Source organism: Brachypodium distachyon, chromosome 3, assembly GCF_000005505.3.
Source record: "Brachypodium distachyon strain Bd21 chromosome 3, Brachypodium_distachyon_v3.0, whole genome shotgun sequence".
NCBI classification, from domain to species: domain Eukaryota; kingdom Viridiplantae; phylum Streptophyta; class Magnoliopsida; order Poales; family Poaceae; genus Brachypodium; species Brachypodium distachyon.
In genome coordinates, this window is record NC_016133.3 from 14,954,308 (window position 1) to 15,091,490 (window position 137,183).

Genomic DNA, 137,183 nt, shown 5'->3' on the forward strand with positions numbered 1-137,183 from the left:
TGCCGGAAAAAGCTAGCAGGAAAAAGGGCGAAGTGGCATGGGCGGAGCTGGAGCGGACGCGGGCCGGCCGGCATGGGCGGAACTGCGGCGGCGGCATGGGCGGGGTTGGCCGAAGCACTGCCAGAGCTGGAGCGTGCGCGGGCATGCCGGGCGGATCTGCGGCCTGGGCGGATCAGGCCGAGGCGCTGCCGGAGCGGGAGCGGGCGCGTCGCACGGAGCTGCGGCAGAGGCAGGCGACGGTGCGTGCGTGGTGGGCCGAGGCACTCGCGCTGCTGGAGCGGGCGGGGGCGCGCGGGGCGCGCGACCTGGAGCGTGCCCGAGGACGAGATGCTGGCACACTCCGGCGACGGGACCCAAAGGAAGGACGGACGGGACCAGGGTCTCCGGCTCTCCGCGCGGCTCCGTCAGACGCGTCTCCCTCGCGCACGCTCTGTTTCTCATTGGTGCTATGAGCAGCAGGGGAGTAAATGCAGGGGGTTTGTGTAAAAACGTGATACCCGTCATTTTGTGGGCCATGTGTGTCAGGAGCCGTCGGTTAAGCAACATACGTATCTCTCAGCCGTATAGTATCGTATTGTACCGTATTTTTTAGTTCGGCGACCCACGCGACCGTTTTCAGAGGACGACTAGATTGAACATGCAACTCGGTCTTCCGTGCTTTGCATGTGTGGGTCCCACCTTGTGTTCCGGGCAACTGGACCGTCTTGACTTAATTAAGCTTCCAATGGGTCCAACCAATAAAACAGCAAGTCGCAGATCACGTCGGCGTCGCCGGCGGCGGGGGAAAAAAAAAGCGCTGGCCAGCAGGCGACACACAGGGCAGCAGCTGGCTACACTGCAGTCTAGAGGAGGAGGAGGACTGGAGTTACCTCTTGTCTTGTGGTATAAGCTGCTGCCACCGCCGCCTGCCGCTCAAGTGTACAGCTCCTCTGCTCCGTCTTCGTATAGCCGTAGATGTCGAGAAGGCCACCTACCAGAATGCTGCAGCAGCGCTAGGATATATACACGGCTCGTGGCATGTGCAAAAAGCAAAGATATACGAGCGGTGTGCTAGCTAGGCTTCTGCACCGTCCGATCGGGATCGCACGCGTGGGGTATGTCGGCGAGCGGACTGACGTGGAGTGGATCAGTGGAACACGCGCGCTCCTTTGAATTGATAATCTGTTTAACACCGCAAGCGCCAAAAATCGTGTCTGCCAGTTGCGACATTTTGCAATAGACTCCCTGCTGTTGCTGTACTGCACGACACCAACTTTTGCCCTCAATTCGATCGCATCGGTCGCTGCCATGCCATTTGACCATTGCCATACAATCTCTTCTACACCAAGGATGCATGCTGACCAAAAAACAGAAAAACAAAAATCTCAAGGATGCTACGGAGAGCAAGGCGCAAACCAGGTTTACTTTTCTTCTTCTGATTTTTCCTTCCGTTCCAATGTAAATACTTCTTTTAGATACTAGTATTTCGATCAACAATTACTCTACCGGTATAAAATCATACGGAGTAATCATCAGTTAATACTTTTTAGAACAAATCTAGTACTCCCTTCAATCCATGTTACTTGTCTCAAATTTGCTCAAATATAGCCATAGGGGTGTATCTAATCTATATGTTTTAAAAGCGTCTAAATACATGTAATATTTCGACAAGTAATATGGATTTGAGGCAGTAGCATTAGTTTCTGAGTACTACATAGGTAATTACTAGAATAATTGTTTGCCGCAAACTTGTCATAATGAAACAAAATTTCCATATATATTGGAACGAAGGTTTATATGAAAAATTATCTAATAGGATCACTGGCTCGAATTGGGTGACTCAGTTCCACTATGTCACATCTCGCAACCCAACCTAGAACAAATAGAGAATTTCATATTTCCCATTCAAATTCTGCCTAGAAGTCCGAATGCCACTAGGAATTTTCTTGTTGCATGGGGTACAAATATGTCACCATCATTAGTTGACCGTTAAGTGAGAGATGAAAAGACAATTTTGTCTTAAATACATTGATTTTTTTTTTCATTTACAATAAAGTACTCATTTTAGAGAAATTATAATTCAGGCCTCGCCGCCACGTGCCAGAAGGTCTGCAACGTTGCGGACGCGCCCGTGGAGATCAAGCGCATGATCCAGGGGATCACCGTGGGTGAGCGTGAGACGACGTCGGTCAGTCAGTCAAGGGCGCGTCGAGCCGGCCGGACGGATCGCCTCTCAATCTCGTTCCCGGGCAGCCTGGGCCCTCGACGTACCTACTTGAAACTTCCGTGCTCCAGGCTATTCATGCATGCTGCTGTCTGTTTCGCGTCGCGGACTGAAATGTCGACCTCTTTTGACAGTCCTCGTTTGCCAAATTGATGCTGCCCGCCCTCGGAGTACCTTTGTTGCCCGCCTCTGTACGTGTCGCCGGCGTCTGCTTTGGGCGCCGCCATCGCCTCCGTATTAGGGTGGGACCCACGTGCAACTAAACAGAGTACGTGCCAAGTTGGCCGAAAAAAGCAGAGGTCAAAACGGTGGGGTAGGACGATTTTCGGATCCCCCAAGGAACAGGACCTAAATAAATCCTTAATTTTTTTTAACTCCATTCGGAAATAAGGATTTGTCAAATTATGGAGCAATTTTATTTACAGTGAACAAAATGCTAGTCCCATTAAACAACACTAAGTAAAATTCATTTTTTTTAGAGAGATCACTGGAGGATCCCCACCTGAATATATTCCCAAAGAAGGCCCGAGGGGCAAGACACCTAGCCGGAGCAAGGAACACTGAAAAACCAGTACATAAATACAACGCAACGCAAAAAAAGAAAACTCGTAAACACACTAGGAGACTCCAATTGCAGCACATGTCATGTTGTAGCCAATGAAACCGGTCGACGAGCAGAGAAGGGGGCTGACGATGGCCGCACAAACGCCTGAAGACAGCATAGAAACGAACTTTGAGCCACAACGTCGAGCCGTTCCAAACAATTCCAACGACCAGCAGGCAAGACAACCCGAACTAGCTCCAATCAACTGTTATACCATCCCCAACCCACTGCCGCCACACACACACCGCCGGATGAAATCCGGGGGTGGTTGGTGAGTACGGGTGGGAGAGGAGAAGGGTCAAGCTCCTTGATCCCCCACAGATGGATTGGGGAAACATCCACAATGGAAGAACGTGATCGAATTAAAAGAGAGTGCTGCAGTGAAATCATCCCCACGAGATGGGAAGACATAGCCCATGAGGGAGTGTAAATGAAAGCACATGCAACGGCCGATTGGAGACAACAAGGGCAATGAAGCTGTGGTGCGGACATGTACCAAGCTTGAACAAGGTGGCGAGTAACTCGGAGGGACTACGAGAGCGAGCAATACGAAAGATGGAGGAATGGAGATTTAAGTTTGAGCCACCAATGATTATGGATAGGGGCGGAGGTGGAAGATCGGATTCTCGGAACATGAAAACGTAGCCGGCACTCTCTCTCTCTCTCCCTTTCCCTCCCTCTCTCTCTCTATCACGGCCACCACCAAGAAGAGGATGACGCCTCCATGGCTGCCATCTGCAGACCATGGATCTTGGAGCACATCACAGGGTGTACAGAGACTTCCGGATCCAAACCACGGCAACAGCCGTTAGGCGGTGCCGCCACCATGGTTGCCATCTGCATACCATGATTACCGAGGGGCATGGCAAAACCACAGCCGACGGAGGGAGGGACGAGGACAAAATAGGAGAGCACGTAGCATCCACCCAAATTAGCATGAAACACCAGATTGTCATTCATTGGATTTGTGGGCACCGGATATGGAAGCGAGGAGGTGATTGGTGGCAGAGCTCTTCAGCCGTCCCCAGCCCGACGGGAAAGGGGGGGGGTTGCGACGGCGAAGCGAATGGCGGTGGATCTGGGGAGGAGACCGATGGATCTGGCCGTGGGCGGCTCGACGACAATGAGCTCGAAGACATAGGGTGTCGGCGTGATGGTGGATGTGCATGAGGTGGAGGAGGCGAGCGTTCTCGGGGCTAAGCCTCGCCGCCGCCTTCTTCGGCCGCGCTCCGGGCTTGCCGAAGGCGGCCTCATGCAGCGGCGAGGGAGGAGAGGCGAGGGGAGGGTGGCGGCGGTGGTAGGTTTTTCGCCCCTTGAGTCGCCAAGCCAGGCGACGCGAGGGAGGAGATAAGTACTCTTTTGACCGCCTAAAGTAAAATTCCTGTAAAAATGTCCTCAATTTTGCCCAGCCGACGCCTACATAAGTACTGATTGCAGCTTTCCGTGAGAGTCAACTACAATATACCAGTGAAATTAAAATAGGCCACAAGTTTAAGAAAGAACCACCCACAACTTTTGGAGATTTTTCCTCCATATTATTTATTAGGTGTTCCTCTCCAATTAATAACTGAACTTTTGGTTAAAAGAAACAGAAATAAGGGGTTGAAGGAGAGCCCTTGGATTGAGATTGGATGGCAGATTTTATGAGCTAGGACGACAATAACAACGCCGCTGCAGACGGGTGATTAATTTAATTTATGGGGTCTGTTTGCCTTTTTTTAAAAATGGGTCAACCTACGTGACACATGGAATACCGTTCACGCGGCGCTTCTTTCCCCGCTCGGTTCGACCGCCCGAGCAGGGGGAGCAGCACATGCAGCAGGGCAAAATGTGTCTCGACCTGCTGCTCGCCCACGTTGGCGTCGGACGAGTCATCCTAGGGCGAGCGCGAGTGCGCGGCAATCGGACGGCGCAGAAGCCTAGCATGATTGTGTTTGAATCGGCGGAGGCCACGCGTTTCGTTCCAAGGCAGCGGTATCGGCGACGCGCGCGATCCCATGGCCAGCGACGAGTTGCGCGGCAATCGGACGGCGAAGAAGCCTAGCACTGGTAGAATTATAAAACAAATCTGCCGATGTTCTGACACTCCACCATGACTTGTTCTCAATTGTCTAATATTAGTACTACTAGTTCTGCTGCTGCCTTCTGGTATAACTCGCCTTTTGGACATCGACGAGTACGAAGACGAAGCAGAGCAGCAACCTTGAAGAACGGCCCCGCCGGCGGCAGCAGCCAGCAGCTTGTACTCATACAAGAAAGAAGAGTATAAGGTAACTGTTCCTCCTCTAGAGTGCTTGATTACCGAGTTTTGGGTTTTCGAGTTGGTCTTGTTAAGTTTGGCGGGCAATCGCGGCCGTTGGCGGCGAGTTGGACCGACGAGGGAGGCGGTTCAAGGTGTTGGACGTGGACGGCAACGCCTTGGAAGAGGAAATGAGGCCATGACCATGAGGGAGGCCTCGTTCCAGGTGTTTGACATGGACCGCCGGGTCACCCATGGAGTTCGCTGTGCAGTGCAGGGCATGGACGGCGGTGGCGAGCAAGCGAAGATGAAGAAGGCATCGTTCGAGGTGTTGGGGACGCGCGCGGCTGCGGGTTCGTATTGGCAGAGGAGGTGCTTGATCGAGAAGCTAGCGGCGGCGCCTCGAGGCCGGCAGCCTCGCCGCCGCGGACGCGCCCGTGCCTGCTCCAGAGTCCAGGCTCGTCTTTGTTCCGTCGCCGTTAAGCGTCAAATGCTCTGCTTCGCGTCGCGGGTCACCACGGAGCTGAAATTTCGACCTCTTTCCAGACTGCCGGAATTGAGGTTCACCGTGCCTCTGTGTCGCCGGAATTCTGTTTTTGGGCCGCCGCCGCTGCCGACGTGATCTTCGTACTAATCGCAGTGCTACGGGTGGGACCCAAACAACTAAAAATCAAAATTTGTCCACTTGGCGATAACGCAGGGTGGGACCTCAAAACACGCGCCGTCTCTGTCTCTCTTCCCCCCCCTGGCTTGTTGGGACACACATTCGACTAATAAAATCCGCTGCTCTGTCTCTCTTTCCACCGGGCCCGTGGTATCCATCCATCCCCGCTTCTTCATGTCTGTCAATCAATGGATCAATAGAAAAAAGCTTCTGGTCAAAAGGGTCGCCCTCCCAACGCCGGATCTCATCTCTCTCTCTCTCTCTCTCTCTCTCTCTCTCTTCCCCACCGGCTTCATACGGCGGCACTGCCCCGGACCGGCTTAGGTATGTCACACTGGAGTGAGCCGAACAAGCCCTCAGGCGGTCAGGCCACAGCTTGTCGGCGGCCGGATCGATGGGGAGGCCGGATCTGCCCAATCATCATGCCTCCAGGTCTCCACCCCTCGTGGCGGCGACCATTCTCTTTTCCAATCGGTGGCGGCAGCATCGACGATCTTGCTCGAGCTGCGCCCGATGGGGGAGAGGAGGGACAAGAGACGGTTTTTTTTTTCCTAATAATTCTTCATACCCGGCTACTAGCTTCAGGTCGATCCCTGAACCTCTTTTCTCCTTGTTTCCGTTTAATGTATTGTTTAGGGTCCATCCTATAGGCCATACAATGGATAACACCGTTCATATATTCCACGAATCGAGCAACAGAAAGTGCACTGATGGCACGAATTTAATTTGGGTTGCTCTGTTTAGGGAAACCAGAATGTTGAGCCGGACACTGCTCATTTCTCAAAATTGACGGTACAATTAGATCCACAGCACCATTTTAGCACCACAATGAGCTGTATGGGCATGTTAAGAGAGGTAAAATAAACCAGTTTTGTCTTGTCACTCTTGGGTCGCAGTGATGTTTATATTGTAGCTTGACTGTTTGACTAGAAAATAACACTTAAGAGGTGATTATGAATTTAAATACTGTTACTAAATTAACCTGTCATCAATCATTTAAAGACCTACTCAGAGAAGCTTGCACTGGAGTTATGAATAACTCAAAATAAGCACTTTCCCCTGTATGTTCTATAAGAACCTACTTAGTCATCCAGCTCAACAGAACTCAACTGTCATGGACGTCCGCCTCTAAGCTAGATTCCGTCATGGCCAGCATTACCCTTCCCGAGCTAAACCACCCTTGCAAATAGGTTCCATAGATATCATAGATGGCATGGTAAGCATACCAAATCAGTGGTCATAGCCAGAAAATCACATTTTGGACCAAAGTGAACCAGCATTTTAATTTTTAAGAGTACATGAACTTTGGAGTCTGCCCTGCAAGTTTGAGGGGTTGTTACTGTATTTTACTTTGGCTGGTTCAACAGAAATTGATCACATTTTGGCAATCTATTTGTCATCTGGTTTTCTCATTAAAAGTCAGATTTTTTCGGCCTCGACCTCTTCAGCATAACTTTAGAATAAATTGTTAATTGACACAAACTTCTTTATGGGCTAATAGCAGGTTGTTGCTATTAGCAGCGTGGAGTTGCAGGTGCTGACGATGAATCTAGGACGTAATTCCTCAATCTGTGGATGCTTCGGGCTCAACGATGGAAGCGATTGTCACCCTCGTATTTACAATGAGCAAGATATACTTAACAGCCTTGGTGATGGCAATGTTATGAGCAGCATCAATGGTGGCCCCTGGAGGTCGGTGATGTACCGAGTTCACCTGCAGGACCCTTCTAGGGTGGTGGTTGTCAAGAAGTTGGAGAACAAGACTGCAAGTGCAGTGGATGCCAGTCTGGACGACCGCTGCCAGTCGGAGGTGAACTTGCTGGACAGCATTTGCCATGACAACATCATCAGTCTTGTAGCTTGCATTCTGAAGGACAACTTCATCGTGCTCGTATACGACCACAACGAGAACGGCAGCCTCAACCAGTGGCTGCACTACCCTGAGCTGGCTGCAGAGGGGGTATTGGACTGGCCTACGAGGCTGGCCATTGCCATCGGTGTCGCCAGAGGGATTTACTACCTACACCACGGACGCAACAACCCCATCGTGCACCACAATATCAACTCGTCTAGCATCTTGCTTGACAGAGACCTCAAGCCAAAGATCTCAGGTTTCGATTTTGCACGGGTCAACCTTGCCGAACCTGACCAACCGGTCCCAATCTGGGAGCTCACTGCTGGCAACATGTTCGGGTATACGGCTCCAGGTGAGATTGATCTACAACTTGCTTGATTTGTCTGCCTAATTACAAGGAGAACATAACTCATATATACATGGATCAATTAATGTAACTGCTGCAGAATATATGACTGCGGTGACCTCCAAGGTTGACGTGTACAGCCTCGGTGTGGTGATGCTGGAGCTCGTCACCGGGCGGGTGGCCAACGAAGCTATAGCAGATGGCCACTTGGCAACCTGGGCAGGTAAACATTGCAACCGTCTGATGAAGAATGTTGTTGATTTCAGCCATGTCATCGACATGGCCATCTCAGTCCCAGATCGAGTGCGATACTTCAAGGAGATGTTGGCCATGTTCAGGCTAGGCGTGGCTTGCACCGACAAGGACCCACAGGAAAGGCCACCCATGCATGAGGTTCTATCCCGCCTCCGCAACCGTGGCCATTGATTCAGTCCCGCCTGGTATTTATCAACTGTAAGACTATTATTGCTCGTGACTCTCCTGTGAGAGAGGATAACATAATAAATTGGCTTGTATATGCTCGAATTTGGTCCGCTGTGATTCTTACGATGTATCATGTTTCAGAAATGTTTTCCAAGATTAACAAAGTTTTGGTTCCACACATATTTCATAGAAATTTTACAAAGTTGTATATTGTACCTCAAATAGATACCACTCATCTGTTTTAGTTGTTTAAATTGCGATGAACCCAATCAAACAGTATGACCCATGACAAAATTATTTAGACGATGCACCCAAAGAACTGGATTGTAGAAACAACTCACTGGGTCATGAAATTTTTTCCTCATGGACTAGACAGGGGAAATGAACATTTATCGCTATTGTTCCTAACAATTTATGTCAGTGCAGCAAGGGTTTTGGAGGGGAAAGTGAAGAACAATGAGGAGCCAAGAAGATGGGTGTGTTCTTATTCTTCCAGCCATTTCTGTTAGCACAACCGGAAGTTGAGAGAATGGATACATCAATTCATCTAATCCAACTAAATCAGAACCCGAAAACAGAAGTTGCAAAATCAGATGCTAGGCTTGTCGTGTCGAGCAAAAGCACCGAGATGTGTCCAATATTATAAATAAAAAACCTCAGAACTGAACACCTTTTAGATAATGTCGAGATTGGATATATAATTATATAAGGAACTACTAACAAATCTCAGATGTACCAAATTGATGTATATGCTCCCATCTTATCTGAAGCGGCGATTCGAGCAAGAGAGCATGTCGGAAGCCGTGGACGCATGGTTAGTGGATCGGCAAAGTGTGGAGACTTTTCCCGCAGTGCTCAATTTGTGCTTGAATTTTTGTTCGTGACCCAGTGATTGTTTGTACAATCAGATTATTTGGGTGAATGGTCTAAGTAATTTAACTCTGTTAAATGACAAAAATCGATTCATGGAGCTCAAATGCTATTTATTTGACTAAATTTGGGAATGGTACATGGGTCAAATTATGATTCGGTTCATTGCAATGGCAATCTAAAGAAAAACTAAAGCAGATGATTTTGTTTCGTGCGTGGTACTACACTACAATTGAAATTTCCCGAAATTTCTATGAAAGATGTGTGAAACTGTGAAACCAAAATTTGTTTGGATCTTGAAAATCATGTCTGAAACAAACACATCATCGAAACCACGAAGAAACAAATTTGGAACATGTATCAGACATCCGTTGAACAATTTATTAGGTTATCTGCTCTGACCGTCTCAGAGTTGATAAGCGGCAGGCGAGACCGAATCAGTGGCCACGGTTGCGGAGGCGGCAGTGAACCTTGTGCATGGCTGGCCTCTCCTCTGGCTTCTCGGTGGTGCAATCCACGCCGAGCCTGAACATGGTGGCCATCTCCTTGAGGTATTGCACTCGATCTGGGATGGCCATGTCGACTACGTCCCTGAAATCTCCAGTGTTCTCCATCAGGTGGTTGCAATGTTTCCCTGCCCAGGTTGCCAAGTGGCCATCCGCAACCGCTGCGTTGGCCACCCGACCGGTGACGAGCTCCAACAGCAACATACCAAGGCTGTACACGTCAACCTTGGTGGTGGTCACCATGGTTGCATATTCTGCAGCAATTAAATTGATAGGTCCATAAATATATGCAGTGAAAAATACTGTGTTGAGTTTTGTAGATAAACTAATCTCACCTGGAGCAGTGTAGCCAAACATGTTGCCAGTAGTGAGCTCCCATATCGGCACCGGTTGGTCAGGTCCGGCCAGGTTGACCTGTGCAAAATCGAAGCCTGCAATTTTCGGCTTGAGGCCAGTGTCAATCAGGATGTTTGCAGAGTTGATGTTGTGGTGCACGATGGGGCTCTTGCGTCTGTGGTGCAGGTAGCAGAGCCCTCCTGCAACGGCGACGGCGATGGCCCGCCTCGTTGGCCAGTCCAACACCCTCTCTGCAGGATCATGATGCAGCCACTGGTGGAGGCTGCCATTCTCCTTGTGGTCATAGACGATCAGGATAAAGTTGTCCCTGCGAATCCAATCTGCAAGGCTGATGATGTTGCCGTGGCCAATCCGGCCCAGCAAGTTCACCTCGGACTGACGTCGGCTGTCAAGGCTAGCATCCACTGGTCCACTCTTGTTCTGCAACTTCTTCACGACCACCGGCATCGATGTGTCCTGCGGGGGAACTCGGTACAATACCGAACTCCAGGTGCCACCATCAACAATGTTGCTCATGGCATTGTCGTCACCAAGGTTATTAATCATATATTGCTCGTCGTAACACAAAGCATGACAATTGCTTCTCTTGTGGAGCCAGGAGCATCCACAGGGCGAGAAACTCCATGGACTCATCGTCAGCACCTGCACCACTACACTGGTAATAACAACGACCTGCAATATGAAGAGGTTCGTGTCAATGAGCAATGACTTGCATACATAACAGAATTCAATTCGTTTTGAGCCAAAATGTACAAATAGTAAGAAAAAATGTAGATAAGACTCTCGCGACCATGATGCACATAACCACAACCATTGCTCAATATCCAAAGGAGTTAATTAGCAGAGCTAATCTCAATCCAATAGCATTTAGAGGACCAAAATAAGCAATCAGCATCACAAGTCTTAATTAGTTAATAGAAAATTACTAGAACTAGCAGAGACCATTGCATCCGCACACAGCTACCCAAATATCTCCTAACTGAGCAAATACACAGGCACATCTCTGAACTGTGAAATTCACTAAAGCTCCTATTGCTCATAGCATAAAGCTGATATGATGACTGCGTTGTAATGAATGCGTTATTTGCCTACTTATCTGAATAAAGTGCAAAGAGTGGGCAGCAGAAACTGAACTTTACTACTTTGAGATTAGAGAGCAGGTAATTGTAGATTTCTTCAAATAAATAGATATACTCCTGTAGCAAATATTCAGGCCCAGGAAAAAAGGTTTAGAACCCCTGAAACCAGACTTCAGATTATGCACAACCTGAGCCATTTAAGTTAAGCAAATCAATGAGACATGATAACTAAATGTTTCTTGTTGAAGTTTGATCACCCAAGAAGTCAATTTAATCGTGCTACGGAGTTACTTGTACCCAGAATTGAAGTTAACACCACAAGTATGCCTGTTTGAGCTTTGAGCATGTCACTAGTAAGGTAGTACCACCATTAGTCGACCAAAAACCACATATGCACAAGGGAATCACAACCGTTAATGTACCAAAAATAATGTTCAGCAGGGAGTTGAAACATAATCAGGTTTCAGTCTTCCTTAATCAGGAACCATTAAATTAACCCCATCGTAGAATTAGTTGTTACGGGACATCAAACTAGTATTTTAACTGAATTCGCTCATGCCGTTAGATTAACTACCAGGACCTTTAGAACTAATTAATCATGCCTGGGAATTGGTAATTCCAAGATTCCTAGGACTATAGTTACAACTGATACAGAACATTGTCATGCACCGAGAATTTAGCACTTAACACCAAGGTCCGTAGAAGTAGAGCATACTAGTTTAGTTAGAACTAGAACTCAAAATGAAATTAGAAGACTGCTGTCAAAACTCAAACCAATCAACCAGAATATGTGAATGAATAAAGTCTGAAGGGATTTAATACAACCAAGACAAAATATGGGTACATTGTCAACAACTTGGGTAATTTTTTTTATCTCGTCCAACGCAATGTAGGCGTGCCTCTGCTATTGATACAGTATTTGTGTGGATGGATTTAGAAATTAGAAGAAAAAAAGATAGGAATCGACCTGAAGCTTGAGGCCGGATCTCAGGAATTAGAAGAAGAAAAAATCGAACGCTGGCCGAGCAAGCGTGACCGTTGATGGTGCCGCCACCGAATGGAGAAGGACGGGGGTGAGATGGCCGCCGCCATGGTGGGTCCATGGGTGGAGACATGACCGCCGAGGCAGCGCCAGGAGCTTGGAGCGAGGGGCAAGACATGGAGGTCAGGGACACGAGCCCTCTGCCAGATCCGGGCCGAGCTAGCAACCTAAGCAAGGGCAGCGCGGGTGCCGGCGCTCGGCGGTCGATTATTTTGACGGGAAGTGCCGAGGCGAGAGAGAATGGAGACAGCAGCAGCAGGGGTTAAGGAAATGAAAAAAAAAATCCTATAAGATCAGGTCTAATACTTGAGCAAGTTAGACCCGTCCCAGAAGATGACACGTATGCTGCACGAACTTGGAGCCTTTCTTCCCCACGCGCCCGAACGCAGACTTCAAACGCACGACGGCACAAGCTTAGCTAGCTTTGGGTTGGGGGCGCCCACCGCCACCGCCAAAGCGCAAGCGCGCCGCCTCTCTACTCCGTGAACTGCGCGCGCCCCAGCGTGGTGCTCCAGCTTCTCCTACGAGGATCTCGCGGCGCCGCCAAAGCCCGTAGACAGCACGTCACCCAGAATGGCACGGCGCCGCCGCCGGCGATCCACTGGCATTAAGGGCCAAGAGGAAGAGGTCCCGTCCGTTCGAGAAACTAGCGGCGCGACGTCGAGGAGACTTGCGCCGCCATCCGTTCGCGCGCTGGCCACGGCCTCGATCTTGCGCACCTCCTGCAGTTGGGCCGCCGAGATGAACCCGCCAGCGCGGCGAGTTCAAGTTGCATTTGACGCCGCGCGCGCGTTCTACCCGGCGCGCGAACCAACCACCAAACACCAGACCGAATCGAAAACCCAAAACCCCGAAAACTAGTCTGGATCGGAGGAGGATCGCGAGGTTTACCCGGTATATCTAAAAGCTGCCGCTCGTCGGTCCCAGAGTTGATGCTGCCCCAACGCGCGCCCTTACGTGTTTGCTCACAACCCTCAACTTCTCGCCGTGGTTAGTTTGCTCCACTCCCCAAAGCAAAACAACGGCATATAAAGCACCATTTTTTCACTAGTTTATGCATCATGGCATATGGTGCGTGCCCTCCGCGATCGGACATCGGCGCGATCAGCCCGTCTCTCCCATCGAGACTAGCAGAACCCATTCTATAATGCTTAAAAAATAAATAAAGGAAGAGGGCGCGCGATCTGGACGGGGGTGAGTGGATGCAGAGCTGCAAAATTATGACCTTGAGGGTACCTTTGATCTTTTTTAGTTCAACCAAATGAACTAAAATTTCAAAATGACACAACATTTTAAAGATCAAGTTCATTTATTTGAACTAAGCAGGATTAAAGAGTACCCTGAGACTCACCGTGCAGCTCTGTGGATGGCAAGAAAAGAGAGAATGTTAGCCGACGCCGGACGTCGAGCTGGAGACCCACGGCTCGCCCTCACGTTCGTCCAAGTGTGACCGGGCCCACCCGTGCAGTAGGACACCCTTCCACGGCTAATGAGGCCTACGCAGTTCACGGCTAGTGACCCACGGCTCCCTCACGTTCGTCCAAGTGTGACCGGGCCCACCCGTGCAGTAGGACACCCTTCCACGGCTAGTGAGGCCTACGCGGTTCAACAGTCGAATAACACCAGGCTTCTTCCCGCGATGACGGATATTATGTGGAGCACGAGGTGGGTCCCACCCTGGCCAAGAGCATTGGATTCCACGGACTACTCCCTTCCATGTGGGCCCAGCCTAACCTCGCCTCGGTCCTTGTGCGCACCTTTTGCCTTGGTCAAATTTAGCTTGCCTGTGGGTGAGTTTTGACGGGGACGACGTCACCCAGCGGTGCCACGACGCCGGCCGGAGGCGGGGGCGCTCTCAAACCAGACGTCGGCAATTCATGCACAAATAGTGGATAAACCAACCATTCAAATTATCTAACGGAGCAGCCTTTCCCATTTGTTACAAGATTTGTCTCACTAATTATGAAGAGAGTTATGTACCAGACCTCTTTTAATTTCTAGTCAATTTTTTATTTCATAGGACACATCTCAGCACATTCGCTCAAAATGATTCCAGTTTTTAATTGTAGCTGAATGCTAAAAATGGTTGTTACTCGCAACAAAAGCGCATTTGTTTACTTTGAGCACTATCTGATATTAATTGGTTTACTTGAATCGATGGTATCTTTTCCTGCGGTTTCTGGTTGTGCTAACAGAAATGGCTGGAAGAAAAAGAATACTGTCCATTTTCTTGGCTCCTTGCTGTTCTAGTTGTACTCCTTTTCTAGTCCATGTGGAAAAATTTGTTCATGACCTAGTTAGTTGTTTGTGCTACCTGATAATCCATGTGTATGGTCCGAAAAAACTCGATCATATTCTGATACGGTTCATCGCAATGTCAATTTCAGTGACATTTTTTGTGTGTGTGGTGTCTACTGAGATAAAGTTTAGAATTTTGCAAACTTTCTATGAAATACTTGAGTCAAATCTTGGAAAACCTTCAGAAACAAGACAATACATTTTCAAAACCAAAGCAAAACATATTTGAAATGTACGTGAGGCTTCCACAAAACAAGTTATGTTTGGTGCTGCCCACTTTCACCACTGAATCACAAGCAATTATAGTCAGCCTCTGGGTTGATGATACATAACAGGCGAGATTGAATCAGCGGCCACGGTTGCGGAGGCGGTAGAGAACCTCGTGCATGGATGGCCTCTCCTGCGGCTCCTTGACGGTGCAATCCACACCCAGCTTGAACACGGCAGCCATCTCCTTGAGGTATCGTGCTCGATCTGGGATGGCCATGTCGACGATGCCGCTGAAATCTCCAGCGTTTTCCATCAGGCCGTTGCAATGCCTCCCTGCCCAGGCTGCCAGGTGGCCATCCACAATGGCTTTGTTGGCCACCCGCCCAGTGACGAGCTCCGGCAGCACCACACCGAAGCTGTACACGTCGACCTTGGCGGTCACCATAGTCGCATATTCTGCAGCAATAAAATTGATCCATGTAAAAATACATTGTTCAGTTTTGTAATTAGGCGCACGGGCAATTAAGTATGTTGTAGATGAAACCTAACTTGGAGCTGTGTAGCCAAACATGTTGAGAGCAGTGGGCTCGTGGATTGGCACCGGCTGGTCATGTCCGGCAAGGCTGACCTGTGCGAGATCGAAGCATGCGACCTTGGCCTTGAGGTCAGTGTCAAGCAATATGCTGGCAGAGTTGACGTTGTGGTGCACGATGGGGTTGTTGCGTCCATGGTGCAGGTAGTAGAGCCCTTCAGCGGAACCAATGGCGATGCCCCGCCTCGTCGGCCAGTCCAGAATCCTCCCCTGTGCACCCAGCTGGGGGGATCAGCAGGGTTGTGCAGCCACTGGTAGAGGCTGCCGTTCTCCTTGTGGTTGTAGACGAGCACAATGAAGTTGCTTTCCCTAAAGCAATCTTCAAGACTGATGATGTTGTTGTGATGAATGCTTCCCAGCAAGTTTACCTCGGACTGGCATTGGTTAGTGAGACCGGCATACTCTGCATTTCCACCCTCGTTCTGCAGCTTCTTCACGACCACCGCCCTGGATTGATTCGGCAGCTGAACTCGGTAAAGTACTGATGTCCAGGTACCACCATTGATGATGCTCATGGCATTGGCATCCCCAAGGTTGTTAAGTACATCTTGCTCATTATAGATCAGAGGGTGACGATTGCTTCTCTCGCTGTACCCGAAGCATCTGCGGATCGAGACTTTCCATCCTGGATTCATCTTCAGCACCTGCACCTCCACATTGCTAATAGCAATGCCCTGCAACATGAAAAGGTTCGTGTCAATGTGCAGTGACTTGCATAACAGAATTGGATTAGTTTTGAGCCAAAGTATTTCAGTACAAATAATCAGAAAATATAGATAAAAGAAAAGAGGATCTCTCCCGGTCATGGATGCACACAACTACAGCCAGAGCTCAATTACCCTGGATAGCTAGGTACAGGAGCACCATATGATGAGTTTACATGCACATGACTTGTAACTAGCTATCCAGAGGAGTTAATTAGCAGAGCTAATCTCAGTCCAACAGTATTTAGCATTTAGGGGACCAAAATAAGCAATCAGCATCACAAGCCTGAAGTACTTAATAGAACTAGCAGAGACCATTGCATTAGCATACAGATACTCATATATCTCCAGAATTATGCAAAGCATGGTAAAGCACATAGCAAAACCACCAAAATAATAAGAACAAGTGCATTATGAACTCCCGTTCCTTTTTTTCGCAAAGCTGAGCATAATTATTTATGTAGCAGAACCAATTGTTTACTAGAACCAAACAATAGCTAGCCTAACATCCTGAAATATATATAAGAAATGCATAGTGTATTACTGGAGGAAATTATTCCACTATAGCACACTACCGTCTGTACATGTTGTTGGTTTCCAACTGAACAAACACGAAAGCACATCGCTGAGCCGAGAAATACACTTAAGCTCCTATTCCTGATAGCATAAAGCTGCTGATATGATGGTTGCTCTGTGAACAAAATGCCTTATTTGCCTACTTATTTGAATAAAGCGCGGACTTTAGTACTTTGAGACCAGAGAGCAGGTAATTACAGATTTCTTTGCTAGACATAGATATACTCTGTAGCCAGGAAGAAACCCCTGAAACCAGCCCTCAGGTTATGTAACTTGGCCACTTTAGTCAAGCAAATCAATGAGGCATGATAACTAAATGTTTCATGTCGAAGTTCGGTCACTCAAGAAGTGCCCAATTTAATCATGCTTCAGGATTACTTATCCCCGTAATTTCAGTTAACGCTGCAAGCATACTTGTGTCAGCTTTGAGCACGTAACTAGTCGACCAAGAACCACCTATCCACATGGCAATCACAACCATTAATGTACCTAAATTAGTGTCACCAGGGAGTAGAAACTTACTCAGATTTTGGTCTGTTCTTAAGCAGGAAGCCATTAAGTTAAACCCATCATAGAATTATTTCCTTAAAGTAACACTCGCGTCATCTTGGCATTCTTCTAATACAAAACGACACACTCTTAGCCTCTTAGGTGTGTGTTCGAGAGAAAAAAAATCCAGTATTTTGAACAGAATTTACTCATGCTATTAGATACGTAACAACCAGGAACTTTAGAACTAACTAATATTGCCTGGGAATTGCTAGTTCCAAGATTCTAACTAGGACTATAGGTACAACTGTACAGAACATAGGCATGCACCATGTATTTACTACTACCTCCGAAGTGTCGCAGTTTTGAACTAGGTGTGTAGAAGTAGATTATAATAGTTAAGTTAGAACTAAACTCAAAATCAAATTAGAATATTGTCAAACCCAATCATCCAGAATATGTTAATGAATAAACTGTGAAGATAAAATATGGCTACATTGTCAAGCACTTGGGTTAAAAAAAAATCTCTGGTGCAATACAAGCTTCTCAATGTAGGTGTGGCTAATCAAAGACTCTGCTATCGACGCACTAATTGTGTGGATGGAATTGGAAACAAGCAAAAAAAAACAAAGTTTAGGAATCGACCTGAAGGTTTGTGGCTGGGTTCCTCTCAGGGGTCAGGAATATTTTTTTAAAGAAAAAATCGAGCGTAGGTCGAGCAAGCAAGACCGTTGATGGTGTGCCTCCGCCGAATGGATCGATAAGGACGGTGGCGAGATCGTCGCCGCCGTGGTGGTGGGTGGAGACATGACCGGCGGGGCAGCAGGACGAGCTGGGAGGCAGGAAAAAACATGGAGATCCGGGCCGAGCTGGCAACGAAAGCAAAGGGCAGCGTCGCCGCCGCTGGATCCGGTGGGGGACGCGGCGAAGAGGGGGCACGGCTGTATTGGGCTAGAGAGGAAAGCGAGGGTCGATTATATTCTGACGGGAAGAAGGAACACGGGAAGGCAGAGAGTGAGATGGGGAGAGCGGAGGAGGGGGTTAAACCGCTAGACCCAAGGAAAGGTGAAGGAAGTGCTCCTACTAATAATAAGTGAATTATTTTAATCGAATGTGGGTCCTACTCTACTGACGCTGGGCCGGTCGGCCAATGGGAGTGCCGTCTACCAAAACCAAAGAAAAACAAAAACAGAGGCCCGTACGTCGACCGTCGTCGTAGGCGGTGCCTAAACCAGAGAAGACGCCGGCAGTGGCGAGGCGATCCACCGGGAAATCAATGGCAAGGGGAAGAAGGAAGAGGTCCCTTAAAATAACAGATGGTCTGCCGGATCCAATGGTGGTACCAATTCCTCGAGAAAGTAGCAGGCTAGCAGCAGGAACGAGTAGGGGAGTCGGGGATCGATATGCATGCAAATCGCATCAGGCACACGCATGACCTTGCCGGAGTTGACGCCATGATCCGTCGGCGGCGCGCTGTGGTCCGGCTCCGGGCTCCGAGAGCTCTGGCTTGCTTATATCTGCGCGTCTGGGCCGCCGAGATGAACCCGGGTCGCGCGCCGCCCAAGTGCAACGCCTACACGTGCTCCTTCCGCGACTCGGCGGCCGCGAGGCGCGCACGCATGGAACTCCCCCGCGAAGGCTCGAACGCCTTCTCTCTCCTTCTACTCGCCGCCGTACGTCCTGCTGCAGCTCGACGGGCCAGAGCCGGTCGCCTTCCACGTCCTACACCTACCTTGAACGCCTCTGCCGCGCGTCCAGCGACAGGCCGCGGCGAGGTCAAGGAAACCACCACCAAACACCAGAGAGAATCGGAAACACCAAAACGTAGTACTGTAGAATCTCTGGAGGAGGGTCGAGCGAGGTTACCTTAGTGGTATACCTTAGTGGTATAAGCTTCCCGGAATCAAAACCCATGATTGAATAATGCTCGTATTTATACTCTTAAAAGAACAAGATGCATGTCTTGTACCCAAAAAAGAAGCATGCGATCTACGAGGAGGAGGGAGCCCTGCCTTCACCATCCGTCTACCGCTCCACGGGCAGCCTCCGCGGTTCAACGATTGAATAAACTATATTTATGTTATGAGCATTTTACTCCCCGCTCGCCCTGAACATTGCGGACGTGCGGGATGACGTGGACGCCACAACGCTGGCATCTGGGTCCCCTTTGGCTTTGGCAGTCGAGGGTTTTTCTTGGGGCAAAGGGGGAAATAATCCTAGGAGACCGGTCTCTCGGTGCATGCTATGCCACATGTCACAAGATGGATGTGTTCTGGATCTTTTTTTTATTTCTTGTTCATATTTCTTAATATGACGAATCTAGAGACAAAGTCGTGCGATTGCATTAACTCAAAATTATCCTTTTACTTATTTATTTGTTCTGCAAATATCGACACACATCAGGGTGTTTTAATTTTTGTGTGGGTTCCCCCCTACATCCTACGTGGGTCCGTCACTGCTAATCCTGAAAGAGTTGACATCGTCAACCCCTCTGATCCATGGTAAATGTTGCTGATTTAGTATCATCAACCAAAGTGGCACGGCTGTATTGGACGAGACGAGAGAGCAAAGCGACGGTAATACTCGTTAGATCGCTCGATCCTAAAGCCTTTTGCTCTCCCCACTAATCCACCTCGTACGACAGGTCCAGCACTGGGTCTCGCTCGGCATGGATCGAACAGGACTATTTTACGTCCATCTACAGAGTTCTAAACAAAAGCTCGCCAGGGAGTATTTTACACTGCATCTACAGAGTTGTAGCAAAAAAAGAATTATTATTGTAAGAGACTCGCATGTGGGTCCTACTGCGCTGACGGTGGGCCATGGGATAGGACAAGAACACCTCCCAGCGCCCAAACCAGAGTCGAAGGCGGTGCCGAGACCAAACCAAGACGCCAGCGGCGCGGCGGACAGGCGATCCACTGGGCAGTGGAAAGGGCAAGAGGTCCCAACTCCCAAGAGACTCTCTAATCCAACCGTGGCATCAAATTGGACAGAGTAGCAGAATACATCACTACACCACGTATGTGATTCGGAGGCATTTTGAAAAGCCTCAAAAAGAGGGCAAAATGCCTTCAAAAGTGTTTGGAGGCTTTATAAAAAATGACAAGGAAGTTGGGGAAGGAAAATGTCATTGAAGGCATTTCTAAAAATTGACTTCGAAAGTAGTTTTGGAGGCTTTTTGTAAAATGCCTTCAACGGTCATTCAAGGCAAACTGAAAATTGCCTTCAATAGTCTTTCAAGTCAAACTGAATAATTAACTTCAATAGTGAATGGAGTCATTGACATAAAAACCTTCAATATACCTTGTATGACAAGAACAGGGTTTTTAGTTCATTGTACTGTTGTTCCATCCTATAACTTTGGGCCATCATTGAAGTTTGATTTGTTGCTAACTTATCCACCATAAGCTTAAGCTCCTTATTCTCTTGCGTTGTTTCTTCAAGTTTAGCCAAAGCTTCGGCAAGGCGCTGAGAAGCCCCTCCACCTGCAAGTAGTCCAAGGCCATACCTTCCTTTTTTAGCTTGTGGGAACACTGTTGAGTACAGATCAGTATCATGTGCTTCCTCTCCAATAAGAGATGGATCTGCTTCAGGTGCTTTTTTAATCTCACCCTAAAAAGCAAGAACAAACAATAATAAGAGATGGTTCTGGTTCAAGTGCCTCAAGTGCTCTTCATTATCAAGTCATATCCATTACCAAAACAAACCTAGTCGCATAAATTAAAATACCTACAATTTAGCACCACTATACATATCAACCGGAGTTCCATCTTTTTTTGTATGTGTAATGCTATACAACTCAGCGCGCCCAACTTTTCTGCCCTCTTTGAGCACCTAGAATAATATGAATTGATGTTAACCATTCAAATCAGCATTGCTCCTAGAACAAGAATTGAGCTATTGCATTAAATTAATACCTTTTGGTCAAGGACATCAGCAAAACTTCGTGATCCTGTTGTGTGCTTCCCATTTTCCTGTGTAGCTCGGTTTGCTTTCAGTTGCTCAGATTTAGCCTACATAGTACAGAAACAAAAGTGGTGAATATTAATAATGTGCATTCACCTTTATGTTGGTATGGAACAGATGAGTAGCTAGGTACCTTAGCATTATCAGTTTTCCAATACCTGACCAATGTCTCCCATTGATCGGGGGGATTCTATGTTCACAACCATTGGAATATTAATAATGTGCATTCTCCCAGTATGGCAACTGAAAGAAGCAGCTTCTCTTCTTGAATGTACGTGAGATGATGCTGTCCACATCATCCTCTTCCTCCTCGGCACCCCGACGCCGCTTCTTATTCTTCTTCTCCTTTTGCAATTTCCCATAGGTGGTCTTTATGTGCTTTGTCAAATTGGAAATGTCATAGCCAGAAACTTGAATAGGAGCCTCACGAAACTTTATTGGGTCTAGGAAAATCTGTCTGAAACAAGATAGCATATCGTCGAAACCAAGGCGAGACAAATTTGGAACATAGATGAGATATCATCAAAATAACTTATTAAGCTATCTGCTCTCACCACCGAGTCACCAGCAGTAATAGACGGCCACAGAGTTGATACATAGCAGGTGAGACACCGAATCAACGGCCACGTTTGCGAAGGTAGCAAAGAACCTCGGACATGGCTGGCCTCTCCTGCGGGTCCTTGATGATGCAAGCCACACCCAGCCTGAACATGGCTGCCATCTCATTGAGATATCGTGCTCGATCTGGGATGGCTTTGTCGACAATATGGGACGGAGGGAGTATCATCTTCCAAGACAATGCCTTCAAAAAGATGAAGGCGCATGTATATTGGCTTTGCCTTCATTTTTTGATCCAAAAATCAAACAGAAAATCCGGGGTGGTTTACTTGCGCCTAGTTCAGTTAAGTCTAGCTACTTTCATGCTATAGTAACAACCCCTCAATTTGCAAGGTGCGCCCAATTTGGTTCACTTTGGTCCAAAATGTGCTTAATCAAGCCATGCTACAAAGACGTCCTATCCAACAAGGACGACACATGTCATGTACAATGTGTGTGTAATCTGACTATCTCATTTTTCTTTTTTTCTTCCTTTCTCTCGTCTCGTGTCTTTGTAATCTTCTATGCATGATCATGTTACTTTAGATCGTTCCCCAGCTATTTAAATGAAAATTGCTTTTGTTTCCCCAGCTATTTAAATGAAAATTGCTTAATCAGAATTGTTGCCCCAGCTATTTTAATGAAAAATGCTTAATCAGAATTGTTGCCCTTCAGAACATAGGTGTCCAAATAAATGATTTACGGACGATATTAGTAGTACTCCCTCAATCACTGATTTAGTACAATCCCTCAAGCAGTACTCCCTGCCGGAGGAAGTAGTATATATTGCGTAACCAAACAGTCATGGTACAATTAATTTAAACAAGATTGCCATCGGGGCTAGTACTTACAGCAGGCAAGTGCGATGGTACTGACGCGGTCTGCGCAGGCGACCACAGCGAAGACTCCCGCCGGCGCCCAAACCAGAATAGAATCCATGGTGGGTTGGAGGCCTGGAGGCCTGGAGACATGATCGGCCAGATCCAGATTCCGATGGCCCAATCGATCCGGCCGACGGCAACCTAAGCGCGCAGGGGGCAGCGCAGCCGCCGCTCGTTCCGGTGTGGGTGAAGCCGATTTGGAAGAGATCCGTTGCGGGGTGAAGCCGATTCGGGAGAGAGAGAGGCACGGGGGGGAGTCTCGGGCTCTCGGCCGCTTTTGATGAGAAGAATAATTTATTGCCGTCTTGACTATTTTTAAGGTTGCCTGTGGGTCCTACTCGAGGGAGGAAGCATGTCTCCACGGGTGATCGTGGCGTGGAAATGTGGAATGGATGGCGCCCGAAACAGAGACTGAAGAAAGGGGTATGGCTGGCGGCAGGACACATCCACCGGTGAATTCGAAGCGGCGACGGCGGGTGCTGGCATTGAGCATTCGCCGCGGATTCCCGCCGCCAACTTGCCACACTCAAGCCAAACCGCGCCAATCGAAAACCCAAAACGTACTACTCCGTACTACACAGCGTTAAACTCTGCAAAAATAGGGCGAGGAGGAGGAAAGCATACATGGTTACCTACCTAGAGAGTAGAGTGCATACAAGCTGCCGCCTGCCGCCACCGTAGCTGGCTTGGCCACCTTCTAATGTACAGGCGAGGCCAGCGATCTGAAGCTCAAGCTCTCCCGTCTTCGGGCCACCAACAATAATACGAGTACAGTACTAGTCTTCGGCTTTCATCTTAGTGGGAACAAGTATTTAAAGGGCGTTGGCACAAGCTGCCCAAAATGGCCTCTGGTCTTGTTTACTGAGGGAGTTGGCCCAAGGGGGACAAAATGGCCTCTGGTCTTGTTTAAGGGGGGGATGCTCCTGACATCATCATGTGATCTCTCCAGCCCGCGCGGCTCTGGACCAATCAGATTTATTTATTTATTTTTAACGAAACACAGCGATTTTTTTTTTTGAACAGCCAACACAGCGAATTTTATTATAGTAAAAAAACAAGGAGATACAGGCATCGTGGAAATTCCACGACAATCGACGATGCTAGGGTCGCAGCCGACGTCACATGTACGTAATTACGTTCATTGGTCCTAAACAAGTAAGTCAACCCGCCGACCCGGCCCAGACCAAACCGGCTTCACGGTTTTTGGGCTGGTTGGGTTAACACGGGTCTACCGACACCAACCGAGCCGTGCAGCACCACACACTGCGGGCCTTTTCTCGCTGGATTGCACAGAAATCGCTGCTCGCATTGGAGCTTCTTCGGTTCGGTTACCTTCTTCTATTAACTGATGGACTGGTTTTCTAAAAAAAACAAAAAAAGGAGTGTGATAGACTGATACTCAAGTGCGCGGAGCGGCGATGCTGATCCAGGAGAGCGCCATGAGTGATGAGACCTCCGACCGGAAAAAACCGGAGCTGGAACTCTCTGCGGCCTGTTTAGCGCTCTGGACTAGATGGTGGGCAACTGGACCGGGGAAAACCGGATGACCTGGGCGGTTTCGGTGAAAACCCGTGAACCGGCCGGTTTGGCTCGAACCGCCCGGTTCGATTCCTGTCCAAAACACCGCGCGATATAATACGTGCGCGAAAGGGGGATCGAACTCACGACCTGGGCCTAATAACAACCTGACCTACCGGTGCTTGTTTGTTATACAAAGCACAACAATCTTTTTATTTTTATATTCACAGCGTTGGGCCTGTTTTGGTCAGGGTTCTGGACCCTTATTTCCACTTGGGATGTATGTCGCCGGTTGGCCTTGAACCAGTTCGGCCCACTTCGCGAGATTTGAAACCAGGCACGATGATGTTCTCTAAAAGAAAAAAGGCACGATGCTGCTACAACGTGGACCAAAAGTCAGTTAAATGCTTGTTTTTTTGGTACTTGGGGTTTTAAACATGTGACAAAAATTTAGTGTTGCTCGAAAATATTCACGTCAACTACTCTTAATTGCAGGTTACACTAATTTTTTGCAGCATTTAGTTAAAAATATACTATTTTATATCTTAAAAAACCAGACCGGTTCAACGGTGAACTCGCGGTTTGACCGGAAAAACCTGAACCGAGAGCCTCGCCGGTTCGGTCACCGGTTCGGTTTTCAAAACTAGGGGCTGGACTCTTTGGTGTCGTTCCGGACAAGCTGGAAGCTGACACGGCGTCTACCTCAGAAGGAGAGGAGTAGGGACGCAGATTCAGTGAAGTAATGCCCCCGATTTGGGCTGGCTTTCCGTGGGACTCACGTGTCAGCCACCTAAAGGCACGTGAATCCTTCTCCGAGGAGTAGCCTGTGCGGAACTTAACAGAAATTCGCTCAGCATGACTCCAATTTTTTACTATAGCAAAATACTGGAATGCTAGCTTGATTGCTTAAGCACATTGGTCTACTCCCAGAATCGGTTTGTTTATTTCCAACATCAATGAAGCATCTGATTTCGCCATCTTGTATTTTCTGATTTCAACTGGATTAGTTGAACTGATCTTCTCTCAGTTTCTCGTACCCTCGTAGTTCTCCCACTTTTCTCCCCGAAACACTTGTTATACTGACATAATGGTTAGAAGAAATGAAGAATCATATTAATCAATGTTCATTCTCCATTCTACTCGATGCGGAAATTCGTCATGAATCATAACATCATTTGTTTCATTGCAATGGCAATATTTAAGTACTCCCTCCAATCCATAATAGGTGTCAACGTGTTATTGATTTAGTACAAAGTTGTACTAAAGATGTACTAAATCAGCGACACCTATTATGGGTCGGAGAAAGTAATTAAAAGCAGATGCATGGTATCCACCGAGTGCAATTTAGAATTTTGCAAAATTTCTGTAAAACATCTGCAGAACCAAATTTTCTATGCATCTGGAAACCTTGTCAGAAACAGGATGACACGTCTTCAAAACCACGGCAAAACAAATTTGGAAAATACAAAGGGGCATCCACAAAACAAGTTATGTCTGGTACATGTTTCCGCCCGCACACAAGCAACAATAGTGGTCCTCAAAGTTGATACATAGCAGGCTAGACCGAATCAACGACCACTGCGGAGGCGGTAGAGACCCTCACGCATGGCTGGCCTCTGATGTGGCTTCTCGACAGTGCAATCTACACCGAGCCTGAACATGACCGCCATCTCCTTGAGGTATCGTGATCAATCTGGGATAGCCATGTCGACGACGTCACTGAAATCTCCAGTGCTCTCCATCAGTCGTTTGCAATAGGTTGCCAAGTGGCCATTTGCAACCGCTTCATTGGCCAACCGCCCAGTGACGAGCTCTAGCAGCACCACACCAAGGCTGTACACATCAACCTTGGAGGTCACCGCGGTCGTATATTATGCAACAAGTAGATAAATTGATATGTATGATGTTTTGTAATCTCTATCATTAGTCGGACAAATTGAGTGCATTGATCAATCTCACCTGGAGCCGTATAGCTCACAATGTTGACAGCAGGGAGCTCCCAGATTGGCACCGGCTGGTCATTTCCGGCAAGGTTGATCCGTGCAAGATCGAAACCTGCAATCTTGGGCTTGAAGCCAGTGTCAAGCAAAATGTTGGTAGAGTTGATGTTGTAGTGCACAATGGAGTGGTTGCGTCCATGATGCAGGTAACAGAGCCCTATGGTGACACCGATGGCGATGGCCCGCCTCATTGGCCAGTCCAGCACCCCCTCTGCAGTCAGATGGCGATGAGCAGGGTGCAGCCACTGGTGGAGGCTGCCATTCTCCTTGTGATCGTAGACGAGCAGGATGAAGTTATCCTTTGGAATGTAAGCTGCTAGACTGATAATATTGTCATGGCAAATGCTGTCCAGCAACTTCACTTCAGACTGGCAGCGGCTGTCGAGACTGGCATCCACTACACTTCCACTCTCGTTCTGCAGCTTCTTCACAACCACCGCCCTGGATGTGTCCTGCAGCTGAACTCGGTGCAATACAGAGGTCCAGGTGCCACCATTGATACTGCTGATGACATCACCATCACCAAGGTTGTTAAGTATATCTTGGTCATTGTGAAGCTGAAAGTGAAAATTGCTTCTCTTGCTGCCACAGAGGCATCCCCAGAATCAGAAATTCCATCCTGAATTCATCTTCAGCACCGGCACCTCCACGTACGGCAAAGAGCTGGTAATGGCCCATGACGAGGCTCGTGTTAATGTGAAATGACATGAACACGTAGCAGAAATAGACTAGTTTTGAGCTAAAATGTTTCTGTACAAACAATGAAAAAAAAGATAAAGATGCAATGCCGAAGACGTCAAAGCCGGAAAAACAATCTGAATTACAATGAGAAAACCAGATGACAAATAGGTTGCTGAAATGTGATCAATTTCAGTTGAACCAACCAAAGTAAAATATAAAATACAGTAACAACCCCTCAAACTTGCAGGGTAGACTCCAAAGTTCATGTACTCTTAAAATGCATATTTAGGCTCCTATGTTAAAGTGGCTCACTTTGGTCCAAGAGGTGTTTTGCTGGATCTGACCGCAGATTGGTACGCTGACTGAAATGGACTCTAGCTACCCTAGAGGCGGACATCCACGACAGTGGAGTTCCGACAAACAGAATGACTAAGTAGGCTATTCAAGAAGAAAGTGTTTACTCTGTTATTCATGACTCACGAGTGCTTAGAAAGAAAAATAGTACTCCCTCCGAGCCATATCACTTGTCGAAATATTACATGTATATAGATGCTTTTTAAACATACAATAATCCTTATTTGGGCAAATTTGAGACAAGTAATATGGATCGGAGGGAGTACTACATTGTCAAACAGTTATGTTAAGTTCTATCTAATCCAGTGCAAGCTTCTCATAGTAGGTGTTTTAAATGATTTATCACAGGTTAAATAATAAATAATCACCTCTTAAGCGTTATTGTGTAATCAAACACTGATGCTACAATATAAACAATTAAACATCACTGGTATCCAAGAGTTGACAAGACAAAACTGGTTTATTTTGCCTCTCCAAAATGCTCCAGTTCATTGTGGTGCTAAATAGGTGCTCTGGATCTAATTGTAGCGTCAAATTTGAGTTTTTGACAACTGAGCAGTGTCCGGCTCAACATTTCAGTTTCCCTGACTGCAACGCGAAACAGAGCATTGGAGCTTAGTGAGAACACAAATTAAATTTGTGTCATCAGTGTTGCTCGATTCGGTGGAATATGAAGAAAAGGAACTGGATTACTCTAAGCACTTGTTCCAATGTACGCTCCATAGGACCGAGGGGAATGGAAACAAGAAGAAGAAATAGGGATCGACCTGAAGCTAGTAGCTGGATATGAAGAATTGAGAAGAACACGTCTCCTGCCCTTCCTCTCCCCTGTCGGACGCAGCTCGAGCAAGAGCGGTGATGCTGCCGCCGCCACCGACCGGAGAAGAGGATGGTCGCCGCCACGGGGGGTGGAGACCTGGAGGCATGATGGGCCACATCCGGCTGCTGCCTCATCGATCCGGCCGATGGCAACCTAAGCTAGGACGGGGGCGGGCAGCGCCGCCGGTGTGTGTGCCCGGGGGTTGGGGTGGGGGTCAGCCGGTCAGCCCTGAGGTGGGGTGGGGGTCAGCCCTGAGAGAGAGAGACGGGGCTCATTTTGACGGGAAGACGTTTTTCTTCTTACGTCCGTCTTATCACTTGACTGTAACTTCTGGAAATTTTATCCGAAAACCACAACCGAGCCGCCTAATCGCGTTTGGCTTCTGTTAACAGCGAATCTGACGTCCCTGACCCACATGTAAGAGCTGACGGGGCAGTTGACGGGGCACCGGACGAGCGGGGCGAGCCAGACTCCGACCGGTCCGGTCGGTAGATAAGCCGGGCGAGCCGCGAGCCCATTCTGCGCGCGAAAAGGAAGCTTCGTTTCCCTCCATTCGCGCCTTCGCGGGCAGTGAAGTCACGGGGGGCGGCGGCGGCGGCAGCTTCGAGTTCGCCGACGGGAAGGAGCTTTGCCCGGGAAGGAGCACGTCGGTGGCACACTGCAATGGATAATGAGGTGAGTCAACTCTACACACTTGAGGATTAGGGTTTGGAATTTGAGGATTTTGGGATTAGGGTTCGGTTCTGTTCATCTTCGATTTGGGGGATTTGGTGCATGCAGTATAGGAATTGAAGGGGCTCACATTCATCTTTGCAGGGGAGTTGCCGCTTTTATGGCAAAGTTCCTATCGACATTGACGATGTGGAGTACCATGGTGTGGAGGTGGACACGAAGCTGAAGTGCCGTCATGGGTTGCAGCCAGTTCGTAGGGTTGCCTTTGAGGGCACTGATACAGGCTGACGCTTCATCAGTTGTTGTATTGAGGTAAATAACACTCATTTGCAGTCAAGAGTCTTGAGATAAGTAACACTGATTCAATCTTGTTTGCTGCTGAGGATGTTGACAGGTGCGATTTTATATGTTGGTATGAACCTGAATGACCCATGACAATGAAGAATGCTCTTCAAGCTTTGTGGAAGAAGCTAGATGAGAAGGAGCAGAGTATGTACAGTGAGATTAATTCGTTGCTGAATCACATGTTACATGAGAAGTTGAAGGCAGAGAAGGAAAAAGAAGATGTGGAGACTGAAATGGCAGAAATTGTAGCTGAATTTGAGGAGAAGCTGCAGGTTATGAAGACAGTTGTTGAGAAGAAGAACAAATGGTTCATGATTTCAGTTAGCTGCGATGTAGTGATGCTTGGAGTTTTAGATTCTGTGTTTGCTCTCAAATCATGAATGTGTGTTGGCTGCAATGTAATGTGTGTTTGCTGCAATGTAGTAATGTGTGTTGGCTGCAATGCAATGTAGTGATTTCAGTTAGTTGCAATGTAGTAATCTGTGTTTGCTGTCAAATCCTTCAATTGTAATCTGTGACAATGAATGTGCACTGAATATGTTGGCTGCTGTTTATTATGAATGAATATCATCTGTTTGAATGAGTTTTGAATTGGGACAGAATGCACACAGGACATAATGAAACACAGTCTTGCTAGAATTGGACAGAATGAAGAGAATTTGGACATAATTGGGACACATCAAGTCGATAACATGAACTGGAACTTAAAGTGCCACAAAAGCTGGCCAAAATACACACATAATCAGTCACTTGTACAGCCACACAAACTGGCCAAAATGCACACATAATCAGTCACTTCTACAGCCACACAACCTGGCCAAAATGCACACAGTCTCAGTCACTTCTACAGCCATAAGAGGTTCACAACAACATTACAAGTTCACAACTACCATAACAGGTTACACATCATTGTCATCAACTCTGAAAGAAGATTCTACCCCTGCAGTGAAGTACTCCATCATTCTTCCCCTTGGCCTTGTCACTCCTCCTCTTCCTCTAACAGTAGGCATCTTTGCTGCCCTTGTCACCCCTCCTCTTCCTCTAACAGCAGGCATCTTTGCTGCCCTTGGAACTCTATATGGTGCAAACCTGGGAGCTTCATATGCTGGCTCTGGAGTTGTGTAGCTTGGTTCTGGAGGTGGGTAGCTTGCTAATGGTGGTGGTGGTGTGTAGCTTGGTTCTAGAGGTGGGTAACTTGCTAGGGGTGGTTCTGTGCTTACATCTCCTCCTGCCGAGCCTCCTTCATCTTCTTGCCTTCTTCTATTACTCTAATGACATGAAAAAGATGTTAGTTATGCTTAGTGTTATATAAATGTGTGTACTAGAAATCATTAAGTTACCTGATGTTGTCTTTTCCTAATCTCCAGATCATGCCTCAAAGGCTTGGAGCAGCTTGTGTACTTGTGGCCTTGCAAGTGACAGCTGCTACAAGTGGAAGTTGTCATTCTGCCTTTTCCTACAGGTACTTAGCTTTCTCATCTGCTCCTTTCCTTCTATTCTTCTTCCTTCTACCAGGGTGGTTCAGGAAAATAGGTGGATCAATATCAGGACTAGCTGTCTTGATCCATGCATGTTTGCCAGGGACTGGATACACCAACAGCTTGTGTGCTTCTTTGTATAAAGGCATTTTGAAAAATGGGTTAACATAATCTTCAAGGTGACTTCTTGATTTGTAGATGGCAGCACAAGCATGCTTGCATGGCACTCCATTCAGGTCCCATCTTCTGCAGCCACATGTGTGAGCTAACAAGTTAACATGATAACTATGATCTCCACTTCCTACCTGCCATATTCCCTGTCCAGCACACACTGGCCTGCATGGCCTTGATCTCTTTTTCTCCATCTCTAACCATTCAACATACTTTGGACATATCTCCCAATTAGCTGTTGCAGCCCCCTCTCTCTTCTCATTAAATCTGGCCATTAGTTTAGTCCTAATCCCTTCTATTATTGTGATAATAGGTTTATCTCTTAATGATATGATGAATTTGTTGAAAACCTAAGATAAGTTGTTGACCACTAAATCAGTTTTACAATTGGTGTCCATAGCATGTCTACACCAGTGCTTAGTTGGTATCTTGTTCAACCATTCCCATGCAGCCTCACACTCATCTTTCAAAGCAGCCATAGCCTCATCAAAGTGGTGCTTAGTGTATGCATAACTAGCACTGTACATTAACTTCTTTAAGTCACCACCCCTAAACCCTGCTATTTGAAAGTTCTGGTACAAATGCCTAAGACAATATCTTTGTTCACAATCAGAAAAAACTCTGTCTAAGGCTCCAAGAAGACCCTATTAATGTATTAAAGTATTTATGTCAGCCATATGAAACAATTTCAACTTTGAATTCATATTTCCTACATATGTATGTATGTTGCATACCTTTTGTTTATCAGACATGAAAGTCCATCTAAATATGGGCCTGAATCACCATCAAGTGCATATTTGAGCTGTTCCAAGAACCAACACCAGCTAGGGGTATCCTCTTTGCCAACCACAACAAAAGCCAAAGAAAACAAATTATTGTTTCCATCCCTTCCTGAAGCTGCCAAGACTTGAGCCCCAGTAGTCAACTTGATAAAACACCCATCAACACCTGATAATATACAGTTTTAGTTATTTAACTATGAAATGTATCAGATAATGATTTAAACAATGAGACAATAGTTTAATGATTTACCTATGAAGGGCCTGCATCCATTTTTAAATCTTTGAATTTGTGCATTCAGGCAGTAGAACGGCCCATGAAACCTAGGATTGATAGCTGGCCTTGGTTGCATCATGGTGTGGACAATACACTTGCTACCTAGATTGGTGTCAAGGACAGTCTGGAGGTAATCTCTAATTCTGACATATTGCTCCTTGTGATTCCCTAACACCACCTCAGGTGTCTTTGCTCTTGCCCTATAAGCTGTCAATTTTGACACTTCAACACCATAATCTCTGATGGTCTTGTCAATCATTGCTGTTACTTTCCAATCTGGGTCACTCCTTATTGCCTGCTCATATGTCTTGCTAAGCCAGCCACTAGTAACCCTTGATGTCTCATAGTCTATTCCACAGGAATGATTCATTACAAGCTTTCTAATGCACACTGTCTTCTCATGTTTAATTTGTGAAGCTACCATATAGAATGGACAGAATTCTTTCCTGCAACGAACAATTACTCTATCTTTATCATTTCTGAGATACTTGTAGTCTCTAACTTGTGCAATGTGCAAATCCTTTATAGCACGTCTAAACTGATGGACATCAGTAAAGCACATGCCTAACATAATCTGATAATAAGGCTGCTTCCTAGCTTCATCATACCATACCCTAGGAAGTAACTTCTTGGCTCTACTCTTCTTCTTAAGTGGTTGCATCAGTGTATCTACTTCAGCCCCATCATCATCACTAGATCCCAACTCTTCTTTGATGTTCAGATCATCATCAGACAATACAAACACTGGGACATCACTACTAGAACCTTGGGCTGCTGCATCTCTCTTCTGTGTCCCAATTGTTGAAGCTTTCCTTTTCCTTCCTGTGCTGACAGATTCTTGAGTTTCTTGCACTGGAACTTCAACATTAGTTGGAACTGGATCTGGCAGAGGCACATCATCTGTTTCAGCAAATGGATCATGCAGAGTCACATCATCTGGTTCAGCAAACAAATCCTCATCTTCTGTATCTCCTTCTACATGCAATTCAGGATCATCTTTCTCTCTCTGAATCTCTTGCATTTTCTCCAATGCCTCCAAGTCCACTACATTCCCACTGCCATCAGGTGCAAATGCTTCATCTGCACTGCTATCATCTGAAAGTATCAACAGGCCCTCCTCATCAATGCTAGCAATGTCTTTCCCTTTGTCCTTCTGCAAATGCAAACTCTCTTTATTCACACTCTCTTGTGTGCCAAACATCTATTGCCTTAACAAACTCAGGTTGTCTAGTTGGCTTAAAAGATCTCTTAGGCTTTGAAGGTGATGGCTTCAATGTGGGCTTCAAAGGAGATGTACATTTCCTAAAGATTGTCAAGGTGACTTTCTTGACAGTCTCATACTTCTTCATCATCTCTTCTACCTTCTCATTGCTATCTATCACCTCTAGCCCAGAAATGCCTTTGCTTTCTTGTTTCATATAGTACATATATGAATCCCCAATGTACCCAAAGGTAGAAATCAAACTGAGCAAGTTTTGATATCTCAAATCTGTCCTGCCAATCCTTCGTTTAACCATGTCTAAGCCATCAAACAACAGACTGACATCCCAAACCTCATCGTCAAGCCTACGGCAGTTGAACGAAAAACTACTCAATTCGTAGCAGTAATAACAGCAACTCGTCCCAAAAAGTACACCTACTAACCAAACCCTAACATCTCAACCTCTATCAGCTCCCGATTTACCTAACCCTAGCTAATTCGTCACCACTGTCAGACTACTCCATGACGCAGTGATTATTCCCACAAATGAAATCCACCTAAATCCGCAACGAAATTCACCAAAAAAAACGTCGATCATCCAAATCCCCCAACCCTTCCTCACAAGCCAGTACCATCGCGGAAAAATCAACCGACCCCAAGATGCGACACAATCAAGAAAGAGATCAACGGATCTTACCAAACCCCGTCGCCGTAGTCGCTCCAGTTTATCGACATTGCCGCCGCCGAACTCTGGCAGCATGCCCGCCGTCGCCCAACCCGTCGCCGTCGCCTCCTCTGTCGCCTTTTCTGAGAGAGAGAGAGAGAGAGAGAGAGAGAGAGAGAGAGAGGGACAAGAGAGAGCGGGACGAGAGAGAACGTGGGAGGGGAATGGACTGGTTCGGTCGAACCAGGTCCAAACCCAAATAAACCAGCCCGGTACCCCGTTAGCTGCCCCGTCAGCTCTTACATGTGGGCTAGGGACGTCAGATTCGCTGTTAACAGAAGCCAAACGCGATTAGGCGGCTCGGTTGTGGTTTTCGGATAAAATTTCGAGAAGTTGTCGTTAAGTGATAAGACGGACGTAACTGTTGTAGTTTTGTGATATTTTCTCTTTTTCTTTCTTTTTTGTTCGATGACGGGAGGAAAGGGAGACGGAGCAGCTGCTAGCGTGACAAGATTACCGATTTATTTGTGAACTTAAGATTAAGGACGGACGTCCTATATTTAATCGTATATCCAACGACAAGGACGCAGTGTGATGTTTGGTTTGTCGCAAATACAACTCTCATTTTGCCAACTAAGAGTATTTCACAAAAATATGTGAGAGGCGTGATAAATCATATTGGCAACCAAAAGTTTAGCAATGAAGTAAACAACAACCAAATAACCATTAGCCTGCTGCCAAATTTTTGGTTGGGGGCACAAACCAAACAGCAGCGGCTGTACTGGCACTGCTACGTCGAGGTCGGCCGGCCGCCGGGGACGTTGCTAGCTCTTGGAGGGCTGCTCCTCTGCTCTGTCTTCGTGCTCCAAGGTATCCCAAAGAGGCCACCTACCTATACGCGGACGAAGCAGCGGAAGTATATATGATGTTGTACACACGTCCACGTCTCGTGGCAAGTGGCATCTGCAAAATTGAATTTTCGTTCGCCAGGCTTCTGCACCGTCCGATTTCCCTCTAAACTCACGCTGGCCATGGGATCGCGCGCGCTCGTCGGCAATACGAGGGGACGCGTGGCGATACGCTATTTGAACTTATAATGCTAGCAGTCTCAATCACTTGGACGTTCTTTTCACAAATAATCCCAAGGTTGCTCTCGCTGCTAATCTGCTATTCCAGGACAGTCTCTGTCTCGACGATATCTATCTCAAGGTTGCTACGGGCAGCAAGGAGCAAGTCAGGTTGATCCTTTTATTACATTTCCTTATTTTCCTTACGTCCCAAGGATAAGGCTACTTTGTTTGGCTAGAATAATATTTCGACGAACAATTACTTTGGGATAACTTTTCGATCAGCAATTGCTCTTTTGGTATCACATTTCTACGGATCAAGTGAGGTCAGTTTCTCATTACACAACTTACTCCTTTATTTTTTCTAGGGAAAAAGACATATGTTATAACAAAAAAAACTGTACATAGGTGTGAAAACACCAGGAAAATTACAAAGAAAAGGCAAAGCTGAACTATCTAAATGATGAAAACCAAGCCTCAAAGCCTGACCTGGCTCCTTTTCAGTTTGTAATCCTATTTGTTTTGTGCATATCCAAAATTAATTACTCCCTCTGATCCATAACGAGTGTCACTGATTTCTGCATAATTTTCGTTCTCGCTGTCCAATAAAGCAATGCATGAAGTGGACAAGTGACAATGCACGTTATACTAAAACTTGGCGTGGCACATAATCAAGCGAGAAAGTTTCAGATTGAGCTCGGTGATGCTTCGTCGAAATCTACAGCTCATTCACTTACTACCTCTAGGGCACACGCCCGCTCGATTGCCAGGAGTCGCTGGCGCAATGAAGGGCAAGCACGAAAGAGGCCTTTGAAGACTTCAGCCGTGGCTGCGCGCTGGACCTCTCTCGTCTAGCGGTAAAGAGGTGCTAATAAAATCTATTGTTCAGGCATTGACTTCGTATGCTATGAGCATCTTTAAATTCTCTAAAGGACTATGTGAAGATCTTGAGCACATGACAAGGGATTTCTGGTGGGGCGATGAACATGACAGAAAGAAAATCCACTGGTTGTCACGGGAGAAGCTGACTAGACCTAAAGGGCAAGGAGGCATGGGCTTCCGCAATTTGATACTCTTCAACCAGCACCTTCTCGCGAGGCAGGCTTGGCGCCTTTTGGATAAACCCACAAGTCTTTGCGCACGGCTCATTAAAGCCAGGTATTACCCCCACGGAAACATTCTGGATACGGCCTTCATTCAGTCAGCGTCGCCGGTCTGGAAAAGGATTACACACGGATTGGAACTTTTAAAGAAGGGCTATGTATGGAGTAATGGTAATGGACGGTGGATATTCAGAGAGAAACAATTGGTTCCCGAGAGGGAATCTACGAGTGTCAGGCAAAGCCTCGCGCACTCGCCTGCGGTGTTGGGTTTGCCCAAAGATCAATCACATGAAGATGCACACGATCAGAAATTTATTTGACCAAGAGCGCGTATCGTGCCTTTTATTTTCTTTATTTCTCTTCTCAATCTCTTACAAGCTTAATACAAGCTACGCAGCCTACCCGTGTATATATACACGACCAAGTCCTGGCTAGTCCTGCTCGGACACAAAGACTCACGTCTGCAGTTCCTAAACCTGGTCATACTAGAACTCAAGCACTACTCTGAATCCTAACACGCTAAGGACTCCTACTTGAAACTAACCTGCAACTCTTATCCGATTAGGACTCCAAGAGCTTACAACCTACAGACTACTAGGAAGTCCTCCATGATTAATTCTAACAAACTCTTCCTAATCTTGAGTTGTTGCCTTCCATGCTCTCCCTGATCTTGACTTACCGCAGCTTCACGACTTCTCGACTCAGCTCAACGTATGATCTTAACTCCCAGCCACACGCTAACCTTGTGTACTACACCGTACACCCTGTGGCAACACCGTCCACTCCTAGCGTCAAACATCCACACGTGACTACTCACATAGCCTCATGCAGGAAACATGGCCTCACTGAAGAGACTCATCACTAGTTACCGCCTCACAATACTCTTGAGCTTTCGTCTTCTCGCCGAGACACATAGATGACCACCCGCCACCTTGTCTGCATGCACGTCTTCGCCCTCAGTGATACACCTCACCGGACAGCCCTTCGACCGTGACGTACCTCCACTGCTACAGAGCCTCACATAGACAACCACTTGGACACAACTCCTCGAAGACAGTCTTGACGAGATTCCCCGGTACCGCACCTCGGCACCACAACCTCCCATCAATGATAGTCAACGACCTTGCCGACGACAGTTTGCCCTGATGCCGAGTACTTTCCGGCGATCAGTATTATGATCTTCCGTTACTAGAAGATCGGCCCACCACGACGATGACTCGATCCAATCCGCTGAACGCTCCTCCACGTACAGCGACCGATTACCCGATTTGATCCACGGACGCCGTTCCGCCATCGTTGCCCGCCTCGAGGCGCTAGCACATCGCCTCTCCGGGGCAAGCGCGTCTTAAAATCTTGGATCTCGCTCTGATACCAAATGTTGGGTTTGCCCAAAGATCAATCACATGAAGACGCACACAATCAGAATATTATTTGACCAAGGGCGCGTATCGTGCCCTCTATTTTCTTTATTTCTCTTCTTAATTTCTTACAAGCTTAATACAAGCTACGCAGCCTACCCGTGTATATATACACGACCAAGTCCTAGCTAGTACTACTCGGACACAAAGACTCACGTGTACAATTCCTAAACCTGGTCATACTAGAACTCAAGCACTACTCTGAATCCTAACACGCTAAGGACTCTTACTTGAAACTAACCTGCAACTCTTATACGATTAGGACTCCAAGAGCTTACAACCTACGGACTACTAGGCAGTCCTTCTTGATCTCTAATTCCGAAGATTAATTCTAACATGCGGCGGGGTTTCTGACCTGCTTCTCCTCTCCTCAACGAGCAGCGCTAGAATGTTCAACTCGTTCGACAGATTTTCTACCCCCATGATGCTGACACTATCCTGAACATCAAGCTGCCTGCGGCTCAACATGAGCGTCTGGTCGCCTGGTTCCCTGAGAAATCTGGTGTGTTCTCTGTCAGATCAGCCTACAGGATCGCCCTAGCCGAGGTGTCTGATTCACTGAGAAATCTGGTGTGTTCTCTGTCAGATCTGCCTACAGGATCGCCCTAGCCGAGGTGTCTGATTCAGCGATGAGCAGCTCGAGTAATAATCCAAACGGAGAACGCAAGCTGTGGAGTACTATTTGGGAAGCTAATGTGCCGACAAAAATTAGGGTCTTTGCATGGCGTCTGGCTACAAATTCTTTAGCGGTGCAGGAGGAGCACAGCCGCCGTATCAAGAAGACTACTCCTGTCTGTACTGTCTGCGGCTGCAGGACTGAATTTGCGTACCATGCGGTAATGGTTTGTCCAAAAGCGTTGGGGCTGCGCCAACGCATGCTGCAGGATTGGAATCTCCCGATGGAGGAAAGGTAAGGACTCGCTCAATAAGCTTACTCGACAGCGCCTATTGTTCCTTTGGTGGAGAGCTTGGCACCTCAGGAATGATTCCGTTTTCTCAACTGGCAAGTGTTCTATCGAAGCTTCAGCAGTCTTCATCAGGAATTACTCCTTGGCCATGGAGAATGTGAAGGGAGACGATGCCACCTTACTGCACTACTTTAAGGAAATGGAGGAGATGCATGGCGACACTACACGCATCCCTTTGGAGGAGAACACGCCGGGGAGTGATCATGAAGCGTCCAAACACGTCGCTGTTGCTGACCAGCTCTGGAAACTCCCTGCCCAAGGTTGGCTAAAGCTGAACACGGATGCGAGCTTCCTCGAAACGACCGGCGAGGCATGGTGGGGAGCAGCCCTGAGGTCGAAGGATGGCCGAATTGTCTCTATTGCTTCGGGCTGTGCTACAGCGGAGGAAGCCTAAGTCAATGCCTGCCTGGAGAGTCTCCATGCTCTTGCTTTGGACCTGGCACAAAAATCCATCTGGAAGTTGATTGCATGGCGATTGTCTCCAGGTTGGAGAGAGGAGAGGTGGATCAGGAAGCGGAAGGCTCAAGCGCCAAAGCTTGCAGAAGTAAAAATGTACGTCCTTCTCGACGACATCCTTTACAAGAAGGGTGCGGCCGCGCTACTCAAGTGCATAACCCCCGACAAGGGGGCTGAGCTCCTCCAAGAGATCCACTCCGGAGTGGGTGGCCATCATCTTGCACCAAGAGCTACCGCGGCAAAGGCTTTACAACAGGGATTCTATTGGTCCACCATGGTGCAAGACGCAATCACAATATTGCGAAGATGCGAAGCTTGCCAAAAAATGGCTAAGTCAATCCACGCGCTAGTGACGGCCCTAAAAAATATCCCAATAACTTGGCCATTTGCACGCTAGGGAATTGACCTTCTCAGGCCTTTCCCCGCATGCATCGGGGGCTGCAAGTACCTCGTGGTGACGATTGATTACTTCTCCAAATGGATAGAAGCTGCGTCACTCAGCAAGATCACGTCACAGGCCATCCAGAATTTTTTCTGGGAAAACATCATATGTCGATATGGTGTCCCACGAGAGCTAACCATGGACAATGGCAAACAGTTCGACTGTGCGGAATTCATCAAATTCTGTGAATGCCTCGAGATCAAACTGCACTTCGCATCCGTGGCCTAACCCAAGAGCAACGGCGCATGCGAAAGAGCCAATGGACTAATCCTCCAAGGACTCCGCCGAAGGGTAGAACACATGGCCAGCAAGGTAGGAGGAGCATGGGGGGATGAACTCGCCAGCGTGGTTTGGGGCATAAGCACCTCTGTAAGCCGTTCCATGGGCCGAACACCATTCTCTTTGGTGTATGGCGCCGAAGCAGTTCTTCCTGCCGAGGTAGAGTTCTGCTCACCTCGGGTCGAAAGACTCCAAGAAGCTACTCCACTCGCCTTCATCGAAAATGAAGAGCATCACATGATGGCCATCGATCTTATGGAAGAAGCTCGTGACAAAGCCCTCATGAGGCACGCCATCTACGAGCAGAGCGCCACACGCCTATACAACACGAGGTTGCGGGAACGAGCTTTCTCCCAAGGAGACCTCGTGCTGAAAAAGAACGTCGACCCAAAACTCCAGCGTAAGCTCGACCCTAAATGGGAAGGACCATACCGCATTGCCGCGGTATTGGGCAATGGTGCATACCACCTCGAGAACATGGAAGGCAAAAACCTCGTCCATGCTTGGAACGGCGACAAACTCCGGCGTTTCTACGCCTAAGGAGGAACCTCAAGGAGCACCCTCGCCGCTCCCAAAAGAAGACTATCAGCGCCCAACCGACCACTTTCCTATGAAACTTCGGGGGATCGTAAGCGCCAACGAGGCGACGTCTACATAAGGCTTGCAAGTGCCCATCGGGCCATACCTTAAGACAAGCAAGCGAGGGATCAATAAAAACGAGTCCTTGATAAGAGTGACATGAGACACTCATACAACCCACCGTCGTAAAGGAAACCCCGTCGAGCAGCAATGTCACGAAGGGACGATCCCCAAAACCGAGTCGCTGCCCCAGTGCCGCTCACCAAGGGACGCCGAAAGGCCTACGTTGGCCCAGGCGTCACCTAAAAATGTCTTCAGACATAAGTCGTAGCGACCCGTTCCTTGGTGGATCCTAGCGTGCCTCGAGGCCATCCGCCAAGTAGAACCAAGTCCCCCGAGGACCGGAAGCTCCTTAAAACGCATTTAAGGAGAACCGCAAATAAGCGAGTTATGCATGAGCTTACTTACCTCGGAGAACCATGCTACCCGCGTGCGAGACGTCGCACACGGGCCTGCATGATAGTAACCGAGTTAAGGCTCCATAATAATTGCATGAAAGCATAGCTTCCTGAAGTCCGAAGAGGGAAAATTCCGCATGGATTTCCTCGAATGGCAGGTCGAAATGTCCGGATCACTACCGGCGTATCGACAGCGACCCCCACAAGGGTACTAGGATCCGTGGCTCGTAACCATGGCCTAAGGCACCGAAGCCGAGTCGTATCCCAACGGCGACATCAATTGATTACGCAAAAGTGTGATCATAGCGAACGATCACGAGCTGTATAAACTGAGAAAATATAGTACTTCGCAAGAAAGAAATATAGTACTCCAAAGAACAAATGTTGAGCCAAGTTAACATTTCCGATAATGTTGACTACATGGTGAAAACATAAGAAAATACATGCTGAGCTAAGTTGACATTTCCGACAATGTTGACTACATAGCAAAGCATGAAACACATCAAAAAAGCTGTCTTCCAACCTCTGTCTAAAGCCTAGAACATGCAAGCCATGAGGCTATGTCATAAGTGGATATGCAACATCGCGTAAGTAAGCAGCTGGGGTACCTTGTCGCCTCGAAAGGCAACAAGACTCAAGCCCCACCGTCACTCTCCTGAAGAGCGGGCTCAAGGCAACGCACGAAGCGTCGAGCCAGAGCACGAAGAGGAGCTCCCTGGTTCGCCAGAAACTTCTTCGCCCCGTGAATCATCGCACCCTCAAGTCCACTCGTCCCGGCACTACCGTCCAGGACAGCCGCGACTACCGACGAAACAAGTCGAGCACCCGTACTCAGAAGACACCTCTTCACGGCGGGCTCAAGGAGCTCCACCTGTGAAGTAAGCACCCTACTCGCCTCGTCCATCGTACGACACGAGGGAAGATCCGGCTGAGGAGAGCCCTTCAAACAGAGTACCATCTCTCGAATCTCCGAAGCCTGGGCGAGCAGGAGCGAGACCACCTCCGGACGGCTATCCGAGGGGGCGCGAGCACGAGGGGCGAACACCGGTCCGAACCCGGTGTCCTCCGACTCCACCTTGAGGGAGGCGACCTCCGCTCGAGCGTGCTCCACGTTGAGGCTGGCCACCACCAAGTCCTCCTCGGCATGACGGGTCTTCGTGATCACATCCTTCTGGCCCTCCTCGGCAAGGTGAGCCTCGCCTCCATGGCTGCAAGCTCCGCCGACACCCGAGAAAGCTCAGTCTCAACGGCCTCCCGCCGCGCCCTCTCCGAAGCCAACTCACTGAGGGCAAGGGTAGCCTTCGAGGTCTCTGCGTCCAAGGCCACCGAAAGCACCCCAACCTGAGCCTTGAGAGCGAGAAGAGTGCCCACGGCCTCGACCAAGCCTCTCACCTGGGAAAGGAAAAGAAATCATGAGCGCTGACCGACAAAATGGACCTAGCAAGAAGGGAGACGAGGAAAACAGACTCACAAGCTCCAACGCCTCGAGCGGATCTCTCACTCCTCCCTCGGTCCTCGGAACCACCTCTCCCTCCTCCGGAATCGGGGGCTCGGCCTCGGGAGCATCAGGCGCCACAGGCCCCGTACCTAAAACAAGACAAGAAAGCCCCGTGAGAACATTCCCGAAAGGGAATTAAAACGCTCAACACACGCGCACTCACCGGTGGCAGGAAGCAACTCCTCGACAGGCCCACGAGCCAAAGAGAACATCAGAACGCCCGTGCCGCTGGCTTCCGAGGAGGTATCCACCACAAGCTGAAGCCCGGTCCTCTGGGCGAAAACCGCACGCTCGTGAGGTGACGGAGGCAGGATCTTCTCAATGTCGATCTTCCCGGCTAGGTGCATGTCCATGGACTCTCTCAAGGGAGACCTCGACTCAGCCACGTCGGCAAGGTCAGGAGAAGGAGCCTTCCTCTTGCGTGAACTCGGAGGATGAGCTAGGGATCTTGGGCATTGGGGCCGCTGGCACACCCAACCCAAGCACAACCTAAGGCTTCACCTTCCCACAAGTATCTCTAAGGTGAGAATCAATGGCGATCATCGACGGAGTCGCAAGACGAGAGTACTGCTCGCCGGCCTTGATGAGCTTCCCGAACTTGGGATCCGGGCGCATCGGTACCGAGTCGTCGAAGTTGCAACAAAATTCCTAAGGAAGCAACTAGAGAAATCTACGTCGCGAGGTCACGCACAACCGCCGGTAAAAAAAAGAGAGGGAGGACTCCCCTCCGGAAACAGCCCCAGGCCCGAGTACCATACCGGCGGCCCAGCCCTGTCCAGCAACGAAGCAAACAAAAAAAATGATGAAAAGGGGGGAGCCCAGCTTCCCCCCCCCCCCCCCCCGACAGCATCTTCGCCTCTAGCCCACCTCGGCCGAAAGAAAGATGGGCCCCAGGCCCCGCGCTCGTCCACGGCCCAAGTCAGGGGACGGTTCGGACAGCCCGAAAAAAAAAGAGAAAGGGAAAGGCGCGCCCGTAGGGTGTTCGGCCAAATGGCCGGCGACCCGGGACACGCCGCGCCCCGACCGGCGCCCCCGACGCGCCTAACCCTATGACATGCCGCGCGCGCGCCGCGCCGTCACCGGCACCCCCGACGCGCCCCGCCGAGCGCGCTCCTCGAGCCGAGCGCGCTCGCGCAACGTCATGCCTCGCCGACGTCGCCCGTGCCTCGCTGCGCCCATGGCCACATCTCCTTGGTTCCGACACCAAGACGCACCTCGTCACGCACCTGCGCCCCGAGCGCCCCCAGGTGCACGCCCCGGCCGTGCCGTCCGTGCCGTCCGTGCCCTCGCGCCGCTCCGACCGCGCACCGAAGCTATTCGACAAAGTGACACGAGCGTCCAATGACCACCGTCCGCAATGCCGCGCGCCATAGGCGCCGCCATGGAGCAAGGGACGGACGCCCTGACGTAGCTCACCTCGACAGGGGCACGGAAGCACCCAGGCGCCCCCTCTTCTCGGCACAAACTGCAGGCAGTGCCGGCACCGCTTGAAACCCGAAGCTCAACAAAATCGCGTCCCCCACGAAGCTTTGAGGATCCTCAGCACCCGTGGCGGGCTAGCCAACTTCTTGGACGAGGTACGCGCTCCCGAGGAGCTCCTAAACCGGTCCCGTCCCGTCCTTCGGATGCCGCCGAGCTTGTCTTCGGCACCGGAAGGGGAGGAAATGAGAGTGGGCATGGCTCCCCCAGCACCCCAAGGCTCCATTTTATAGGCCAAGTAGCCTTCTCGACGTCCGGGCCGAACCACCCACATCTCGACACGTCGCCGGCTGTGAGGCAACCACTGTCCAAGCACCAAGACAAAAACCAAGGGGGAAAAGGCAAAAAGAAGCGCAGGGGAGGGATCGGAGGTGGTCGGGTGGTCACCCAAGACCGGTCCGCGCTGCCCCTGCGAAGCTCGTTGTCGCCGGCGTCACCCATGGTGACGGCGTCGCCGACGGAAGAGGAAAGGAGGACAGTCTCCTTTTCGGCCCCGTACAAAGGAGAAGATGAGCCCTGGCCATTGGATCTAGGGCTTCGGCATCCACACAACCGTCCGATCCCTTCACTTAAACCGGCGAACCGGTATGCGGGCCAGGTGGCGAAGTGGGCCTCGGCCCAATAACAAGCGCAAATAAAAAAAGAAGAAGAAGCCTCCCAGGCCCGATCGGGCTCAGCCCGCACGCCCGGGAGGCCCATGAGGCCAAGCACGGCCCATTAGCGCGCCCGGGCACAATGGGCGGCCCAGAGTGAGGGCTTTTTTCAGAAATGCCCCCCAGGACATGGAAAATCGCAAGCTGCCCCTTGGCGGCTCGAAAATTCGCGTGGGGACCCTCGGAAAATCCGAAATTCACAAATGCACCCCTGCAACTTCATTATCTTGCAAAAGGAGTCCCCCGATCTCAAAATTTTGCAAGAAAGACCTTCATGACCATGGTTTTTCCAGGGTATGTGCTTATAAGAGTAGTGTGTACGTGAGGACTGTGTTTCCTTAAAAAAAAAAAGAAACATTGCATTGACGGGATGGAGCACAGTTACAAAGGCCAGTAATAAACGCCACTGAACCTGAAGCCGCCTTTTCATGTCGGGACGCTCTTCATCTTGCCAACGAGCACTTGAGATTTCCCTTAAGTCTCAAAATAGATGTCTCAAGTTTGTCCAAATTTGGATGTATGTAGACATGATTTAGTGTATAGATGCATTCAAATTTAGTTAAAATTTATTGGACGGAGTAAGTAGTACAAATGTTGTGAAGGCTCTATCAGAAGGCTCAAGGGAATCCGCTTGGTTTGGGTATTAGAGGACGCTAAACAATTTCTAGCTCCAGGCCTAGGACGCAGTGTTTGATCAAGATCGAAGAATATTGGTGTCCACGTGTTGGCTCAATTCGGTCGTCGAAACATCAATAATGGCCTTATGTTTAATACAACTCATGTAAAAGTTTTTACTAGACATTGTATCCGCTCAAAATGGGGTTCAGATCCTCTACAATTGTATTGTCACTGCATGCAGGTTGTAGCTCATAAAATATGTCATCCATTCTCGATCCAAGGGCTCCCCTTACTCCTCCTTAATCCTGTAATTTATTGAAACAAACACATGATAATATGGACGGAAATTTTCCTGTGACTATAGACTCGGTGCCAAACCAGTGGGAAAAAAGATCCAAATAGGGGCCATCAAATTTGTTTTTCAATTCTCGTCGCATGCTATCATCTGTGTAATTATAGAGACAAATTAAATTCTTCTTTAATGGAGTTAGTCCCATTTGCCATGAGAAAAACCTCTTGTTGTGGTGGTGGAGTTGTAGGTGCATGACTCCACCTACGGATGGCAATGGGGAGCGTCGACCCCCGATGGGGGTTTTCTCTATTAGGGAATGTGTACAGCACATAATTAGTTTATATGTGGATCGCCACGTCAGGAATAACCTCCCCAACGGGTACAACGGGATGGGGGATGTTTTCGTAATCCCCAGACCCGAACCCTGCGGGGACCCAGTTAACATACATCGCGTGGCCGAAATTTAGTAAAATTTAATAAAAATGCACTAATTAGGTGACCTGCTATCCAACTAATCTCACTAATCATGTGATTTGCCATCAAATTTCCCCCCAAATATATATTTATTCTCAGTCAAAACCTTCATTTTAACCCTTCTCATAGCCGTGGTAATGATAGTTGCTTGTCAATTTAAAGTTGTTCACTCTGATATGGGGAACCCATGGGTCTACTACACCTGATGGGTGGTGGGGATGGGAAAGTTTGATCCCCAAGGTGGGAAATGGGAACGGGGACGGAATTGTTTTTACTTCATTGGGAGGGGGAGAAATAGCGATCCCCGAGCGGGGACAGACCCATTGACGTCCCTTACTCCACCCATCTTGGTGCTCATAATTCTGATGCAGGAGTTTTCCTTACCGTCTTTTCATACAAAAAGTCTCATTTGCCATTAGACCTTGTCTTTTTTTTTTCCCCTCTCTATGTGATGGTGGAACACATCTAGCCCACATAATTAAAAGAAAAAATATCATTAATTCGTTTTCTGCTTTTGGACACTTTCCCTACATATTATTAGATGTTTATTTCAAATTAATAAAATAACTTTTGGTTAAAAAAACAGAATCAAGGGAATGATGGAGAGGAGCCCTTGGACTGCGATTGGATGTACAGATTTTATGAGCTACAAGTACAACATAACAACGCATGTGCAGATTGGTGCGGGTGATTAATTCACGGGGTCTGTTTGTTTTTTATGAGGTCTGTTTTTCTAAAAGGGTCAACCTTTTGGACGCATGGAATACCGTTCTTACCAGCGTTTCCATTCCAACCCCGCTCGGTTTGACCGCCCGAGTGGGACTGTGGGAGGTGGCTTTACCTCGTTCCCATAGATGGGAGATCGACGCTGCCGGAAAAACGGGCGCTGTCGGAGGCCCGGAACTTCCGGCAAAGGCCTTGTCGGAGGCTTTTTCTCGGGGCCAAGGCCGTCGGCACGAACCCCTACCGGCAAAGCCTTCTTTGCCGGCGGTCTTATCTCTTGCCCTTCGGCAAAAGCTTTGCCGGAGGCCAAAAAAGAGGTCGCCGGCAAAGAAAAGGCATTGACGGCACGCGTTAAGGAAAACGGATGGCCACGTGAAGACAGCTTTGTCGGAGGCCAAAAAAGAGGCCGCCGGCAAAGAAAATCAGAGAAATAAAAAAAACAAAAATCCCACGCCCGGCCAATTCACACAGCTGCGCGCCACCGCTCCCGCACCTCGCCGGCCGATTCATCCAGCCGCGGGCCACCGCTCCCGCACCTCGCCGGCCGATTCCGCGCGCCACCGCTCCCGCACCTCGCCGGCCACTTCACCCCGCCTCGCGCCACCGCTGCTGCACCCCGCCGCGCGCCGCCACCAGCTGCATCTCGTCGTTGTTGCGCCCGCCGTTGCATCCCGCCGGCTGCTGCACCTCGCCGGCCACTGCACCCCGCTGCGCACCACCACCGGCTGCTGCACCACCACCGGCCGCTGCACCCCGCTGCGTCCCGCCCGCCGCTGCACCTCGTCGGCCGCTGCATATCACCGGTCGCGCCGCCGCCGGTTGCCCCGGCCGTGACGCCGCGCTGCTGCCGCCCGCGCGCTCGCCCGTGCATCCGCCGCTGCCACTTTGGCTCGCCCCGCCTGCCTCCGCGCACGCTGCTGCAACTGCAAGCCAGAAGCTGCGTGGAGGCTGTGGCTCCTCCGGCGACGGCCCGCGTGGAGAGGGAGAGAGAGGGGGGTGGGAGAGGGAGCGACGCCCTGCTGCTGCTGCTGCCGCCGCTCGCCCCATGCTGCCCCAAGCCACTGCTGTCACTCGCCGCGCGCTTGCCGGAGGGAGAGGAGGAGCTCCAGTGCCTGGACGAAGGGACAGAGGGCAGGGAGGAGAAGGAGAGAGCAGTGTGCTCTGTGCGGCTGAGACGAGAGAGCAGGGAGGAGGGAGGAGGTGAAGGGATAAGAGATGAACGGCAGGGATTAGAAGAGATGAGCGGACCACAGCCTGCCATGTCATCGATCCGTGCTGCAGTCACCCGGATCGGTGGCGTGGCAATTTTATTTGCCGGCGGCCAAGCCTATGGCAAAGATATTTTAGTCTTTGCCGGAGCAAAGAATTTTTTTTCTTTTTTTTTTTGGCTGTACACATTTGATAACGTTTGTCCCATTATAATTTCGTGGATTGATCTGAAATTTTTATGACAAGCTTACATAGCCATAATGTAGCACCATGCCAAAAATTGTTAATTTTTGATAAAATTTTAATATTATTCATATTTTCCTATTAAACGGCTCTAGAAAATGATAAGTAATTATTTTTACATAAAAGTTGGTCGTTTTAATTCACATTAGTCATCATTAATAGTAAATGTAACCATAGTAAAATAATAAACTCAAAAAGTGAAAAAATATTGCAAAACTTGGTTCAGGTCTCAAATTGGACGTTTGAGTGCTCATTTCGGGAACTTAATACGAAGGTTTTGCAATTCGTGAATCATGTACCATTTTGATTTTGCGTATGGACCTGTAGTTTTTATCCCAAGTTTATATACCCATAAAACAACACCTTGCCAAAATTTGTTCTTCTTTGACAATGTTTTAGTATTATTTCATTTTCCCCTATTAAACGGTTATAGAAAATGATAAGTAATTATTTTTACACAAAATGTGGTGATTTTAATTCATATTAGTAATCATTAATGAGAAATGAAACCACAGTAAAAGTTTCAACTAAAAATTGGGTCAAACTAATGCAAAGATTGGTTTGGGACTCAAATTTGGAGGTTCACTCTTGAGATCGTACATTTTTTGAAGTATGTACCATTTTACATTTGTTTATTGACTTGTAATTTTTATCCTAGTGTTGTATACCTATTAGTTGGTACCATGCCAAAAATTGTGAATTTTTGACAAAGTTTTAATATTGATTCATTTTTCCCTATTAAACGGCTCTAATAAATAAATATTTTTACATAAACATTTATGATTTTAATTCATATTGCTCGTCATCAATGCTAAATGAAAGTACAGTAGAAATTTCAACTCAAAAAATGGTGATTTACATCAAATTTGAAACTAGAGAGGAAAAGGATACAAAAGAAAAAAATATTGAACACATCTTTGCCGGAGGCCGGCCTCCGGCAAAGAAGTTTGTCCGTTTTCTCACCGTTAGGCACGGGTCAAGTCCACGTGGGCCACATTTCTTTGCCGGAGGTTTTTTTTTGCCGGAGGCCTTTTCTATTCTTTGCCGTAGGTATTTTCTTTGCCGGCGTCCTCTTCGTTTTTGCCGGAGGCCCGAAAAAAACCCTCCGGCAAAGGCCCAAGCCGCCGGCAAACTGGGATTTTCCCGTAGTGCGAAGTGCAGCACGGATCCTTTGGCAAGATATGTGCAAATGTTTTTTTTTAGAGGAAGATTTTGTCCAACTGATTGAGACGCGTTTCATGGGCGCTGCACGTCAACCTGTTCGTCGCTCAAGTCAACGTGTCAAAAAGAAAACTGTTGCTCGCTCACGTCTCGGATGGCTGCGATCCCAGGGCGAGCGATCGGACGGCCGCAGAAGCCTTGCATTACGCTTATTCATTATGCTTATTCAATCGGGTGGGATGCCACGGTTTCCCTCCAACGCAGCTGTATCGCCGACGAGTTGCGCGATCCCATGGCCAGCGACGAGTTGCGCGAAAATGGGACGGCGAAGAAGCCTAGCACTATAATTTACTCTCTCTGATCTTAAATTATTGTCAAAATATTACATGTATCTATATAGACGTTTTTTAAAATAGATACATTCATATTTGAGCAAATTTGAGACAAGAGTTTAGGATCGGAGGGAGTACTTATTTCCGAAAGATTCAATTCCCTGATGTCACGAGACGTGGACGTGTTTTGCTACTGCCAGTGCCTGGCATTATACGTAGCAGTGATGCTGGCTGCTGCCTTCTGGTTCTGGTAGCTAGCCTCTTGGACATCGCGCGACGAGTAGGAAGACGGAGCAGAGGCGGCAGAGCAGCACCTTGAGGAACGGCAGCAGCCAGCGGCTTGTACTCCTAGCTACAACAAGAAGTAAGGTAACTGTGCTCCTCCGGCTAGAGTGCTTGATTACCGAGTTTTTTGGGTTTTGGAGTCGGTCTTGTTTGGTTAGCGAGCGAGCGGGGACGGTGAATGCACCCGACGTTCCGGTGGTGGAGGAGGGAGAGGCGTTCAAGTTGTACTTGGACGTGGCCGGGGATGAAGAGATATATGTTTTTGCCGAAATTGAGGCTTACCATTAGATTCTGTGATCGCCGGCCATGCTTCTGTTTCTCGGCCGCCGCCGCCGATCGACGTGATCTTCCTATATCGCTGTGCTGCCCAATGGAGTGGCGATGACGCAGACAACCACAGCGACTGTTTTAGCGTCATTGCTATGGTTGTCTGCGTCATCGCCATCCTGGCAAAAAGAGAACCAAACGGTTGGATTGTTGGACACACATCTGGTTAATCTAATCGCTAATCTCGTTTTTTTTTTCAAAAGCTGTCGAGTCACTCCTTTCCCCTGGTATCTATCAAAGAAGACCCGCTAATTGAAAAAAAAAACCGCTCAAAACAAAAAATTCCTGTCAAAATCAGCTCACGGTCGACATCAAAAGCCTCTCTCTTCTCTCTTCTCTCTCTCTCTCTCCGGCTTCGTACGGCGGCGCTGCACCGGCTAATTGTTCAGACCCGGCTATTAGCTTCAGGTCGATCCCTGAACCTTTTTTCTCCTTTGTTTCCGTTTAACGCAGTTAATTTGTTGTCTAGGGTCGATTCCATAGAGCTTACAGTGGATAACACCGTCGTTCATATATTCCACGAATCGAGCAACAGAAAGTGCAGTGATGGCACCAATTTAATTTGGGTTCTCGTTAAGCGTCAACGTTTTGTTTAGGAAAATCAGAATGTTGAGCCGGACACTTCTCATTTGTCAAAATTGAGGCTGCAATTAGATCCAGAGCACCATTTTAGCACCACAATGACCTGCATGAGCATGTTTAGAGAAGTAAAACAAGCCAGTTTTGTCTTGCAATCTAGGGTGGCAGTGATGTTTATATTGTAGCTTGACTGTTTGATTACGCAATAATGCTTAAGAGCTGATTATGTATTTAAATACTATTATTAAATTAATCTGTGATCGGTCGTTTAAACAATAATGCAAGTGCTTAGAGTAAACCAGTTTTTTTCTTGTCACCCTAGGATAACACTGTTGTTTACATATTCCACCACCGTATTGAGCAACACCGAAGTGCACTGATGACACCAATTTAACTTGGGTTCTCACTAAGCTAGCTTCAATGCTCTGTTTCGCGTTGCAGTCAGGACCGGACACTGCTCAGTTGTCAAAATCGGTGCTACAATTAGATCCAGAACACCTGTTTAGCACCACAATGACCTGTCAGAGCATGTTTGGAGAGGCAAAATAAACCAGTTTTGTCTTGGATAACAGTGATGTTTATATTTTAGCTTGGGTGTTTGACTACGCAATAACGCTTAAGAGGTGATTATGTCATTCATTACTACTACTAAATAACCTGTGATAAATCATTTAAACACCTACTCTGAGAAGCTTGCATTGGAGTGGATAGAAATTAACATAGTTGCTTGACGATGTAGCTATATTTTTTCTTTGTAAGCAGTCATGCGTTATGGATAACAGAATAAACACTTCCCACAGTATGTTCTCTAAGAGCTTACTTAGTCATCCAGATCGACGGACTCCACTGTCATGGACGTCTGCCTCTATGCTAGAGTCCGTCATGGCCAGCATTACCCTTCCCAAGCTAAACCAACCTTGCAAATAGGTTTCATAGACGTCGTCGATGACTTGTGAGCTTCATCGCGGCATGGTCAGCATTACCAAATTGGCGGTCATAGCCAGCAAATCACATTTTGGACCAAAGTGAACCACTTTTACCTAGCAGTCCAGATGTGCATTTTAATACCGGCCTGAACTTCGGAGTCTGCCCTGCTGGGCTTGTTACTAGTATATTGTACTTGGTTGGTTCAACATAAATTGATCACATTTTGGCAATCTATTTCTCATCTGGTTTTCTCGCAAGTCAGATTCTTTCGGCTTTGATCTCTTCAGCTTCACTTTAGAATAAATTTGCTAATTGACACCAACTTATTCATGGGCTAATAGCAGGTTGTTGCTATTAGCGGTGTGAGGGTGCAGGTACTGACGATGAATCCAGGACGTAATTTCTCGCTCCGTGGATGCTTCGGGCTCAGCAAAAGCAATTGTCAACCTCTGATTTACAATGAGCAAGATATCCTTAACAGCCTTAGTGATTGGAATGCCATTAGCAGCATCGAGTGTGGTCCCTGGAGGTCGGTGACGTACCAAGTTCACCCGCAGGGCACATCCAGGGCGGTGATCGTGAAGAAGTTGGAGAACAAGACAGGAAGTGCAGTGGATGCCAGTCTCGACGACCGCTGCCAGTTGGAGGTGAACTTGCTGGACAGCATTTGCCATGACAACATCATCAGTCTTGTAGCTTGCATTGTCAAGGACAACTTCATCGTGCTCGTCTACGACCACAAGGAGAACGGCAGCCTCAATCAGTGGCTGCGCTACCCTGAGCTGACTGCAGACGGGGTGCTGGACTGGCCTACGAGGCAAGCCATCGCCATCGGCGTCGCCAGAGGGATTTACTACCTACACCACGGACGCAACAACCCCATTGTGCACTACAATATCAACTCTTCCAGCATCTTGCTTGACACCGACCTCAAGCCAAAGATCGCAGGTTTCGATCTTGCACGGGTCAACCTTGCCAAACCTGACCAACCGATCCCAATCTGGGAGCTCACTGCTGGTAACATGTTTGGGTATACGGCTCCAAGTGAGATGAATCTACAAATTACTTGATTTGTCTGCCTAATTACAAGTTCACAAAACTCATGCATGGATTGATTAATGTAATTGGTGCAGAATATACGACTGCGGTGACCTCCAAGGTTGACGTGTACAGCCTCGGTGTGGTGCTGCTGGAGCTTGTCACCGGGCAGGTTGGCAACAAAGCTGTTGCGGATGGCCACTCGGCAACCTGGGCCGGTAATCATTGCAACCGTCTGATGGAGAATGCAGGAGATTTCAGCCATGTCATCGACATGGCCATCTCAGCCCCAGATCGAGCACGGTACTCCAAGGAGATGGCGGCCACGTTCAGGCTGGGTGTGGCTTGCACTGACAAGGACCCGCGAGAGAGGCCACCCATGCACGAGGTTCTATCCTGCCTCCGAAACCGTGGTCATTGATTCGGTCTCGCCTGCTATTTAAGAACTCCAAGACTATTATTGCCCGTGATAAAGCTGTCAAAGCGGATAACCGAATAAATTGGCTTGTATATTTCGAATTTGTTCCGCCGTGGTTTCTATGATGTGTCATCCTTGTTTCAGACAAATTTTCCAAGATCCAAGGAAGTTTTGGTTCCACACATGTTTTTTCACTTTGGCTCCTAATTGTTCTCCGGTTGTGCTCATTTTTCGGCTCCTCGTTGTTAGTGGATCGGCAAAGTGTGGAGGCTTTTCACATAGTGCTTATTTTTTGCTCGAATCTTACTTCGTGACCTAGCGATTGTTTGTACAGTCCAATTATTTGGGTAAATGGTCTAAGTAATTTGACTCTGTTAAATAACAAAAATCGATTCATGGGGCTCAAATGCTATTTAGTTGACTAAATTTGGGCATGGTACATGGGTCATAGTCATGGAATTCCCCAAAATTTCTATGAAACATGTGTGAAACCAAAACTTGGTTGGATATTGAAAATCCTGTCTGAAACAAACACATCATGGAAACCACGAAGAAACATATTTGGAACATATATCAGACATCCGCAGTACAATTTATTAGGTTATCCGCTCTGACCAGAGTTGATAAACATCAGGCGAGACCGAATCAGCGACCACGGCTACGGAGGCGGCAGTGAACCTTGTGCATGGGTGGCCTCTCCTCTGGCTTCTCGGTGGTGCAATCCACGCCGAGCCTGAACATGGAGGCCATCTCCTTGAGGTATCGCACTCGATCCGGGATGGCCATGTCGACGACGTCGTTGAAATCACCGGTGTTCTCCATCAGGTGGTTGCAATGTTTCCCTGCCCAGGTTGCCAAGTGGCCATCCGCAACAGCTGCGTTGGCCACCCGACCGGTGACGAGCTCCAGCAGCACCGAGGCTGTACACGTCAACCTTGGCGGTGGTCACCATGGTTACATATTCTGCAGCAATTAAATCGGTTGGTCCATGAATATATGCAGTGAAAAACATTGTGTTGAGTTTTGTAGTTAAACTAATCTCACCTGGAGCAGTGTAACCAAACATGTTGCCAGTAGTGAGCTCCCATATCGGAACCGGTTGATCAGGTCCAGCAAGGTTGACCTGTGCAAAATCGAACCCAGCAATCTTCGGCTTGAGGCCAATGTCAAGCAGGATGTTCGTAGAGTTGATGTTATCGTGCACGATGGGGCTCTTGCGTCCGTGGTGCAGGTAGCAGAGCCCTCCTGCAACGGCAACGGCGATGGCCCGCCTCGTCGGCCAGTCCAGCACCCTCTCTGCAGGATCATGATGCAGCCACTGGTGGAGGCTACCATTCTCCTTGTGGTCGTAGACGATCAAGATAAAGTTGTCCCTGCGAATCCAATCAGCAAGGCTGATGATGTTGCCATGGCCAATGCGGCCCAGCAAGTTCAGCTCAGACTGACGTCGACAATCGGGGGTAGCATCCACTGGTCCACTCTTGTTCTGCAACTTCTTCACGACCACTGGCGTCAATGTGTCCTGCAGGGGAATTCGGTACAATACCGACCTCCAGGTGCCACCATCAACAATGTTGCTCATGGCATTGTCGTCGCCAAGGTTATTAATCATATATTGCTCATTGTAACACAAAACATGACAATTGCTTCTCTTGCTGAGCCAGGAGCATCCAAAGGGCGAGAAACTCCATGGACTCATTGTCAGCACCTGCACCACCACACTGCTAATAACAACAACCTGCAACATAAAGAGGTTCGTGTCAGTGTCCATTGACTTGTATACATAACAGAATTCAATTCGGATTGAGCCAAAATGCCTCGGTACAAATAGTTAAAAATGTACATAAGAGAAGGGGGTCTCTCCCGGCCATGATGCACACAGCCACAACCATAGATCAAAATGCTGGATTGCTAGGTACAGGGACACCACATGAGTTTACATGCACATGACTTATAACTAGGTACCCAGAGGAGTTAATTAGCAGAGCTAATCTCAATCAAATAACATTTAGCATTTAGAGGACCAAAATAAGCAATCAGCATCACAAGCCTGAACTAGTTAATAGAATATACTACTCCCTCCGGCCAGAATTACTTGTCGTTGATTTAGTATAACTTTGTACTAAATCTGAGACAAGTAATTCCGGCCGGAGGGAGTGCTAGAAGTAGTAGAGACCATTGCATTAGCACACAGCAACCAAAATATCTCAAGATTTACGCAAAGCATGGCAGAACACATAACAAAACCACTAAACTAGTAAGAACAAGTGCAGTATGACAGAACCAATGGTTTACCACAACCAAACAATAGCTAGCCCAACACCCTGGAGTTTCCAAGTCCACAAAAGCACACATATTTCCCAAAAAATATGTAAGAGATACATACTCTACACAATCATATTACTGGAAGAAATTATTCCACTTTTAGCACACTACCGTTAATACATGTTCACAGGCACATCTCTGAACCGAGAAATTCACTTAAGCTCCTATGCCTCATAGCATAAAGCTGATATGATGCTTTGTGAACGAATGCCTTATTTGCCTACTTATCTGAATAAAATGCAGAGATTAGGGAGCATAAACTGAACTTTACTACTTTGAGGTCACAGAGCAGGTAATTGCAGATTTCTTTACTAACGAAATAGATATAATTCTGTAGAAGATATTCAGGTTCCAGAAAAAAGGTTTAGAACTCCTGAAACCAGCCTTCAGATTATGTTCCTTAGCCATATTAGTCAAGCAAATCAATGAGCCATGATAACTAAATGATTCATGTTCAAGTTTGATCACCCAGAAGTCAATTTAATCATGCTTCAGAATTACTTGTGCCCAGAATTTCAGTTAGCGCTGTAAAAATAGTTCTGTGAGCTTTGAGCATGTCACTAGCCAGACCAAAAACCATATATGCACATGGCCATCACAACCATTAATGTACCAAAATTAGTGTCACCAGGGAGTAGAAACTTTGTCAGGTTTTGGCCTAAATGTTCTTAAGCAGTAATCTATTAACTTTAAACCCATCATGGAATTAGTTCCTCCAGGACCTTAATCCAGTATATATGCACATGGCGATCACAACCATTAATCCAGTATTTAAACCCATCATGAAACTTTGTCACTGGAGGGCTCTGCTACCTGCATCATGGGCACAATCGCCCCATCGTGCACCACAACATCAACTCTACCAATATATTGCTTGACACTGGTCTCAAGCCCAAGATCGCAGGTTTTGATCTTGCACGGATCAACCTTGCTGGAACGGACCAACCGGTGCCAATATGGGAGCTCCCTGCTGTCAACATGGTGGGCCATACGGCTCCAGGTGAGACTGGTCTGCAATGCACTTAATTTTTCTGCCTAATGACAGAGATTACAGAACCTCATGCATGGATCAATTAATGTACTTTCTGCAGAATACACGACTGCATTGACCTCCAAGGTTGACGTGTACAGCCTTGGTGTGGTGCTGCTGGAGCTCGTCACTGGGCGGGTGGCCAACAAAGCGGTTGCGAGTGGCCACTTGGCAACCTCTTGCAAACGCCTGATGGAGAACACTGGAGATTTCAGCGACGTCTTTGATGTGGCAATCCCTGATCAAGCGCGATACCTCAAGGAGATGGTGGCCATGTTCAGGCTTGGTGTGCTTTGTACCCACGAGGATCCGCAGAAGAGGCCAACCATGTGCAAGGTTCTCTGCTGCCTCCGCAATCGTGGCCGTTGATTCGATCTCGCTTTCTATGTATCAACTTTGAGGACGACTATTGTTGCTCGTGCCTCTAGTAGTGAGAGCCCAAACACGTACTAGACATAACTTGTTATGTGGATGACTCCGTATTTTCCAAATTTGCTTCGTCGTGGTTTTGAAGATGTGTCATCCTGTTTCTGAGAGGCTCTCCATGATGCATACAAGTAGTTTTGGTTTTGCAGATGTTTTATAGAAATGTTACAAAATTCCAAATTGCACTTGGTATATACACGCATCTGCTCTAGTTACTTCAATATTTACATTTCAATGAAATGACTGATGTTATGATCCATGACGAGTTTCCGCATCAAGTAGAAAGGAGAATGAACATTGAGCATTATGATCCTTCATTTCTTCTAACCATTTATGTCAGTATAACAAGTGTTTCGGATAGAAAAGTGGAGAGCAACGAGGAGCCAAGAAACTGAAAGAGAAGATCAGTTCAACTAATCCAATTAAAATCAGAAATTAGAAGATCAAAAAATCAGATGCTTCGTTTATGTTGAAAATAAACCAACCGATTCTGGAAGTAGACCAATGTGCGTTGTTATAAATAATCAAGCTATAAGGCATTCAAAAAAAAATCAAGCTATTCCAGACAAAAAATAAATCAAGTTAGTATTCGAGTATTTTGCTAGAATTTAAAATGGGTCTGTCTAACGCTCAGGTGCCTGTTTTAGTCCTTCAAACCAGGCGTCTGGTTTTTGCAACCAAACCAGTCACCTGTTTTGGACCTTCAAACAGTTGCCTGTTATTTGTTTAAAAACAAGTCGCCTGGTTAGAAGACAACAAACAGTCACATTTTTGTAAGCCCCAATTGGGTAACAAAGAACAAAGCACTGCACAAAATCAAGACTCCTGGTTTTTTCCTACAGAAAATTTATGACTTTTGATCCTACTGTAACCACAATTGGGTAACAAAGAACAAAGCACTGCACATATTGGGTACGATCTGCCTGCATCGAAAAGAAATAAAATGGTTCCCAAAAAGTCTCTATGCAATTGCAAATGGTTATAAGCTAACATGCGCTGGGAGAACGTGCAATTCATATTAAAGAAGATATATTTTCAAGTCAACGCCCCCTTATTGCATTTCAAAACTGAATATGAATAACTAGTAAACAGATTGCAGAAGGTTATAAGCTAGATTGCATTGGGGGGAAAAGTACAATTCTTATTGCATTTTGAACACAAGCCCCTGTATTCATTTTCGAAATACGATTTGATTTTGGTAATTAGGAAACTGCAATTGCAGCTGCTTACAAGAAAAATTGCACTGCCAAAAAAAGTGCAATTGCAATCAACAGCAGGGGCTTGATCTTCCAAAGAGAAAAAAACACAAAAAGGTAGAAGAGAGAAATTAGAAGGCATAGTGATTGCAAAGATGCAATTGATATTACATAGGCTAGCAATTGCAGAAGGCATACATATGAATTGCAACAGTAGTAGAGATGCGAAAAACATTCAATTGAAGTGCAATTACGAATTTAGACAAGTAGCAAATTAAAAATTTAAAACTGCAATGTAGCCATATCGATAAAACAGAAAAACAGTAACCATAATGAGCTGTTACAGGACCTAAATGGTGCTTAGGAAAGGCTAGAATCCAAGCAGTACTAGCTAAAAAAGTATGGGTAGAATTGCAATAGCATAGGACCATAAAATGCCCATGAAATGATTTGCTAGGGTATTACTAGTTCCAAAAGTACAAAAGCTAAATTATATATTTTCACTGGACATAGACAAAGCATATATATTGAACAACATAACCACAACATATACATATACATCAAAACTGGGTAAAATTGGCTAAATGCACACTACTGCAGCTAGCCGGCCTTCAACCACAAAGGGTCACAACCTGCAGGATAACACAAAGGAGCGCCAACAATCGTTACTGGCGGCCCGGGCAACAGATACCTGGTATGGATGCTACGCCCCAAAGTCAACCACCCACACACCTAAATTCCCGTACCGCATAGAACCAGAAAATTATCGATTGAGACAAAAACCACAAGAGACCATACATTTCCACCGGAGACAGAATAGTCACTGCAGGAGAAGAAAGCTCCGTCGTAGACGAGAGCGATGGAAAAGGGCGCCTAACTCTGCTCCTGTCCCCTCGACGAGACAAAAACCACATGAGAACTAACAGGAGGGAACCAGGCTGCTGTGAGCCTGTGACTCACCGCAAGGACTGCGGAACCCACAGGCGAAACTCCGTCGATGAGGACAGAATTCTGAACCAACAAAAAAGGAACCAAATACTGTGGTGCAATTCCAATAAGAAACAGCTGCAAATGCATTCGATAAGACACCCGATTGCGCATATTAAACTACATGCAATTGAGTAAGGAAAACAAACAACTGATGTCGAAATTCAAAATTCAAAATGGAGGCTAGGGGCCAAGGACAAAAATTCAAAATGGAACATTTTATGTTACAGCTTTCAATAGCTGTGGAAAATTATGGCCACAAACAAAAGAAATGGCAGTGTTCTAAGTTTCAGCTAGTGGGTTCAGTTTCTGGATAGAATAGAATAACTAAAGAAATGAAAAGATTAAGCTTTGGAACAAAAAACAGCTACGGTATCAACCAAAGCATTATCCCTAAACAGAAATTTAGAGAGTTTGTTCTAAGTTCATCAAACATTCAGATTTCCAAAATTTTCGTATGGTCAAAACACCTAAAAGTGTTCAGATTTAATCATCTTGTAGTGCCAAAAATTCGTCAGACATTAAGATTCCAAAAACCTGACCCAAAAAATGTAAATTGCAATTAGGTACGATTAGAATTTCAGAAGTTTGTAGTGCAATTAAATTAAAACGGCAGCGCAACAAAAAAAAAAGTTTTAACCGGAAAAAACAAAAAATTTCAACTGATTAAGCACCATGAGCCATAAAACAATGATAGAGAAGTGGAATTACGGGTGATGCCGTTGAGCATACCCCTATAGTTGAACAGAACCGGAAATGGTATTACGGATGTGTTGATTTTTAGCAAAGTAAAAGATCCTTGTAGTTACTTCTGGCAGCCTAAATAACCATAGCTAAATTTCACTTACTACAAGTTAGAATTACAGCAAAAATACGGAGATTGCACTTAGTATATACTAGAATTGCACATTTCAAACACGTGCAAAATATTTGTGAGGGGCTGCAAAAAACACATGCTTAGAGCAGTCACAAAAATGGAGCAAAATTGCACGTACATGAGTTATTAAAAACCACCTAATTTAATACGTGTGATCAGATGCCAGAAAAAACAGTGCAAAAAATTTCTCAAATAAGTTTAAAAAAAATGGAAGACATTCACCTAGTTGAGCAATACAGGTGAGAACACTTAAAAGAGGTATGTACAAACTAAGTTTCAACTACTTCTAACAAAAGATTGCGAAAAAATTTGGATGCATCTGCGAACATTGGACCATACCAAAGTAATCCTAAACAAAATATATGTGGGTGGCTATTTGACCATTTTAAGGGTTAACTTAAATAAAATCTGCAACCGTCCTATACTGCAGTCTAATATGGGGTCTAATATATAACAGAAATACATGAGGGGACAGATCTAGACAATGAAACAAAGAATAAAATAATCAACACCAAAAAGAACCAAAAATCTACTGTACGAAATGATAAGGCATCTGGGGTCCAGATAAAAGAAATCTATTGCAAAATACATAGATAAAACTCCTATTACTTTCCAGGAAATACACAGAAAAATGTGCACTGTCTTAGGTTAGGGACTAACTATTTTAGCTCCTGCAACACGCCCCTGCCTCCCTCGCAGTCAAAACTCTCCTCCATTTAGTTTGCAATTTGACAAAATGATTGCAAGAGTGGAAGCAATGTATTTGAAATTAAAAGGACAGTGGAGTCCATATTTCAAAAGCATGCTAACAAAATGTAGAACTAAAAACCAAAATCAAAGTGCAACTGCATCTTTTTTTTATAGGAAAAGTGCAACTGCATCTTGACTGGATTATGAACGACATATATTGTGTGCAAGTTGTTAGAATTGGACAAAATCAAAGTACAACTTCATCTTGATTATATTATGATTGCATTTATAGACTAGTGCAATAATGTATACTGGGAAGTGCAATTTGCTGAAACTTAGTGTAGTTAAGTTCATAAGAAATTAACATTCAGTACATTTAAATGATAGGGCAAAGACACACAAGACCTGCACTACCCTGCTAACTGAAATACCTAGAACCATAAAATGAACATTTGTTCGATTAGGTCCAAATGACAAAAAATTTACTCATGGAACAAATTACTTTCAGTAGTTGATAGATGTATGATATGCATTACATAACTAAGGACATACCCATATCACATCATCTAACAGATAAGCAACAGGATTGGAGCTGTAATCTGAACGTGAAGCACAAAATAACCTAGTATAGCTAGTTACAGTTCAGACGCTCACCACAACTTCGAGCACACACCACCAAAATCAAACCCAACCGCATCGATCACCAATTCGTCGCAGGGGGAATGAGCCCTAGAAAGCTTTCCAAACTAGAAACTACCGCAAGCGCTACATCACAATAACGAGCAGACATCAACAGATCAAACGCCTCATCCCCCGCAACCAAAACGCCGCTGGTGAAATGAGCTCCAAAAGCACGAGGAAGCGGCCTAAAACAAAGACGCACTGGCAACTCACATGTTATGAGGGTGATCTCTGTGCCGAGGAGGGAAGCCATGGTGGTGGAGGAGGAGAACCGGGCGCTGTCCAAGTCGCGGATCGTGCCGCTCTTGCCGCAGCTGGACGAGCGGCTGCTGCTCCATGCCGCCGATGCCAGGCTCAGCGGCCTCCTCTACGCGCTCCACAACGCCAGCTCCCTGTTCCTCCTCATCCTCGTCGGGGCCGCCGTTTCCTGAGCCTCCTCGCCGGCGGACGGTGCGTTGTCCGGGTTTGTGGCGTCCATCGAGACGCTGCAGAAGAGGAGGCTGGCGCGGACCTGTGCCGGCGGCCGCCGGGCGCAGATGCAGCGACCGGCTGAGCAGCTCGACGTGCTCCGGACGCCGACGAGCGGAAAGCAAATCGCCTCTCCCTGGTTCCCCTCTCCGCCCAACCCTCCAGGCTCCAGCCTCCAGAACTCCAAGCGTCAGTCAAAGACCAGCAAAAAGGGAGCGGAGGAAACCAAAAGAAAAAGGAAAAGCTCAACAAATTTCACGGATCTCGATGCACACAACGGACGGTGTAGAAATCGACTGAAATTTGCAAAAATTCCAGGCGCCTGTGCGCTAGCAAAACGGATTTAAAATTGGAGCCACGTTGAGCAAATTTCTGCCAAGTTCCGGGACGATACCATCGCCGAAGCAGCCAGCCTTTGCATAACATGGTGTGGTCATGCGAAGCCGAGTCTGTTCAACCCCCCACGATTTAACACCCCCCCCCCCCGTTTGAACCACAGGATTACGCATAGGGATCTGTGAAAGGAGATAGTGGAAATGGATTTTGCTTAGCCAGACTAAAAATATCTCGTGGTCTTCTTCTTCGTCAAGCACTGAAGCTCGTGGCTCCATTCGGTTTTAGAAATCCAATCTTTCGCAATTATGTACCATCGGCGAGCCTGATGGATGAACCCGCAAGGTACTGCTTCTTTCTTCCTTCCTTCGAACTGTTCCTCCTAACTTCTCTTGCTCGTACCTCTTGTGAATTGATTTTCTTTGATTTCGGCGTCAGATCCATGGAAGTTGGGATTGGTTCTTCCTCAGCCTGCAGCTTTGGTTCATGCGATAACCAGGAGGTTGGAGAAAGAAATTGCAGAAGCGATGTACCACAATGTGCTGACGAAGCCTCGCTTGAGGAGTGGAGTGAAGTAGGTGCTGTTTCCGTTGAAGAAAGTGGGTTATCTGCGTCTTCTCGAAGGTTAGATTTGAAAATGTACCTTATCTTAGCGAAGGTACATATGTCAAGCTTGTAAAATATTGTTAAAAATTCATGATTTTTTTCAGTACCTGCATGTTAGCGATCCTGTTACCTTATGGTTGTACTATATTATATCACAACCTATTTAAAATTATATAGACATTATGAAGGTACCCATTTTAAGTACGTAAAATAGGTACCTATGTTAACAATCCATTTACCTTTAGTACTATGTAACCTTGGTATAATATAGGACAACCATAAGGTAAACTGGGTACAATGTACTGTACTTGTAATTATATAGACATTATTAAGGTACCTATTTTAAGTACGTAAACTAAGTTTACAAAGAATTTCAGTACTTGCATGTAAGGAAACCAATAAATTTTATGCGAGTACTCTGTTGTATCACCATTCTTAGTATTCTGTAGACTTAGTTTTCAGTGAAGTATGAAGGTACATAATCCTATGTTGTTACTACTGGTTGGTACTTGTACTTAAGACATATTTGTTTATGCCAGTACTTTGTGTTCTCACAAAAGTTATTACTGAGTGATTCAGGTCTAGTAATTTTTGGTACTGGCAGGGAAGATATACTATGTAGTCGCTGTATTAATGTTGTCGGTATAAGACAGTATTAGTACTTCGCCAGCACTTTTCAACTATGATTACATATTTGTTACTACTTTATCCAATTTGTTTTCCATATAAGTTTTGATACTAGGTACCTAAGTTTCCAGCACAGATGTTTTTGTTATGAATTAACTTAAACGTGGAGTACCAATTTGTACTTACTTTGATTCTCAATGTATTGTAATACGTATTTTACTTGTATTGTGAGGACATAGGAAAAAGTTTGATGCTGGACCAGCTGTGCGGCTTCCAGTACCTGGTCGATGTAGTCCCCTTGAGAATGCTCTACGAGGGTTTGCACACAGGACAAGTGAAAATATATTACTTCCAGAAATTGGTCTTTGTTTTGGCTCTTTGCCAGAAGCTTATGAATATTTCAATTTGTATTCATGGGAAGTTGGGTTCGGCATTCGTTATGGGAAAAGCAAAAGTTACAAATGTAAATCCGGACCTAAGAAGGATGTTGTGTATCAAACAATGCAAGAGATTGTCTGTGGTTGTGAGGTACTATTACCAATTTTCTTTTACGACAAGTAATTACTGATCCTATGTGGTACTGAATGGTTTTTATGTTTCAGGGAACTCCGAAGAAGAAGAATACTTCTTCCGTGAGGTGTGGATGCAGAACGTTCATTAGGCTATTGAGGAGTGAAGACCATGGTTGGTACATCAAGGAATGCAGACTGGTTCATAATCATAAGCTTTCTTGGAGCAATGGAGAAAAGATGTGTTGGCCATCTCACAAACATATCGATCGTTACACAAGGGAGCTGGTACGTAATCTCAGGGAGAACAATGTTCCTCTAACAAAGGTGTACAGCATCCTTGGTAGCTATTTTGGTTCAACTGAAGACATACCATTCAACAAGCGTTCACTTGAGAATCTTTGTAAGCAAATTTCAAAAGAGGAAGCAAATGATGATGTACGGAAGACAATAGATTTATTTACAAAGATGAGAGATGAGGATCCATCGTTCGTTTATACTGCAGATTTGGATTCCGATGGTAGAATTAGAACACTAATTTGGGTAAATGGGAAGAGTAAGTTGGATTATAGGTATTTTGGTGATGCCATTACCTTTGATACAACTTACAAGACAAATCTATATGGTATGCCATTTGGGCTTTTTGTTGGGGTCAACAATCATTTCCAAAGTATCATATTTAGTGGAGTTCTTATGCGACAAGAAACAATTGAAAGCTTTGAGTGGATTTTCCGTGAGTTTACTTCACTCATGGGCGGCAAAGCTCCTATAACTATACTGACAGGTAATATCGTAGACTGTTGGCTTTTTGTTTTTAATTAAAATGTGTATTGATAGTGACGTAACAGATCAATGCAGAGCAATGGAGGTTGCAATCGAACGTGTGTTCACGCAGACAACTCACCGTTGGTGCAAATGGCATGTTTTGAAGATGGCGAAAGAGAGGCTTGGTTCAGTTTACACGAAGTACAGTACTTTCAAGGCTGAGTTCCACAAGTTGATTAACTACAGCATAATGTACCAGAATTTGAGGCTGCATGGGAAGAAATTTTGGAGAAATATGATCTGAAGGAGCATCATTTTCTGACACCTATTTATGAATCGCGGCATCGTTGGGCAAAACCCTATTTCAGTGGTGTGTTTTGTGCAAAAATGACCAGCACTCAACGAAGCGAGAGTGCCAATCACATGCTGAAAGGATATGTACCTCCTGGTGCTCCCATGCATTTATTTGTCAAGCAGTACAACAAACTTCTTGCTGATCGAATTTTGAAGGAAGATTCAGAGAATCAGAGAACTCGAATGGTACGTACAATATGCAGTTCAAATGTGCTTTAATGAAATATATATCCACCCTCTCATTCTTGTTTCTTCCTGCACAGGGTGGTGTCGTACTGAAAACAGGGTGGCCTATTGAGAAGCATGCCGCTACAATTTACACAAGTGTTATGCTGGAGATGTTCAGTGAACACATATTTGACAGTGCGGCGTACAATGTGATTGAGGTGGTACCAAATAAGAAATACTTGACAGTTCATTCTGATGCCAGTAGAAGGGAAAAGTGGTCGAAAGTACATTATGAGGTTACTATAAGTGATGATGGAGGACAATACACTTGTGAATGTGGACTTGCTGAACATATGGGCATGATATGTTGTCATTCTATTAGGGTATAAATTCTGTTCCATTGAAGTAATTTGTTTCACTCAGTTTGGTTGTGTTCTTTGTTTGCTAATATAAATTCCGTTGCATTAGGTGATGCTACGACTTGGAGTTGACAAGGTACCTCAAGCTCATATATTGAAGCGATGGACAAAAGATGCAAGTGATGTTCTTCCGGACCATTTGGCGCATCTGCAGAAGGACAGAGGTTCAACAAGGTCACAATCTTATCGACATGCCTCATTACACGTTGCAGCACTTGAACTTGCAAGTATAGGCGATAAGAATATTGATTGTTACCATGATGTACTCAAATATATTCTCGATGGAACAAAGGTATGGAGAAATGTACCAGCAAACAGATGGACGCAGTCTTCAAGAGCTTCTTGCCATTACAAATGTACATCCGGAACCACCAGATTCTTGTGATGTTGCTCCTGGACAGCTCCATATTGGAGTAATAGCACCTGTGCGTAATAGACCCGAAGGAAGACCAACTAACACAAGGGACAAACCTGCTTATGAGTTGAATCGGAAGAGGACAAGGTTTTGTACTATTTGTAAGCTCAGTGGGCACAACCGTTCGGCGTGCAAAGCTAACCCAGATAAACCTCCGGTGAAGAGAAGTGATTCAAAGTGTGGGAAATGTGGTGTACTTGGACACCGTAGAAATGCGTGTGCATCTTCAGTGGATGTTCAGCAGATCGAGTATGAACTAGGAGTTTAGCTAATTGGGCTGTTAGAGTAATATCTTTAACTACCAGACTGTCTTATTTCCAGTTAATTTTATGACCTGTTATGTATGTTGGTCCTGCTGTTTTGAAAACATGTCATGATCAGCACATTAGAACTGAACTTTGGAATTTGCTTTTGCTGTTACTTTATCTGTATTTGAGGTGTTGATTTCATTTGCCAAAATATCAGATCATTTTGCTGTTACATGTAGTACTGTGTCATGTATTTTGAAAACAGTAATAGTACATATCCATATATGATTGAGGTAAGTGTTTACCCATATATGATTCCATCAAACAGTATGTACTTTCAAAGGTTCATAGTCTTTCAGTGTGTACTCTGAAAACAGCATGTACTCTGGTAGCAGCATGTACTACTGTGCGAGTACCTGAATATTCATAATTCCAAGGATTATGTGGTTAGTTTAAGTAATAGTACATCATCTTGATTCGACACTAAGCACTCCGTTTGTAGTATTAACATATAATTGTGGTACCGAAATAATGCAAGTACCAGTAAGTACATACCTGAGATCATAATACAGGAGCGTACATAACAAAGGTTAAAGTAGCTTAATATCCAGTATGTGTTGTATCATATGGAAAACAAATTGGAATCCAAAGAATGCAATTACGAGTAAGAATGCAAGTAGTACTAAGTACATAAATGCAAACAAAGTATGTATAAGCAAGGGTACATGACTATATAGTCAAATTAGTTTAAGTACCAATTTTATGATGTAGCCAGGGTACATGAGTACTCTACGAAGTAAATTTAAGTAGTAAGATCATAACAAAGGAGAGTACCTAGTGCAAATTAGGGTACAAGAAATGAGGAAACCAATACTTTAACATAATGGTAGTTGAAACATGAGGGTACTCTGAAAGAAGAAGGTACTATGAAAACAGCATGTACTATGAAAACACCATGTAGTCTGAAAACAACATGTATTATGAAAACAGTAAGCTCGTACTGGTGGGTCCTGCAAATTTCAAATGAGTTCTTTCGGTGGGAACTTGAAAACTAAAGGTCTCAGTGTTGCCACTCCGGCCACACAATTTTGAATTGATGGGAGGGAAAATCACTCCTCTATAAATAAAGCCTTCCCTTCTTTGGCAGCTACTTTTCTCTTGCCACTTAGATCTCTAAGAAATTGAAGAGCAAACATGGCTCCCATGCCACCCTTGGTTTTGTCTGTCGAATCCTTGGTTCTCAGTGCTTCATCTTCATCTTCAGTCAACGGACGATCTCCGGATCATTTTCAGGTAAATTTTGTTTCATCTGTCTGAGAAGTTGTACCACCTTATTTCGTTCGTACCTTCACTTCTAACTTGGCTCCTTCAAAATTTGCTTGCAAGGTTATTTCTGGGGATTTCAATTCCGAAGATGAGGACGGTTATGCTGCTGATTTTGAAGAGTCCATGAATCACTGGAAGAGGAGATAGGATTTGAATCGGGACTGGAGGAGGAATCAGAACCTGTAAGAATGTTCAGGACTAGTTGTACTTATTTGTGCCTCTTTGTACATTTCTAAAATTCGGTTATGGTCGCAGGAGCAGGAGTTCGAGGGAAATATTGTTCTTCCTGTGGTTGCTCCGCGTTTTGTGATTGTGCAGGAAGAAGAAGCTGTCTTAGGAGATAACTTCGCATATGTGGCGAATGCAAATCTTCGTGAAGATGCGGATGAAGGGAAGCATATGTACCACATGTTGGATGAAGGTTCTAGCTCCGAACGTCCAGCCACTGTTCAGCCCAAACGCAAAGATGATGCCCTGGTTGAAGATGGAGTGGACAAGAAGAGGAGGAAGATGGAGTAGTTTGCCTTTACATGGATCGTGAATTTTGTTCTGTTCTTAACATGTACCTGTGAAGTAAGGTTTCGACTATTATGTACCTACACGTACAAAGATATTTTGGATGTGGTTAACTGATCGTTGTACTGCATGATCTATATGTACGAAACAGCAGAATTTTATAATTTTGGATCAAACGTGCTTCTGTAAATTTATTTTTGCTGTTTTCTTTAAATTTTTCTTCAGAACGTGACGATTAAACTGTGTGAATGTAGCAGTACAGGTATATCCAGATTACTTAGATCTTATTAGTGAAGTTATTGTTGTGAATGATATTCATTTTCGCGAGATTAAATTCTGAAATGGTTAGCTTCTGTTTGCCCCGTGAACTGAATGGATTCAAATTATTCTGTACTGATGCCGTGGGTCCCACAAATTGGTAACTCCTTAATATCTATCCCCTCCACTCCCTTCGTGACCCAAGCACATTCGGGATTAGGTCTGGAGCACATAAGGGATTTGGAGTCCGTCCGTCGTCTGCTGGAAGACCGCCCTTCTTTTGCTACCCGAAGCTGGCTCTGATTAGGTTGGTACCTTCCATCCCTCTTTGTACATCTTATTTGTATGTTCCCTCTTTGTACATCTTATTTGTTCCAAGTTAGATCTGGTTTGAAGCGCCCTTATTTGTACCTTCCATCCCTCTTTGTACATCACTTTCTACTCTGGATCTGTCTTATGTACTATTCTTTTCTTCGTGGTTTATTAGCCCTGCCAGATGTACTTGTAGTTATTTCTTTCTATTTTCGTCCATGTTATTCCATGTACAATACGTACTTGAATGTACAAGTACGTATTGTACAAAGATTCATTACCTCGTACATCTATTTCTATTTAGGATGCATGTTCAGTGCCTTAGGAGATTATTTTGTTGGAGTACATTTGTTACCAATTTGGTGATGACAATGCATGGAATTTGATGAGAACAAACAAACATTCAGATGGTTTTGGAAATTTGTTGAGAACAAACCTTCTTCTTCTGTCTTTATGTTCTTCTTGTACCACGATATACCACCTTGGATGTATCATGTACTGGAACATTTTGTTTACCTTGCACATAGGAATTCAATTATGTAATGATTTGTACTCACAGATTGTTAATCGTGTTGTACAGATATGGTTACTTCCCGTCCAGAGGACGTACCAGATGGTCTGCTAGTAGAACAGCAAATGCAGGTACAGATGGAGGAATAAAGTACCATACGTACTTATGTATGCATTTTGCTACAGAATATCAAAAACAATCATTACTGAAATCATCGTAGAAGCAGTGATTTTCCATGTTATCTAATTAATTAGTGCTCATCCTGACTGAAATGTTGTCTTAGATGTGGAGGCATCTTCAACAAGTCGAAGAGGCAGAGGTCGTGGTCATACCATGCGCAGCATTCCTCCACCTTGTGATACAGTGTGGAGCCCAAAGCTGTTTGGTTCTCAGAAACCAAACATCTTGCATGAGGTATTTCAAAAATGCAGTCCATTCAAGATAAGTTTGATGGAAGATATCACTTTGGATGGGATGGTTCATATTCCTAAGCAGTCATGGAATCGGCAATTCTCTCTTTGGACATTGAACCAAACCAAAGCAGATGGGGAGCCCATTGAATTTGAGTACCCGGATGGTGTGAGCACCAATTTATCCCTCACATGTACATCAGATTTTAGGAGTGCGAGCCGAGGGTACACACATTTCTGTATTGGATGACGATGTCCCAAAAGAGATAGAGGATGAAGTACGAATGGTCTTGGGGGTTGACGAGCTGACCATCATGAGTGCCATGGAAGTTGTTGAAAGATCCATCGATGAACATAGTACAAAGGAAGAGCAGGACGCTTTCCAAGTTGGAGTGGTCATTTTGTCATTTTCACTTATGCTGGACTGCAGAGAACGAGATCCGAAAAAGCCTAGATTTTTACTGCCTCATCTGACTAGTATTGACAAGTTGAAACAAGTTAACCTAGCACAGTGTGTGCTTGATTGTATTGGTATTGCTGCTAGAAAGGTTCAAGATGCGAAGAGAAATGGTTATTGCACTTGCACAGTTGGCGGATGTTGCCTTGTACCACAGGTTAGGTTCAATAGTACTTAGTTGCAGAAAACTTGAATAATTGTGTTCCTCATGTACTGACTTCTATTTATTCTGACGGACAGATATTTTATTTGGACTTGGTCAATTTTGGAGTTGACAAAGCACCACCCGATGTATTTCCGCGAATCAGATGCTATGGGAAGACGAAACTAGACATACTTATAAATTTGGACAAGAATTGTCATAGTGTTAATCTAAGCCAGTGGTATGGTTATTACAAGGTAATTGTTGTACAACATGTATGAATTCCATATTTTGCAACACTGTCTTGTTCTTATATGTCAAATATTGTTTACAGAGGAATAATCAGGTTAAGTCTGAGCACAGAAGGGCAAGTGAAGCATCAGGATCAAGAAGGAGAAACAAGAAGTATAAAAGTGACAGGCAATCTAGGAAACTCCGACGTTACAATGCGTTGGTCAAGATTGTTGAAGATCATCACGCGGGAGATGGATACATTGTGGAAGACTTAAAACGACATATTGATAAGCGCAAGAACCTTCTTCTCCATCTGATAGCAGACCATATGGAAAATGAGAGCTCTAGTTCATGTGATGAATCAGAGGAACATACGACAAGTGATGTACATGGGATGGAAGGTGCGTGCAGAACATGTTTGCAAATTCTCTCAGTACTTCATATGTTTACTTTATGAGCTAACTTTGCATGTAATATATTTTTGACAGGTCTGCATGGTCAAGATCAGTTGGTTCATGACGAGACGGTGACAGGTTATTTGTTGTTTGTACTAACTGTGTTATGGTTGAATGAAGTGTTTCAAGTAAAATAATCATTGATTCACACACTTGTTTAGGCAATACATCTTCTAAGCGACCAAGTCGTCTCCCCCGAAATCCTGGTGTGTGGATAAGGGAAGAAGAAGTTGGAAACAAAGGTTTGGAAGGTATTAATTTCATGTGCATATGAATTTTCCATAAAAAGTTGAAATTGACAGTACTGATTTATAACTATTTTTTGGGTATTTATGTTTGAACAGTTCCAGCATACCAAAATGATGAGAACGTTGGTCAGGACAGCAACATGAGTCAGGTCGGAGATAAACGACGAGCAGAAGGTAAATGCTGCTGCAGATTATATTATATTGAACAACTTCTTCATATTGTGTTAACATGAATAATCTGTGTCTAGTTGCAACGAACTCAGGCAGCCAGTCCTCTAAAAGGTACAGTTGATACCATCGTGTTGTATTCAGTGTTTTGTAGTACAAGAACTGATGTACACGACCTTTTTTTGATATGCAGGTGCAAATTGACTGGAAATGATGCTGAAATAGCAGGAAATGATTCGCACAATGGGGTTCAAGGTTAGTTTGTTTTGCAGAGTACATGTACTGATTGGTACGTATTGCACAGTAACCCCATGTACATAGTGGTATAGAGTAATTGGGTCGTGGAACATATTTGCAGGTCTTGAAGGACCTTCTGCTCTTCCGGATGTTGAAGAAGGAGACCATCGCATGAATGAATCAGCAGGTACCTATTTCGTAGGTTCAAGTACTTGTCATACTGCAGTTAGTCGTACATATTCTTTCACTGCTATTCATTTGATTCTTACAGTGCCAGAGGAAGTACCTCAAAAAGATACATCTTTGGATGTACATAATGCAATAAAAATTTTAGTTGCAGAAGAACTTGGACTTCTGAAGGACACATGCGCCATACGTCCAGGAAGCAAACCGCTAACTGGATTGCGCCGACTGAAAAAAAGACTCTCAAGGAGGCAAGTTTAATATATGTTGTTGGAAGGATTTTATTATCGGTACATCTGACGTCACGACAAACTATGTTCTATTTTAGGGGTGCCCGTCCTGAACAGGTTGGTGAAGAGAAGGAGGATGAACAACAAGATGATAATCAGGAACATAATGTAGTTGGATCAGCTTCCAACAATGATGTTCCTGTTTCATCAAGTTAGTACTGGCTCAGGCATGATAATTTATATCCGTTTGTTTCGCAAAATTGATAATGCATGCTGTGATTACTAGGTAACGCAGATTGCAACAAGGAGAAAGAGCTCATCCCAGGTACTTGATGTTGCTTCTCTTGTATACCTTGCATTGAAATAAATTTAGAGTACTGAGGGGAAATATATGTAAAATAAGTAGTTTCTTACTTCTCTTGTGTAACCTGCATTGAAATAATTTTATAGTACTAATACTATATATGTACTACAGATATGGTTCCTATGGGGAATGAAGATGTCATTATTCAGGATGTGTTGAAAGATATTGAAACCGGTGAATTTAGTAGGCATGAAGGTATGCAAACCAATTTTTGTATGAGAACATGTAAGCAAGAATGATTTCAATCAATAATTTTTATTTGAGCAGAACAATATGACGAGGTACGTGTAGAAGAAGAAAGACATGTTGAAGTGGCAGTTGATGAGGGAAAAGAATCGACAATTATAGGTACTTATAATATTTATATATTACTGAACTATTTGTATGCGAAATTAATTAATTTGTGTTCGATGTTTTATGATGGGTCATTCACAAAGGACATCTGAGCGAGGAGAAATCAGAAGTACCCCATGGTTTGGCTGGAGGTTCAGACAGCACAAATTCAGGAAATGTCAATGATCTGGTAAATAGTTTCTTCGTCACGACACCTGTGGAACAGACAATGGCAGGTATATTTTTGTACCAGCATTATGACAAGTATCAGTCATGAGTGAGAACAAACGTTCTGGATATGTCATATCTGAGTTTAGTACTAATATTAAATATGTAGTACAGATCCAGTTGCTATGGGGAATGAAGATGTCATTATTGAGGATGTACTGAAAGATATTGTAACCAGTGAATGTACTAGGCATGAAGGTGGGCAAACCTGTTTTTTTAGACTAGGATTTAATTACTGATGATTTATATCACAAGATATAAGCAAGAATGATTCCAATTAATAATTTGCATTTGAGCAGAACAATATGACGAGGTACGTGTAGAAGGAGAAAGACATGTTGAAGTGCCAGCTGACGAGGGGAAAAATCGACAATTATAGGTACTTATAGTATTTATATAATACTGAACTGGGTGTACGCGAATGAAATTAATTTGTGTTGATGTTTCATAATGGCTCAGAAGTACCCCAGGGTTTGGCTGTAGCTTCAGAAAGTAGAAATTCAGGAAATGTGCATGATCTGTTTAATAGTTTTGTACCTAAACCCTAAACCCATCAGTCATGACTGAGAACAAACGTTTGCTGTGCAGATGAGTTGTACAATATGGATACTATGAATGAACCTGAGGATCCTATCTCTGACAAAACTCCTCAATGTTCGTAACTGTACTTACTGAACTGGGTGTACGCGAGTTGTATAACTGTACTGACTGAATGTACTATAGATTTTAAGTTCACTTGGTACTTTCAATGTACTGAGTTTGTATTGTCAACTATGCAGGCCTCTTACAATTTTCAATAACTTTGATGAAAACATAGCGCTAGGCGAACCTGATGGAGACATAAACGAGAAAGATGCATCAGGTGAGGAGTTTTGGGTTTCAATATTTTGCAATTTAGGTGTTCTGTACCATAGGAGTTTGAATTAACTTTGTAAATTTGTATCATTCAGTCCACACCTTATGTATGAAGGTGTACGAGAGACGGAATTTGGGCAAGAAAGTATACAGTAGAGCCCTTAGGAACAACAAGGAGGAGGTCGAAGGCCCTGCTGCGCTCACAAATGAAGGAGCAAGTACGTTTTAGAAAGGCTGAAGTGAGATCTTCTCCATACATAATGTGTGGAAGAATGTGTTAAGATTGGTGAATTGTCGAACTCTGTAGGCAATGTTGTTTTGTTGAGAAGATGATACTGCCTAAATCAAATAGTGTGATATTTTGGATGTACCAATGTAACATCAAAATAGCTTGTCTGATCATGTGATATTTTGGATGTACTGGAAATGAATGTACCATCCTACTAAAAAAGAATGTACGTGCGTGTGTTATTTTGGTTGGTGGTACTAAAAAACAATGCACGATGTCGTTGATATGATTGAAGAGAAGGATGTGAGTTAGTTGAATGAAAGGTTGAAGTATAGAACGTGCAAGCAGCGTTCGAGGTGGAAGAACAGGTGTGGCAACTCATCCAGACAACTAGAATGAGCTGGAGTACTTGGCTGATGGATTATGCAACTAGTTAGTACATGTGTCTATGGCCAGGTACCTTGATGCGCCAAGAAAAAAGCTAGCGCTTTGATCTTATGTGTGTATCTCCCCTTACTTTTGTACGTTCATGTACCTTTATGTGCTCTATATATGGGTAAGAGTGACATCGCTAAATATCTGGGTAATTAGGAAGAAGTCATATGAATACTTCTCCTATTTGTAGTTTTTGGTGCATCCATCGTGATTAGGAAAAATCATATCAATACTTATGCGTGAACTGAAATAATTTGGAAATTAATCATATTATCTTGTCTGGCCGTTCAGTTGAGGTTGCCTTCTTTTATTGCTTTCTCTAAGAAATGAGTGTCAGAATTTGGTGGGGGCCACCAGGGGGTAAATCTATAATACTACCTTCCTTTCTCTCCTCTTTGTACCAGCAGTAGAGTCTCCCCACCTTAATGGCCTCCCTCTCCCCACCTTAGGGATTTTGACCCGGTGGACTTGGCGAAGACTGGCCGACGGCGAAACCAGCCGCGAAACCACCTAAATCGGCGTTCGGTTCGGCAGCGACGGTGGGGAATCAGTTGGTTCGCATGAGCTGCTGCTCGTCCTCAGTGAAGACCATCTTGTCGGAGCAGAAGCAGAAGTTGGACAGGTATAGTAGAACCATTCTGGATGTAGAGATTTCCATGTTGTTCTCCCTAGATTTGTTATTTTGCTTCTGTTCGACCACCCTTCGAGATTCGCATTTGCAGCAGTTGTCATTTCGTGATTCCTTTTAGTATAGATTTTTTAATTTTCGTTACCCAATTGAGGTTCAATCTGTGGTGCTAGATTTTGTTTTTAGGTGATTTGCTTAAAGTTGTACGAAATGTTGTTTCTTGCCTGAGATGTAGGACTGTACTTTTGATTCATGTGTGCACGTATTTGATAGAGGCATTTGAAAGTACTTAGGGTACCTATTAGCAGCCGCCAAACTTCTTAATGAAGTAATGTACTAAAATTTTTAGTGCGTTAGGTACATGTAAAGATTTACTTTCGTGATGTACTTTCTCTGCCACACTAGAAATCAAATGATGTACCAAAATTAGTGATTCTCTGACAGCTCAATTCGTCAATATAAGTACAAAGAAGTCGGCACTACTGAAATCAGTTTGTTAAGGAACTAGGTACATTGATGTACCATAATCAATTTGGGTACCTATTGCATTTCCAATGTAGGTTTGTTCATTCAAATAAATAACTTTCGATCTGGCAGCATATGGTTGTAACATATGTGATACATATTTATGAAACTGAGATGGTACTAATTTGGGTACCTATTACTTGCACTGATACGACTTGTATCTTATTTTGTTTAGATATGGTTACATCGCCGTCGAGAGGACGTCCGAGAGGCAGAGGATCAGGTTTTAGGAGTGCGCATGGAGGTACGTGCGAGATGCTGTTTGTTCATGCAGTTTGTTGAGATGGGAACCACTTTTGTGTACAGATTTTGTTTATGTTCATGCTGTTTGAGTACCAGTTTGAGTACTGAAATTTTATTTTGTGTACAAGGCGTACTGAAAAAGATATATCAGTACTATTTCATTTAACAGTACTACACATATTTATGAAACTGGTTCTGAGTTAAGTTTACATTTTTTAATAGAAATGGAATCAGCTGCATTACTAAGAAGAGGAAGAATTGCTGGTTCTAGTAGCAGAGGGCGTGCAACCAGAGGACATAGCATTCCTTCACCTCCTCCCGAGATTTGGAATCCAAAATTGTTTGGCTCTCAGAAGCCACACGTTCTGCATGAAATATTCTCAAAATTTGAGCCTTTCAAAGTATTATTGATGAAAGATATTTCATTTGATGGGCTGGCAGAAATGTCCAACCTGCAATGGAATTGGCAGTTCTCTTTTTTCTGCCTCTTTCAGACAGATGCTGATGCGGATCCTATAGAGTTTGAGTACCCTGATGGCACCAGAGTACCCATGTACCCATCACACGTACACGGCATTATAGGCATTAAATCTGAGGGCACACATATTTCTGTGGTTGATGAGAATGTTCCTGAAGAGATAGTGGAAGAAGTTTGCAGGGCTTTAGGAGTGGAGGAGTTAACAATCTCTGCTGTTTGGAGGGTGGTTGAAAGGAAAATTAATGAACAGAGCACCAAGCAGGAGCAAGAAGCCTTCCAAATAGGAGTTGTCATTTTGGCCTTTGCATTTATGCTGGACTGCAGAGACCGGGAGCCTAAGATGCCAATATTTACTTCCTTACCTAAGCACTGTTGAGAAGCTTAAGCAGGTGAACTATGGAAGGTGTGTACTTGACATTATTGGTATTGCTGCTTGGATGGTTCAGGAAAGGAAGAGAAGTGGTTATTCAACATGCACAGTTGGGGGTTGCTCCATTGTATCTCAGGTTCGATTGAATCGTACATGATTTAAAGTTTCTGTTACATTTTGTTGTGCAGATATTCTATTTAGATTCCCTCGATTTTGGTGTTAGCACAGCACGGGCAAATGTGTTCCCCAGAACTGTCAGGAAGGTAAGTTTTATTGCATAATACTTTACCATCGGATGACAATTTATTCATTTTGCGGTACTTACTAGTGCATTATATCATGTTTTGACCGTACCTTGGAATTATAGGCCAGAACTGCAATGAAGATATTCAGTGTGGCGGAAATACCGAGCGTGAAGGAGATCATTTGGTGATGAATACAGAGCCTCATGAAGTATGCACCGTACAAGCTGTCCATGTGGAATCACCCATTGTTGATCCGAAAGAATCATCTGTTCAGGGTACTTACTTGTGAAGAATCATTAACATATTATGTCATCGTGAATGAATGAGTACTTCAATAATTCATGATGCCTGTTTGTTGTAACAGGAGATGGCAGTGAGAAGAAATCTGATGTTGCCCCTGCTTGTACAGGTGGATCTGAAAGTACAAATTCTGGCAACGTGAGTTCTTTAGTTAGTAGTTTCTTCATGAGTCTGCCTAGGGATCAGATGTTAGGAGGTACTTTTATTTTGTCTTGTCATGAATGGTACTTGAGTTATTTTATTTCAATTTGTGTGACAACTAGAACAAGCCGGTACCATATTACATACTGCAGGTGCTTTCGATGATCTTTATAATCTGCAAGGACCTGACGCTCCTATATTTGATGAGACACCACAATGTAGGTTCTTGTACTATTTGTATGGTATTGTCGATATGTTTCACTCCATTTTTGTTCAACATGTGCAATTGGTACGTATTGATGATGTTGAATACACAGGCAAAGGCAAGGATGGAATGAATTTTGGGGAGACTCCTGTGGAGGGCCAGAATGTGGAGGCTGTACCTGATCAGTTCATGGCACTGCATGACCCATCAGGTTTGAAAAGAACATATTGATTGAATCAACTATTTGTATGGTATTGTCAATATATTTCACTTCAGTGCTACATCCTTATGAATGCAGATTCTTCTATTCAACTTTGGACATCTGAAGGTATACCAAAGGTGTAATGTACCAAAGAAGTACAGCACGTTGCTGAATAAGATTGATGGCGAAGAGGCAAGCGCAACAGCTGTGACCGAAGGCGCTAGTACTTTGTACTAGGTTGAGCGACGTAATGCAGATTGTAGGAAGAATGTGTAGAACTGAAATCGTGGTGTGTTATGGTTGTAATGTTTTTAATTTACCTGCAAGAAACTATGTCACGATGAGCTGGTTAGTATATGTGGTTGGTGATACCTGTAGGGAACAATGTTATGATGCCAGTACTGGATTTTATGTGTGTAAGGACTGGTAGCACTGTGGTCCAAAATAAATGGTTGTCATGGCAGTACTGTATTACATAAGTGGAATGAAGTACTGAACTACATAATTACTGAACGGGTACATATGTGTTCATATAAGATGGTTATGTTCAGGACCTTTGCCTGGTTCAGGGCATTAGTTTGTACAAGTGTACACATGGAGTTATGTTGTTATACCTTAGTTACCATCCAAGCACGACAAGTGCCATACATTTAAACAGTCCATATGTACGTATGTATGTGTATGGATTGTACCAGTTGTAATGAAATAAGAATTTAAAGGGGAGAGACATAAGAACCTGATGGTACATGAAACAAGATATATGTAAGTATGTGAAGGAGTTCACAACTTTGATGCATATGTAGCCTAAAATAACCTTGTTGAGAACATGAAACCGTAAGTACCTGAGGAAATAAGCTTATGTTCTAAAATAATGTGAATTTATACATCAAAACATAAGTACTAAATTGAGAACAATCCTGTTAACAATCCAGTTAACAATCCAGTAGCTAAAAAAGGCACCTATATTAAGTACGTAAAATAGGTACCTATGTTAACAATCAAGTTACCTTGGTTTTGACAATGCACTGTACTTGGAAGTACGTAAAATTTGTACCTACTTTAAGTACGTAAAATTTAAGTACGTAAAATTTAAGTACGTAAAATAGGTAATTGGTACCTACTTTAAGTACGTAAAATTTAAGTACGTAAAATAGGTAATTGGTACCTATTTTAAGTATGTAAAATTTAAGTACGTAAAATAGGTACCTATTTTAAGTACGTAACATAGGTACCTATTTGAAGTTTGAAGGTACGCATAATAAGAGGAAATAAGCTGGCATACATTGAAGAACATAAGTACATGAAGGTATGCAGTTCGAGGAAATAAGCTGTCATACATTGAAGAACATAAGTACATGAAGGTACGCAGTTTGAGTAAATTATAGGCAGGACGGTAGAACCATAATCAGAACCAGTACACACAGGAGTTGACAACCAAAAGGCATTCAACGTGACCAGAGAAACAAGTTTTCATATGACAGAACTTGGAACGATGCGAGACTGGACTTGTCCATCTTGATGCAATGCTGGAAGAACACTTCAGCAGCTAGACTTGTCTCCAATTTGGCGGGTCAATGATCTTCATTATGGGTACGGGGAGCCTGGATTTGTTATTCTCCATGGTGAGGAGGTCATGAAGAAAGGTATGTTGCAGCCTTGAATAACCGCTCTGTGAGGACAAAAGAGAAGAAACATTCTCTTAAAAATTAGTAATAATTGGAGGACCCAATAATTGTTGGAACATGCATAAGTTACCAGTGTGAGTGGCTGCTCCAATTCATCCCCATTGTAGTTGCGGACACAATGTAACATGCATAATCCACTTTGATTCCTGAGACAGGAAATAGGACGTACATAAGGGACAAATCTATAGGAGGTACATAAGGTAGAAGAAAACTAGACGGAACAATGTTGGAGATGTTAATATTTTGATGTTAAAACCATCATTGGAAGGAACTGGTTAGGTACATGATGTGTTTCTTATTGGGAAACCGTACCTTTACTTGATGGCTACGAGCATGATGGGAAGCATAAGAATGTACACAGTCATGATTCAGTAAATGAGGGGTACTAATGTACTAGAGCAACTCATGTGTATGTAGTTGTTGTGCAGAAACATGGTTCAATGATTTTGCTTACTTGTTGAACTTGTCGTTTGTCAGCACTGGATATACATGAGGCCACTGTTTCTTCTGCGGGTTCCAAATTTCATAGTATTTGTTGAAGCAATCAAAAAGCTTATCTTGAATGAGGTTAGCAGAATGACCGTGCAGTTCTTTAACTGTTGCCGATTCCAGATGCAGCCCCAACGGATCAAGTATATGAATAACCTCTTGCTTCATGTCAAACATGTAGGCAGACCAGGATTCCTCAATGAATGAAGGTACGGCGAACTATAGTTAGTATTGGAAATGAAGGTCAACATGAGTAAGTACATATTGAGTGTATGTGAACATAGAAACTTTGGATTGAGTTCTTACCATTCTGGTGCACGACATGTTGTACGTTATCTCATTGCCAATGAATTGTTGCTGGATTGATAAGAAATATGTCAAGTCATTTTCTGCTATCGCGCGTACCTGTTGTTGTACAATAGTTACAATGAGTATATGAGTCATTTTGAGGAAATGTAGCATGATTATAATGAGCTCAGAACGTACAGAGAAATCACTCTCAAGAAGATGACGCCAACGCAACCTCCTGCTGGTTGGTTCCATCCTTGTGTCTAATTGTGTTAACCGCCTTACAAGGAGGTCACACATTTCGAAGTCAAGAACATCGGTGCCAATAAGTTGTTTATGTACTGCACTGCCATTTATTGAGATGTACCGAGGAAATTCAGTGGTTACCCATGGCCTGGAAGAAAAATGTATTTAATTTCCATGTAAAATGAATTGAACTTTTGAAACCATAAGACAATGTGTGCTTACATTTTCAAATAGTGTGGAGGCGCGTCAACACACCATTCCATAAGAGAAACCATGATGTCACCATCTGGTTTAGGATGAATGTATCCTTCAGACCAAGGTGAGGGTGCAAACGTACCAACCTTGGTTCGACGTTTGGAAGGTGGTGAAGAAGAGAGTGCACCAAACAGTATCTTACTCTCAGCGCATTATATGTCTTCTGACCTCATCATCAAATCTACGACAGCATGTTCCATGTATAACTTTGTAGTAGCCGGAGAATATGGTTCCAATGGTGCTGCTTCTGCAATTTTCTTGGAGTCATCGTCCAAAGCTGTGAAGGTTGGTACATATTGTTGAGTCATGATCGGTACAAAGTTGATGCCAAGATCAAACGTTGGTGGTTCGATGTCCATGTTCTTGAACATAGATCTGCTGGTTTGAACCCCATCTATGTATGAAAGGAATTAAGATAAATACTGTTGGCAAGCATAGTTAGTATTTCTAACATTTATTACGGTGAGGTACCTGAGCCATCAGTCTTTGATTTCTTCTTTATCACATCCTGCAATTCTGATGTTGACCTGTTGGGTGTGTCCTCTAGGGATTTCATTGTACACACGGGTGAGGTACATTCCTTGTTGTCAGCTACATTCGTCAATGAAGCGGTGAGACCTTTGTTTAATTTTAAAATTGTGTTTGTATAGCATATTAAGTTATGTAATGGAGTACCTTCGTACTGAGAGCCAAGTTCATCTCTGTTGTGTCCTCTTTTAACGGAGCTGCTTCTAGAAGCTAACGTAAAAGTACATGTTACGGCGGAGAACTCATAATGCTATATTTTCTGACGGCTGTAATACAAACTTAACATGTACCTTGTGTTCTTGCAGTTGAAGCTGAATGTTGCGGTGGCAAAGGGCTGGAGGAGATGTAGTTGCATATCTTGTCTGCAAGCCATAAATTTTGCTGCAGTACATGATTCTTCTCAGCTATGTGCCTTTCGTTCATTGCTCTTGCCATGTTTGCATTGTATTGTTTCAAATCATTCCCCAGTCTTGTATTGCACTGGCGAATATTATTTTCATGTGAACATATTATCGAAGTAAGTACATACATTGTTATGCAAATCAGTTTTGAGAGGTTCAGTTTGTTACCAGATTAGGGTACTTTTCTCTGAGGAATTGGGGCAATGTTGCTGCGGTAATTTGATTGGTTGTACCGGAGTTGGTTGGGGCAGAATGCAGAAGGGCAGGACTTTGTCCCGATCCACTAGGCAGAGCAAGTGGTTGTACTGTAGTTGCTGACATGTTGGCAACACGAACAGTACCCCTTGCATTAAACTACATGGCAGGAAGGAGTTATTTTGGGAAGCATGTACTAAAATGCTTGAATGGAAGTAGTGTTCACAATGACATGATGAACAAGTTACCTGGTTGGCTCCATAACCACCTCCAGGCTTAGTGTCAGCTAATATGAGTTTGTTAAGTACTTCTGTGGGGAAAGCCACCATACGAGGGTAGATGTTCTTTCGAGGTTGCAGTGGTCCAAGTAACAGATTATCTAGATAGTGTATCCGGGAATGAAACAATATAGGATTAATGCAAAAGAGAATTAAGCAGTCATGCGGGGGTTAGAGAAGTTGTTTTATGTACCTGAAGAAATACATGACAAGCAAATATGTTGGAAACGACTTTGTTCATGGACAAGTCAGCCTGTACTTTCTGAGCTGCCTCAATGATACCTTTGAGAACATATGCACACCAGTTGTATTAACGCAAAGCACCAAGGAAATCAATGTTCACATGATCGTACTTTGTTGATGGTGACAGGAGATGACCCATGGCAATGATAATGAATCCTTCTGTAATCTTGTGCTGTTTTCTGACAAGTCCATAAGGACAATCTTCTCAGCATCTTTTAGGCTGATCTTGCTCATAGATATACCAGCTTGTTCACGAATGTAAGCCATTGCAGCATCCGACATTTTAGTTTCTGGTCCTAGTACATCACGATCTCCACATGGGATACCAAATACTTTATTGACATCCTGTGCTGTGAATTGGAGCCTCTGAGCTGCATCTAGTACAATTGCGAAGTCTATGCAATCAACTTTGCCGAGAAACCAAGTACTGAAGATGCGACTAATTGAATTCCATAGAGGCAGTTCAAGTAGGCCTCCAAAACCTATTTCTTGGACCAACTATCTCTTTATAGGATTGAATTTCTTGATAATCCAGTAAAGGGTCTTTGCGGATGTCCTTGATGTTGCGGACTTGGTAGTTGAAGAAGTTTGACTTTCTTCATTGCTATCTTACTGTGTTAGATCTTCAGTACTCAGGGGAGCAGTAGTATCAGAATTTGCAGCATGACCTTTGAGCTGGGAAAAGAAACAAAATCGTGTTAAATGGCAGCATGTTTCGAACAGATGAAGTATATACATGATGATGGACAGTACATGCATAACATTATCTTATGATGTACAACGTGAGAAGGTACATGAGGTAGAAGGCAGAAGAGTCATAATAGGTATAGAGTATAAAAGTTTTCGTACTTATTAAGAGGTACAAGAAGCAACAAAGAGTACATACAAGCGAAGAAATGAAACTTAAGTGCAAGTTGTACATGAGTGATTGAAACTCAAGTGCAAGTTGTACATGTACAACCACGGAGTATATGACTACATGGCATATAAGGAGGTACATACAGGTACACGGACGGTGTATTTGAAGTACATAATGTGCAACCATTTTCGGAATGAAGTCAAATGAAGTACATAAGACAAGATAAACAAGTTCGGATAATACCTTGGAGAGACTCATCGAATGGTGAAATTTATAACGACGAAGGCGATAATCGTCCGATCTAAAAATTGAACCGCGCAACAAAGAAGGAACCAAATTAGGAGCCTCAAACACAGCAAGATAACAGAACATAGGAGGGAAATAACAAACCTGCAGAAGAACTGAGGTAGAAATCAGCACATGAACAAGAAGAAGCTACATCGGTACATTCTGAACTGGAACACAACCAGATCGTCCACCGAATAACAGAGTAACGAGGTAACGAGGACAGAAAGAAAAAGATGAAGCACTGGAGAAAACAGATTCCCGAGCAGAGCCGGGGAGAGAGCTATGCGAGATGGAGAATGGAGGAAGAACTGGATAAGACCCGAGGAAAAGGAAGAAGCGAGGAAGAACAGACTGAAGCCGGAGAGAGAGAGCGCATATGAATATTTTAGGAAATATGTAAAACCACTAAACCCATCTCGTACATCCATCCAGACAGGACGATGGGCCAGACGACAAGACCAGACGGCAGCCTGACAGGACGGTGGGACGCCAGGGCTAGGAAAATGGTCAAATCACCTCTCCACCCATCTGAACCGGACGAATTTTCACCACCGTCCGATCCATAGGGCAGCAACATCCGACGGCACACACCGTGGGGGCAGATAGTGGTGGTGGCACCAAGAGGTTTGGGGTGGTCATGGCGCTCTCCTGGAATCACTTAAAAGAAGAAGGCGACCGAAGGAAGCTCGATCCAATCTGAGCCGTCCCCTTGTCTAATAGTGTGACTCGTTCCCACTTTCAAATTGTATATTGCTGTTGGTGCCCGCAGCTGGAGTCGGCCACACGAGAGAGCTTGCGTTGGAGCGGCGTCGAACGACTCGCCGTCGCCGGTGAATTCGATCGAAGGTACCGACCGTACACCCACCACGATTTTCAATCGAGTTCCGCCCGCCATTACCCTTTCTTCTGTCTCTGTTTGCCGCCGACTCTCTCTTCCTCCCACTTCTTATCAAGCGTACGCCAATGCTCTGCTTCGCCGTTCCGGGTTACGAAACGGGGAATTAATGCCTGCTCGTCTCCACCGATTATTTTGTCAAAACTGATGCTGCCATTAGATTCAGTTCACCGTGCCCGGCCTTTGTTTTGAGCGCCATCCATTCCACGGTGGTGATCTTTCTTCGTGGAGACATGCTTCTTCCAGGACCTTGTGTGTCACCAAAGACAATAATTTAATCTTCCTTTCAAAAGTAAGCTCCCGCACGGCCGAGATTCCCCAGCCCCTCTCTCTCTCCCTCCCTGTTCCAAATCGGCTTCACTCCACCGGATCGAGAGGCGGCTGTGCTGCCCCCGCTTAGGTGGCGGATTGATTGGGCCACACGATTTTTTTTTCTTATACAAATCCACATCACTTATTTCCAGACGGAGTGAGTATTAGAAAATGACATTCCTGACTTTTCACATTATTGGAGCGTCCCGTGACGGCAACATTATTATACAATCGGTTTTGCTAACGGTGAAACCCCGCCCAAACCCCCGCGCCGAAACCCGTGACGGTGCATGTATTAAGTACTCCTTCTGTTTCATAATTCTTGTCTCAAATTTGCTAAAAAAAGGATGTATCTATTCCTAAAAAAATGTCTAGATACATGTAATATTTCGACAAAAATTATGAAATAGAGGGACTAGTATATATGCATGCGTACTTAATGAGGAGTTGTTGCTTTTTGGGCGTCGAGCAAAGCGAGGCAAGAAGAAGCCGAGGCCGGAGTGGCTTGTGAGCAGTGGGGGTGCCGTCAACTCCGGCTATACCTGGGCAAACCCCGGGCCGGGCTTCATAAAAGCCCGACGGTCAAACCTAAAGCCCGAGCCCGGCCCGAAACACCGAAAATAGGCCATTTAAGCATTAAAATAATTATTTTCAAAATAAAATAAATGACTTTTTATATCTATTTTTCCTAAAAATACCCTTTTTAGTCATTTCAGGCTTTTTTCGAGCTTTCGGGCCGGGCTTGGGACTGGAAAGGGAGGCCCGAGCCCGGCCCGGGACATCGGGCTTCGGGCCGGGCCACCCATGCCCAGGTATAACTCCGGCACCCGCGATCCGCAGCATTATTACACCGGAAGAGTAAACCTGTTTTCCTCAACATAGCTCTCAACGTTTCGGATTTTCGATTTGGTCTGGTGTTTTCTTTTTTTTTTTCTTTTTTTGAGGCAATCACCGGCGCGCCGCAGCTTTATTACACCGGGAAGGGGTAAACCTGTTTTCCTCAAGATAGCTATCAATGTTGCGGGTTTTCGATTCGGTCTGGTGTTTCTTTTTTTCTTTTTTGAGGCAATCACAGGGGAAATCTTCTCCACTTGAATATATTACTTCAAAGAAAGAACCACATTATTACAAGGGGAAATATAGAAAACGTCACAAGCCGACGCCTGCCTTTTTTTCTCATTTCAATCTAAAAGTTCATACATAGTCCAAATGATCTCAAAAGAAGAGATCAACCATTTGTAAAATCCCGGATTTTTACAAAGTTAAATTATCGAGTTAAGTACTCGAGATATATTTAGTTAGCAAAAAGATGAGTGAGAAAATTTTGTTTATATTTTTGTAAGATTTATATTAGTGCTTTAAGATTTAACCATACTACTGGTTTGATCGCACCGGCTAGGGAGCAGTGCCGGTCGAACCACGGTCATGGTGATAATCATATATGTGTGGATTGGTTCTTATGCATTTCACTTTTACTCATGTCTGTGTGCAAATTGTGCATCATATATTGCAAACATTCGAGGCATACATGCATAAGTGTTCGGAATTAATTTAAACAAGGAAAACACATTAGTTAGAATTCTTTCTAGAGCATAAGTGATTTTAACGCCATAGGTCTAGCTCACGAAATTAATCACCAGGTAAAAAGATACCACTTTATAAATCTAAATAGCTGGTTTTCCTGTAACCATTCACCGTAGCAGCCGTAAACAAATGAAGAAAAAGAAGATTTTCTCTAGTAGATATCGAACTAGACACCTCACCTCACCTGGGTTTTCAGCAGGAGCTGGCGAGCCAGGGGAGTGCCACCGTTGCAGGCTAGGCCACTACTGCCCTGAGTAAAAAGATCAACAGATGAACCGACTGAACAATAGAAGAAGGAGAAGTTCTATAAGACCTTGTCTTTCCCCATGGACTGTAGCATTTTCTCACCAAAACCAAGCTTGCGTCATGGCTCTGATCTCTCCTAGGGAGATAAGCACCAGGCCAAGCCTCACTAGAAAAGAGACGGCGCATGATTGAGAGTTGATGGAGGCGGGGAGGAGGATTGAGCCGGCGCCATTCTGGGCATCGGATCGAAGCGGCGGCGTCGCCCACGAGAGATAGCGCAAGGAGGAAGGAGACGATTAGCAGATCAGCAGACCATAAGGGATAGAAGTAGCAGGAGTCTTGGATGCCACGAACAGTAACCGGCCAGGTTCAGGCGTCCCCAAGTATTCAAGGTAAAGTCTTATGTTTAGGAGCACCAGAAATAGGATTTTCCATTGGAAGAAATCTTTGTTTGATTGCTGCTGGATTGTTTTGATGGTTGGTTCAGAAAGATTGACATTTAGGAGGGGAAACGGGGAACATCTATTTAAGCTGATCATTAATATCTTAGGCACTTCGTACATCCCCTACTATCAGATTTAGAGTTTGTCATCCTATGTATAGGAATATACATACCCATCTCTGAATTGGATAGTACAATTGAACCCCAAATCATTGATAGACTAAAAACTGATATTCTAATTGCTATATAAATAAAAGCCTATTAGCATGCTTGTGTGATTACTCCCAGTAGTTTATCTCTGTAATTACAGTGAAGACCGAATACTAGGAGTTTAGAACTGTCATGGCATTAATCTTTACATGAAAGCGCTGCGTGCATGCTTAGCCAAATAAATTGGTCAATACACACTGACCCTGATTATACAATTCCTAGGAACTAAACTGAAACATGGTACCTTTAAAGAATCAAGATCACCATGGGCAGCCACCTGACCATTAGTACATAGAGAAGTAGTAACATGTACATTTATACCAGAATTCAGGAAGTAGAGAGAAGAGCTGAGGTCCAGGAAGCATTACTTATATGAGCACACATTTATTTAGTTAGCTGAATCTTTAAGGCCATAACGAAACTAAAATCAGGATATTTTAGACTGAATCTTCTCACACCAGAACCATTAGAATCAACATAATCCTGATTCATACATTAGTTGCTCAAATATCTAGAAGTAGTATAGGAGTAAAATTTCTCATGTCATAAATTGACATCTCTGGAACTTCATCACTAAGTTGACCATGCTATTGAATTAGTAGCTCCCGGATTCCGAATCCCACAAAAAATTACAATTGTACAGTATAAGCTGTCACATGAGGCATAAAACAATCCATTAGCCAATTGAGTGAATGACTCCAGAACACCACCCTTCAGCACAATATCCTTGACAGCTGAGAATCCAATTAGATCATCATGAGTACATCAAAACTGAATCCTATGTTTCAAAAAAGAATCCTATGTTTTAGCAAGCCGCACTGGCACCAACATGGTCCAGCCTTGAAACTGCAAGTTGTTCATGAGGATCCTTTAACCCTTGAGGGGTATTTGTGATGTTTTGATTGGTGCTTCATAATTTATAAAGAAATAAGCAATCTTGGTGAACCTGCTGTTAAATTAAATCCATCTAGTACTTCAATAATCTGTGACTTAGATAGCCTGCTTGAATGGGGAGAATAAACTTGCCAGAACTTGTTTATCTCTTCAATATTGCCTGAAATGATGACATGCAAGATAACTAAGTAATGTTGATAGAATTGGGTAAAGTATCTTTGCTTAAAGCTTCTGCATCCTGTTTGGTATGTGCATTTTGGTGTTAGTCCTCATTGGACTTCATTTGTACCTTCCCAGATTGAATCTGCCTTGGACTTATTGTTGAGTTGAATCTTTGATGTCTTCTAATTGATCTTCCGGGTATCTCAGGCAAGTCCAGTTCTTGCTCATATCTGATGATTATTTTCTAGCAAGCTTTGCAATGTATTCTATTGGTATCACTTGCATCAAAAGAAGGTTTATTTTTTTAATAATATGACATGGATCTTGTTGATCGACTGCTCAGTCGGTGAACTATTATGGCTGGTAGTTCGAACCCTGTTTGGAGGCTGTCAAGCCTGGCTTTCATGCCGTGGAAAGTGGGTTCGACTACAAAGGATATCACCTTAAGGTTTAATCAGACTACTTGTACTCGAGCGCCGTAGCGACCGCGTTGACCACATGACCCTGTATGGGCGGGGCTGAGCTGAAGTAATGCCATCTTAATGTCCTACTTCCCTGGGAGCAGTTGGGGCGACCTCTACTGTAGGCGACCAATTGCGATAGAATGAATGACAGTTGGAGTTTGACCTCTATTGTAGGCTACCAGCTTGTCATGGTGGGTAGCTGGTGTCTGTGTTCGCCGGCCAGCTACGCTGTGAGGTAACGGCAGATGGGATGGGTGAAAAGGCTTTGTGTTCATGGTTGTGTTATCTGAGGCTGATCCCCTCAGTGCATGACTATGGGCGTCTGTGGGTAAAGTAACGCACCTCTGCAGAGTGAATTGAATCGTGGCTTGTCACTCCCTGTTCTGGGTAGGAACTGCGATCGTGGTGGGAAAGGAATCCATCGGGGATTCTAACAACCCGTGAGACAAGGAGATCATAGATTTCAAAATATAAAACTTGACTCTTTTCTCAGAATTGTTTTAAAAAATCATTGCTTATTGGGGACCATGGGTCCTAGTAGATCATAGTGCATTCAAACACAAGTTGCTATCCTGGACTTGTTGAGTACCTTCTGTACTCATCCCCAATGTAAACCTCCTTTGTATATGTGACTAACTCTTTAAGACATAAGAGATGTTCTGTTGATCGTCAAGATGGAGACGAGGTATCTCATTGAGCAACGAAGGAGATGCATTTCATGAATATGTCATCAAGTGTCTATAGAGTAGTGAACCAGTTAGGCCATAACTTCCGTGTTTCTTGTAATTGTTAGGTTGTATTTTACTTATAAAGGTAATTCCAATTATTTATGCATATCTAATCCACTGCAATTGTTTCTGTTTACTACTCTGACCGGTATATTACTTGTGAAACTTCACTTCACTTGTAATATGTCGAAGATCTGCATGTTACTGGTTTAGTGGCATACCGGGTCGTTACACCGTTGCAAACACCGAAACCTCCAGCTAAAACAACCGCAGGCTATCATTAAACAAGGAGCCACACCCTCATCAATCCCGAGCCCTCAAGAACTCAGCCACCGGAATCCGTGGATAGACGATAGAATACCGGGAAAATTTGGGAGAGAACACAAAAACAAACAAGAAAAGATTCCGGCTCATCAATTACACACGACACGCGGTTATACCCTGGTCTTGTACGGAGTAGGATTTTTTCCATTTCATTAACCCCTGTCTCCTGCTCTTTCTCACATTTTCTTTTTTTGAGGCCTCTCTCTCTCTCGCCTCGCCTGCTCTGGTGCTCTGGCCCTTCCCCTCAAAATAATAGACCGTCTCTTTCCCCTCTTTCCTCCCACCGGATCGACCGACGGCGGCGGCGCCGCCCTTGCTTAGGTTGCCCGCTCGGCCCGGATCTCGTGTCCCTGTCCTCCCCATGTCTTGTGCTGCCTCCGAGCTCCTGGTGCTGCCCCGCCGGTTATGTCTCCACCCGCCACCGTGGCGCTTGGCGGCGACAACCTCGCCCCCGTCTTTCTCCATTCGGTGGCGGCACAATCAATGGTCTTGCTTGCTCGACCTGCGTTCGAATTGTATTTCTAATTCCTCAGACCCAGCCACAAGCTCCAGGTCGATTCCTAAACCTTGTCTTTTGCTCGTTTCCAATTCCATTCACATAATTAGTGGAAAAAAATAGTGCATAGCAGAGTGTGTTCTTCCTCGCAAGAAATAGCAGAATTGTTTGATTAGCCACACCTACATTGAGAAGCTTGTATTGGAGCAGTGATTTTTTTTAACCAAGTGCTTGACAATGCAGCCAAATCTTCTCAAACTTTATATTCATTAACATATCCTGGATGATTGGTTTGACAGTCTTCTAATTTGATTTTGAGTTCTAGTTCTAACTTAAACTAGAATACTCTACATCTACAGATCTCTGTGTTAAATGCTAAATACATGGTGTATGCTTATGTTCTGTACAGTTGTAACTATAGTCATAATTGGAATCTTGGAACTACCAATTCCCAGGCATGATTAATTAGTTCCAAAGGTCCTGATTGTTAATCTAAGAGCATGAGCAAATTCTGTTTAAATACTAGATTAAGGTCGTCGAAGAACTAGTTATATGATGGGTTTAAGTTAACGGTTCCTGCTTAAGAAAATTTAGACCAAGACCTGACCAAGTTTCTACTACCTGGTGACACTAACTTTGGTACATTAATGGTTGTGGTTGCCATGTGCATATGTGGTTTTTGGTTTGACTAGAGACAGGCTCAAAGATCACACAAGTATGCTTACAGCGCTAACTGAAATGCTGTTACGTATGCAAGTGGTTGCACATTGACACGAACCACTTTATGTTGCAGGTCTTTGCTATTAGTAGCAGTGTGATGGTGCAAGTGGTGACAATGAGTACTTGGAGTTTCTCACCCTGTGGATGCTCCTGGCTCGGCAAGAGAAGCAATTGTCGTGCTTTGTGTTACGACGAGCAAGATATGATTAATAACCTTGGCAACGATGATGCCATGAGCAACATTGTTGATGGTGACACCTGGAGGTCGGTATTGTACCGAGTTCCCCTGCAGGACAAATCAACGCTGGTGGCCGTGAAGAAGTTGCAGAACAAGAGTGGACCAGTGGATGCTAGCCTCGACAGCTGACGTCAGTCCGAGGTGAACTTGCTGGGCCACATTGGCCATGACAACATCATCAGCCTTGCAGATTGGATTCGCAGGGACGACTTTATCCTGATCGTCTACGACCACAAGGAGAATGGCAGCCTCCACCAGTGGCTGCATCATGATCCTGCAGAGAGGGTGCTGGACTGGCCAACAAGGCAGGCCATCGCCGTCGCCGTTGCAGGAGGGCTCTGCTACCTGCACCACGGACGCAAGAGCCCAATCGTGCACCAGAACATCAACTCTACGAATATCCTGCTTGACAGTGACCTCAAGCCAAAGATTGCAGGGTTCGATTTTGCACAGGTCAACCTTGCCGGACCTGACCAACCAGTGCCGATGTGGGAGCTCACTACTGGCAACATGTTTGGCTATACTGCTCCAGGTGAGATTAGTTTATCTACATACAAAACTCAACATAGTAATTTTCACATATATTCATGGACCAATCAATTTAATTGCTGCAGAATATGCAACCCTGCTGACCACCACCAAGGTTGATCTGTACAGCCTCGGTGTGTTGCTGCTGGAGCTCGTCACTGGTCAGGTGGCCAATGCAGCGGTTGCGGATGGCCACTTGGCAACCTGGGCAGGAAAACATTGCAACAACCTGATGGAGAACACTGGAGATTTCAGGGACATCGTCGACATGGCCATCCCGGATGAGTGCGATATCTCAAGGAGATGGCTGCCATGTTCAGGCTCGGCGTGGATTGCTCCACCGCGAAGCCAAATGAGAGGCCAGCCATGCACAAGGTTCACTGCCGCCTCCGCAACCGTGGCCGCTGATTCGGTCTCGCGTGCTGTTTATCTCCTCTGAGATAGCGGTCAGAGCGGATAACCTAATAAATTGTTCTACGGATGTCTGATGTATGTTCCAAATTTGTTTCTGTTTCTTTGTGGTTTCGATGATGTGTTCGGTTCAGACAGGTTTTTCAAGATCCAACCAAGTTTTGGTTTCACACATGTTTCATAGAAATTTTGGGAAATTCCAATTTGTAGCTCAGTAGGTACCATGCATGGCGCATAATCATCTGTGTTAGTTTTTCTTTAGATTGCCATTGCTATGAACTGAATCATACTATGGTCCATGTATCATGCCCAAATATAGTCAGCTCAATTGCATTTGAGCCCCATGAATGTATTTTTTTCTTCTTCTGGAATTTCAACATGCGGGGCACGGATTAAACGCTATTGAATCTTGGAAATTTTGTCTGGAACAAGATGACACGTCTCTGAAACAACAGAGAAACAAACAGAAACATAAAAGGAGCATCCACGAACCAAGTTACGTTTAGTTTTTGCACCTTGCAGTGCAGGAAACATGCTCCATACCCCGTCCAGAATCAATCTTGAAGACTGAACTCAGACCAAAATTGGTACGAAATTCCATCGAAAATGAGAACCGTAAATGATGCATCTTGTACAAAATTATAGACTGTGCCCCGTGTTTAATCTTATCCTTATAAAGGAAATGGAACAGGGCAACTCAGCAACCCGCAACTTGTTTAACAAGGTTCAATTTAATTAACCATGAGCCGTAGGGAAGTCGTCCTCGAGGTCGTCTCGCTGGCCGCTTTGGTGACCCGTCGCCCTCCAAAGGCCAAAGCAACCAACTATGCAGTTAGATAGCCGCCTTGAGTTAATCAGAGCTAGTCTCCGTTGCGCCCTCGTCCGATCAAATCATGGAGGCCGTGAGCACGATCCTGAAGGTGGCTCAGCAGATCGCCAAGGCGGCGGAGACGGCCCGCCGGAACAGGGCGAGATGCCGCGAGCTCGCCGCCCGCGTGCAGAGCATCGGGGACAGCCTCCGCCGCGACGCCTCCTCTGCCGCCGTGTCCGCCGCCGCGTCGAGGACGAGCGCGCTGGGCAGGCTCAAGGCCGCGCTGGACGACGCGCTCCAGCTCGTCGAGTCCTGCCGCCGCCGGCAGACCGGCACCGGCTGGCTGCTCGCCTTGCTCACCAGCGGCAGGACGGCCGCCAAGTTCCAGCGCGTCGAGAAGCGGATCACTGACTGCGGCGTGGACCTCGGACTCGAGAAGCTCCTGCTCCTCGCCGCCGCCGCCGATCGCGATCGCCGTCCCCGCCGCCCGGTATCGAATTCGAATCAACCTTGAATTGCTGCACAATTCGTTGATTTTATCTCGTGCTTCTGACATATATGGTTCCTGATGCACCGTGTGCATTTTATTTTTCTTAGGGGAAGGAGAAGGGGAAGAAGAAAGACGGCGGCGGCAACAAGCAGAGCAGCAACGGCACGGACAACCGCAGCAACAAAGGGAAGAAGAAACAGAAGGACGTTGCCAAGAACGGCAACAAGAATGGAAATGGCGGAGCTAGCAACAATAAGAATAAGAACAAGGGAGCTGGCGGGCAGCAGAAAGGCAGGGGGATTAACGCCGGCGGGAAGCTCGCGGCCGCAGCACGGGCGCCGCCGGGGCCACGCTACGTCGTGCACTCCATGGAGGACGACCCCAATTCCTGCTCAGTGATGTGACCCAAGAGCAGTTCGGGCGACCGGGAGTTCCTCGAGGTGCTCCTGCTGCAATCTTCGCTGACTATGGTCTTCGCATGTGATGGGCTGGCTGGGCCGATTTTTGTATCTTGACGGATATTTATGTACGTATTTACGGAGATGGGCGTTGCTCTTTTTGTTTCCGAAAATTTCTCTGGCCTGACTTGCAAACGTAGCAGGATTCGATCAGTCCGCTCGATTTTTTATTTATTTTTAGAATCAAACATCCGCTCGCTTCGTGTTGCGTTGGTCGTCTGTCTGGTCGAGTCTGCGTGAGTCTCCAAGGCGCGGCCCAAGAGAGCCCAGTAGGCCAGTAAGCCAGCCAGCCGTCCTGGCCCACCTCTTTCTCGGGTCCTTGCCCAGTTGGCTCAGGGCAAGATCGATTGGAATTTACTGAGGACAAATTAGTCCGGTTCGATCCAGCTTAGCTGCCGCGCTTGAGAAACAGAGTCTGATCCCAACTCGATCGAGTCGCTGCTTCGATCAGGTGGCTTCCGGCTTCAGTTGGCACTAGTAGTTGTCCTCAGGTGCGTGTTCAGATCGCTTCACATATGCAATGGAAGGATCATGTGTTAGCCACAGCCCGCAGGTGTGCCTCTCCTACACATCTGATGAGTTGACATGCGAATGCATGCCGTGATCAAGGTTCCCTTGGTAACAACTTTTTTTTTTTTGGAGGAATTGGTAACAACTTGTTGGCACGTTGGCGGCGGCGCGCCGAGCATGCATCATGAAGGTTGTCCAGTAGTCACCCTGGCCCAGTGGTAGCGCATCATGAGATAACTCTTCTCATTTCTTTGTTGAGAAATAGCAATACATAGTTGAGAATATTCTGAAATACTCTGGATAATTGAAGAGAGTGTTGAGAATTAACCATACGTACTTGAGAAGTCTCTAGAATACTTTGCCTAGCTAGAGAAGATATTTATAAGGAGCCTTTTTCCTTCTGGTAAATAGATAGACGCTAGGTCTTCTTCCTGTTCTTTTTATATGGCTGTGAAGTACTCGGTCCTCCTCAATCTTTTCTCGCAACTTCTTAGCGCCGTGCCCACGGCCCACGTCGTGTTTCTGATTATAAATTTGGTCGAGAATTCATATGTTTCTAGTTTAGATTTTCACTATGTCGACTAATCACAATTTTTAATGCATTATAATTATCTAATTTAGATACAACAGCCAACGGAAAACAGCTTTAAAATAAACCGGGATAAATAAATTGTTGAATATTCATAATCTTCTCATGCTATAACATTGGTAGAATATGCAAAGGGTCAAAATCAAGATAAAAATGAATAGGAAATTACATAAAAAATTATTGTGAAAACATCATTCCCGATTTCAAAGATAGTAAGAACAAAAGATCGTAAGAAAAGAACACAAAATACATACAAAATTATATTATCATCTAATTAGTCATTATATCTTTGTTTTCCCAAGCACATTGTGTGATTTGGTATTGAATTGGCTCCTCTCCGCCACTGCTCACCAAGCCAGTTGTCAGACTGCAGCGTTTCATATTTCATTCAGGAGAGGAGCCGGTGCGAGTGAGGGTGTGTCTTTGGTCGGTGAAGATGGCCTTGATTTGGCCGGGTCCGTCCGTCTTACAGCTCAACCAACGCTACTGAAGTTTCTTTTAGTTAAATAAAAAAAAATCTTTCTCGGGATAAATGGTACACTAATGAAGGTCTCAGCTTTTTTACCATGGTCATCTCCACAGTCTATGTACTTGTCGATGAGTTCGCCAGTAAAGAATTCTGTAATAATGAATGGTTACTTTTCATTAAGGCTGCAGAGGCAGTTGGGGTTCTGTGTCAGTAATATGTTGATGATGGATTGTAACGCTCCACACTAATCAACTTGCCGCTATCTACGGTGAATATGCAACAACTAGTAGTCCGGTGAGCAGGAGAAGGAGATGGCGAGGGCCAGTCAATTGCTCCTCGTAAAGTCTAACAGAAATTGCACTGAAATTGGCCATGAACAAACACACAGAAATTCAGTTTCCATCTATCTGGCTCAAATGCAGCATTTGAATATCCTTAACCCTAACCAAATTAGGGGCGAATAAACTAACCAAAAATTAGAAAGTCCATCTCAATCTACATTGCCAATAACATCAAACCCTACCAAAAGCCACCCCGGTGCGACGACGAACTCAGGAACAAATTTTGTGCACGGACAAAGATACATACGGTATTGCGGCGATCCTTGATCGTAGCGCTGGATTTGCGGATCGGGCGCCATCGTCGCCGACGCTGAGAGCCTGATCGCCTTTAACGGCTTCGAGGTGGAGAGGAGAGAAAATGAATCAGTTCGCGGGGAAAGAGACGAATGTAGGAAGTGTTATCGAAGGGGCAGGGAGAAATATGAGAAAATAAATGCATAGTGTTCTTTGAAAACTTACATTTCGTCTGAGAACCCTAGGGACCTAAAAACAAACCAAAGGGCTTAAACCCAAAAAATACTAACCTATCTGAACGACACTATGGCACTGACGTGGCTAATTTCGGACTAATTCGTCCAATTAGCACCCGAAATACAAGTTAATGGACCACCTGGCCCCACTTTGCAAGTTGTTGTACTAAAGTGCTTGCGCAGTACAAGTTGTTGTATCGCCAGTGTTATTATCTCAATTTGAAACATACCAGATTCACAACGTAAGTTATGTTTAGGTTATCTGCTATCACTACTATACAACCCATAATCACGGACCTCGGAGTACAATAGTACATACATATCAGGCGAAACCGAATCAACGGCAACGGTTGCGGAGGCGGAAGAGACCTTCTCGTATGGTTGGCCTCTCCTCCGGCTTCTTCACGGTGCAATCCACGCCGAGCCTGAACATCGCCGCCATCTCCTTGATGTACCGCGCTCTATCCGGGATGACCATGTCGACGACATTGCTGAAATCTCCGGTTTTCTCCATCAGACGTTCACAATTATTTTGTGCCCATGTTGCCAAGTGGCCGTCCAGAACCGGTTCGTTAGGCAACCTCCCGGTGACGAGCTCCAGCAGCACCACACCAATGCTGTACACGTCAACCTTGATGGTCACCATAGTCACATACTCTGTAGCAATTAAATTATTGACCCATGTATGTAGTTAAAATACTTTGTTCAGCTCTTTAGTTACGTGGACAAATCAAAAAGTAAGTTGTAGGTCTCACCTGGAGCCGTGTACCCGAACATGTTGGCAGCAGTGAGCTCTGAGATTGGCACTGGTTGGTCAGGTCCAGCAAGGTTGATCCGTGCAAAATCGAAACCTGCAATCTTGGGGTTTAGGCTGGTGTCAAGCAAAATGCTGGCAGAGTTGATGTTGTGGTGCACAATGGGGTGGTTGCGTCCATGGTGCAGGTAGCAGAGCCCTTCGACGGTGCCGATGGCGATGTTCCGCCTCGTCGGCCAATCAAGCACCAACCCCTGTGCAGCCAGCTGGGGGAGATCAGGGTGCAGCCACCGGTGGAGGCTTCCGTTCTCCTTGTGGTTGTAGATGAGCACGATGAAGTTGTTCGTCCTCAAGCAATCTGCAAGACCGATGATGTTGTCGTGGTGAATGCTGCCCAACAAGTTTACCTCAGACTGGCAGCGGTTGTCGAGACTTGCATCCACTGGACTTCCACTCCTGTTCTGCAACTTCTTCACGACCACCACACTGGATGTGCCTGGCAGGGGAACTCGGTACAGTGCTGAGTTCCAGGTGCCACCATTTATGTTGCTCATGGCATCGTCATCACCAAGATTGTTAGTTATATCTTGGTCATTGTAGTGCAGAGAATGAGAATCTCTTTTCTTGCTGACCCGGAAGAATCCGAATAAATTCATCGTTGGCGCAACGCTACTAGCAGCAACCTGTTATTGGCCCATGAAGAAGTTGTGTTAATGTGCAAATTTATTCTGAAGTGATGCCAAGGAGGTTGAAGCAGAACGAATCTGACTTCCATGAGAAATAAATTGCCAAAATGTGATCAGTTTCAGTTGAACCAACCAAAGTTCACGTACTCTTAAAACCCCTCAAACTTGCAGGGCGGACTCCAAAGTTCACGTACTCTTAAAATGCACATTTGGACTCTAGATTAGAGGCGGATACGGTGGACTTCCATCGAGCTGGATGACTAAGTACTAAGTAGGCTCCTAGAGAACTTGCAGTGGAAAGGATTAGTGCTTAGAACGGAAAAAAAAAAGCTACATTGCCAAGCACTTAAGTTAATTTCTTGTCTGCTCCACTGCAAGCTTCTCAGAGGAGGTGTTTAAATGATTTATCACACATTAATTAGTACTCCTTCCGATCCATATGAATTGTCGAAATATTACATTCATATTTGGACAAATTTGAGACAATTAATTATGATCGGAGGGAGTAGTAGTAGTTAAATACACAATCACCTCTTAAGCGTTATTGCGTATTCAACCACCCAAGCTACAATATAAACCTCACTGCCAGTGACAAGACAAAACTGGTTTATTTTGCCTCTCCAAACATGCTCTTACTGGTCATGGTTGTGCTAAACAGGTGCTCTGGAGTCTGGATCTAATTGTAGCGTCCATTTTGACCACTGAGCAGTGCCAGGCGCAGCACTTTAGCTTCCCTAAACAAAGCGTCGAGTCTTAACGAGAAAAATTAAATTGGTGCCAGCCATTAGTGCACTTTGCGTCGGACCGTTGCTCGATTCGGTGGAATATATGAACAGCAGTGTTATCCATTGTACGCTCCGTAGGATCGACCCCAAACAATACATACATTAATTGTGTGAACGGAAACAAAACAAAACAAAAAAAAAGTTTAGGGATCGACCTGAAGCAAGCAGATGGGTCTGAAAAACTACGAAACGAAAATCGCCTCTGATCCCTCCTCTTCCCCATCGGACGGAACTCGAGCAAGACTGTTGATGCTGCCGCGACCGGATGGAGACCTGGAGGCACGATTGGACGGATCCGGCCGCCCCATCGATCCGGCAGGCTACAACCTAAGCCGGGCCGCGGCAGCGCCGCCGTATGAAGCCGATGTGGATGAGAGAGAGAGAGAGCGCGCTAGCTGGGAGGAGGGGCGACCGTGGCCTCATTTTGACGGGAAGATTTAGGAGTATAGGGATTTGTTTATGTAACTGTATGCGGGTCCCATCCTGGCCAACTGGACTCCTTTGAGGCTTTTTGACGAGTGTCAAAGGAGGTCGAAACAGAGCATTTAATGATGGAACAGAGACAGCAGCACGAAGAGCCTCTGGAGCTTGGCGAGGGCGGCCACGAGCTACCTCTGGAGCATGGCGGGGGCAGGGGCTCTGATCATGATCCTGCCGAGCGACCTCGACAGACGTCTCACGCTTACGCGCGGTGATCATGACCTTGAGTTTAAGCCGGCGCACCGAGCAGCCGCCGCTCCGCTACCCACGTCCAACACCTTGAACGCCTCCCTCCTCGACCACCATCGGCCGGCTCGCCGGCGGTGGTGCATTCGCGGTATCCCTCCGCCGCCAACTTGCGGCAAGTTACTTGCCACAATCCCCCCGCCCGTTCGAAACCAAACCAATCAAGACCAACTCCAAACGCCTTGGTAGTTCGCCGTCCGGGTCGAACACCTGGAACGCCTCCCTCGTGGTCATACATGGCACTTCTCCATGCCGTTGATGGTCGAGGAGGGAGCCGGCCGGGCCATGGCACGTCCTGATCTCCATCGACCGGCTCGCCGCTGGTGCATTCGATCGCCGTATATCTCCGCCGCCAACTTGCCACAGTCCCCCCGCCCGCTCTCGAAACCAAACAAGACCAACAACTCCAAAGACCATGCATGCATAGCTCTAAAATTAAGCACTCGAGAGGAGGAGTTACCTCTTGTAGTATACGCTGCTGCCGCCGTTTCATGCCCGCGCCGCTACCCTGCTCCGTACTCTATGTAGTCGTAGACAATGGGAGGGGGAGATAGAAGCGGATCCAAGTAGTAGCGCAGCGCAGCTAGGCTCCCTCGTGGCATCCGCAAATTGAACTAGTACTATAGTGCTGGGCTTCTGCGCCGTCCGATTGCCGATCACCAGTCGCTGGCCATTGGATCGCGCGCGTTGCCGTTTCGTGTCAGTCTGACCGGGTAGGGGAATCCGCGCGCGGGGTTCGTCTCCGTTATTGAATTCATATAAGCCAAAGAATTAATATGAGAAGCCCTCGAGAATTTCCGTCCCAATCAGTTATACATCTTTGCCCTCGGTTCCTTCGCTGCCAATATCTCTTTTACCTCGAGATGCTATCGACAGAGCAGACTAGGTTTATTTCTTTCTTTTTTTCTTTCTTACTCCCCCTCCGTTTCAATATAAAGACCAGTACGTACGGTCGTACGCCCCTCTGCCTTTCTCTTATGTTCTTTACCGTCGCGCCGAAAGATTCTTAAAAAAATTTACCATAGCGCCGAAAAGCTCCATAAAGACGGCTCAGGTCATTCCGGTCCGGTATCGCGTTCCGGCCGGTCGCTAGTGTTGGTAGAGGTGCAACACGGTGACCCTCAGGTACCTTTTGATCCTCATTAGTTCAAACAAATGAAGTAGTTTTTCAAAAAATTGTGTTATTTTGAAATTTTAGTTTATTTGATTGAACTAAGTAGGATCAAAGTGTTAGACACTTTTAGAGCCGCGGAGCTGCAGGAGGATCTTTGTGGTGCTATGTCGTCCTGAGCTCTTTGCCTCTTTAGGGCATGATCCCGTTTACCCGATATGCTGCACATGACGTAGGCCCGTCTATCGGAATGGCAATTCGATGAATAACGAATAAAAGCAAATGATTCTCGTCTTTCCCCTGTGTGGTGGTACCTACTGATGATTGAGATATAAAAGTAAATGGCTGGAAGAAAAATAATACTCTCTCCGTCCAACAAAAGATGTCTTAATTTTGTCAAATTTGAATTTATCTAGATGTGACTTAGTGTATAAATGCATTTAAATTTAGTCAAAGTTGAGACATTCTTTGTTGGACGGAGGGAGTAGGTCCATTTTCTTGGCTGCTTATTGTTCTTCACTTCTCTGAGTTCTCTTCTGTGAACCCTTGTTGTACTGATATAAATGGTTAGAATAACTATATTGATCAATGGCCATCCCCCTCCCTGATCCATGGGAAAGTTTGCTTATGACGCAGCTAGTTGTTTGTACATCTTCAGTTCATGGGGGCTCAAATGCAATTTAGATGACTAAAGCTTCGTCTGTTTGGGGCATGACATGATGCATTGCAATGACATTTTCTTTAAAAATAAAGCACATGATTTATTTTGTGCATGGTATCTACTAAGGTACAGTTTAGAATTTTGCAGAATTTCTATGGAACTTATGTGAAACCAAAACTTTGTTTAGTCTTGGAAAACCTGTCTGAAAGAAGACACATCTTCAAATCCACGGCTAAACAAATTTGAAACATACACGATTCACAACACAAATTATGTTTAGGTTATCCGCTATCACCACTATACAAGCCATAATCATAGACCTCAGAGTACAATAGTACATACATATAAGGCGAAACTGAATCAACGGCAACTGTTGCGGAGGTGGAAGAGTTCCCGAATGGTTGGCCTCTCCTCCGACTTCTTCACGGTGCAATCCACGCCGAGCCTGAACATCACCACCATCTCCTTGAGGTATCGAACTCTACCTGGGATGACTATGTCGACGACGTTGCTGAAATCTCCAGTGTTCTCCATCAGATGCTCACAACTATTCTATGCCTATGTCGCCAAGTGGCCCTCCACAACTGGTTCGTTAGGCAACCTCCCGGTGATGAGCTCCAGCAGCACCACACAGATGTTGTACACGTCAACCTTGATGGTCACCATAGTCACATACTCTGTAGCAATTAAATTATTGATCCATGTATGCAGTTAAAATACTTTGTTCAGCTCTGTAGTTACGTGGACAAATCAAAAAGTAAGTTGTAGGTCTCACTTGGAGCCGTGTACCCGAACATGTTGGCAGCAGTGAGCTCTGAGGTTGGCACTGGTTGGTCAGGTCCAGCAAGGTTGATCCGTGCAAAATCGAAACCTGCGATCTTGGGGTTCAGGCTGTTGTCAAGCAAGATGCTGGCAGAGTTGATGTTGTGGTGCACAATGGGGTGGTTGCGTCCATGGTGCAGGTAGAAGAGGCCTTCGACGGTGCCTATGGCGATGTTCCGTCTCGTCGGCCAATCAAGCACCACCCCCTGTGTAGCCAGTTGGGGGAGAGGCTTCCGTTCTCCTTGTGGTTGTAGATGAGCACAATGAAGTTGCTCTTCCTAAAGCAATCTGCAAGACTGATGATGTTGTCGTGGCACATGTTGCCTAGCAAATTTACCTCAGACTGGCAGCGGTTGTCGAGACTTGCATCCACTGGATTTCCACTCTTGTTCTACAACTTCTTCACGACCACAATATTGCTATTGCTCAATTGATATTGCTCATGGCATTGTCATCGCTAAGGTTGTTAGTTATCTTGGTCACTATAGTGCAGAGAGTGAGAATCGCTTCTCTTGCTGACCCGGAAGAATCCAAATATATTCATCGTTGGTGTCTGCAGTTCCACAACGCTAATAGCAGCAACCTGTTATTAGCCCATGAAGAAGTTGTGTCAACTAGCTAAATGTCCGTGCGTTGCTACGGATAAAACATATTAGACTGCTCGTGAATTAAAAAACTTTTATGTATTAATGACACGTGTTAGTAATTTTATCTTAGCTTCGATGGAAAACACCATCCATATCTTAATTATTTAACAGATTTAATTGTTACATTAGGAGGTGGTAAGCTTTTTTTTTTTACGATAGTGGAGGCAAAGAGGTGATGAACCGCCGCCGCCAATTGCCTCTTTTATAAGAGTAAAGATGTACAAATTTATTCGTAAGTGATGCTGAAGAGGTTGAAGCAGAACGAATCTGACTTGCAATGAAAAAACCAGATGACAAATAGATAGCCAAAATGTGGTCAATTTCAGTTGAACCAACCAAGGTAAAATACAGTAACAACCCCTCAAACTTGCAGGGTGGACTCCGAAGTTCACCTACTCTTAAAATGTACATTTGGACTCCTATGTTACAGTGGCTCACTTTGGCCCAAAATGTGCTTTGCTGGCCATGAGCGCTGATTTGGTATGCTGACCATGCCATGATGAAGCCCACAAATCAGCTACGACATCTATGGAACCTATTTTCAAGGTTGGTTTAGCTCGGAAAGGGTAATGCTGGCCACAACGGACTCTAGGTGACTAGGTTAGAGGCGAATGTCCAGACGGTGGACTTCTATCCAGCCGGATGCTCAAGAACTTTCGGTGGAAACTGGAAAGTGCTTATTCTGTTATTCATAACTCATTAGTGCTTAGAAAGTAAAAAAAATGCTAGCTTCTCAAAGTAGGTGTTAAATGATTGACCACAGGTTAGCTGCGATATAATTATATACTAGTAAAAATCCTGTGCGTTGCTACGGAACAACGAAAAATTGTATCAAAACATCAAATTAAATGTTGATGTGTTTCAGGAGCACATATGTATATAACGATTATAATATGTTTATTTTTGTAGGCTATACTCCGATCTATTGCTCTTTTGCACATCCTTATTTCTATATCCTGTGTAAAAAAAGTGACACATGCTCAAGTCTTTTGCTCGCTACCTACAAGCTATCACTGTTGTCACATGCACCACATTTCAAAAGTCATGTGTGGGCGTTTTTTAACTTTTTTGCTAAACTCATGAAGTGATTCTCAATATAATCATGAATAATGAAGAACATGCAACAATGATAACTCGACCTTCCGTGTGGTGATGATTTAAACAACATGCATTGGTATATCGATCAATACAGCAAGCAGCGACAGCCATCACATAAAGCAAGCGGCAGTATAAATTTTTGCTTAATGGAACCTTGCCCTGTTCTCCTATTACTCCTACTCCATACCTTTTTTTTTTCTCAAATCCCTTCTCTCAATTTTCTCGTTCTCTCTCTGTGACCATTCTCTCCATCCACCCTGAGTGCAAACTCCTCTCACGTCCCGATTCATCCTGCCACCGAACATCGCGCCACCATGCGCGGCTGCCCGCTTGTGCGCACCGCCTCCGCTCTTAGATTCCCGCCGCCCGTCCGCTCCTGAGTGGACCTACTCCCATTTGCCGCCTGGTACACATGTGTGTCGCCCGCCTGCGCCCTCTCGCAGCTTTGTCCGCCGCACGCACGCGCCGCGCACACATCGCGTCCGGCCACAGGCCCACCGCCATCCCGGCCTCAGGCTCATCCCATCGTCGTCCAAGTCCCGCGGGGAGCCACCAGCGCGCATGACCCGATGGAGGCGGCGGTCGGGGCGCGCGACAGAGCCGCGTGTCCGCAGCCGCCTTCCGCACACGGCCGCCGCCGACGCGCACGAGCTGGTGGAGGCGACCAAGAGCGGCGGCGGGCGCTTGCGAGATCCGGATCGAGTAGGGGTGGGGGTGAGATTCGTACGAGAGGAGGAAGAGCGAGGAGGTCTCTGTTGTTGTTTTTTCTTTTTTGGGTGGTACGTGTTTTTTCTGCGCTTGAGAACCGCGGGAGCCGAGATTAAAAGGCGTGTGGGGACAACGGTGACAGATTCGCAATTTCAGTGAAATGACGTACCGCGACGTCCGTACCATCATCACCAATTTCTATTTAATATATTGTTATAGATAAACAAAACAATTTAAACATAGCTGGTATCAAAGAGTTGACAAGAAAAAACTGGTTTATTTTACCTCCCTAAACATGCTCATGCAGGTAACTGAGGTGCTAAAATGGTGCTCCGGATCTAATGATCGCGTCAATTTTGACAAACGAGCGGTGTCCGGCTCAACATTTTAGTTTCCCTAAATAGAGCATTGACGCTTAACGAGAGCCCAGATTAAATCGGTGCCATCAGTGCACTTTCCGTTGCTCGATTCGGTGCAATATATGAGTAGTACAAACAACAATAGTGTCATAAATTGTACGCTCTATAGGATAGGACCGAGCATAAACAATACACTAGTTGTGTTAAACGGAAACAAGGAGGAAAAGAGGTTCAGGGTCTGAAGAGTTAAGAAGAAATCGCCTCCTGTCCCTCCTCTCTCCCCCATCGGACGCAGCTCGAGCAAGACTTTTGATGCTGCCGCCACCGTATGGAGATGATGAGGGTCACCGCCATGGGGGGTGGAGACCTGGAGGCAAGATTTGCCAGATCCGGCGGCCGCCCCATCGATCCGGCCGATGACAACCTAAGCCGGACCGGCCGGGCGGGGAAGCGCCGCCGTACGAGGCCAATGTGGAATTGAGAGAAGGGTGGTTGTGTCATGGGCCTTACCTCTACATCACAATTCACAAGCGGGGAAAGTCCAGCCCAAGTCCAAGAGGGACCGAAGGCCCAATTGAAGAGTAATCGGTGAAGACCGGAGGGGGTGCGAGTTCTGCGTGTGTTTGGGAGGCTGTGTATTTGGGAGGTTGTCGATTGACCACAGAAGTGAAACAGGAACCGAAGGAGCACCCAACGGGTGGCTTTCTCTGATCAATTCCCCTTTTCCAAATGAGATTGATCCTGTAAGTGTGACAAAGGGAGCACGAGTAAAATGCACCCGCGGTCTCTTAATTTAAGGAGCATGTGCTATTTGGTTCTCGAACTTAAATTTTGGGCGTTTTTCAGGAACTAAAGCACATTAAGTGACTAATATACGGTCCTTTTATACCTCTATACGCACGTGAAGGGGCATCTTCTAATCTGAACCGCCAATTAACTAACGGCTTAGATCTGCTCGTGCTTCTCTCTCTGACAGCCGGGGTCCGCTTGTCAGTCGTCTTCCACCTCCAACGTGTCTTCTATGCCTCCAGAGGCGCGAGCGGCGGCACGGCATGAGGCTCGGGCGACCAGAGGTGCGGGCGGCCAAGGGCGCGGGAAGATGCGAGCGGCACGAGGCTCAGGCGGCCAGGGGTGCGGGCGGCGGCTCGCGGCCAAAGGCGCGGGCGGGCGGCCGTCATGGAGTTCGGCGAGCTCGGGCTAGGGCCAGAGGGAGCGCGGGCGCAAGGATGGCGGCGGGCGGGCCGGGCGAGCAGCCAGGGACGTGGGCTGGGTCGACCAAGAGGAAGAATGGCCTCGCTTTCTAGAGGAGGAAGACGACCTGACAGGCAGGCCCAGGTGTCTTTTTTTAGAGAGAAAAGCGCAGGTAGATCTAAGCCGTTGGTTAATTGACGGTCAAAATTAGAAGATACCTCTGTATAAGCCGTTGGTTAATTGACGGTTAAGATTAGAAGATATCTCTTCGCACGCGTACAGAGGTATAAAAGGGACATTATATTAACCATTTAAGATACTTTAGTTTCTAAAAAGGTCCAAAATCTAAGTTCAAGGACCGAACAGCTTATAAGTTAAGGTACTGCTTGCGCATTTTACTCTGCTCTGCGGAGCAGTGCGCCTTGCGAGGGCGACCGTGAGGTCGACTCGTATTGACGGGAATTATTTCTTTTTGACGCCTTGACGGGAAGAAAAGAAATCATTTTGTCCTCCTTTGCTTTGGATGCGGGGGTCCCACCCATACCACAGCATCAACTCGACGATCACGTCGGCGGCCGAATGAAAACATGAGGCCGGAGACACACGTGCACGGTGAATCTAACGGTGGCCTCAATTCTGACACACACGAGCAGTGTAAAAAAAAAAGGGGGTGGAATTTTCAGTTTCGTGATCCGCAACGGGAAACAGAGCGACGGAAGACGGAACAAAGGCAGCAGCAGCTTCTTAAGCAGCTCCGCCGCTAATACGTACGAACCCGGCCGTCGCCTCCCTCATCGCCGGCCGAACTCGCCCGGTGGTGCATTCACCGGATCTCCGCCGCCCCAATCAACTCGCAAACTAAACAAGACCAAATCCAAAACCAAAAACTCGATAATCAGGCACGTGCTCTGGACCAGAGGAGGAGGAGTTGCCTCTTCTCTTTGTTCTACTGTAAGCTGCTTGCATGCCCCAGGTGCTCCTTTGCTCCGGAGCAGTAGAATAGAGGAGCGCGGGGACAGAAGCACAAGTAGTAGCCCCGCACGAGACCACGCCTCGTGGCATCCGCAAATTTAATTACTGTTACTGTATAGTGCCAAGGCTTCTGCGCCGTCCGATTGCCACGCACTCGTTGCTGGCCATGGGATCCCGCGCGTTCACTACAGGCTGACGTGGAGCGGCAAGTATTCTCTGACTCAAGTCACCTGAGTTTGTGAGGCTGACAAGTGGGCCAGCCAACTGTGCGACCCACATTTCAGCCTCACAAAGACAGTTGACTTAAGTCAGAGAATCCACACCGGACGTGGAGGGGAAGGCGCACGCAGGGTTCGACGGAATCCTTTTTGAGTTCATGTAAAGCCAAAATCGTAGAGTAGTCCAAAACAAAACGTCTCATTCAGTTCAAATTAGTTCAAATTAATCTTCACCCTTGTAATTGTAACCATAGCTAGTACCGGCCATGACAGGGCTGTCTCACTTACCTGAAGTAAGTTAAATATTAATAGAGTAATTTACATACTTCTTAATTTTATTTCACAAAAGTTACGTATTTGGTTTTTTTAAGACAATACTTTGACCAAAATTAGTAAATTAATATTTGCTTTTTCATACGTGAAATTTATATCATAGATTCGTTTTTAAAAGTTCTTACTAATAATTATGGTTTCGTATCATATAAGTTAAATATCAATAGAGTTATCATTGGTCAAAACATTGTCTTAAACAAAATACGCCAACCTTTGTGAAAAAATGTTACTAGCCCAAGAGCGGAATTCACAGGGAATGAGCCGGCCCAAATATATGTTTTACTTATATCATTTTTAATTTAAAAGCAAGAGAAACTTAGGAAAAAAAATATAAGCACAATTTGCAAGTCGGATGTGTTTATTGCGGGATTTTCAAAGACGTTACTTAGATCATCCAAAAAATATGTTTCAATACCGTGTAGCTATGAAAAAAGTTCATGATTGCTTTTCTAAAATAATGTAGTTTTGTGTATTTTTTTAATTGAAACATGTTCTGTTCCACCGTTCTTAAAACAAATTATTTATAAGACAAATACACCGTCTCCTTGTTGAAGATGTCTTTTGTTTGGGCCCAACGGTTTGGTCTTCGTCTGTTGAATCTAACCCTTTAGAATGAAAATCCTTGATCTAGCTTTCCCTAGTTGGGCCACACAATGTTGATGTGTGTTCATCCTATTTCTTGAAAGTGCAGCTTCTGGAAGATAAAGATGTGGGTCAGACAATGTTTATGATCTTTATAGGTTGGTTCGACCGTCGCTAGTTCTTTGATAGTTGGGTGCATTTGCTTATTTTGGAATTCTCTTATACCCCGTTTGTAATAATTTTTAGTGTGTGCATCGTCTAGACGTAGAGGCAATAAAAGTACTCCCTCGGTCACATATTAAGTGCCGAAGTATTACATATATCTAATCTATCTAAACGTATTTTAGTATATAGATACATCCATATTTAAACAAATTAATTTGATTCACTTAAGAAGTATAGAATTTCTTCCTAGGAAAAACAAAATCGAGAGAACCACCCTCAAGTAGCATTTTGAGAGACAGAGGAGATAAGCCATCAACCATTTCCCTCCACAAACAAAGCAGATATTCCATGTCTGACACCCTAGCAGCAGCCCCGCTCCCGGCGTCCCTCGCGGAGGCGCCGGCTCCGGCGACCGTGTCCCAAGCCATGTCCAAGGTCATGGAGAAAGGCAAGGTGAGTAAACTACATGCATGGGTGTATATGATAATTCTGCCTGAGGATTCATTCATTTACTGTTGCATCCATCGATCCATGCATATGTATGGCGCAGACGGCGTTCATCCCGTACATCACGGCGGGCGACCCGGACCTGGGCACGACGGCGGCGGCGCTGCGTCTGCTGGACTCGCTGGGAGCCGCCGTCGTCGAGCACGGCATGCCGTCGGCGGACCCCTCCGCCGACGGGCCCACCATCCGGGCCTCCGCGCAGCGCGCGCTCGCCGCCGGCGCCACGGAGGACGCCGTCATGGCCATGCTCGCCGAGGTCACGCCGGGGCTCTCCTGCCCCGTCGTCATCTTCTCCTACTTCGGGCCCATCGCGCGCCGCGGGGCCGCTGAGTTCGCCGCCGCCGTCAAACAGTCCGGTGCCAAAGGTATATTACTCCCTCCGATCCATATTACTTGTTTCGACGAGTAATTCCGGCTGGAGGGAGTAGTTGAATCAGCTATAAGCGGTTAAATCTTACTACTGCTAATTGATCGAAGCCCACACGTAAATTCTCTTCAAAATATTACTACTACAGTACTACTATTACTATGTTAAAATGCGAGTAACTGCTAATTAGTACTGCTACTATGAATGTTAATTAAACCGATCGAAGCTGTATATATGGAGTATGAAGTATACATCCATATGCATGAAATTTGGTAATTTGAAATGAAACTTTTTAAACATTGTGACAACACAAATTAATGGTTTACCCTACTAGTAGTAATTGACATTTACTAATTGCATGTGTCATGTCATGTGTGTTCCAGGACTTATTGTACCCGATCTTCCTTACGACGAGACGAGTGCTTTCAGGGATGAAGCCATCAAGAATGGCCTGGAGCTGGTAATTTGCAGGCCCCTGATCAACATTTAACTGAAATGAAGATTGCTAGCACCAGGAATTATCAATTAACAGGTACAGAATTAAACGTTGCAGGTGCTGCTTACAACACCATCTACACCAGCAGAAAGGATGAAGGAGATCACTGAAGCTTCAGGAGGCTTTGTTTACCTTGTAAGAGCCTGCTAACTAAGTATAATTAAGAACCATAACTGTTTAATTGTAGCAGGTTTACCTAGATATATGACCAGGATCTTACAAATTTATAGTTACAGTTTACCATTTTGATCCCCTAACCGCATTACGAAGGTAAGCGTCGATGGAGTCACAGGCGCCCGCGCAAACGTCAACCCACAGGTCAAGGATCTTCTTAAGGAGATTAAGCAGGTTTGCAGAAAATAACTTAGAATCAACCCCCTTTTTTTATCAAGTTAATGGTAATTAAAACTGATATCCTATAATGCTAATATGGTTGCTCTACTGTTTGTAGGTCACTGATAAAGCAGTGGCTGTTGGCTTTGGCATATCGACACCTGACCATGTTAGGCAGGTAAATGGCATATTATATACAGAGAGTATATTATTTAATAGAAAGATTCATCACAAAAATACTACTCCCTCCGATCCTAAATTCTCGTCTCAAATTTTCTCAAATATGAATGTATCTATTCTTAAAAAACGTCTAGATACATGTAATATTTCGATAACAATTTAGGATCGGAGAGAGTCCTTTCTTATCACATAGCTTAGCAAGATAATACATAAATTAAGCTGTTGCTGCCTGTGAACTGCAAATGGAAACAGATTGCAGAGTGGGGTGCAGATGGAGTGATCATTGGCAGTGCAATGGTGAAGCAGTTGGGTGAAGCGGCTTCTCCAAGTGAAGGGCTCAAGAGGCTGGAAGTATATGCCAGGAGCTTGAAGGATGCACTGCCTTGACATGTAAATTTACATATCAAAATGCAATTAATTAACTTGATTGGTGCTTAAAATGAATACATACGGGCAGAAGAAATGAAGCTGCGTGTTTTTTCTACGGCTAGAAATATATTTGAATGCAAAGAAGAAAAATTAATATTTTTACATTGTTTGATTCTCATCCTTGATTAACTGTTTGGTGCTGTGAGGTGCTTACCATTCAGGTAACCTGTGTGACGTTGTAAATCGTGTGCATGTTTTACTGCACAAGAAATGTACTCGGTCCGATCCAAAATTCTTGTCTTCCAAATAGGATGTATCTACTCTTAAAAGACGTCTAATACATGTAATATTTCGATAACAATTTAGAATTGGAGGGAGTATCATTTTTGCAAAGTGTACATGGTGTTCCAACGGCTACATGCGTGCAGTCTTTCTTATTCCTCTTCAAAATTTGATTAAAAAAATCAAAGTTTTTTTGTCGTTTCGACAGGCTCATGTAAGTCCAGGTGCCAAGTTTATTAACTTCTCAAAAAAGAATTATGGATGCAAATATCATGAAAGTATTTCCGATTAGAAATTCAATTAGCACAACTTTTTATTAGTAAGGAAAATCCCTGTTTTAATGGGGTCAATCAAATACTCCATGTCAAATTTCAGTAGAGCAACGAAAGCTAAATTTGTTGCTGAGTTTATGTCATTATCTGTCCATTCCATGTCAAATTTCTGTAAATTTACCCTCTCTTTTCTTTCTACAAATTAATGATGCTCGCTGGGCTGCAGTCAACGAATCATCCAGATATGAGCCGATGGAGCATATCCCAGAAGTAAGGCTACCGAAGAACAAGCATCCAACATAAACGAACGAAAGAATAGCAACATTATTATCCAGGAACTAAAGGGCCGGCCACCATAGCCATCCGTCTCTCTATCTACCATTCAAGACGGCAATGGTCTTCTTCCCCAATGCCTACATTCCTTCTGCATTGCATTGCTCTCCTCTTCTTCCTAAAAGCGCAACTGCAACACTGATAGCGCCGCTGTTCCCGACGAGGATTGTCGCGGCGCCATTGGGGCAGTTGAACTGGTTGTTGCTGCAAGAGCTGGCCGTCCTCATGTTTCTGAGAACTCCCCGAATATGTCGAGGCATCCGTCCCAGCATCCTTGGTCCCTTGCTTCCCAATACCCGCCTTTGTAATGGTACGTCCCGTCTTTGGCGTCCTGCTCGAACCATCGAGGCTTCCAACCATTGTCTTGGAGTTTAGTCGACTGTGATGACATAAATACAATGAAACTGCATGGCAGGTGATATATGCTATTCTGTACCAACTTTATAAGATCGATGGCGTGGGAGAAAGCATACCATCCTCTGCCGACGTTCCAACCTCAGCTTCTCTGTATTTGCCTTCTCATATTCACCATTCTCTAAATGCCGCTGGTCTGGTCTCAGACGTGAATCAGTAGGAGGAAGTTTCTCCTTTGCCATGTCCAACCAATTAGGATCATTTAGGTCTTTAGAAGAAGTTAATGACACACTATGGACTAGGGAAACACACAAATATTACAACTACACCCATACCTGAAGCCCTGGAGTCAGCTCATTCAGCGTGATCGCAAAAGAAGATAGATTATATCGAGTTGGGTTGGGAGAAGGTTTGTTCTTTTCCCAAAGCAGCGAGGCGGCACCTTGCAATTGATCGACACTCTTGACCTTGGAAGTATCCAAGCTACTATAATACATACTTTCAACCCATTTCCCTATTAAAAATGAAGCCTTCTTTCCATCATTGTCCTCTACAAAGCCTTGTACCTGTGGACAGTGTATGCAAGGAATGAACAGATCCACCAGAAACAGTTATGTATTTAAAAGTCAAATATGGAAAAACTGCTTACAGTATCACTCAGACTAAACAGGATGTATCTTACAGAGAAATGGGACAACTTTCTGAAACTAAGGTAACTATAGAATGGCGCTACTTCGATAAGTGCAAACACCCCATTACAAGCCATCCAGTCGGCATGAGAATAGACCAGTTTCATCAAATCTCATGATCAGTCAATAAATGCATGGCCCCCCAATATAAGCCATCCAATCAGCATGAGAATGGACAAGTTTCATCAAATGTACACACAATCGGTCGCTGATTCTAACAACATCGTCCAGGTCACAAGTTTGCAACCTACGATTGAAAGTGGTTTGCACCATGAAAAACAATGCGTTAACTACCCATGTATACTTCATATTCAGATTATGGGACACTAGACCAAGAAATGACTAACACAAATTGCCCAGAAACTCAGAAGGAACTGTGCTAAGAGGAGGGGAAATGGTTTCCTCCAGACCTCCACACCTTTCAGGCCAACAATTGTAATGTATTACAGATGAACCGGACAAAAAAAGGAAAGGATGGAAGTGAAACATACTAGGTGAGGATTGCGGTCAAGCAGTGATGGCTCTTTGAACTTGAGTTTACATGAATACTGACGATTCCCTTTTATGTGCATGGTCCCATGATGATTGCAGTACAGCTTCCCAAGGATGAGGTTATTAATTGTTGTAGTCACCTGAAAAGGAATTAGCATGTGACAAATGATACAGTTTAGAAGAGCATATCGTGTTCTGCTTTATCATGCCACATACCTTACTCCACTGGAAAATTTCACCATCCTCGAATTCCACTGTCAAAACGCCAACTGGATCTACTTGAATTGACTGCCCCCAGAACTTGGATTTTACATTGCTGTCGCCCCAGAATTTCCAACCCTTGCCTTCAGAGTGGCAGGCAATCAGCATGGGATGATGACTAACCTATCCATGTAAATGATGAACAGCAATATGTTGCAATTAAAACAGCAGAAACACAGTTTCATAGTATCAAGACATCAAAGTTCAATTCCTGGGTAACAAAAGGGGCATAATTTTATAGGTCAATTCCAAGATACCAAACCGTACTATTATTATATCAAAGTTCAATTCCTAGTTAACCTCAGCAGCATGATTTTGGACACAAATACACTCTTACAGCTTTCTGATACAAGAGATAAATCTAGCTTTTCTTCCTAAATTTAGACATCTCGTCTCATTTCCCTCCTTTATCCTCACACACTGTTTTATGCATAAGGAAATAGAAGAAACAAAACTGACCTTTTCTGCAAAAAAGCGGATCCTTCTATCAGGAAAATCAGCTTCATAGGTCTCTCCTAACAATGGATTGAATGGTTTGCAAGGTCTTGCAACAGACGAAGCATAGCCAGAGACCGCAAAAGCAGCTACTTTCAGAATTCTCATGAGGCTGTTCCCCTATTTTTCATATTCAACAGATACGTGAGTAAAACATGTTATAACAGAGAAGCCTGCTATAATTCAATAAATACATTATAACATTTCCCAAACTAAACAGTGGTCATTTTCATATTAGAAGGAAATTAGTATATACAAGATACAATACCGTACAAAAGCAAAGATGCGCCATTTATCACATTTGTTACCAGAGTGTACTGGTTATGCAAGACGACACAGTAAATTGGAAATCATTTTTGTAGCAAAATTCAATCAACCTCACTAATCTGTAATATGCAGATGTGATGCCTCTTGTTTTAGTCTTCTTCAGAAACACATCTGAATATTGGCATTAAGGTTTAACTTGAATGTGGCCACAAACAAGAAAATCAACTGATGACTACCGAAACCACAATGTAGAAGCGATCTTACCAGTTTTCCATATTGATAGGCCTGATCCAAAAGGTAGGAATATTCCAAATCTTCAAAACACTTCTGGAGGGATGACAGTGGCTCATTAAAGTAAACTGGAAGGCATACTCGTGTCAAATCCTTGCCAACACTATCTTTAATAATGGACCAAAGACTGATTCCTTTTTCTTTCTCGGTAGGTTCTGGTAGTCTACTCCGCCGTTGGATTTCTGGAAGCATGTTGTCAGAATCTTGTATTTGGATATCCAGAATTTCCTGGTCAGCTGGGTTATTTATGTTAGTAGTGCTCGGTGCACCACAATCTGTAGAACTTGACATTGTTGAAGATCTGCTGTTTGCTTCAGTAAAGTGGTCAGCAGCATCGAAGAATGTAGACTCCTCTTCACAAATCAATTCACCGCCATCTTGCTTCTCAAAATCATCAGATTCTGTTGTGCTGTATTCTGCGCAAGAAATAACAATCTAGCATTAAAAAAATGGTAATGCTCAAGAGACAACTCCTGAATGCAAATCATAGACCACGGTGCAGTAAACTTGCACCAGTTTGTTTCAGGAAATAAAGCAACAATTGAAATTACCCAGACAACTAAATGAGAAAGATTAAAGACCATTCAACAATGATGGTGCAAAGCAGGACACAAGCACCAGTTAAGTAGATAAATGCAGCTAATTAGCTTAGTATGGGTATCAAATCATACCACTAAAATTTCCATGCCGAGAACTAGAAAATTCATTTCTTGTCAACGCGCCCTGTATTATATTTCCATCTCTACCTTCCTGCACAAATATGTGTGTAATACACTATGTAAAATTCCTGCAGGAAAAGAGAGCAGAGTAACCTTTCAAGGAGAGTAACCTTTACAAAGTTAAATAACAGTTGCATATGCTATTGATCACCAGCAACTTATGACCAATAAACATATTGAGATGAAGTTCCAATATTTAGTTTCAGAGTACAAATTTTATATCAGCAATTTTATCTTAGATGCTTGCAATGGCCCTAAAAAATGTGCACCAGTAGTTGACATATGCAGTTGTTCTTACCTCGAAATGGTGTCTATTGGATCCAAACAAGCTTAGATGATCCTCGTAGCGTAGCTTTAGTTGCTTCCGGTAGCTTGAGAACTCCGTAAGCATAATCTGTTCGCAGTCCTGTATAAGATTCTCATTCAAACCCTCCTGATGCATCCGAGTTCGAAGTCTTGCAGTTGAAATCGAAACATCACTCTGAACAAAACTTATCCTTCCACTGAGCGACCTGAGTGAGTAAACACTCCTCGCCAAGATCAAGGCCTCAATCCAAGCGACGCGGTCATCTTTAGAATCTGTCTTCAAATGAAGTGTCTTTGTGGGGGAAAATATGTAGAATCTCCTATCGTCGGACTTACTCTCCCGAAATGCTGACACCTGGAGACACAATGACTAATTAGAACCACCAAGTTAATGATGGAGAAACCTTGGACATGGAAATGTACAGAACTTCCCCATATGTAACTTTAGACATCATATACAAAATGGAACATACTCCCTCCGTTCCTAAATACTTGTCGCTGTTTTAGTATCCGTTCCTAAATACTTGTCGCTGTTTTAGTACAAGTTTAGGAACGGAGGGAGTAGTATATAACAAGAACTAGCATTCATCATATACTAATAGATAGGTAACTGCTTCAATGTTTATCCAGTAACAACCAAGGCAAACAAAGGAAAAGACAAAAAAACAGACACAGGTAACTGGATTGATATTCCAAGAGAAATCATGTGATTCAGTTCCCTCTACCTTGAACTTCGATTAAAGGGTAGGGGGAAAGGCAAACAGAAGGAATCCAAACATTGGGGAAGAGGGTGGGAAGGGGATGGGGAGGGGCGACGGGGTTGGGAAGTATAAAATCGAGAGAAAATATAAAAACCTTGCTGGTCTCCAGACTCCACCTCAACCAAGCAACCTATGCACTATGCAGTTCTTGAAGATCCACAAGGGCCCCCAGATTCCAACTTGCACACAGGTCCCCCATTTTAGTCCCTCTTCCTTCTCTATGCGACCACTTGATTCAACTGTACATCCTTTAATTCCTTGGGACCCATCTCCAATTGTATTGAAAAGACGCGGTGCTAGTACTACTACTACTGCAAGTTCAACAGCTAGTAAAAGGCTCGTGGAAAAGAAACCTCAGGAGCAGTACAAATCAATAATGCAAAATTCAAACTTGCAACAAGGAATTCCCTGGGCATATTCTGCTGCAACCACCTCCCCACCCAGATTGCTCAACTTGATACACATCACAGCACACCGTATTAAAGATTAATCATGTCACTGTTGGACGAGCTCTAGCATTGAAGTGTGTTTTCTTTTGGTTAAAAAAAGAAGCGGCACAGTAATAAAACACAGACTGGTGGATAAACTTCATTGTCTTCACCGAACTTTGGAGAGGCAACAAAATTCCATCGTTATCAGGAAATGCAAAGGAAATTTGACCAAACCTGTGGAAAGTACAAGGCCTTATGTGCAAAGATGTGTCTGACTGCGTGATCGAGAAAGGCATGGGTGGCCTTATTTTGGGGAGGGGAGATTACATGTCAGGGACAGAAAAATAGCAAAGCCTTTTTGTTCATTTGTAGTTAAGCTAGATACAGCTAAATTTGGACAGGAATATGCGTGTGGCATTGGACCACGGATTAGTAGGTTGATTAATTTACTTCAAGCCACTAAAATACCGTCTGAAATCGTGAACAAGCCATAAATCAGTTTTAGAAGTTCGATCATTAATTTTAAACACCGATGAGGAAGTCATGGGGAGTAAACGGAATCCAAAGAAAAAAGGACAGCAGCAGCAGCATGAATAGTCTGGTACGACGATGTCTCGGTGCACCGGCAAAATGACAAGGAATATCACGTCACTTCGATCCAGCAACGCGACGCGCTCTCCCACCAACCAATCCATCCACCGGTATATACAATACTAGGAACGCGCGTTCAACGATGCGAGGAACTTTGGAACGGATTAAAATATAAAACCTTCGGGAATCTGAGTGAATTTGATCCAGCCGCGCGCAATGCGATCTCGCGGAAACAGAGCACCAGATCGAGGGGATCGAATTCAGCAGAAATCACATCGAGAGATGGAATAGAGAGGGTGAAGTTCAATCGAATCAGAAAATGTGGGGGAGAAAATCCGGAGAAGAAATGCGAAGAGTGAGAAGGAAGCGGAATCTGCCCCCACAGCACCACGAGGTGGGGTGCACATAGGCGGAGACCAAAGGCGACGACGAGAGAGAGAGAGAGGGGAAGGCACCGACCTTGAGGCAGACGACCCCGGCAGGCTTCTCGGGGCGGCGGCCGCCGGCGATCCTGGTGGAGGCGCCGCCGATCAGCCTGACCTCGCCCCCGTCCTCCTCCGCCGCCGCCGCCGCGATCCCTGCCCCAGCCGCGGCCGCGTCGCTCCGAATCTTGGAGTAGGAGAGCACGCCGTCGCGGAGCGAGAACCAGCGCTCCCTCCAGCCGCGCCCGTAGTTGGTCCACTTGTGCAGCACCCCGGCCACCGCCACCGCCCCCGCCGCCGGCACCGGCGGCGCGGCTGGCTCCGGCGCGGGCGAGGGCGGCGCGTCCGGCTGCGGAGGTGCGGCGGAGAGGCAGCACAGCGCGTGGTGGTGGTGATGGTGGCTGCTGCTCTGCGTCATCCTCCCTCGAGCCTCGGCTCCACGACGGCGAGGGGAGAGGAGAGAGAGAGAGCGCGCCGGGCGCGGCGCAGACGCTTTATTTAGCGGCGGTTGGATGCTATTTATGTGTGGGTCACACTCTTCGATGGGGGTGCTCCCCTCTTCTTCCTTAGTTACTTCTCTTTCTTCCTTCTTCCTTGATAACTTAATTTGGATCTTTTTTTTCCTTTCCTTCCTTGCTTCTCTTCTCTCTATCAAATGTGGAAGCAAACATGATGTAACTATCATTTCATTATACAATCTGTAGTTTATCAAATGACTTAATCCGAAAGAAAAGAAAAATCCCGAAGATAGATACATGATGTATTAACTTCCTCTTTGTCGGTGCCACGTGGGATCTTCTTTGGACACGAGAGAGATCGCGGAGAAAAAATTGTCTTGCTCTGACGTCGAAGGTCGGACTTTGATCATACACTAGCTAGAAGCAACTGACATGAGAGATGGGGACGCTAAATACACGGAAAAGCAACTTTACGGACATGAGGATAGTATAAGCATATATGGTACTGGCAAGCGTAAAATATCAGCCGAAGGTGCAGAAGGTTGCACTGTTTGTAAACCTATGCCAACAAATGTTGTTACCATGAGATGTTGCGTGAGCCAACATGTTAGATTTTACACTCATGGAATGTGAAAAGGTAAACGGAAGACAACACTTTTGTGTTCTCATGAGGTTAGGGTGGCGAAGGAGATGCATTGCATAGAGGAAGAGAAACGATGAGGTGTGTGTGCACGCGTGAGAGAGGAGGGGGGGGGGAGACCAATAGAGAAAATGGTAATCATTTGGAAACTGAAACACCATCTTGATCAATACCTATAGTTGTCTCGTAGCAATGCAGTGGTAATTTAGTTTGTCTCTCTTTTCTTCCTTCTTTCTCTTCGCTCTCTCATATGTCGCTCTTCATTATAAGCCTAGTATGTGTTAATCATATATCTTGATCCGGAAGAAAAGAAAAATCTTGAAGATACATACCTGATGTGTCTGTTTTCTTTCCGTCGGTGTCACGTAGGCTTTTCTGACGTGAGGAAAATTGAGGAGAAAATTTTGTCTTGCTTTGACGTTAAAGGTTAGACGAGGATCACATGCTAGCTAGCAATAACTGACACAAGAGATGACGATGCTAAATACATAGAAAAATAAGACAAGTGTAAAATATGAGCGAAAGGTGCAGAAGCTTGCACAATTGGTAAACCTATGCTAGCAAATGTTGCCCTCATGAGATATCCGTTTGAGCTTGCAAGATTTTGCACTAGCAAAGCATCGAAAAGTAGGTGGAAGACAACATTTTGTGTTCATATGAGGTTATTTACGGTGGCGAAAGAGATGCATTGTGTGAAGGAAAGAAAGGGAGAGGTGCACACTATGTATGAAAGAGGAAAGGAGAGAGAAAGAAACAACAAAAAATGTCATCATTTGGAAAGTGAAGCGCCATTGCCCATAGCAACTCACTGGTAACTTAATTTGGCTCTCTATTTTTTCCTTCGGTCTTCTCTTCTTTCTCTCATCTATCTCTCTATAAATGTGTAGGCAAACATGAATATATGGTCCAACTCTCATTTTATTCTAGACCCTACTTTGTTTAATCTGATAGGAGAAGGGAGATCCAGAAGATAGATATGTCTGTTGCGTCAGTTTCCTCTTTGTTGGCTTCGGTGTCATGTAGGATATTTCAGACGTGAGGAAGATCAAGGAGAAACTTTTGCTCCAATGTTGAAGGTTAGAAGAGCGCCATCCGCTAGCTAGAAGTAACCCACACGAGAGATGACGACACAAAATACACGGAAAAGTAACTCTGTAGGCATAAGAATATATAATATAAATATGGTACTAGAAAGTGTAAGAGAGAAATGTGCGGAAGGTTGCACTCTTTGTAAAGTTATGCTAGCAAATGCTACTCTCATGAGTCTTCGTGTGAGCCCACTAGACAAAACTTTGATTTCTCAGGGTTAGGGTTGCAAAGGAGATGCATTCCGTGAGAAAGATAAAAGAAGACGTACACACTACGCAAGAGACAAGGGGGGGGGGGGGGGGAGAGAGAGGGGGGGAAAATCATCATTGAAAAGTGGAGCGCCAATGTCCACCGATAACTTAATGTGGCTCTATTTTTTCCCGTGCTTTCTTCTTTCTCATCTATTTTCTCTATAAATGTGTATGCAAACATGATCTAACTCTCATTTAATTCTACATCCTATTGGGTCTTCATCTTAAGAGATAAGAAAAGGAAGAAAAAAAAACTTGAAGATAGATATGCGTTACCCGAGTTTTCCCTTCGCCGTGACATGTAGGATTTTCCTGATGTGAGGGATATCAGGGAGAAAAGTTTGTCTTCCTCCGACGTTGAAGGTCAAAAGAGGATCATACGCTACTTGGAGGCAACTGGCACAAGCGATGACGACACTAAATACACGAATAATAACTTTCTAGACATAAGAATACTATAAATACATATGGCACTGACAAGTGTAAAATATGAGTGAAAGATGTGAAAGGTTGCATTGTTTGTAAAGTCATGCTAGCAAACACTACTCTCGTGAGATCGTCGTGTGAGACCACTAGAGACTTCACTCTTCCCATTGTCGAGCCAATTCGCGGTGACCTCAACTAGATGGCCAGGCGTGTGAGTGAATTGCAAAACATTCAAGTGGTTGTTGGCAAACACGAAAACACATCAGCAGTGGTGTGTGCGAGATGAATGGGTTGTGGCATGGCGAATGTACCTGGTTTCTTGAAAGTGTTGTTTTGGACATTCGTGTAACCTTTAAGACACAATTTTGGCCACCAACTTGTACTGTATTCTAAATGTAAACCGGGTTTTATCGATGTATAAAAATGCAGCTTCTAGGGAACCGAAGTGATCGAGTAAGTGAAAAGAAGTAGAGGGAGTTTTGTTAAATCTACCACACAACTATATCTTTTTTATCCCCAAACTTCATTGTAGCATTGTAATATGTGAAAAATGATATCATGAAACGCACATAAGAGAAAGAAAAAAAGGACGAGAGAAGAGAGGGAGGTGTGATTGTTTAGGAAGCAACAAGGACACAAATCCTGTTTATTTCACCGGGATGCCGGGCAGGAGAGCACAGGATGTCATAGGGATCACGAATGGTTCACGTGCTATGACTTGATTTAGTGAGTGTCTCGATGCACAGTTCAAAGTGTACTAAGTATAAGTATATAGTACTCCCTCGGTCCAACAAATGACGTCTCAATTTTGACTAAATTTAAATGTATTTATACACTAAGTCATGTCTAGATACATTTAAATTTTGACAAACTTGAGACATCTATTGTTGGACAGAGGGAGTAGCACATTTGATGACTAGTGTACCATTCAAGCCTGAATAAATTAAGAAAAGGGGTGGCTGCCAAACTCTCTCATGTTTTTGCACTGAATATGCAAAGTTGAAAACCAAACAAGTTACAAAATACATGCAAATGTTCGAGTCCTTTGTAAATTATTTTCAAGTGATCCAACAGAAAAGAATTTTCTTAATGAAAAAATAAGCATCCCAACACAATAGTATTTTCTTAATGAAAAAACTACAACTGCAGAATTTGTATGTACCTATTTTCTGTACTTCTTTCATTCACAAATAGTTTGCTTCTCATAACTGTAAGTCTTTTCATTCTATGCTATCTAGTTTCGATAAAACAAAATGTACTCTGCATAAATTACCACAAAACTGCATTTTTAGTAGAAGGATTTAGAGAATAACGTATAGATCAGCATTGTGTATACCATGGAAGGTCTATTCTCAACAAAACTCTGTTCCACACAATTGTTAGTTGCATAAATGCAACAAGAACTATGAATAGTTCAAATAAAAGCAAAATATTTAGCTAAATTACATATGTTTGATTGTTTGAAGCGATGCCAGACATCATGGCATGTATCTAGATCTTTGCTACTATTCCCTCCATCCCATATTAAGTGACTCGAATTTGTCAAAATATGGATGTATCTATGTCTAAAAAACGTCTAGATACATGTAATAGAAAGTCACTTGATATGATACGCAGGAGTACCAGTAGACCGCGCAATATGCTGCAAATATTGTTGCTTAGAGCTAATTCCTGCCAATCTGGAGTTATGGACATGATACATATATAGCTTTGTCAGCTAGCCCACTCTTGACAAAGGACACATAGAAACAGCAAACTCAGCTTAGCTTCTGCGAACGATTGGTAAAGTCGTTGATCTTACAAGAATATTTGCCTGAATAAGTAAGAAGTGGGGGTACACCCTTAATTTTTGCAAACTAGTAAGAATCTTGACTTTGTACATTGCAAATGGTCATTTGTGAGATTACGATTCCATGACAACATTGTTCACTGAAGCGTCGTATGTCTCCCTAGGTCTAGTTGTTTTCTGCGAAGGAACGATCTGAAAATTTAAAAAGAGTGTGACTGATTTACGACAAATTTGACCAATAATTAGACCAGTAGTACGAAAATATGGTGATGCAAAAGTGAAATATTTGATTTATACTGAAAATATTTTCAAACTGTATAACTTTTATACTACAAAACAACCAAATATTATTTCTCTAATTACTAGGCTAAAATTTTCAAACAATCCATGCTTGCCATACAAACCGAAAAGTACATAGTACTCCCTCCGTATCAAATTAAGTGACTCAAATTTGCCTAAATATGTATGTATCTAGCCTAAAGAGTGTTTAGATACATGTAATAAAAAATCATTTAATATGAGACGGAGAGAGTATTGCCCAAGCAACAAAGGCTCACCCCTTCGTAGAAAATAACATAAGTACGGGGAGTAGTGTATTTTGGAAGCTACAACAAAATACTCCACCAAATCACTTTCCAGAAAGGGGTTCGCTTAGAACAAATCTTTCTTTCTAAACCAAAGTGACCAAATCTTTAGCTACAATCACATTTGGTCAAATCACAGGGTGGTGGGCCACCAGCGAGTTGCACGCCTAGGGTTGCACGTGTGCATGTCTGGATGGTCTGGCCCGGCCGGCCTTTGTTTTCTTTCTTTCTTGAACTTGACCAGCCTAGCTTGAGCTACCTGTTTTGCGCTAAAACGACTTAGAAATACCATTGATCAACAGCACTGACAACAGGATCATTTTACTCAAGTCACCAGAATATACTTATAAATTTGATTATTTGTCTCCCGTGATGTGCAAGACCATTCTGGTAAGGACACTTGCTTGGTCTGTAAGCAACGGACGGGATACTTCTAAGAACAGACATTACGCATCCCATGACCATAGATTAACGCGTATCATCCTCTGGATCCACGCTAACACACACCGATGATGGATTCTCGAGGAACTTAACCCTTTTTTCCTCGAGGCACTTATAATTAGCATCTCTAGGTTGCTTGGGAGAAACAAAGCAGAAGTAGAGTGAAAGTCACCGTTTACTATTAATTAGTACTCTCTTCGTTTGGGTTTATAAGACCCACGCCGAATTTTATGTCAAATTTTGACCAACAGTTGCATTGATAATGTAGATTATAGAAGCCCAAAGATATATTGTTGTATTCGTATTAACTTTTTATCTAATGGTATAACTATCATATACATATACTAAATATAATTTGCAATGGTGGAAATTGTGGTGGAGCTGCCACAAGTGGAGCTGTTGGCTGGTCCAGGGTGGGCACTTCTACAAATATGATCCTTCCCATGCCTGAACTGCAGGTTCCTCTCTTACGTGATTGTTGTTCCCCCGTCACTGTGGATGAGGCTGTGATTTGCATGAATTCTTGGGAGTTGCCTTGCCTTTTGCCGTCTGATCCTATGCGCCTGGAGGCTGCAATTACGCCACTAGTGGTTTATAATAGAAAGGGCCGCACGTCCTCGGCACCGGTAACTGATTTGCTTTCTGCTCTGCCAATTGAGATGTTTGAGGGCACTGATTCACTCCAGATTTCTGCTTGTGCCTCCTCCTTGCTCCCAGATTTTGCTGGTGAATCTTTTGTGGATGCTTCTAATGCTTTCCCTCATAAAAATTCTCTAGAGGTCTGCTCTGAAATGTTGAGACCTGAGATGGACCTGTTTTGTGTGAGTGTTTCTAGTGATGGGACTCTCCTTTCTGCTGATGCTGCTCCTTTCACCCCGGCAGCCTTGGCTGTGGCTGTGGCAATGGCGGATGGTGACGCATCGCATCTTGCCGATTTTAGAAGGGGTTGCAGGCGTCGCTCGGTGGCTGTACTGCCAACTCCGCCGTCACGGGCTCAGGCTGCGGCCAAGAGAAAGGTACAGGTGGCGCGTCCCCTTCGGCGCAGCTCACGTGTGGCAAACAGGAAGGCGCCGGGCTCTTCCATCAAAAGGCAACATCGCCTTCTCATTTCGAGGCTTGGGCTCGCTTGCGAGGGAGAACAAATTTCCGAAGATGCACTTCAGGCTTATACCAAACTGTTTGAGCAGGCGCTGTCGCAAGAGCATATTGCTGTCATTTTGTCACTCTTCGGATGGGAACCAAGGGTCCTCCCTCTCATGGAGGAGGAGATGGTGGAGGCTGGTGCAGCTTAATTGCTGTCCAGTTGCTGTGGTCGGGTGGGCTGAATCATGTCGACGCCTAATCCGAGGATCCTAGTGTGGAACGCACGCGGCCTAAATTCTCGAGCAAAGCGGTGCGTTGTGTATCAAGTGGTAGTAGCTGCTAATGCTTGTATCGTGTGTGTGCAGGAGTCTAAGCTCCAAGTTGTAACTCCTGATATTGTTAGACAATGTTTTGGCTCTGAATACAATGACTTCTTCTATTTGCCGTCTCAAGGAACCCGTGGTGGTATTATTTTGGCGTGGAAATCGGAGGCTGTCTCCCTCTCGCACCCTCACCTCTCGGAGCATACTCTTACTGCACGAGTTAATTTACAGGACAGGTGCTGGTGGTTGACAGGGGTTTATGGGCCTCATCGCGTGGCAGACAAGCCGGCCTTCCTGCAGAAAATCCGAGACGTGCGCGATCTACATGCTGGACCGTGGGCCATCATGGGGGATTTCAACCTCATTGTAAACCCTGAAGATAAGAGCAATTGCAGAATTCACCGTGGATTGATGGGCAGATGTAAGTGTTACGAGCAGGTATCAGGCTGACCCCGGTGAGAGTCACTGGACAGCGGTGAAGAATATCCTTAAGTACTTGAGAAGAACTAAGGATATGTTTTTGGTTTACGGTGGTGAGGATGAGCTCGTTGTAAAGGGTTACACCGATGCTAGTTTCCAAACCGACAAGGACGATTATCGATCGCAATCTGGATACGTGTTCGTCTTGAACGGAGGTGCGGTGAGCTGGAAGAGCTCTAAGCAAGAAACGGTGGCCGACTCTACAACAGAAGCTGAGTATATCACAGCTTCGGAAGCCGCGAAAGAAGGCGTTTGGATCAGAAAGTTTGTCTCTGAGCTTGGAGTGGTCCAGGGCGCGTCCAATCCCATGGACCTCTACTGTGACAACAGTGGTGCTATCGCACAAGCCAAAGAACCACGACATCACCAAAAATCCAAACACATACTCAGGCGTTACCATCTCATACGGGAATTCGTGGAGAGAGGTGACGTTAAGATATGCAAGGTACACACGGATCTCAATATTGCCGATCCGTTGACAAAGCCTCTCCCGTAGCCAAAGCATGAGGCGCACACACGAGCCATGGGTATACGATACTTAGATGATTGACTCTAGTGCAAGTGGGAGACTGTTGGAGATATGCCCTAGAGGCAATCATGTGATGATGTTATTTCCTATGTATTTATGAGTTATTGTTATTGTCCTTGAACATCATCACTGATATGTATCAATAAATACGTGATTTGTTTGTGAGACTATGTATTCTATGATGTTGTTCTAATGGTCCCTGGTCATTGAGGTTATGCGGACACATAACTTAGACTAGCAATGTGAATCAGTATGATGACTATGTTTCACAAGTCATAGGGCAAGGTGTTGCCGACTGATAGTATGGACTTGACAATGAGATTGTTGAGTCGGACAGACCCGCACTGAGACACAACGAGATGATTGTCATTTGTTAGTCTCAAGTACGATATATATGCCAGTCCTAGACCTGAGGTTATCGCATGAGCTTGGGATGTGAATCGGCCTACTTAGGGGTTGCCAAACGCTACTCCGTAACTGGGTGGTTATAAAGGTAGCTTTCGGGTTTGCTGAGAAGCATGCTGCGAGTCATGGTTGATCAAGATGGGATTTGCCCCTCCTGTTCGGAGAGATATCTCTGGGCCCTCTCGAGTGATCAGATTCGGAAAGCATGGCCGTGCGACTTGGGTTAAGTGTTAACCCGTTCGGGAATCTGTATCACAGGAACGAGAAGAGAGTCGAGCTATCCACAAGGATGACAGGCACTCGCCTTGAGCTCGACACACATATCGTGAAGCAAAAGGAATGTTGCATATGACACATTGTATGGTTCGTCAATATACCTTGTGGTTACTCGGGAGTTGGCACGTGCTGCTAGGCGCCGCTAACAACTATCGACTTGAGTCAGTGCCAGTGGACGAGTAAGGTGTTACTCGGACCCGCGGTCCGAGCTCGTAGTCGTGTCCGTCTGACCATGAACCTGTAGGGTCGCACGCTTAAGGGGATGGGACCCAATTGGATCGAATCCAACTCGTATCGGGCTTAAACTCCTAACGGGCCTCAAGTGTTGAAGCCCACCAGGGAGGTCTATATAAGTGGAGGAGGCGTACCCGGTTAGGGTTACACCAGTCCAGACGCGAGTTAAACTCGGCCGTCACACCTCCACGCCCAAAGCCTTGCAATCGGATCTAGCAGTCCACCGCACGGAGTTCCTCCCTGTACGTGTGGATACCTCGGAGGCGCTGCACCTGCGGCGCTTGGACGAACTGTTCGTGGGATCGGCGAGGAGGAGCAGGCTGTTCGACTACTCGGCATCGACGCGCTACATCGACTCTACTTCTGCTACTGGTTTGTGCATCTAGTGGTAATCTCGTGATCCATTATCTATAGCATTGATCCGGACGGAAGCGGTAGAAATTTTTATTTTGTGCTAGCGTAGCATACCGCATTCCCCAACATTCTCCTCGATCTCGCGGCGGACCTTCGGGTCGGCCGACGCTTTCACTTCGAGTGCTTCTGGACGAAGGCGCCTGGGTTCTTCCAGGTGGTGGAGGACGCGTGGACTGCGGATGATCGCCGGATCGTGAACCCGTTCCAGCGTGTGGCTTCTCGTCTTCGCCGTACGGCAAAACGATTGAGGAGCTGGAGCGGTCGTTTCATCGGTAATATAAAGATGCAGATCCTTGTGGCTAATGAGGTGATCTTTAGATTAGACGTGGCCATGGAGAGGCGAGCACTCTCTGCGCAGGAGCGAGGCCTTAGGGCTATTCTCAAGAAGAAATTATTGGGTCTTGCTTCGCTTGAGAGGACTATGGCGCGACAAAAATCGAGGCTCTTGTGGCTCAAGGAAGGGGATGCTAACACTCGCTTCTTCCACCTTAGTGCAAGCCATCGAAAGAGGAAGAATTTCATGGCTTCCCTATCTTCTGACAATGGCCTTGTGACGGACTATGCGGGTATGGCGGCGGAGGTTGATTCCTTCTTTCGGGGTTTGCTTGGTTCTGGGGTCGACAGGGAATTTGCCCTAAACTTTGACTTCCTAGACGTGGATAGATTCCCTCAGATTGGTCTCGAGGATGCTTTCACTGAGGAGGAGGTGTGGCGTGTGGTTCGTGAGCTCCCTCCGGACAAGTGCCCGGGCCCGGATGGTTTCACTGGCCGATTCTTCACCACTTGTTGGTCCATCATCAAGGATGATATCATGGACTGTTTCAGAGCATTCCATGCGCTCGATTCACGTGGGTTCGATGCTGTCAACCAGACCTATATTTGCCTTCTCCCGAAGAGGCAAGATGCGACGTCGGTACAGGACTATAGACCTATTAGCCTAATCCATGGTGTGGGCAAGTTGGTCTCAAAGGTCTTGGCTAATCTCCTTAGCCCTGAGCTGCCGAGGCTTGTGGGACCTCACCAGGAGGCTTTCATTCATGGACGCTGCTTACATGATGACTTCTTGCTAGTCCATGGAACTGCCAGGAAGTTGTTTTCTTTGCGTCGGCCAACTGTTCTTTTGAAGCTTGACATCACAAAGGCGTTCGACTCTGTTCACTGGTCCTTTCTTTTCGACGTCTTGAAGTGGTTAGGCTTTGGTCATAAGTGGATTGCCTGGGTTGGTGCTCTCCTTGGCTCGGCATCGACTCGGGTGTTGATTAACGGTGTCCCTGGTGAGTCTATTGAGCATAGCCGTGGCTTGCGGCAAGGAGATCCTCTGTCGCCAATGTTGTTCATTTTGGTCATTGATGTGCTGAACTGGGTGCTATTGAAGGCAGAGTCCTTTGGTCTTTTCGAGCGCCTAGCCGCGCGAGGTCTCTCTCAACGTGCGTCCTTCTTTTGCGGACGATGCGTTGATCTTCATGCAGCCAACTGAGAGAGAACTGCGGGCACCTGTGGCGGTGTTCGAGGACTTTGGTGTCGTCTCCGGGCTCCATGTAAATTTTCAGAAGACTTCAGCGCATTTAATCCGTTGCTCGGATGAGCATGACCTCCTTGTGGGTGGCACGCTTGGTTGTGAGGTGGGGACTTTCCCATGTACCTACTTGGGCCAACCCTCGGGCTTCGAAAGTCAACGGCAACTCAACTTTCATCTATGGTGGACAAGGTGGCGAATAAGCTCCAGACATGGTCCGGCCCTCTATGAAGACCATTGCGGGCATAGAGAAGATCTGTCGTGGGTTCTTGTGGAAAGGCAGAAAAGACGTCCGTGGAGGACACTGCTTAGTGGAATGGAAAGATGTTTGCTCCCCTCGTGAGATTGGTGGTTTAGGCATCCCCAATCTGAAGCTGCTCAATCTTGCGCTCAGAACGAGATGTGGGTGGCTATGTCGTGCAGACTCGACCCGCCCATGGGCTGAATTCAACATCCAAATCCCGGAACAGGCCAGAGCACTTTGTGAGGCGGCGATTGAGGTGGCGAGGGGGAACGGTGAAGCCCTACATTTCTGGTATGATCCTTGGCTACCGGAGGGGCGTTCGCTTGCGAATTTGGCGCCTACGCTGCTATCGGAGATCTCGGGTAGGGCATCCAGGCTTTCTGTGGCCGAGGCTTTGCATGCCAATGGTTGGCTTCGGGCCATCCACCCGGAGCTCTCCTTTCAGGCGCTTGTGGATCTTCTGGTGGTTCATGACCGCGTGGCTGAGGTGATTCTTTCAGACGATGATGATCGTTTCCGTTGGAAATGGAGCGGCAATGGGACCTACACGGCCTCGTCTGCGTACGCGGCTATCTTCCGAGGTCGTGTGCTTGCTGCAGGGGCTACTGAGGTCTGGTCCTCCAAGGCGCCAATTAAGTGCAAGACCTTCATGTGGTTGGCTCTCAAAAATAGATGTTGGACGGCGGATAGGCTTTCGAAGCGGGATTTGCCCCACCCGGCACGCTGCCCTTTGTGTGATCAAAGCGATGAGACCATTGACCATCTTCTTCTTGGTTGCGTCGTGGCTCGGGAAGTGTGGTCGACCTCGCTGCGGGGCTGGAACAGGCTTTGCTGGCTCCCTACTCCGCAAGCCTCTCTTGCCGAATGGTGGACGAGCCTTGTGGTGCAAGGCAAGAATGAGAGGAGGAACCTCAACACTAGCATTACTCTCATCTGCTGGTGCCTCTAGAAGCACAGGAACAGTGGTGTTCGATGCAGCGACTCCGAGTGCTAGAAAAATACAACAAATGATCGATAGTGAAGGAAGGGCATGGTCGAGCGCTGGCCCTTTTCATAGTGTAGATTTTTCGCTTTCTTGTCTAGTGGATCCCTTGTGGAATATAATAGAGTAGTCGCTTTACTGGCACCTACGGCCATGTAACCGCGTCGCGGAATCCTCCTTCAATATATGATACACCTGCTTTGGTGTATTCTAGAAAAAAAAATATAACTTGAATAATTGTTGATCAAAATGTGCCACGAATTTCAATAGGTGCCTTATAGTTATATACCCAAATGGAGAGAGTACTAGTTTAGCACAAGTAGCTTAATTAATTGATTAATTACCGCCATCTTTGGCAAACAAAGACGAGGACGACGACGTCACTAACTAGACCTCTTGACTTGGGTTGCATGACTTTTAATCACAGCTCGTTTGGGTCCCATCTTTTGGGACTTGAATTCTATAATTTATTTTGGATTTCACGAACCAACTTGTTTGACTGACATGAAATTAGGACAGGAATTTAATCTGAAATTTCATCGAATTATTCATATATCTAACCCCAATTCCCATGTAAAAGGGATCATCTCTCTTGATTTGTCTTTCGTTGTACGAATTCAGGTGGCAACAAACAAGACTTTTCAATCTGAAATTTAAATTCAACCAAATAAAATATAAAAAAAAAGAAAAAAAATCAATGTGAGCTCAGACCTCGCTCTATTATTCTCTCTGATCCTTAATAATAAGTGTTATTTTTCGAAAATCCAATCCATTTCACTATCTCTCCAAAATTCCTGTGAACCGCCTGAAGACATTACTTTAAAATTTCTGTATAGAAATCTATGAGCACGTGGCATCACATTTCTGCGTTTTCAGTGGTACCAACTGAATGCGCCCATCGTCGAATTGTGATTGGACGTATCGTGACGCCGAGTTTAGCTTTCATCCATCCACAGCACAGGTGGCATCGCTTTAACTACCACTCGCTCTCAAACCTAAATCCCAACCAAACTATGCACTCGAGTCATGGACCATTGACCAGTAAAGCTACACAATGCATGACATGGTAACAAACATACCAACTGCAGCCTCTCTTTTTTTTCACTCAAAAGCTCTCTGAGCAGCATTGCCCAAACTGTCATCGGGAACAATGCAAACCATCATGCCACCTGCAAAATTGACATTTTAGAAGTAAAAGAACTGGATAATTTTTACGAGCAACAGTACAAATCAAAAGGCGGACATGGACCCTGTTTTGATCGATCTAACATCAACTGAAATTCCCATAAAAAAACAGTGGGCTGTTGCTCTTGATGATAATAACATGACAAGCAACTATGGATATAATTCGCACCACAGAATGGTACCAGAGGGGGGTTAAGCCATGTCAATGTCATTCTACCACGCAATACATGTTGCAGTTCCACACATCATATTAGGATTCTCCCAAAGGGTAAGAGAAACTGAAGTATCAGCCTCCGCGTGCCTCCCTCCTGGTGGCATCATGGAGGATGTCGATGTCAACCCCGTCCTGCGGAAGCAGCACGTACCGCACCACTGATCCCCTGATAAAGCAGTTCCGCACCGAGAGCTGCAAAGGGGAAAATGATGTAACGGTCAGAGCATGTTCGAACAAGACCCTGACAACACATGTTAGTACTGTAGTCTCCATACTTCTGTTTTGAGGAAACAGATGCATTGGAGTATTTCCAGAAACTACTTAATCAGTCAAGGGTGCCAAGGAAGAGCAACATAAAAGATTTGTTGAACAAACACAGACATGAAAGGATGTCCACTATACAAGAAGTAACCTTTGGAAATACCCCACATATCATGTACTCCAATATGCAATGTTTGCTGATGAAATCGGTCGTACAATAGTATCATGGCCTACAAAACGCTGTGTACGATTTAGCTTTGCTTCCCTTTGAAAATACCCCACATTCATGTACATACAATAAGCAATGTTTACTGATCATATCAGTCATACAATAGTATCATGGCCTACCAAAGCACTATAGATGAAAGTAGCTTTGCTTCCCTTTGGGTATACCCCACGTATCATGCACAATGTCATGTAGTTCTAAAGAGTATCCACTCTGAAGCACACCCTCCACACAGAATATCATTAGTTCGAATAAGCTATCCCAAAGGACAAGTACATATCTACAACACTAGAACAGTGCATTACTTGCTGTGTAACTTATAAAAAAAATGCATACCACATACCTAGGTTGTACTGTAAAAGGATAGTCAGCACAATGCTAGCTTTGCAACCACAAGATTTGCACAATAAATAACTCATCCTGACAGCTTTTACATTTCAACGATGCAGAAAATGGGTTCCATGTATAACTTGCTCCGGAATTAGGAGGGCAAATTTCATGTGCAGCCATTAACAAGACCTGCTATAACACTCTAAAGCAGACAATGCAATTTGAGGATATTAGGTTATGTTTGGTTCATGCAAATTCATGCCTTACCAATTATTGCCAACAATTGGTTAGCCAAAAAATTTGGTTAGAGATTCCTTGGCCCCAAGTTGGGCAAAATTTTGGCAAAAGTTGTGAAGGGATTGTGGGGTAGGTGAGCAAGATTCCATAGGCTACCAATTTTTGGCAACAAACCAAATGAAGACAAAATTTGCATTGGCTGCCAAAGTTTTGGCAGGGCAAGTTTGGGCACCAACCAAACATGCCCTTAAACTTCTGAAAATAACTTAAATCTATTACTCTAAGCACAGCCTAAGAAGATCTAATGAGTACCAGATTTGTGGTACAGCACTCTCAGAACAAAATAAACACGTCATGATAGCACACATGAATGCCTGATTGTTATTTCTTCCATGTCTTTACAGCTTTAATCTTCAGAATGAAAGTTGTTCTGGATCGTGGATACCATCCAAATTCACACAACAACCATGAAATGTGTTCCAACTATTGATATTAAGATAGACTGCTAGAAAACAAAGAGCACACAGCACAATCACCACTTCTATAACTTACAACAAGATTGCTCACTAAAACATACTCCTCAGCCTTTAGCTTCAAGATAAAAGTATGAAACCTTTTGCTACTACACCAAGAATCTGGAAAGCTGAAAGAGGCTACGGTAGCCTACGGTCTACAACAGGAACCATTATCTCTATCTTCCCTAAATCAATGAACCCATCTCGCACGCCAAAGCAAGTACGTCACAAAAATAATCAACGAACAAGCAGGGCTTTAAGTTACTATCCCCAAAATGATCCATGCATGCATCGACTGAAACAGCCAGCTTTACGGGCATGCTTTTCACACTGGCATAGCCGGATAAGCATGATCATACCATGTGAGGATACTTGTCCTGGTCGACGACCCGGGTGTTCTCGAGCTTGATGTTGAGGTACTGATCGACCGAGTGGAGCGTGCCGCGGATGGCCAGGTCGTTCTTGAGCTCCACCGTCACCTCCTTCCCCACGAGCTCCTTGAAGTAGGAGAAGAACAGCTACGCGCACAAGAAGGAAAACAAATCCCCCATAAAATTAGTTACCCACATTGGCTTCAGAAACCTTAGCTACAAAGCCACAATCGCTCACCATGTTGGCTTCAGGATTCTCGCCGCCAGGTCACGCGACCTCTGGAAAATCCACAGATAAACAGCACGGTATTAACCGTGGTATTGCTTTGCGGGCCGGCGGCGGCGGGCGGGAGGCGAGGTGGCTCGGCGGCTTGGGTTGGGGGCGGCGGATCGGGGTTGAGTGGTGGAGTCGTGGGGAAAGACTGAGAGGGAGAGCGGATTAGGGTTAGATATTTTTTTAACTTTTTTTTTGAGTAGGAGTGGGGCGTATGGGCCTTTGGTACTGGGCCGTTAAACATTGGTCCGGATACGCAGTTAACCGAGTTCAAGTTTTCCATTATCAGACGGTTCAGACCTGGACCACTCAATCCGACGGTATAAAGTACTCTCTCCGATCATGTCGAAATATTACATGTATCTAAACGCTTTTTAAGAATAGATACATTCATATTTGGACAAATTTGAGTCAAAATTTAGAATCAGAGAGAGTATTATCGTAATCCGTCAAAAAAAATTATTTACCAAACCCTTACTTTAAACGGGTCAAAATCAGTCGGATTTGCCGGCTTCGGTTGACCATTTATCACCTACCTTTGTCATGCGAGCTGGCGGATTTGGTGTTTGCGATTGGGCCATAAGCCCACGTCTTCAATTTTTTTTCTTGACTGGTCTAAATTTTTCAGCAATAAAAATCAATCAGCCGCAATGCATAAGAGATCAAACCAGATCTTTATGTATAAGACACCAACATTACTTTCCAATTTCCATACGGCAGGTTCATTTAACCATTCGGTTTCAAACTAGCTACCCCTAGCACGTCCATTTCAACTTGGGAGGCGCCTAGACGCCACATGTCATGCTCGATAATGGCCTTTCTTACTTGCTTCTTGGAGGCCATGCCCTCGGCCTATTTCATTCCAATTTTTTACCAAAGTCCCTTTCATCGCGAGATAAATTGGTACTCTTACTTTTTCTTTGTATTTATTACGATTGTACTTTATTAATATTAATCCAATAAAACATAGATAAATTTGTCTTTGAAATATACAAAAAGAATATTGGGAGAAAAAATATGCATATAATCCTCAAATCGCAGCATTTGTTTTCATGCTATCTTCAATTTCCAAGCCGGTGCCGCTGGATGACGAAGAGACACCCGCCGCCGAAACCCACAAGAGACACTTAGCCTCAAGTTGCTAGCTACTCCCTCCGATCCTAAATTGTTGTCGAATATTACATGTATCTAGATGCTTTTTAAGAATAGATACATCCATATTTGGGCAAATTTGAGTCAAGAATTTAGAATCAGAGGGAGTAGTTTGCAAATCCTCTTTTAATCTTCTTCCCCGTCTCCATGGTGCATTTGGTTTTTGTCCATTTTGTGCGCTAACAATTTCGGCCAACCATTGACTTGAAAAAAAATGACAAATAATTTGTTGGCCCATGGTTGACCAAAACTTTGGCAAGCAAAAAATATGTGTTGTCAAATTTTTAGTAGGACAAATTTGGATGAGAACCAAACACACACAATGTTTGGTTCTCATATCATGATTCTTCGACTACAACTTCTTAGCGGCGCTTGGCAGCACTCTACGACAGTTTTCTACTTCTTATTGAATGATTGCAGATTGATCGATATCATGATTCTTCGACTACACGTTCAGCTGAGACAACTTCCTATGTTGTTAGGAAGCGATTGGATCGAGGTATATTTGTTTACTACTCCCTCAGTCTGGTATTAAATGTCTTAAATTTGTTTAGAAGACTACTTACTTCTTAAAGATCTCCATTTGCTACTTATAAAGATCTACTGGCCTCTTCCGGCAGTCGATTTGGATAATGGTTGTAATTGCTATGCTGTTATTGTTGTATATCCTCTAATAAATTAGATTTTGTGAGTTCCTGATTTCACTTATGTCTTCTATTCAGGGCGATTCAGTTCAGCAAATGGTACTTGATCATGGTTCACAGGTTCAGTGTCATTTGGTAGATTTGCTGCAGGTCAAAAAGAGCAGCAGCAGGTCTTACCACTGTAGGCAATGGGTTGCGGAATAAATGGTCTTCAACTTTGTTCGATTTTATTTTTGTTCATCATGTACAATGAAAATCTTGAATAATATTAGTGAAATTAGTGTACTTGTTTGTGCTGTTGGTCAGGAAGCAGCTTAGCACATGGCGGCATTAGACGAAAATAACCAGAATAGAGGATTCATGCGCATATCTGCACCCACGAGTGCAAGGTCTATATCTATCCTTTTCAAAATTCTGGAATGAGTTGGTGAGAAATATATAGTCCTTTATAAATTGTTCTGTTCTTTCATGCAGAAATAGCTATGACAACATTCGTCCTTAGAGAGTGGCTAAGGCACCAATGATTTCAAATCGGAAGAACACAGTGAAGGTAAAAACAGTACTCATGGATGGTTCGTATTACTTTTACTTATTTGTTGAGTGACATTGTCAGTTTGAACCTTCTTTTTCTTTCTCGAGAAAGTTTATACTTCTGCTAATTGCTATTTTCTGTTGTGTTTTCATTGTAGGCCGAGCTTGTCTGCCGCCGTGGCATCGCCATCTTCTCTCCTCCGCCGCGCTTCTCCTCTTCCTCTGCCTCTGGTCAGTGCAGCTCTTCTCTCCTCAACCTGGATGCATTCCAACGATACGGTTTCCTGCCATTTCTTATATGTTTTCCTGATTAATTCACCACATCGCAGTGTCACTAGCGTCATTTTAGATGGATTCTTTCTATTCGGGTTTCAGTGATTTCGTGGGAAAAATCGTGTCATTGCCCTGTTTGGTTTCGGTTAGCATTCATTTGATACCAGTCCAGATGTGCTAATTTTGGATCAGATTGAGCTATTCTAAGATAATACACTTCAAATCTCCTCCTCGAAAAAAAATCTCTCAATTCTGTGTCAGGACATGTATTAATTTAGCACAACATTTGGGACACAGTTCCAACTCAAATGGTCCATACCCTCCTAGAGAAATTAAGAGGGGAGGCATGGATGTGCTTCTGCACACTTCCATCTCCATAAGTGAGATAAAAACGCAGATACTAAATGATCCTAAGATATCTGCACATTCAATGATCAATTCACTTATGACTGCGAATGAAATGTTTGCATTTGGGAGAACGACTGTGGGTCCCTATCAGAATTTATATATATATAGCTGTTAAGTGAATTGAATAATAATGTATACAGGATATATATCCTAATTGAATCATCTGATAGAATTTTTATATTTTTATCCGTTGTTGTCTACTCATTCCTTTTCATTCTAAATTACAATCTAAGCTCTGAGAAGAAAATTATTTTGTTTTGAACATGAATTTATATTTCTTTGATGGCCAAAGCCACTGTTATCTGAAGAGAAAATAATCCAGTTAGTTCATACTTAACTTTTCAGGGTCACTTCCGAGGCAAATCAACAACTTGCTGGGTTACCGCCAAGAGGATGGAATTCCTATGATTCCTTTTTATGGATTGTTGATGAAAATGCATACATGCAAAATGCTAAGATCTTGGCAGAAAAGTTACTCCCACATGGATATCAGGTTATCTACCAAATACTTTAATCTGGCTATACTTAGTAGCATAAGAAACATGAACACAAATAGATCTGATTTTATTAACCCAAACTTTGTATTGTACAGGGAAAGTTATCGAACCATCCTAACTTTGTTTATTTCTCTGGAATTAACTTATGTTTATGTCCCACACTGATTGGCCTCAAATTTTTGTTTTAGGTTGCCAAAATTGAAACCCAGAAGATGCTCATTGACATGGTTGAAACTGAATTGGAGAAAAGAAGAGCTGCGAGGAAGTACTCCCCAGACTTCAGCGTCCAGTCTCACTTCTTTGGGTAGGTATTTATCATGCACTTTCCATAATAACACTCTCATACTGTTACTTTGTAATTTTGCAGATACGACGGAAGATGTGGTCTTCGTGAGAATTTTGAATTTTGATTCTAGCTATTGCTATGCATACCTTTATCAGATCATCAGAATAATCAGAAGAAAACGTTGAAAAAACGTTTCAAGAACTCATTGGTATATCTGCTGCTCTTTTGAAATAAGCAAACTGTTTCCAGATTTTTACATAATATCTTACAAATGAAAGCTGATAACAGTACTGTTTATGTTTTTTGGAGATGGGCCCTGAAAGGAATAATCTTTGGGTTTGATTAATTTGGTTTACTTTAAAATATTTGCAAAGTGATTGCCTATTGTATGCACTTTCATTGAATGTGTAAGGACATAGATAATTGTTGTTTGGTGATCTGAAACTGTTTTTTTATTAATTAAAAGTATCCATTTTTAATTGATGGATGGACACACTTTTTCTCAGGTTATGCAGCTGGATCTATAAAATGGAGCTGTTGCATTGAAGTATTTTGACCGTGAAGTAGATGATGACATGAGGTTAGTTTTAGTACTTTCTGCTCTTTTTTATGTTTATTTGCGTACAGATGTTTAAAACTTCAGATTATAATAAACATGTAGTCCCGTTTCTCATATTGATTCCTGTATTATTTCTGGAAATGTCTATTTGCTTCCATGTAAAATATATTCCAATCCAGACCAACAAGAGTAATAACGTATGAGAACCAAGCATAACTTGGGTGGTCAGCCAGCCAGGTGTGCTTAGCAACCCACAAGAGTTCGATTCTCGAAGGTCGCACTTTGGTGTCTCACTTTGTAAAAATATATATCTATATACTGTCGGACTGCAATCGCGCAACTCTTACAGTTTAAGTCAAAAAATAGAGTAATAACATATGTGCAACATGCT

At 45.0% G+C, this 137,183-nt stretch overlaps 16 protein-coding genes, 2 long non-coding RNA genes, 1 other non-coding gene and 4 pseudogenes across 42 annotated transcripts; 10 read left to right on the forward strand and 13 right to left on the reverse strand.

Moving 5' to 3' along the window:
• Window positions 1-4,933: 4,933 nt before the first annotated feature.
• On the forward strand, window positions 4,934-8,512 carry LOC100826666 (MDIS1-interacting receptor like kinase 1). 8 transcript variants are annotated; one of them, XM_024460833.1, is made up of 4 exons: window positions 5,843-6,295; window positions 7,232-7,917; window positions 8,012-8,134; window positions 8,250-8,512. In XM_024460833.1, exons 1-4 carry the CDS (start codon window positions 6,105-6,107, stop codon window positions 8,252-8,254), a joined length of 1,005 nt encoding a protein of 334 aa, XP_024316601.1. In that variant the 5' UTR covers window positions 5,843-6,104; the 3' UTR covers window positions 8,255-8,512. The 8 variants fall into 8 exon arrangements, with proteins under 8 accessions (XP_024316602.1, XP_024316603.1, XP_024316601.1 ...); XM_024460834.1 differs by lacking the exon at window positions 5,843-6,295 and adding an exon at window positions 4,934-5,077 and having other exon boundaries at window positions 7,215-7,917; window positions 8,012-8,512; XM_024460835.1 differs by lacking the exon at window positions 5,843-6,295 and adding an exon at window positions 4,949-5,077 and having other exon boundaries at window positions 7,212-7,917; window positions 8,012-8,512.
• Window positions 8,513-9,469: 957 nt separating this feature from the next.
• LOC100826978 (receptor protein-tyrosine kinase CEPR1) lies at window positions 9,470-13,195 on the reverse strand. 2 transcript variants are annotated; one of them, XM_024460836.1, is made up of 3 exons: window positions 13,080-13,195; window positions 10,046-10,739; window positions 9,470-9,964 (listed from the first exon to the last, which is right to left on the reverse strand). In XM_024460836.1, the coding sequence occupies exons 2-3, from the start codon at window positions 10,698-10,700 to the stop codon at window positions 9,642-9,644; spliced, it is 978 nt and encodes a 325-aa protein (XP_024316604.1). In that variant the 5' UTR covers window positions 10,701-10,739; window positions 13,080-13,195; the 3' UTR covers window positions 9,470-9,641. The 2 variants fall into 2 exon arrangements, with proteins under 2 accessions (XP_024316604.1, XP_003571467.2); XM_003571419.4 differs by lacking the exon at window positions 13,080-13,195 and adding an exon at window positions 12,114-12,442.
• A 1,449-nt stretch (window positions 13,196-14,644) lies between these two features.
• LOC100827893 lies at window positions 14,645-22,805 on the reverse strand. Of its 2 annotated transcripts, XM_024460831.1 has the most exons (6): window positions 21,581-22,805; window positions 21,185-21,483; window positions 20,978-21,073; window positions 20,364-20,672; window positions 15,246-15,962; window positions 14,645-15,152 (listed from the first exon to the last, which is right to left on the reverse strand). In XM_024460831.1, the coding sequence occupies exons 2-6, from the start codon at window positions 21,386-21,388 to the stop codon at window positions 15,135-15,137; spliced, it is 1,344 nt and encodes a 447-aa protein (XP_024316599.1). In that variant the 5' UTR covers window positions 21,389-21,483; window positions 21,581-22,805; the 3' UTR covers window positions 14,645-15,134. The 2 variants fall into 2 exon arrangements, with proteins under 2 accessions (XP_024316599.1, XP_024316598.1); XM_024460830.1 differs by having other exon boundaries at window positions 14,645-15,962.
• A 2,567-nt stretch (window positions 22,806-25,372) lies between these two features.
• LOC100828202 (rust resistance kinase Lr10-like) lies at window positions 25,373-26,350 on the reverse strand. Its single transcript, XM_014900825.2, has 2 exons — window positions 25,982-26,350; window positions 25,373-25,869 (listed from the first exon to the last, which is right to left on the reverse strand). The coding sequence occupies exons 1-2, from the start codon at window positions 26,211-26,213 to the stop codon at window positions 25,865-25,867; spliced, it is 237 nt and encodes a 78-aa protein (XP_014756311.1). The 5' UTR covers window positions 26,214-26,350; the 3' UTR covers window positions 25,373-25,864.
• Window positions 26,351-26,472: 122 nt separating this feature from the next.
• On the reverse strand, window positions 26,473-28,146 carry LOC112271543. The gene is made up of 2 exons (XR_002964637.1): window positions 27,825-28,146; window positions 26,473-26,685 (listed from the first exon to the last, which is right to left on the reverse strand). It is a non-coding gene; the product is annotated as an uncharacterized LOC112271543 (long non-coding RNA).
• A 1,647-nt stretch (window positions 28,147-29,793) lies between these two features.
• Window positions 29,794-32,800, reverse strand: LOC100828502 (annotated as a pseudogene).
• A 13,756-nt stretch (window positions 32,801-46,556) lies between these two features.
• LOC104584042 (spidroin-1-like) lies at window positions 46,557-47,018 on the reverse strand. Its single transcript, XM_010238144.1, has one exon. The coding sequence runs from the start codon at window positions 47,016-47,018 to the stop codon at window positions 46,557-46,559; it is 462 nt and encodes a 153-aa protein (XP_010236446.1).
• Window positions 47,019-51,273: 4,255 nt separating this feature from the next.
• On the forward strand, window positions 51,274-52,987 carry LOC100828803 (cold-responsive protein kinase 1). Its single transcript, XM_010236095.3, has 2 exons — window positions 51,274-52,078; window positions 52,168-52,987. Exons 1-2 carry the CDS (start codon window positions 51,418-51,420, stop codon window positions 52,491-52,493), a joined length of 987 nt encoding a protein of 328 aa, XP_010234397.2. The 5' UTR covers window positions 51,274-51,417; the 3' UTR covers window positions 52,494-52,987.
• Window positions 52,941-61,385, reverse strand: LOC100829106 (annotated as a pseudogene).
• On the forward strand, window positions 55,456-56,214 carry LOC104583559 (cysteine-rich receptor-like protein kinase 2). The gene is made up of 2 exons (XM_010236096.3): window positions 55,456-55,815; window positions 55,907-56,214. The coding sequence occupies exons 1-2, from the start codon at window positions 55,794-55,796 to the stop codon at window positions 56,212-56,214; spliced, it is 330 nt and encodes a 109-aa protein (XP_010234398.1). The 5' UTR covers window positions 55,456-55,793.
• Window positions 60,954-65,689, forward strand: LOC104581329 (protein FAR1-RELATED SEQUENCE 5-like). Its single transcript, XM_024461368.1, has 8 exons — window positions 60,954-61,112; window positions 61,682-61,848; window positions 61,942-62,127; window positions 62,976-63,264; window positions 63,339-64,029; window positions 64,094-64,550; window positions 64,628-64,915; window positions 65,001-65,689. Exons 1-6 carry the CDS (start codon window positions 60,954-60,956, stop codon window positions 64,312-64,314), a joined length of 1,713 nt encoding a protein of 570 aa, XP_024317136.1. The 3' UTR covers window positions 64,315-64,550; window positions 64,628-64,915; window positions 65,001-65,689.
• A 1,033-nt stretch (window positions 65,690-66,722) lies between these two features.
• LOC106866493 lies at window positions 66,723-67,632 on the forward strand. Its single transcript, XR_001406863.2, has 3 exons — window positions 66,723-66,907; window positions 67,001-67,122; window positions 67,196-67,632. It is a non-coding gene; the product is annotated as an uncharacterized LOC106866493 (long non-coding RNA).
• Window positions 67,633-67,879: 247 nt separating this feature from the next.
• LOC100830025 lies at window positions 67,880-73,627 on the forward strand. 12 transcript variants are annotated; one of them, XM_010236097.3, is made up of 22 exons: window positions 67,881-68,021; window positions 68,607-68,668; window positions 68,821-69,561; window positions 69,645-69,803; window positions 69,881-70,181; window positions 70,269-70,313; window positions 70,397-70,486; window positions 70,580-70,657; window positions 70,732-70,765; window positions 70,845-70,906; window positions 71,010-71,075; window positions 71,160-71,322; window positions 71,400-71,512; window positions 71,588-71,626; window positions 71,777-71,860; window positions 71,933-72,013; window positions 72,103-72,234; window positions 72,341-72,424; window positions 72,526-72,605; window positions 72,815-72,880; window positions 73,006-73,088; window positions 73,177-73,627. In XM_010236097.3, exons 3-19 carry the CDS (start codon window positions 69,232-69,234, stop codon window positions 72,603-72,605), a joined length of 1,941 nt encoding a protein of 646 aa, XP_010234399.1. In that variant the 5' UTR covers window positions 67,881-68,021; window positions 68,607-68,668; window positions 68,821-69,231; the 3' UTR covers window positions 72,815-72,880; window positions 73,006-73,088; window positions 73,177-73,627. The 12 variants fall into 12 exon arrangements, with proteins under 12 accessions (XP_024316605.1, XP_024316606.1, XP_024316607.1 ...); XM_010236101.3 differs by having other exon boundaries at window positions 71,223-71,322; window positions 73,177-73,604; XM_010236102.3 differs by having other exon boundaries at window positions 71,229-71,322; window positions 73,177-73,604.
• A 495-nt stretch (window positions 73,628-74,122) lies between these two features.
• Window positions 74,123-77,601, forward strand: LOC100830637. Its single transcript, XM_010236103.3, has 9 exons — window positions 74,123-74,367; window positions 75,074-75,142; window positions 75,364-76,125; window positions 76,218-76,252; window positions 76,357-76,509; window positions 76,599-76,730; window positions 76,828-76,893; window positions 76,993-77,091; window positions 77,179-77,601. Exons 3-9 carry the CDS (start codon window positions 76,016-76,018, stop codon window positions 77,223-77,225), a joined length of 642 nt encoding a protein of 213 aa, XP_010234405.1. The 5' UTR covers window positions 74,123-74,367; window positions 75,074-75,142; window positions 75,364-76,015; the 3' UTR covers window positions 77,226-77,601.
• A 740-nt stretch (window positions 77,602-78,341) lies between these two features.
• LOC100842775 lies at window positions 78,342-83,228 on the reverse strand. Of its 4 annotated transcripts, none has more exons than XR_731389.3 (14): window positions 82,940-83,228; window positions 82,793-82,850; window positions 81,641-82,365; window positions 81,418-81,548; window positions 81,143-81,328; window positions 80,864-81,053; window positions 80,721-80,783; window positions 80,517-80,636; window positions 80,013-80,439; window positions 79,743-79,938; window positions 79,563-79,661; window positions 79,222-79,451; window positions 78,838-78,913; window positions 78,342-78,751 (listed from the first exon to the last, which is right to left on the reverse strand). XR_731389.3 is itself a non-coding variant. In XM_024460843.1 (3 exons), the coding sequence occupies exons 1-3, from the start codon at window positions 79,431-79,433 to the stop codon at window positions 78,629-78,631; spliced, it is 411 nt and encodes a 136-aa protein (XP_024316611.1). In that variant the 5' UTR covers window positions 79,434-79,556; the 3' UTR covers window positions 78,342-78,628. The 4 variants fall into 4 exon arrangements, 1 of the variants encoding a protein (XP_024316611.1); XR_731387.3 differs by having other exon boundaries at window positions 79,222-79,475; XR_731388.3 differs by having other exon boundaries at window positions 79,222-79,475; window positions 80,013-80,322; window positions 82,940-83,227.
• Window positions 83,229-90,684: 7,456 nt separating this feature from the next.
• Window positions 90,685-91,862, forward strand: LOC100830947 (annotated as a pseudogene).
• A 368-nt stretch (window positions 91,863-92,230) lies between these two features.
• LOC104583560 lies at window positions 92,231-93,403 on the forward strand. The gene is made up of 2 exons (XM_010236104.3): window positions 92,231-92,792; window positions 92,900-93,403. The coding sequence occupies exons 1-2, from the start codon at window positions 92,385-92,387 to the stop codon at window positions 93,194-93,196; spliced, it is 705 nt and encodes a 234-aa protein (XP_010234406.1). The 5' UTR covers window positions 92,231-92,384; the 3' UTR covers window positions 93,197-93,403.
• Window positions 93,404-95,751: 2,348 nt separating this feature from the next.
• LOC100831253 (receptor-like protein kinase 5) lies at window positions 95,752-98,295 on the reverse strand. Its single transcript, XM_003571429.4, has 3 exons — window positions 98,010-98,295; window positions 96,385-97,066; window positions 95,752-96,286 (listed from the first exon to the last, which is right to left on the reverse strand). Exons 2-3 carry the CDS (start codon window positions 97,037-97,039, stop codon window positions 95,967-95,969), a joined length of 975 nt encoding a protein of 324 aa, XP_003571477.1. The 5' UTR covers window positions 97,040-97,066; window positions 98,010-98,295; the 3' UTR covers window positions 95,752-95,966.
• Window positions 98,296-100,712: 2,417 nt separating this feature from the next.
• Window positions 100,713-105,164, reverse strand: LOC100831556 (annotated as a pseudogene).
• MIR7726A (microRNA MIR7726a) lies at window positions 103,737-103,834 on the reverse strand. The gene has a single exon (NR_127010.1). It is a non-coding gene; the product is annotated as a microRNA MIR7726a (primary transcript).
• Window positions 105,165-107,738: 2,574 nt separating the features above from the next.
• Window positions 107,739-110,057, forward strand: LOC100843076 (indole-3-glycerol phosphate lyase, chloroplastic). The gene is made up of 7 exons (XM_003573437.4): window positions 107,739-107,900; window positions 107,998-108,319; window positions 108,705-108,781; window positions 108,875-108,952; window positions 109,088-109,165; window positions 109,269-109,328; window positions 109,583-110,057. The coding sequence occupies exons 1-7, from the start codon at window positions 107,796-107,798 to the stop codon at window positions 109,715-109,717; spliced, it is 855 nt and encodes a 284-aa protein (XP_003573485.1). The 5' UTR covers window positions 107,739-107,795; the 3' UTR covers window positions 109,718-110,057.
• A 293-nt stretch (window positions 110,058-110,350) lies between these two features.
• LOC100831858 (oxysterol-binding protein-related protein 2A) lies at window positions 110,351-117,158 on the reverse strand. The gene is made up of 10 exons (XM_010236105.3): window positions 116,703-117,158; window positions 114,453-114,815; window positions 114,107-114,185; window positions 113,409-113,851; window positions 112,842-112,997; window positions 112,338-112,505; window positions 112,121-112,261; window positions 111,276-111,506; window positions 111,060-111,173; window positions 110,351-110,965 (listed from the first exon to the last, which is right to left on the reverse strand). Exons 1-10 carry the CDS (start codon window positions 117,081-117,083, stop codon window positions 110,810-110,812), a joined length of 2,232 nt encoding a protein of 743 aa, XP_010234407.2. The 5' UTR covers window positions 117,084-117,158; the 3' UTR covers window positions 110,351-110,809.
• A 12,863-nt stretch (window positions 117,159-130,021) lies between these two features.
• LOC100843890 (sm-like protein LSM2) lies at window positions 130,022-132,604 on the reverse strand. The gene is made up of 3 exons (XM_003573440.4): window positions 132,407-132,604; window positions 132,157-132,315; window positions 130,022-130,420 (listed from the first exon to the last, which is right to left on the reverse strand). Exons 1-3 carry the CDS (start codon window positions 132,407-132,409, stop codon window positions 130,301-130,303), a joined length of 282 nt encoding a protein of 93 aa, XP_003573488.1. The 5' UTR covers window positions 132,410-132,604; the 3' UTR covers window positions 130,022-130,300.
• Window positions 132,605-137,183: the final 4,579 nt, after the last annotated feature.

What these genes read in the sequence shown, in the direction of transcription:
- LOC100826666 (XM_024460832.1), top strand. Translation starts at nt 6,105, where the DNA reads ATGGGGAGGCCGGATCTGCCCAATCATCATGCCTCCAGGTCTCCACCC. An exon ending in TACCCGGCTACTAGCTTCAG is followed by an intron (nt 6,296 to 7,231) that starts GTCGATCCCTGA and finishes TGCTATTAGCAG; the next exon opens with CGTGGAGTTGCAGGTGCTGA. An exon ending in GTTCGGGTATACGGCTCCAG is followed by an intron (nt 7,918 to 8,011) that starts GTGAGATTGATC and finishes TAACTGCTGCAG; the next exon opens with AATATATGACTGCGGTGACC.
- LOC100826978 (XM_024460836.1), bottom strand. Translation starts at nt 10,700, where the DNA reads ATGAGTCCATGGAGTTTCTCGCCCTGTGGATGCTCCTGGCTCCACAAG. An exon ending in GTTTGGCTACACTGCTCCAG is followed by an intron (nt 9,965 to 10,045) that starts GTGAGATTAGTT and finishes TAATTGCTGCAG; the next exon opens with AATATGCAACCATGGTGACC.
- LOC100827893 (XM_024460830.1), bottom strand. Translation starts at nt 21,388, where the DNA reads ATGGGAAATTGCAAAAGGAGAAGAAGAATAAGAAGCGGCGTCGGGGTG. An exon ending in CAATGGGAGACATTGGTCAG is followed by an intron (nt 21,074 to 21,184) that starts GTATTGGAAAAC and finishes TGTACTATGTAG; the next exon opens with GCTAAATCTGAGCAACTGAA. An exon ending in CCCTGTTCTTGTCATACAAG is followed by an intron (nt 15,963 to 20,363) that starts GTATATTGAAGG and finishes TTCATGTTGCAG; the next exon opens with GGCATTGCTATTAGCAATGT.
- LOC100828202 (XM_014900825.2), bottom strand. Translation starts at nt 26,213, where the DNA reads ATGAGGCGGGCCATCGCCATCGGTGTCACCATAGGGCTCTGTTACCTG.
- LOC104584042 (XM_010238144.1), bottom strand. Translation starts at nt 47,018, where the DNA reads ATGGGGCGAGCGGCGGCAGCAGCAGCAGCAGGGCGTCGCTCCCTCTCC.
- LOC100828803 (XM_010236095.3), top strand. Translation starts at nt 51,418, where the DNA reads ATGAATCCAGGACGTAATTTCTCGCTCCGTGGATGCTTCGGGCTCAGC. An exon ending in GTTTGGGTATACGGCTCCAA is followed by an intron (nt 52,079 to 52,167) that starts GTGAGATGAATC and finishes TAATTGGTGCAG; the next exon opens with AATATACGACTGCGGTGACC.
- LOC104583559 (XM_010236096.3), top strand. Translation starts at nt 55,794, where the DNA reads ATGGTGGGCCATACGGCTCCAG. An exon ending in GGTGGGCCATACGGCTCCAG is followed by an intron (nt 55,816 to 55,906) that starts GTGAGACTGGTC and finishes TACTTTCTGCAG; the next exon opens with AATACACGACTGCATTGACC.
- LOC104581329 (XM_024461368.1), top strand. Translation starts at nt 60,954, where the DNA reads ATGGTGGTGGAGGAGGAGAACCGGGCGCTGTCCAAGTCGCGGATCGTG. An exon ending in TTATCTGCGTCTTCTCGAAG is followed by an intron (nt 62,128 to 62,975) that starts GTTAGATTTGAA and finishes GTGAGGACATAG; the next exon opens with GAAAAAGTTTGATGCTGGAC. An exon ending in AGATTGTCTGTGGTTGTGAG is followed by an intron (nt 63,265 to 63,338) that starts GTACTATTACCA and finishes TTTATGTTTCAG; the next exon opens with GGAACTCCGAAGAAGAAGAA.
- LOC100830025 (XM_010236097.3), top strand. Translation starts at nt 69,232, where the DNA reads ATGGTCTTGGGGGTTGACGAGCTGACCATCATGAGTGCCATGGAAGTT. An exon ending in AGTGGTATGGTTATTACAAG is followed by an intron (nt 69,804 to 69,880) that starts GTAATTGTTGTA and finishes TATTGTTTACAG; the next exon opens with AGGAATAATCAGGTTAAGTC. An exon ending in TGAATGTACTAGGCATGAAG is followed by an intron (nt 72,425 to 72,525) that starts GTGGGCAAACCT and finishes GCATTTGAGCAG; the next exon opens with AACAATATGACGAGGTACGT.
- LOC100830637 (XM_010236103.3), top strand. Translation starts at nt 76,016, where the DNA reads ATGGAAGGTGTGTACTTGACATTATTGGTATTGCTGCTTGGATGGTTC. An exon ending in GAAAGAATCATCTGTTCAGG is followed by an intron (nt 76,510 to 76,598) that starts GTACTTACTTGT and finishes TTGTTGTAACAG; the next exon opens with GAGATGGCAGTGAGAAGAAA. An exon ending in TAGGGATCAGATGTTAGGAG is followed by an intron (nt 76,731 to 76,827) that starts GTACTTTTATTT and finishes TACATACTGCAG; the next exon opens with GTGCTTTCGATGATCTTTAT.
- LOC100842775 (XM_024460843.1), bottom strand. Translation starts at nt 79,433, where the DNA reads ATGTTTGACATGAAGCAAGAGGTTATTCATATACTTGATCCGTTGGGG. An exon ending in ACAAACGACAAGTTCAACAA is followed by an intron (nt 78,914 to 79,221) that starts GTAAGCAAAATC and finishes TTCCTGTCTCAG; the next exon opens with GAATCAAAGTGGATTATGCA. An exon ending in TGGAGCAGCCACTCACACTG is followed by an intron (nt 78,752 to 78,837) that starts GTAACTTATGCA and finishes TTGTCCTCACAG; the next exon opens with AGCGGTTATTCAAGGCTGCA.
- LOC104583560 (XM_010236104.3), top strand. Translation starts at nt 92,385, where the DNA reads ATGGAGGCCGTGAGCACGATCCTGAAGGTGGCTCAGCAGATCGCCAAG. An exon ending in ATCGCCGTCCCCGCCGCCCG is followed by an intron (nt 92,793 to 92,899) that starts GTATCGAATTCG and finishes TATTTTTCTTAG; the next exon opens with GGGAAGGAGAAGGGGAAGAA.
- LOC100831253 (XM_003571429.4), bottom strand. Translation starts at nt 97,039, where the DNA reads ATGAATTTATTCGGATTCTTCCGGGTCAGCAAGAAAAGAGATTCTCAT. An exon ending in GTTCGGGTACACGGCTCCAG is followed by an intron (nt 96,287 to 96,384) that starts GTGAGACCTACA and finishes TAATTGCTACAG; the next exon opens with AGTATGTGACTATGGTGACC.
- LOC100843076 (XM_003573437.4), top strand. Translation starts at nt 107,796, where the DNA reads ATGTCTGACACCCTAGCAGCAGCCCCGCTCCCGGCGTCCCTCGCGGAG. An exon ending in AGGTCATGGAGAAAGGCAAG is followed by an intron (nt 107,901 to 107,997) that starts GTGAGTAAACTA and finishes TGTATGGCGCAG; the next exon opens with ACGGCGTTCATCCCGTACAT. An exon ending in TCAAGAATGGCCTGGAGCTG is followed by an intron (nt 108,782 to 108,874) that starts GTAATTTGCAGG and finishes TAAACGTTGCAG; the next exon opens with GTGCTGCTTACAACACCATC.
- LOC100831858 (XM_010236105.3), bottom strand. Translation starts at nt 117,083, where the DNA reads ATGACGCAGAGCAGCAGCCACCATCACCACCACCACGCGCTGTGCTGC. An exon ending in CCTATCAATATGGAAAACTG is followed by an intron (nt 112,998 to 113,408) that starts GTAAGATCGCTT and finishes TATGAAAAATAG; the next exon opens with GGGAACAGCCTCATGAGAAT. An exon ending in AAATTTTCCAGTGGAGTAAG is followed by an intron (nt 112,262 to 112,337) that starts GTATGTGGCATG and finishes ATTCCTTTTCAG; the next exon opens with GTGACTACAACAATTAATAA.
- LOC100843890 (XM_003573440.4), bottom strand. An exon ending in AGGACAAGTATCCTCACATG is followed by an intron (nt 130,421 to 132,156) that starts GTATGATCATGC and finishes TCCCCTTTGCAG; the next exon opens with CTCTCGGTGCGGAACTGCTT.